Consider the following 122301-nt stretch of genomic DNA (forward strand, 5'->3'; position numbering starts at 1 on the left):
TACAAGAGACCAGGCAAAACAGCATAACCATCTTGGAGGATAGTTGTTTAAGAGTCAAGTCCTGGTTAGGGTACCACTCCGACAGAAACCGCAACATAATGTTGACGTCCCAAAACGCCGAAAACCGCGACCTAGGCGGACGGACGAAGCGAATACCCTTGAGAAGACGGCATACAAAAGGATGTTTGCCGACGGGTAAACCTTCCAAACCTCCATGGCCGGCAGATATGGCCGAGCGAAAAACATTGATAGTCCTGTACGCTTTGCCTGAGTCGAACAGGGCTGTGAGAAACCCCAGGATCAAATGGAGAGGGGCAGATACGGGATCCACTGCCCGTTCCATGCACCAATCAGACCAAGACTTCCATGCTGCTCGGTAAGCTGATCGTGTGCCCGGAGCCCAGGCGTTATCGAGGAGCAAGAGAGTTGACTGTGGAACGTCAGGGACAAGCCAGCGTCCCCTGAAAGGAACCATGCAACTAGGGGCAACTGGTGCTGGAGCACCAACTCGTGCGAGTTCCCATCCGGATCCAGAAGGAGGTTCTGGAAGTTCGGCAACAGACGAGGGAAGTCTATGGACAACTCCATCAAACGAGGGAACCACGGACGGGATCTCCACAGAGGGGTGATCAGAGCTAGACAACAGTCGTGACGAACCAGCTTCGAGATCGTACGAGCGATCATGTTGAATGGGGGAAAGGCATACAGGTGGCCCGGAGGCCATTCTTGAAGAAAGGCATCTGTCGCCACAGCCGCCGGGTCCGGTCTCCAACTGTAGAACTTCGGCAACTGAGTGTTCAGTCGAGAGTCGAACAGGTCCATCTCGAACCGTCCCCACAGCCTGGTGAGGCCTTGGAAGACCGAGGCGTGCAATCGCCAGTCTCCCGAGTCTCTCAAGTGCCTGGAGTTCCAATCTGCACCGGAATTGTCCAGACCCGGAATATGTTCCGCCGTCACCGAGACGTTGTTGAGAAGGCAGAATTGCCAAAAGTCTTTCGCCAGTAGAGCCAACATCTTGGACTTGGTGCCTCCCAGGTGATTTATGTACCGGACCGCCGAAACGTTGTCCAATTTGAGGAGAACACAACAGTTCGCCCTTCCAGGGGTAAGGCTGCGAATTGCAAAGGCTCCCGCCAGAAGTTCTAGGCAGTTGATGTGTAACGACTTTTCCGCGTCGGACCATCTGCCCCCCGTGGAAATGTCGCCACAACGAGCCCCCCAGCCGTGCAAGCTGGCATCTGATTCTATGATCACGTCCGGAACGGAACCGAAAATCGCCCGTCCGTTCCAGGCTTCCATGTGTGCCAACCACCATACCAGCTCGTCTCTGGATTCCTCGTCCAGATAAATTCGGGATTCGTACGATCGACCCGAACGTAGGTGTGACCCCTTGAGCCGTTGGAGAGCCCGGTAGTGCAAAGGGCCTGGGAATATCGCCTGAATGGAGGAGGCCAGCAGACCGATGATCCTCGCCAGCTGTCGGACCGACAAGTCCGAAGCACGGAGAGCCCGACGAAGCTCCTTCTGGATGGCCTTTATCTTGGATTCCGGCAAGTACAGGAACTGCCGTACGGAATCCACCTGGAACCCCAAAAACTCCATAGACTGGGCAGGGTTCAGGACCGACTTGTCCCAGTTGATCAGAAAACCTAGGTTCTGTAAGAGATTGACTGTCCAGTCCAAATGCAACCTCAGGCGTTTCAACGATTGGGACATGATTAGGATGTCGTCCAGGTAAATAATCAGTCGAACCCCTCGGGTACGGAGGAACGACACCACCGGCTTCATTACCTTGGTGAAACACCAAGGGGCCGAGGAGAGACCGAACGGCAGGCATGTAAAACGCCAACGCCGTCCGTGCCAGGTGAAGTGCAAGTAGTCTCTGGACTCTACTGCTATTGGAACCGTGAAGTATGCATCCTTTAGGTCCAACTTGGCCATCCAATCCGACTGTCTCAGAAGGTCTCTGAGACAATGAATGCCTTCCATCTGGAAATGCTGGTATCGCAGGAAGGCGTCGAGGGGGCGAAGATTTATCACTGGGCGGACACCGCCCCCTTTCTTGGGTACAAGGAAGAGATTGCTCGTAAAGCCTGGAGTGGTGAACGGCAATTCTTCGATGGCGCCCTTCGAGAACATCTCCGCGACTTCCGCGGAGATCATCGCGTCCTGCTCCTGTGGGAGAGACAATTCCCTGGGGGTATACGTTTGAACAGGCAGGGAGACAAAATCTAGCTGGTAACCCTTTACGCATTGCAGTACCCAAGCATCTGAGGTTATAACTGCCCACCTTGGGGAGAATAATGCCAGCCTCCCCGCCACCCGAACCTGATCGAGAAGGGAAGAAGGGGTACTCACCATAAGGGCGTCTGCCCGAGGACCCACCACGGGGGTATCTGGAGCCCCAGGGTCTCCCTCTAGCCGGGAAGAAGGGAGGCGTTTTCGGATCTTGGAACCCTCGAGAGGGGAAAAAGGAACCTCTGGTGGCACGGAATGAGCCTCGGAAACCACGGCCGGGTGGACGGTTCCTGCTACGCCCGGCCCCACCGAAAACCTTGGGCGCGAAGACGCGCTTCATATTCGCCTGCGCCTTGTCGATGGCTGTAAAGGTTTTAACATAGGACCCCATGTCCTTCACAAAGGATGTGCCGAACAACATCCCTTCATCGGCTGAGTCAGGCTCAGCTACGGTCATAGCAGCCAGCTTAGGGTCTATTTTCAAAAGAATAGCCTTGCGTCTCTCGGAGGACATAGCCGTGTTGGCATTCCCCACAAGGCAGATAGCTCGCTGGACCCACCCGATGGCCACATCTACATCTAGAACTGAGTCACCATTACGAGCGGCCTCAAGAAGCTTGTACAGCTTAGATAGGGGGCCCAGCGTATCTAGAATTTTATCTTGGCACCCTTTCAGGGAGTGATCAAGACCCTTTTTAGGCTTCCATCCAGACTTATTCAGAAATTGGGCAATTTGTGGGTCAACTTCTGGGGTCTTACAGGCAGCGCCAGGGAGGGAAGGTCGTGGGCATTCGGCACGCAATTTATTGCGGCCTTCCTTGGACAGAGGCGTGCGTATTCTCTTAGCCACATACTGGGCGATATGGTCCGGGGGGACCCATTCAGCAGACCGCGGGTGACGCAGGTCGTCCGGGTCAAACAGGGGGTTACCCTGTGGGTCTAAAAGCCCTTTATTATTATTATCCCCAGCGGGGTCTTGCACTTTTCCTCGGGGGGCGGCAGAGGACCCAGAAGGGGTTACACCCGTAAGGGGTTGATCCTCGCCTGACTCGTCCTCCACATAGGAGTCATAATCCATAATATCGGAATCATCCTCCACACTCCGGTCGGTATCCGACCCATCATCCAGGGCTCTAGCCCGTTTCCACAATCTAGCCTTTTTAGCCCGGCCAGGGGCTCTTGTGCGCGTGGGGTGCGCGCTATCTGCGACCGCCAAAGGCGTGTCAATCATGGCAGGCAAAGCCTGCATCGAGGAGTGGGAGCCGATATGACGTGACTTTGCCTTCGCCTTACGGGCACCCGGCACAGTTTGGGCAGGGGAAGGGGACCCCACACCCAGGGGGTTAGGGGCAGCCATGGAAGGCAAAAACACTGAGTGAAGTGACTGGGTAAATGAGGACGAGACAGCCCCCATAGCGGAGGCAATAGCCTTTTGAAGGGAGGAAGCCATAGTAGCTTCTAATAAGGCCTGGAGTTCCTGAGAGGCCATAGCACCCTCAGGATTATCGATCGGGAAATCCCCAGAGGGGTCAGCAGGCCCATCCTTACTATCCTGCATAATGAGGCACAATAGAAAAACGGGCACTAATAGAGCCAGGAATGAGAAAGCACTAGAAATGGGTTGATTAACCCAGTAGAACAGAAAAACTAAACCTGATCGTTGGTGTAGCAGGGGGGGGCCCGGAGAAAAAGGACCGACAGGGTGATGCGAATGACCGCCCAAAATGGCCACCGCACGTGTCAGAGTGCGCTCGCGGACCGGCTCCCAGCGGGGGAAGGGGCGCGTGCACCTACCCGCGTGGGCAGCCCGCGTGAGGAAACGAGCACACACAGCCGCGGCCACAGAAGGACCACGCGGCTGAGATAGCGCCGAGAAGTGGCAAACAGGGACGGGAGGAGGGGAAAAGCAGCCCGCGGCTGCGGGCAAGGTCCCAGGGGAACCCCCAAATACACCAACGATATAGGTACCAGAAAATAATAACAATGAACAAAACAACAATAGTAATAATCATAAATACAATCAGAAACATGAATCACAATTAAATATCACAAAACGAAATGCCATGAGAAGGAGAGCACAAGTAAAATACTTAGCTGTCTGAGGAAGCAGCAAAGAATTAGGGGGATTGTGGGAGACACAGGACTTATATAGCTACTTCCCCTGTTATGTGATTGGCTACCTGTTATGCCTATACAGTTTTTTCTTTCATTTTTTGATAATATTTATATTCCTCTATCTTTGCTGCTGAGGAAATAAAGAAAGAGATATGCATAATAGGAGCCTCCGTGTCTTTAATAAAATTGTGTATTTTTGTTTGGAAGTCGCATCAGAAACAAATTATAATTCCAATGTAAACACAGTATATCCAATAATTAACTTGTGTCAATATGTGTAACCAAAATATCTCAATTTCACAGTTTATGCTATTACACTGGTATAGTAGATCTACCTTTCTAGGCTTTATTTAGTATTGCCTCTTTAGGGAAATAAATCTCATAAAATTACTTAGTGTATTACATTTCAGTTTCTAGGAGTCCTGGTTTTTATACTATACACGTAGATTCAACAAACCTATCTTATAACTTCAAGCTAGATATTGTTCAACCAAGCGATCTATGTCTGTAGACACCTTGCTATCATGGCCAGCATTATGGTTTATTGAGCTAGTGTAATTGTTATTTACTGTACTGGTCAATGGTTTTAATGTTGAGGCTGATCAGTGTACAGTTAATTAGTACTTGCAAAATTAACAAGGAGAAACATTTATTACATGGTTACTTAGGAAAATTGAAAAAAAAAATCACAGGGTAGCACAAAGTGCAATTTTTTTTTTTTTAAATCTTTATTTATAGGTTCATGCATGTCAATTTGATATAACATACTTATAGGGTATATGTTTGTATGGTTATACAGACAAAAATTACTTGCCAGTGGTACAAATATACAGTGATAAATGAGATGTTCCATACCAGGTTACACAAGACTGGTCTAGCCAATGCAATTATGAACAGTAATGGGGGTTTATCTTTCAATATACATTATTATATCCTTGATTTGTGAGGTAAGGACAATCGGTCTCTCTCGAGGATATGTCTTCGGCCTCTGTTCTAGCTCTGATGCTAGCTGCTATCCACGTGTAGACCCTTTTTTTTTTTTTGTATCTCTGTGCATCATGATACGCTATACATTTGCGGCCTGTGGCCTTGTATCTGTGTCTTATACACCCTATCATGACATGAACAATTTTATGATATGACCCGAGAGTGGGTTGGGGTGAAAAGTAGAGAAGTTTGGGAGGAGAAGAGAAGGGAGGGGAGAGGGGGGGGGTAGTACAGGGTTGCGTTCGTGCGGAATGGGCATCCATGAGATCGGGGTGGCCGGCACCGGTGGCCATCTCCAAAACGTGTGTTCCTGACTTAACGTCACTGTGTCTATGTCATTCTCAACTATCAGTATAGTCCTCCCACGGCTCCCATGTCTTGATGAATTGAGGATATGTGTCCCTTATTTGTGCTGTCAATTTATCCATAAGGTGTGCCTCTTTGATGTTGTGGATGACTTTTTCTATTTGTGGCATGTCGGTTTGTAGCCAGGTATGCGCCACGGCTCGCCTTGCGGCCAGGGATATCTTATTGAACAGTCTTTGTTCTTTGTTGGTCAGGCCGTCAACTGGTCTGGCTATCAGGAAGGACCAAGGGTCCGGGGTCAGTGTTTTGTGTAGTACTTCTGTCATAAGGCGGGCTATTCCTTCCCAGTATGTCATTGCCTTGGGACACGTCCACCACATGTGTAGGTACGTACCCTTCTCCCCGCACCCCCTCCAGCATGTGTCGATGGGTGTTTTACCCATGCGGTACAGTTTAACCGGTGTAGTGTACCACCGCATAAGAGTTTTATAGCATTGTTCTTGATGGAGTACACAGATGGATGTTTTTGCTGCTGCTTCCCAGATATCTTGCCACTCTCCCCCCTCCAGTGTTTGTTGTAGATCGGTTTCCCATTGTGTGACATAGGCGGGAGTGTATGTCTTGTCTGTAGGTGCGCTTAATTGGGTGTAGAGGAGGGTGATTAGGCCGGTACGTGGTCCTTCGGATATGCACAATTTTTCAAAGAATGTTGGTCTGGTATGAGCGGCCTCCCTCACCTGTGTCTTACCCGCAAAGTCCCTGAGCTGAATATATCTGAAGTGGTCCTTTGTGGTTAATGGGGCCAGGTTGGCGAGGTTTTCGAAGGTTCTGAGAGTACCTGCCTGGTATAGCGGGTGATATCTTTGGATACAAAGTGCAATTTTATAGATCTAGACCTTATCCTCAAAGCTTCTGGAAAGACTTGTACCCATGTGTCTCGCTTCCTCAATTCCAACTCTCTCCTTGACCCTCTTCAGTCTGGCTTCTGCCCTCTCCACTCTACTGAGACAGCTCTTATCAAAGTTACTAATGACATAATCACAGCTAAATCCAAAGGCCACTACTCCATACTAATTCTTCTTGACCTCTCTGCTGCCTCCCCTGCTGACCTCTCCTTCTCCCAACGCTTATTCAGTGTCTCCTTTTCCAAGGATACCTCCTCCCGTTGTCCTGTCTTGGTTGGAGTCCCCAAGGCTCTGTCCTTGGTCCCCTTCTATTTTCTCTTTATACTGCTTCTCTTGGCAAGCTTATTGGCAAACTGTACGCTGATGACACCTAGATATATCTCTCTTCCCCGGACCTCTCCCCTGCCATCCTGCAACATGTCACTGCTTGCCTTTCTTCCATCTCTGACTGGATGTCCTCCAATTTTCTGAAACGCAATCTCTCTAAAACTGAACTCCTTGTCCTTCCTCCTCCTAATACTGATCCTCCTCTCTGACTCTCCCTTCAAATCAGTGGTATCCACATAAGTCCATCCTTGCAAGCACGCTGTTTTGGCGTCATACTTGACTCTGCCCTCACCTTTGAGCCTCACATCCAGTATGTTGCCAAATCCTGTAGATTCCAACTTAAAAACATAGCCCGCATCCGCCCCTTTCTTACAATAGATGCTACCAAGGAGCTTGTCCATGCTCTAGTAATTTCATGCATGGATTACTGTACCGTCTTCTGATTGGTCTTTCCAAAAGCCGTATTGCCCCGCTACGGTCTGTAATGAATGCCCACGCAGGACTGATTTTCCTCTCTAGTCAGTCCTCTCACACCCCACCCCTCTGTCAGTCCTTACATTGTCTTCCTGTATCCCAAAGAAGTCAATTCAAAGTGCTAACCCATACATATAAAGTGCTGAACAATTCTAGCCCCTCTTATATCTCTTCACAGATCCATAGGCATGCCCCTTCTTGGTCTCTGTCTGTGACCTTCTCCTTCTCGCACCCGTATGGCCAACTCGCGCTTGCAGGACTTCTTGCAGGTGGCTCCCTTCCTATGGAATAGCCCGCCTACCCCCATCAGACTCTCCCCTTGTCTTCAATCCTTTAAGAAGTGCCTTAAAACCAATCTCTTTAGGAAAGCTTATGGCCTCCCAGAGTAACCTCTACCTCACATACCTGTCTCTTGCTCTCTCCTAAAGAGCAGCACTGTACTCTCTCTCCTCCAGCTCTGCTCCACCCCCACCTTATTTGATTGTTATTTCCTGTCATATTGTGTTTTATACCCCACCTCCTATAGACTGCAAGCTCGTTTGAGCAGGGTCCTCTTCAACCTATCGTTCCTGTAAGTTTTCTTGTAATTGTCCTATTTATAGTTAAATCCCCTCTCTCATAATATTGTAAAGTGCTACAAAATCTGTTGGCACTATATAAATGGCGATAATAATAATAATCTATTTGCCTATCAATTACAATCAGCACATGCCATTGAAAAAAGTAGCCTATTGTGCTACCCCACTAATTAACACTAGATGGTGCCAGCATTCCAAAATCTCAAAATGTAAAATTGAAGGTTGTATATTATTATTATTATTATTAATAATAATAATAATAATAATAATAACAGTAGTAGCATTTATAAAGACATAACATTTAACATTCAATTAAAACGCTGAAATTAGAATACAATATATAAGGATTCTTTTAGAATCCATGTTCCTAACTCCACTGTATGTAATCAAGTTTACTTTTTCACGAGTAAGACAAAATGCAAATTAAAAAATAAATCTATGTAATATTAGGAAGAACACATCCGAATTGAAAAAAATCCTCTAAATATAATTTAAATATTTCCAAATTCCTATTATTTTTTTTAATTTTGCCAGTTTTGGTGCAAAATGTTCTATTTCCATGCTAATTCTCCATGATCCCGATTGGATGGCAGTGACATTGACCTGTAACACCTTTAATATAACAGTTGGATTGACCTTAACCCCTTAAGGACACATGACATGTCTGACATGTCATGATTTCATTTTATTCCAGAAGTTTGGTCCTTAAGGGGTTAAACAACCTAGATGCTATAGACCTCTTGTTTAAGTTTGTGTAGGTTTCGCATTATACCAGCAGTGTCAACAGCTAGTACTGCAGGGAATGAAACGTCCCTCAGTGCTGTGAGCTGGATTAGATGGGGTTTCCTTCCAAGCTGCACAATAGTAGCCTGCAGGTGTTTTTTGCTTTGTTCCTTTTTGATGTATGACGATGTGCTCTGGGGATAAGATTTTCACATAATCTCAGAACATTCGTTGATTCCTTTGCTAGAAGCCTGATTCTAACATGAAATAAGTGAACTAAAATAACATTGTGTTTTCTTTGTCTGTCACATACCATATGATAAAATCATTCTGTTTGTCAAGTCATAATAAAGAAAAGCAACCCGATTAAAGTATTCATTAGAGGAGAGCTTCTCAAAGCAGTTTAAACAATATCACCCTCTCCCATGTTAAAAAAGCAAAAAGCAACCAAAGCAATCTTTAGTTTACTGAAGTAGTTTTGGTGCATACCCCTGCAGTCTCACTGCTCAGTTCTATGCCATTTAAGAGTTAAATCACTTTGTTTGGGCACCCCTAGTCACACCCCCTGCATGTAACTTGTAAAGCATTCCTAAACACTAACTGTAAAGAGCCATCTAATGTTTACACTTCCTTTATTTCAAATTGTGTTTAATTTAGAATTTCTTATCTATTGCTAGCACCTGTAGGAACCTCCTGTATGAGATTAAATTTCAATTTACAAAGCAAGAGATAAAAACTTCTAAAGTAACTTACATCTGATTGAAAATGAAATAATTTTGTTTCAATGCAGTCTGTGTCATCAAACGGAGGTGTGGTTAGCGCTGCATAAACAGAAACAAAAGTGATTTAACTCCTAAATGGCAGAGAATTGAGTAGTGATCTATACACAAACACTGCTTCATTAAGCTAAAGTTGTTTTGATGACTATAGTGTCTCTTTAAGATTAGCGTGGGGCCAGCCGATATTGGGGTATTTTGCAAGTAGCATTTGTCCTGAGCACATTATGGCCAAATGTTCTTATTACAAATTCCCATATTTATTTGCATAAGGTAGTTGAGTTTTGTTTTTTTGTGTGTATTTTCTATCTGACTGTACATTGAGGACACATTACTTTAACACAATGAATTAAAATTTACAAAAGTAGAGGGTCACTCTAAACTGAAAACGTAGAAATTATCAATATTTTTAATCATACTTCTCTCTTTATCCAACATAGACGTCACTGTCAGTCTTTGATAGAGTGGCCTAGGTAACGAAAAACATAGAATAATTGTCCCAACTCCACATTTTTTTTTTTCCATGGTTGAATATTTAATGTATCAATAAATGCTACATTTTACAATGACTCTTTGAGTTATTTGCTTGCCTTTGGAAATAGGCACTTGCAGCTTGATAAAGTGGAGACATCCTCCAATTGCATTGGAATGCCCCAGCCAATTAGTATCAAAAAGTTGTGTTATCTCAGGAAATAGAAAGTATGGAATGTTATGAGGAATCTTTTTTTATTTATTTGAAATTCTTTATTTTCTTTGTGCATACATTTCAATATGGCATCGAGTGACAAAATACGCATATATCATTAATGAACATTGCAAAGCATACAAGTCAGGAATCATGCACCATTTAAAAAAAATCTTTAAAAACAAAACTTAAAGAGACATGGAACAACAAGGCATATGACTAACAAGTACAATGAATAACTATAGCATTAAATAGCCATGGGGTCCTGCTAGCTCTTGGAATGAATATGGCGGCAGTACCAGGATACCAGGTCTTCTGCGAGGGTTGTGCGCTTGACGTTGTGGCAGTTTCTGTTGGAGCCAAACTTGTCAGGAAAGCATAAACTTCCTCCTGGGGAAAGAATACCCGTCAATTCCTGCTATGGGTCATCTGTAGAGAGCTGGCTGCCCCCCGTATGTCAGTATGTCAGTCCCGCTGTTTGTAGTTGTGTAGTGGCTGAGGAGAGTAGTTTTGTCTTTCAGCACAGACATAATGGTGTACTTGTCTTGAACTGTAATATATCAGAGAATAACGTCTCGGGCTGCGGTGGATTTCAGGAGAGCGTAGCTTGGCAGTCGGTACACCCCATCTATGGTCAGTTTCTTTGCCACTGCGTGGGGTAAGATAGTGACCAGCAGACATCTAATGTAGTGTGAGCGCTCCTCTGCAGTGACAGCAGTGGAGATGCCTCGTATTTTGATGTGTGAGCGTCTTTGGCGATCTTTAATGGCCAACATTTTGTGTGCCATTACTGATTGGTGTTTCTGGAGTTGTTGCACTGTGTTAGACAGTGAGTTGAGGTGAGATTACACAGCCATGAGATTCACCTTCTGCCGCCCCTACTCTGTCCGTGACTGCTTTGACCTCCTTTTTAATAAAGTTAGTGTCTGCTGCCAGCAGCTTGTGTATGTCCGCCAGTAGGACCTTCAGGTCGTGTCTAGTAGTTGGGGCTGAGTCATCAGCAAGCGCACCTAAAAGAGATGGAGGCGTTCTGGACTCCACTGACATCAGCTGTCTATGTTTGACTCTGCTTGCACTGGCTGTCGTGGCACTGCAGGCTTGTTTGCTCCTAAGTGCACAACTGTCATGTCCTAACTGCCGGTATTACATTGTCTCTTCCGGGTTGACGGAGCTTAGCCACACCCCCTTCTCTGACGCGGTCTCCCCACGCTACATAATGAGCCCGCGCTAGATTCAAGACGCTGGATTATTGAAAAGCGTTCCGCGAAATCAAACCGGCTAGCAAGATTCCTCTAAACCTTCTGTGCACCGAACCCGGACTGGAAAACTATCGACCCACCTTCTCCTCACCTCGACCACGGCTAGTAACTGGATCTTCTTCCTCCTGCTTAACATCTTCCCTCCTCGGAGGAGAACTTAGGGAAACCTGGACTTCCACCATTACAAGCTAAGTCATATTTGAATCCGTAATAGGAGACTACCTGCTCTCAAGCCTGCTAATCATTCCTGCTGCAGCCTGCTCTCAAGCCTGCTTACCTCTAACTCCAAAACTAATCATTCCTGCTGCAACTTTCATTTCTTATTTTGCTCCATTTCCATGGACTTGCAAACTCCTATCTGCTATACTGCATGCATACCAGAGGCTGCTTACTCCATGTAACAAACATCTATTAATTAAAGATACAGTACCTGTGTTATTCTCTAGTATCCTAGTCATCAATCTAAATCCTAAGAGATCTGCAGTTGTTTTCCATTTAAATTCATGTAAGCATTACAGAATAATCCAGCCTTTGTAATGGATCCAGCAGATTTCAATTCTAAATTTACTGTGTTGAATCAAAGAGTCGATACACTTGCTCAAGGCATGCAAGACCTACAGGTTGCAAATGAACAGATTCTTACTTATGTAAGAGACTTACAAACACATACTCCTCATACTGTTATGCACTCGGCTAGCGACCCTGCTGTCTGTAATCCCGAAAAGTTTTCTGGAGATCGATCCAAATACAGGGAGTTTCTTAATTCCTGCAAATTATTGATTGCTTTAAAACCTAGATCTTATCCCACTGAAAGATCTAAGGTTTGTTCAGTTATCTCCTTTCTAAGAGGTGAACCTATGGCCTGGGCCCATTCCTTTTTGGAGAACGATGACCCCATCTTAGACTCATTGGATGAATTTTTTGAAGCCATGTCTCTTCTTTATGAAGATCCCAACAAACAATCTACAGCTGATTTAACCATTAGAACCTTACATCAAAAACATAGACCCGTCGAAGATTACATTGCTGAATTTAAAAGATGGGCAATAGAAACTCAATGGAATGACATAACCCTCTGCAACCAGTTCCGAATTGGGTTATCCGAAGCAGTAAAAGATGAACTTTCTAGAACTGAACTCCCTACTACATTGAATGCTCTGATTCAACTGTCAATCAGCATTGACAGAAGACTTAGAGAAAGAAAGGCCGAAAAAGCTCTCTAGAGTTCATTATGGAAAAAAAACATTCAGTCCTTCAAAAACGCCTGAAAAACCATCATTACAAACAGAACCTATGGAAATAGGGTTAATAAGAAGTCCTCTCACTCTAGAAGAGAAAACCAGAAGACGACTACTAAACCTCTGCATGTATTGTGCCTCACAAGATCATGTGATCCCAGAATGCCCCTTATTGAAATGTCCAAAAGGCGGTAAGCATGCTTATATCACTTCTATACTAAGTGCACTTCCCTCAAAGTCAACCACTCAATTCTCCTCTATTTCTCTCATATTACAGTGGGACAAAGAAAGAATTACGACTGAAGCCATTATTGATTCTGGTGCAAATGGGGTGTTCATCGATTCATCCTTTGTAACAAAAAATAAAATTCCTTGTGTTCGCAAAAGCACTTCTGTTTCTGTCAGAGTGATTGATGGCTCCTTCATATCCTCGGGCCCTATACTAAATGAAACCATTCCTTTAAGAGTAACCACTAACAATACTCATACCGAATTTCTTATATTTGATGTTATCTCATCACCTCTTTATCCGGTTATACTGGGAATCAACTGGTTAAGGAACCACAACCCACAAATTACATGGTCTCCCTTCTCTCTCACCTTTAGTTCTGCTTATTGTAAAGAAACATGCCTACAACATATTCCAATCTTTCAGGTTATTGAAGAACCAATTATACCTTCCTGTTATTCTGAGTTTTCAGATGTATTCAGTAAAAAGGAAGCTGAGACACTCCCACCTCATCGTCCCTATGATTGTCCAATAGACCTTATACCTGGTGCCCCTATCCCTTTTGGGCACATCTATCCTCTCTCTGAATCAGAACTAAAAATCCTCAAGGAATACTTGGATGAAAACCTCCGTAAAGGGTTCATTAGACCTTCCAGCTCACCTGCTGCTTCAAGTATGTTTTTTGTGAGAAATAAAGACCAGACTATACGTCCCATCATAGATTACAGAGCTTTAAACAAAATAACAGTTAAAAATCGTTACCCTCTTCCCCTGATAAATGAATTGATTGAACGGTTAAAAACAGCTACCATCTACACCAAGCTTGACCTCCGTGGGGCATATAACCTTATTAGAATCAAGGCTAGCGATGAATGGAAAACTGCCTTCCGGACCCGATATGGCCTTTATGAGTATCTTGTGATGCCTTTTGGCCTCTGTAACGCCCCCGCAACCTTTCAACACTTTATAAATGACATCTTCAGGGATCTTCTAGATGTTTGTGTTATCATTTATTTAGATTACATTCTTATATACTCTAACAATCCCGAAGAACACAAGAAACACGTGAGATGGGTGTTATCCAGACTCAGAACTCACAAATTATACGCTAAACCAGAAAAATGTCTGTTCAACGTTAATGAAATTACCTTTTTAGGATACGTTATTTCACCTCATTCGATAAGCATTGATAGTTCCAAAATCAACTGTATCCTCAACTGGCCCATTCCTTCTAACGTAAAAGAATTACAACGTTTTCTGGGGTTTGCCAACTTCTATAGAAAATTTATTAAAAATTACTCCGACGTAGCTCATTCACTTAATCTACTTAACAACAAAAAGCATCCTTTCACTTGGAATGAAAAGGCTCAAACAGCCTTCGATGAATTAAAAAGAAGATTTACAACTGCTCCTATTCTTCAACTTCCAAACCCCACATTTCTCTATGTCCTGGAAACCGATGCTTCAGAGACAGCCATCGGAGCTGTCCTCTCTCAACAAAAAACACCTCAAGATCCTCTTCATCCAGTTGCCTTCTTCTCACGATCCATGTCTCCTGCTGAGAAAAACTACCCTATTGGAGAAAAAGAATTACTGAGTATAAAAGCAGCCTTCGAAACCTGGAGACATCTTCTTGAAGGAACACAAACTCCTATAATGGTATATACTGACCACAAAAACCTTGAATATCTTCACTCCAACAAGACTCTCTCTGCTAGACAAGTAAGATGGAATATTTTATTCTCTCGGTTTAATTTTCAAATTGTTTTTAGACCCGGATCCAGAAACAAAAAAGCGGATGCCCTTTCCAGAATTCACCAAGATCTTGACTTGAGAGATACTCCTGTAGCTGGAACTCCTCCTCATACAGTCATTGGAATCATAACGTCCCTTTTAGATGACATAAAAGGTCTAAGCGAAGATGCTCTTGAACTTCCCAAGTCAACCAAACTATCAAAGAAAAATGGTCTCTATTACTTCAATAACAGGATTTACATTCCTCCCTTATTCAGAAATAAAGTACTCAAATTAATTCATGATTCTCCTTTGGCTGGTCATCCTGGAATAAAAAAGACCCTAGAATTATCCAAGAGATATTATTGGTGGCCTCGCCAGGACAACACCATCGAATCCTATGTCAAAACTTGTTCAACCTGCCAAAGATCCAAGCCTGAACATCATCAACCATTTGGTCAATTATTGAATCTACCGATTCCAGAAAGGCCTTGGCAATCCATTTCTATGGACTTCTTGGTAGAACTCCCTCCTTCTCAACATCATACCACCATTTTAGTAGTAGTGGACCGCTTCACGAAAATGTCCCATTTTATCCCCTTGAAGAAATTACCCTCATCATCTGAACTTTCTAAAGTATTCCTCGATAACATAGTGAAACTTCATGGACTTCCTGATGAAATCATATGAGATCGAGGAACCCAGTTCACCTCCAAATTCTGGAACGCATTGTGTTCTTCTCTTCATATTCAACGCAAACTATCTCCAGCTTATCATCCCCAAACCGATGGGCAAACTGAAAGAGTTAACCAATGCTTAGAGCAATATTTACGATGTTATTGTTCCCACCTACAAGATGATTGGATCACATGGTTGCCTATGGCCGAATTTGCATACAACAACTCAGTTCATACCAGTAGTAAAATGACTCCCTTCTCAAATTATGGGTTTCATCCCTCTTCGTTTCCCACTTATACCATTCCTTCTTCTAACCCCACCGTTTCAAATCAAAACTCTTACATGTCTTCCCTGTTTCGTAAATTGCATGAAAATCTTAAACTCGCATCGTCTAATCAAAAGAAGTTTTTTGATACTAAGAAGCAACCTCCTCCAGCTTATAAAATTGGTGATCTTGTCTGGCTCTCCTCAAAAAACATGTCAACCAACCGTCCTTCAAAGAAACTGAGTTCCCTCTTTCTTGGTCCTTTTCGAATATTGCCAATCATCAACCGTAACGTTGTGAAATTGAAGCTTCCACCTACTTTGAAACTTCACCCTGTCTTCCATGTTTCCTTGCTCAAACCTCATCTTTCTGACTCTTTCCATAGAGATGCACTTACTACTCCTGATCCTATCTTGGTGCAAGGTGAAGAGGAATACGAGATCCAAAAGATTCTGGATTCGCGGATCCATCGTGGCTCCCTGCAGTAGCTCATTAGGTGGAAAGGTTACGGAATCGATGAGGACACTTGGGAAAACTCCTCTGTGATCCATGCTAACAGGTTAATTACCGCATTCCACAAACGCTATCCGTCTAAACCATGTTGATAGCACCCTGTGGGTGCTCCTTACAGGGAGGGTACTGTCATGTCCTAACTGCCGGTATTACATTGTCTCTTCCGGGTTGACGGAGCGTAGCCACACCCCCTTCTCTGACGCGGTCTCCCCACGCTACATAATGAGATCGCGCCAGATTCAAGACGCTGGATTATTGAAAAGCGTTCCGCGAAATCAAACCGGCTAGCAAGATTCCTCTAAACCTTCTGTGCACCGAACCCGGACTGGAAAACTATCGACCCACCTTCTCCTCACCTCGACCACGGCTAGTAACTGGATCTTCTTCCTCCTGCTTAACATCTTCCCTCCTCGGAGGAGAACTTAGGGAAACCTGGACTTCCACCATTACAAGCTAAGTCATATTTGAATCCGTAATAGGAGACTACCTGCTCTCAAGCCTGCTAATCATTCCTGCTGCAGCCTGCTCTCAAGCCTGCTTACCTCTAACTCCAAAACTAATCATTCCTGCTGCAACTTTCATTTCTTATTTTGCTCCGTTTCCATGGACTTGCAAACTCCTATCTGCTATACTGCATGCATACCAGAGGCTGCTTACTCCGTTTAACAAACATCTATTAATTAAATATACAGTACCTGTGTTATACATCTACTTAATTAAAGATACAGTACCTGTGTTATTCTCTAGCATCCTAGTCATCAATCTAAATCCTAAGAGATCTGCAGTTGTTTTCCATTTAAATTCATGTAAGCATTACAACAACAAAAATAAAGAGTTTAAAAAACAAACAACAACAAAAAAAAAACAGATATAGGTTATAGCCAACTGTATGGCTGCAAGAAACCAAGTCAATAGAGAGTCGGACAAGAGTCAGGGCAACTTGGATTAAGACATCAGTACTGAGGGACAACTGTCACACTTCCCCCTGCCCCCTGCTATGCCCCCAAAGTAAAAGCCAAACAACATAGGCGACATATGGATTAGGAAAACAATGATATAGCTTTGAGCACTGACCCTTGAGTACTAAAAGTTTGCTAGAAGAGAGTAGGTGTTCCCTATTTAATCTGTTAGAGCTAATAGTGCCAATACCCTCTAGTGGATTCCCAGCAAACTACAAGTATAAAAGCAGAAAGCAAACAAACAGGAACCATTAACTCTGTTTTAATATTTCAGGATTCTTTTCTTTCAGGAATTGTACCAGAGGATTTAAAAAAGTTTCTATATTCAAAAATGGTTTAAAATCTTTACTATGGATTATATAACTCATTGCTTAACTTTTGTGGTTGGGGCAGAATTTGAAGAGTTATTAAGTGATCATTTTCATGAATTCATTGGGAAGAACATTGTTATTGAATGGTATTTGCAATAATCTCCATGGTTTATAAAATATAATATGAGGATATTACTTTGATGCAGAGAGAGTTAGATAAATTGAGGAACTGGGCACTCAAATGGCAGAATACATTTAATGTAGATAATTGCAAAGTTATGCACTTCAAGGTAAAAAATGCACAAACAATTTATACTAAGTAGTGAATTAGGGATAACAACGAAAAGAGAAGGATTTGGGAAATATTATAGACAACAAACTATGCAACAATGTACAATGTGTCAAACAACAGCTGCTAAATCCGGTAAAGTATTGTCTTGTATAAAAAAAAGGGCATTAATTACCAGTATTAAAATATATTTTTTCTTTATAAATTAATGGTAATGTCACACCTTAAATATTCTGTGCAATTCTGAGCACCTAAAGAAGGATATATGGCATTACAAAAACTTCAGAATCGGGCTACAACATAAAAAAAAGGAATGGAAGATTTAGTTGTGAAGAAATATTAACAGATTTAAATCTATTTAGTTTACAAAAATATCACCTGGATATAACAGCATTATAGAAATATATTCGGGCCAATACAAACCATTGTCTGGAAATCTATTCATAAACAGGACTATACATAGAACACAAGGTCACACATTTAGACTGGAAGAAAGGAGATTTAGTCTAAGGCAAATGCCAGGTTTTTTTGTTTTTTTTTACAGTAAGAATATTAACGATGTGGAATTCTCTGCCTGAAGAGGTGGTTTTATCAGAGTTTGTACAGATGTTTAAACAGCAATTGGATGAATACTTGCAAAAACATAACATTCAGGGATATACTTTTTAATAGATGGGGTAAAGGCTTCTTAATCCAAGGAGATATCTGTCATTCTGGGGTCAAGAATAATTTTTGTCCTAGTATGTTGCAAAATTGGAAGTGCTTCAAACTGGGGGGTTTGCCTTCTTTTGGATCATCAGCAAAAACAGATATAAGAAAGGCTGAACTTGATGGACACATGTCATATTTCACCCTATGTAACTATGTTTAAATGCATCTTCCTATGAAACAGGAAGATGCATTTAAACATAAGGAAAACTAGTAAATAAGCTGAACTAGGAATAGACATTAGTGACATTACAGAGCTGGATTTTAACTTTACACATTTGTAAAATATCACATTCCATTTTGCCTATAAAAACAAGTGAGCAGAAATGACCCTATTTATTTGAGGTTTGTAACCTAAACAACTATACCTGTAACATGGTTATAATTTTTAAAGCGACACTGTCACCTACCCCTCCAAACTTAGTATTTCATAAAGATAGAATCTCTTTCACTGAAATTCCAACCCGGTTAAAAGGGACTACTTTGTCTCAGTATTTTTCCTCCACCTGACAAAGCATGACACTAGGCAGAGTTACCGCCATCTAGCTTTGTAATTTCCCCCCGCTGACACCAGTGATGGTTGTAGGGACATTTGCTCTTTCTATGGAGGATCCCATGGTTTCCTGGTGATCTTCCGCAGATCTGAAAATCTGACCCTCCCAGGATTATTATTTAACATAATAATATTTAACATAATACTCTGTGCCTGACATTCTCTGACAGCTCTAGAGGCTGCCGTATGTGATGACACTGTGTATAGCACCTCTGATAGTTTGTTGCTCACTGGTAGTGCTGCATCTCGAGCTGTGTTTTCCTGATCAGACTGCACATCCTGCCTTCACAGTACTACATTTAGCAGATTGTGTATATAGGTATTCTGACTAGTATTCTATATACTTTATTTGGCTTTTTTAATTCTTTCACTATTTTGTCAAATGTATATATTGTGTCTTATATGGAGTGTCTCGTTTGTTCATTAGCTTTTATCTATAATCTATTGCTATAGATGTGCAGCACCTGTCTGGAATCAATATTTGTCTACATTACATCTCTGGGCCTTTCTCAGAATTCTATAGTCTTATACGGCAGCACTGAGATAGACTGGAGCACACCTAGACATCATTTTGGCACTTGACATATTCCCTAGTATTTAAGAAACCCCTGCAAAACAGAAGAAATACTTGGAAATTTACCATATATTTGATTTTTTTCTTGATTTTGTAGGAACAGCCGAGAAAACATCAAACTGTTCATCTGACACTTGTAAATCTATTGACTTCTTAGCCCTGCTTCTGATCCGGTGCCACGTGATCCTTTAAAGATGGGAGAACCGACAATTAATGTCTAAAATGGGTGTCTCTAGTTCAAAGTCAAATGTGTTGCAAAGATGTATCCATAGTGCTAAAGGGGTTTAAAAGACTAAAATGAGATTTGTAATCCATAAAGCCTGATTCAAGGTGTTGTTGTTTCTGTGAAAACAGAGTTTTTCAGAGACTACAATATATTATTGGACTAATTAGGTCTACCACATTCTCAAATGCTCACCTTACTGGTTGAGTTTGTCTTTATTTGATTGGCATAATTGTATTATTCTGCAAGATCACCTTATCCCTATTATTAAATCAAATGAAAAATGAAAAGGGAACTGATCAGAGGACAACGATAGCAATGAATAATTATTAAGGATTTATCAGCAGCACCCACATATAAGGCCAATGCTCAGAATGTAAAATAGATTGTAACTAAAACAGTGTTTAAAGGCAACTCTTACAATGTATCAAGGATAAATAACTCAAACATTAGGTCAGTGATTATGAATGGTTTTAGGCCGAATGCAAAATCTTTCGCAGTAATCAAGGCACAGAGCTAAAGTAAAAGATCCCTTCCCATTCATCCTTTGTCATATCTCATCCCTCTTCCCTTCTTACTTGCCATTATAGTTCTCTCTTCTTTCTCTCTTAATTTGCCCTTCTTTTCTTTATTTGTGCCCTCAATATAATCCTTTTCTTTTTTTATTGTCTAGTTCTCCTTTATCCCCTCAAACCCATCAATATCACAACACCCTTTGTCAAGCCGAGTTCAATCTACCTTACTTTTGTTTTTAGTTCCACTTCTCTAAATTTCTTTGTCTCCACTCCTTCCATCTATATACGATCTATTCCCTTTATTCACTCCTTCTCGAATTCTCCCAGTCCAAGTTTTTTTCAGTATACACTCAATTCTGTACAATATCCGTACAAGCTGACAGTAACACTATTTTATCTTCGCAGACTTCCTATTCATTTCACTATTTCATTTCGGGTTTTATTCTACCACTCGTACTGATGGTCATACTCAATGTATCTTCTCTTCCGTCCCAATAAACATCTCTTTCCAGTGTGGGATTCTATCCCCTGCCAGCTGTCTACTATTTAGTGTTTTATGTGTGCTGATATCAGAACTACCATCAGGTAACTTGAAGAGGATTCCATGGGGGGAACAGAATGCCTTAGTACACCCCTTTTAAATGGTTCTTTAAAAATGATGGCTGTTCTGGAGACAGACACTAAGTGGATTTATTAATGTGTAGCTGACACTTTAATAGCCACTTTCAAGTGAAGCATTGATGCAATTTATTAAATGTCATATTTTTCAATCGATTGCTTTTTTTGCAACCTAACCATAATTTTTGAATATGCAATATTTCTCTGTAGCGCAACAGATTCATGAATTGTCCCGCCTCTTCAAATTTAGTGGTCTTCTGTAATGGAAGTTTCTGCTGAATTTACTATAAAGAAAACCAACACTTTTTACAACACTTTAATTATTATGATAAAAAAAATACTGACTGAATTTAACCGTCACTTTTCAGAACACGTTGATAAATATCCCCCTAAGTGCGTCTGCAAAGGCGTATGAGTGCCAAAAGTGTCTCTCATGCCATAGGTTTACCAATTTACATAGAGGAAATTTTAGACGCCAGATTTAAATTGCAATACATCTCATTTTATAAACGATCAGAGAAGGAAATCAGGTTTGAATTGATATTTACAATTACTTGTGCATGAAACACTTACGTTAATAATAATACTATATAGCCGAGTCTAAGGTACACGTGAAGTGGTTTGTAACTTGTTACCGCCCCCCACCAAAAAAAAATAAAAAAATACCAGCAGCCACATACAAGAAGAATCTAATCGAAAAGTGAAAATTGCGGTTTCCAGAACATATATAGCAGAACTTCCATAAAGACAGTAGGTAAAGTGTAAAAGCATCGAAATTGCATTTTGTTTCAATCTGGAAATATTTTACATTTGTAAAGGAAAACTGTACATATTGAAGTTATTTAATTTCCATATGGGAGATCCTCTGTAGTCTTACATTCAATACAGAACAAGTTCTTACAATTACTTTGACCTCTGGTGGCCTCATAGAAACACTGGATGCATTTAACCTCATAAGCAGCTTTAATACAGTATATAATGAGTTTCTCATTTAACTTCTCCCCATTGGAAGAACACGCCGGTGCCCACTAGGGACAGCTTCAGTAAAGTAGAACTCACCTTTACCAGGCTGGACCACATCTTCGAGAGATTCTGGTCCAGTTTAGTGGCAAGGCAACGAAATATACAGCTACCCCTACAGACCACAGGGAAGGCTGAGAAGCAACTTACCAGTGGGAACACGAGCACCCGGTCTCCGCACTGTGTTCCAAGCATGACCGGATGGACGGAATGTCCCCTCAAAAGTAGATGATGGCTGATGCTGAGCATACCCTCACTCCTGTTCCTGAGATGTTCAGACTAAAGCATGTGGCGGTTTGAAGTCGGGCTTTTGCCCTGTATACGGGGATATCTTCCTGCAAGACTGCTCCAGATGGCAGCCATGGAGTACAAGAAACCCAGGGGACGTCCTATGCAGGCTCGCTGCTAACTGTCTCAGGATGCAGAATGCCACTGACCCGGAGCAGGTCCTGTGGAGACACAAACCAGGAGAGCACCATGATGTGGAGCCGGAGAGGTACCCCCTCGAGCTTGGAAGTCCAGGAAATCATGATGAGAGAGTCCAAGACAAGAAGAAAACCCTGTAATGGCTCCATCTGGACTATAACGTTAATAGACACAGCATATTCAGGCAGCTAGTGCCCACTTTGGGTATAGAGTGACTGTCCCTACACAATGTCTCTCAGCCTACTTCATGGGCCCTTTAGTTGAGCATCCTCTATTAAACAGCACCATGTTTCCATATTATGGCCCTAGCGGTTTACGTTTCATTGTTACCTGATGTTTAGCATGTATATTTTAACTTTTGCCTATCAATTTTAGGTAAAGGTTATTGTACAATGATAACCTATTGTATTTTTTAAGCAGCTCCTTTGCTCAACCTTATGCCTTTCGGCAAGTAAACTGGATAGTCTACTCACTAGGTGCTGATATACCCTTTCTGTCCATCTCATAATGGAAACGGGTGGTAATGCATTCCTATATTAGCTCTTGCATCTGAGACACCCTCTTAGCCTATTTTGATGCTTTATTCTTAAAAAAAATTGCAGCATTCTCAAGACATTTCCTAAAGCATATATATTCTGTTACTGTCATATATAATCTTGTGAAATGCCTATACCAGCGTTTATGTTATCTTATGCAATGGAAAAATTAACGAATAAAAAAAATCAAAATAAATCCTCCTCCTATGCTACATGCTGAGTTCTTACTCACTTCCTCCATGGAATCAGGAAAGATAAGACTTTCTAAGCCTTATTTGACCAGACTATCTGGGTGACTCTTCACAGATTGACTGACATTATTGTTTGTTTTATCTGAAGCAGAATTAGATGATAGGACAAGCCCCTAAACGTTGGATCCGGGGAAGGGGAGCACGGACTTCCTTTATTATCATTTCTTTCTAGGGATTGCTGGCGATAATAAATTGTATCTTGTAATGTATTTTATTAGTTTTGAAGATTGCTTTGTTTGCTATATGCCTATTTTCTACTATTTAGAAATGCTCAAATGTATTCAGGATTTGAGCATTACTGTTTCCATTTGTCCTAAATACTTAATTACATTTTCTTTAAGGCCCCTGGCACTAATTTCTGTGCCATGCCCTTTCTTCTCCTAAATACATGGACCAGAAAGCACCCTGTCCACTGTCCTAAATACCTATTAACGTCCCCTTCTGGCTGTCAGAAATATCATTGGTCCAAGTCATATGCTGTACCAAACTGTCTCACTCATCAAAATCTTCAGGTTAAAAAGGTGACTGAAAATTGGAAAGGTGGCAATTTTATTAAAACACCAAATGAATTGAAAATTGAATTTTATTTTTTCAAGTGCTTTATGAGGATCATGTCCCCCCCCCCCCTTTTTTTTGTGGTTGTTTCCATAAAGAAAAGAATGTGAGAGTAAATACCTCTGTTTAAAGTGAAGATGAATACTATGCACATATTAGAGAGTTGCAAAGGACGTAATATGCATATACTTGAGAAAGCTTCGGTGGGTAGAGCAAAACGCGTAGTGGGTGACATCACTATTACCAGAACAAGTAGGATTATATGGAGGGAAATATATATTCAGATGCAGATTCAACTTTAGAGTCACCGTACCACGTGCATGAAAGGTCAATGAAACACAGTTAGCCTCTGAACAGAAAATGCAGCAGTAATTTATTTAAAAAAATACTATTTACAAATGTGCATTCAGTGTTAGCTTTCCAATCTATACTTAATACCACAATTCCCTAATAGAGATGTCCTGAATAGTTCGCCGGCGAATAGTTCCTGGCGAACATAGCTTGTTCGCGTTCGCCACGGCGGGCGAACATAGCTATTCGTCATCATTGAGTAAACTTTGACCCTGTACCTCACAGTCAGCAGACACATTCCAGCCAATCAGCAGCAGACCCTACCTCCCACCTCCTGGACAGCATCCATTTTAGATTCATTCGGAAGCTGCATTCTTAGTGAGAGGAGGGACAGTGTAGCTGCTGCTGATTTAATAGGGAAATCGTCCACTACAGTCCTGAAGGACTCATCTGATCTTTGCTGTAAGGACAGCACCCCAAAAAGCCCTTTTTAGGGCTAGAACATGTCTGCTTTTTTTTTGTGTGTAATCTAATTGCAGTTGCCTGCCTGCCAGCGTGTGTGTCAGGCTCACAGCATATACCGTGCCCACTTGCCCAGTGCCACCACTCATATCTGGTGTCACAATAGCTTGCATTTAAAAAAACAAACAAAACTTTTTTGACTGTAATATAATAGCAGTCAGTTTCCTTCACACATGTGCGTTTCAGGGCCTGCCAGGGCACAGTGTCACACCAGTGCAACTCATATCTGGTGTAAAAGTAGTGTACATAAAAAAAAAAAAAAACTAGAAATTTGACTGTGAAATAATAGAAGTTACTTTCCTTCACATGTGTGCGTTTCAGGGCCTGCCAGGGCACAGTGTCACACCAGTGTCACTCAAATCTGGTGTAACAGTAGTGTACATTAGTGATGTCGCGAACATAAAATTTTCAGTTCGCGAATGGCGAATGCGAATTTCCGCAAATGTTCGCGAACCCAGCGAACCGCCATAGACTTCACTGTATCCCTGTATTACACACTGTATCCCTGTATTACACACAGTATCCCTGTATTACACTCAGTATCCCTGTATTACACTCAGTATCTCTGTATTACACACTGTATCCCTGTATTACACACTGTATCCCTGTATTACACTCAGTAACCCCTGAGCGGCGGGTGGGGGCACTAAATACTAAAAAGGGGGGAACTAAGGTCCTCCCCCCTGGCCCCCACCCCTGAGTGGTGGGTGGGGGCCCTAAATACTAATAAGGGGGGGACCTAATGTCCTCCCCCCTGAGCGGCAGGTGGGGGCCCTAAATACTAAAAAGTGGGGGGACCTACTGTCCTCCCCCCTGGCCCCCACCCCTGAGCGGCGGGTAGGGGCCCTAAATACTAAAAAAGGGGGGATGACCTAAAGTCCTCCCCCCTGAATCCCACCTCTGAGCGGTGGGTGGGGGCCCTAAATACTAATAAGGGGGGAACTAATGTCCTCCCCCCTGCCCCACATCCCTGAGCGGTGGGTGGGGGCCCTAATTACTAATTACTAAAAAGGGGGGGACCTAAGGTCCTCCCCCCTGGCCCCCAACCCTGAGCGGTGGGTGGGGGCCCTAAATACTAATAAGGGGGGGACCTAATGTCCTCCCCCTGGCCCCCACCCCTGAGTGGCGGGTGGGGGCCCTAAATACTAAAAAGGGGATGTCCCCCCCCAGGTTACTAGGGGTCCCCAAACCCCTAGTCACCCCCTCTGCCCCCCCCCCCAATTTTCTTCTAAAATCTTCTGTTTTCAGACCCAAAAAAGGGCAAATAAAAAACCATAATAACCGACGCAATTAAAAAAAAAAAAAAAACGAGCGCAAAAATAAATAATCCATCTTCACCCATGGAGGGCTCCGTGCAGACTGAGCTCTACAGGGCGGGGGAAGGCTTATAAAGCCTTCCCCCGCCCTTCAATTAGGCTCAGAGCACTCTGATTGGTGGGTTTAAGCCATCCAATCAGAATGCTCTGACAGGTAAATGAAGAGACTGACAGGTAAGTCTCTACATTTACCTGTCACAGCACTCTGATTGGTTGGTTTGAAATCCACCAAGGTTCTCTGGTAATTGCCTGTCTCTTGAGTTTAGCTCCACTGAGCTAACCAAACCAGGAAGTAACATTACCTGTTGTCTGCTTGAAAGCCAAGGGGGTTTAACCAGGTTAATTTCAAAAAGAGTTAATTTCTACTGAAATCTGCACTGTTTGCAAAATGAAAATAATAGGGCACACTCTTCATACAAAAAGCTTTCAAGCAAGCTAAAGTGTCTTTTTATAGTGCCACTTCGGTTTGTTCACTGATTGATCAGATATATTTGTTTTATTTGTGTACTGATTTTGTATGTGCATATGCATTTAAAATTTTGCTTAGTTTTAAGTTTATTATATAATTCTATGGCATTCCCACGGCAGCTTGGTTCTGGCATGAGTCAAACAGGCTAAAAAAAATTATTTCCATCTCTCCAGCCAGAACACCTAACTGTGAGTTTTGCAGGTTCCAAAAGCAGTTACATATATATGATACAATTGCAAGAAAATAAGAAGCACAAAACTAAATATTACACATTTTAACAACAAATCTTGATAAACATCATATGGCCCATTCTCTATGTAAAAAATTAGTCATCGTAGTCAGTTTCCATGAATAACTTCGCCAGATGCTGTCTGTCGAGTCACATACAAATGACTCAGAAAATCCTTTTTTTATGGTATCAGTGACTTCTGACTGCGATAACTGTCTCCTTTATAGAATATTTTACCATTAACTTGAAATTGTATAAAAACAGCAAAGTATATTCATAATTACCATGTCTCTGCAAAATTGGGGATTATGTAGATATTTTGATGCAGAGCACTTATACGTTACCCACACTTCTCTGGTTAATATATGATCTGAAACCCAGGAGTATTTATACAGTATATAGTAATATTAATAAAGGACGCAACTGATAAGTGCAAGTCAAAATCAACATAAGCAATACAATTATTTATGCTGGCATTTCTTTTAAGATGACAATGAATTGGCTTAACACAATGTGGCGAGATGATGGAACTGAATCCCCATGTTTGTTTGCTGAGATAGGTGATTTTAAGTAGCCGTGTACAATGTAAAACTGTTTCTTTTTGTGTGTGTGCGCTGCTCCTTAATCAATATTTCTTGTAAAGGATCAGTGAGATTTACTCGCCTGACTCATGGTATCAGAAAACAGCATAAATTTACTGCTCCAGTGTAATCATTTTTCTGGTGTAAAGACTTCAACATAGTGACGATATTAGATAAACCACCAGCCCAATGTTCATCAAAAGCATTGCGACTATCTTCCATTGTTACTTTACCAACAGCGAGATTACTCAAATCTTAGCAGTCAGTATAGAGGGCTATTGGCAGATATAAACAGTAGGGACAGGATTAGAACCAGACACTGTAGCAAGCAGCAACTCCCATAGCGAATAATGGGAGTCGAAAGCCGTTATTTAACTACTGGCGTTTTGTAGTGGCTGCTGCTCACCCCTTTTGCTAAAAGTGTTACTTTAGCAAGCAGCGGCTGCCTTTTAACAAGCAGCTACAGGTATAAAGACCTACTCCTGCGCCTGCCTAGGGTAAATGTAGGATTTCTGGGATAAATGCATTCAATTACCTTGCGTAATTAACTTTTTCAACTTCCTGTTGCTATATCTGTGTATTTTTTTTTACTTGCTTGGAGAATACATTCCATTTTCTCATTGACTTTACTTGATGCTAGTAACATGCAATTAGCAACAATTATGCAATAAAAACACACTAATGTATTACATGTATCCAGCTTCATGAAACACAATTTCAATGATCTCATTAATGTGTCAAAAATACATATAATGAACACGGAACACAAATATTGTATATATACACAGTGGTGAAAATAATAGGTAGATAAAAAAGAAGTATATTCACAACTATGTACATAAAAATGCTAAAGTTTGCCCTGAATTTATAAGTAAAGTTGGTGAAGGTAGAGCTATATAGCAGTTTTTAGTCAGATAATGTGTCCTCCTAAACATCAAGGTAACATGTGCCCCCCTGCTATTCACAATTTTTTATAAATGATCTGCTTAACGTCTGAAAATCCTCAACTGTACACATGAATGCAGACAACACTGTAATCTACGCTAGTAAACCCAAGCTACCGCAGCTTGAGGCTGTGCTCCAAAAACAACTCACAGAGGTAGAAAAGTGGATAGCTGATAACAAACTCTTCCTAAACACTGACAAAACAGTTACAATGATCTTTGGAACTGTACCTAACTTACATAAACTACAAAGTCAACAACTATGTATCAGAACAAATTCAATTAGCAAGGGCCGGACTGGGAAAAAAATTAGGCCCGGGCATTTTTTAAACAGAGCGGCCCACTAAGAAGGGAGCGGGGCCAGAGAGGGTGTGTTTTGTCATCACTAATGACAAGCACGCCCCCCTCTCAAAGTGAGCATGTTAGTTCGATGCGCAGAGCCCAGCTGAAGAGCTCTGGTCATCTTTCTCCCTGGTGGTCCAGTGGCTGATGGGCGGTCGGGGGGCGCTGGCGAGGGAGCACTTCCTCTGAGCACTCTGCTCAGCTCCCTCGCGCGCCGCAGTGAGGCTGGGAGCCGGAATATGACGTCATATTCTGGCTCCCAGCCTCACTCTGCGGCGCGCAAGGGAGCTGAGCAGACAGCTCAGAGGAAGTGCTCCCTCGCCAGCCGCCCGCCAGCGCCTCCTGACCACCCAGCAGCCCGCCGGCATGTCTGTTAGCCGCAGGGCTAACAAGACATTTGCCTTGGGCATTTGGGGGCGGCTTTTTTTGCCGCCCCCTGGAAAATGCCGCCTAAGGCAAATGCCTTATTTGCCTCGCGGCTAAAACGTCAACATATAGGGTAAGGAATCTAGCGTGTGTCTGGAGCGTAATGTGTGTAGTGGTGCAGTGTGAGGGGTGCTGTAGTGTGTATATATATATATATATATATATATATATTTATTTGGATGTATAGTATGTGTGAGGGGCGCAGTGTGTGTGTATGTAAGAGGGGTGCTGTGTGTGAGGGTGTTTTTATCTGCCGTCACATTCTAGGTTTCTAATTTTCTTTGTCTGTTAACTCACTGAGGGTTATTTTATACATTATATATATATATATATATATGTGTGTGTGCTGTGTGTGTGAGCGAGGGTGCTGTCTGTCTGAGGGTGCTGTCTGTCTGAGGGTGCTGTGTGTGAGTGAGGGTGTGCTGTGTGTGAGTGAGGGTGCTGTGTGTGAGTGAGGATGTGCTGTGTGTGTTTGGGTGCTGCGATGTGTGTTTGTGTGCTGCGCTGTGTGGCTGGGGGTGCGCTGTGTGTGTTTGGGTGCGCTGTGTGTGTTTGGGTGCGCTGTGTGTGTTTAGGGGCGCTGTGTGTCTGGGGATGCGCTGTGTGTCTGGGGATGCGCTGTGTGTTTGGGTGCTGTGTGTGTCTGGGGGTGCTGTGTGTGTGTCTGGGGGTGCTGTGTGTGTGTCTGAGGGTGCTGTGTGTGTCTGGGGGTGCTGTGTGTGTCTGAGGGTGCTGTGTGTGTCTGGGTGCTGTGTGTGTGTGAGGGTGCTGTGTGTGTGTCTGGGGTGCTGTGTGTGTGTCTGGGGGTGCTGTGTGTGTGTGAGTGTATTTTTTTATTTAAATGTAAAAATATTTTTTTATTAATACAATTTTTAAAAAAAAGTTATATGACCCCCCCCTCCCTTCTTACCTTTATCCTGCTGGGAGGGTGGGGGGGTCCGTTCTGCCATGAGGAGGGCCGTGCTGTAATGGAGGGTGCTGCCTTCCCTGGTGGTCCAGTGGTGAGAGTGAACTCTAGCCCCTGCAGGCTAGAGTTCACTCTCACGAGATCTGAGCCGCGGCAACGCTCAGAATCCCGCGAGAGGATCCGGCGGAGCTGCTGGCTAGAGCTCCGCCGGTCGGTCCTCTCTCCTACCTCCCTCCCTCCCACACTCCCCAGGCGGCCGCATCTCAGTGCCTTTGGGCCGGTGGGGAGATCTTTGATCTCCCCACCTGCCCATGGAGACAAACAGCAGGGCCGGCGCTCGGGTAGCGCTGGCCCTGCAGGAGCAGGCCGGGGAGATCCTGTGATCTCCCCTGCCGGCCTCGGCCCCACGGCCATCGCGGCCCACCGGGCATTTGCCCGGTATGCCCGATGGCCAGTCCGGGCCTGCAATTAGCACACTGACAGCAGTCTGCACTTTTAAATATCTAGGTATATTGCTAGACCCAAATCTATCCTTTGGCCTTCACATTGAAAACATCTCTTCAATACTTTACCCAAAACTAGGTGTCCTGTACAGAAACAAATCCTGCCTATGCCCTACAGTAAGAACACGAAAAAAGAAGTGTAGACCTAGGACCAAAGGACCTGGGAACACTAGGTGAGATATAGATCTCAATTGTCTGTTAAAAATATCATTTTAATCGGTATACATAGTCATGAACTTACAAAAAAAGATAATGAAAAAAAGTGCTAAAAATAAATCACCCACTCTGGAAGGGAGATCTAAGGAGCTCAGGGAGCTATAAGGGGAGTTCGTATAGGAGTATACAGCTGTAATCACCAGAACACTCTGTCAGCCGGGAATATTCCGTGCTGCCTCTAAATAGAGGGTTGGTAGTGGTGATGGTGCCTACACTTTATTAAAAGGGACACCTAACTCCTAGTAAAGACACAGAGCCTACCCATAGTAAACATTGGTTAGTAATTGCAGACAAATCTTTCATGCACGCTCCCTATTAAAGGGGTAGAGACAATCAGGTCTCCGTGGTGACTGTGAGAGTACTGCTTACAACAGTGTTATAAAGTAGCTCATGTGACGTACTAGGTATAATTCAATATACTGTCGATACCGTAGAGACACACTCGGTTCGTAACCGCAGAGCAAGCGTCAGTATAATATAATCAATCTTTAAGTGGAAACAAATGTGCCTCTCATACAGGTTATACTGAGGAGTGCTTGGATAGCACAGTGTTCCCAGGTTACCAAAAACAGCAAATGGGTATGATACCACAGGTCCCCAGTATTAGGTAGGCAAGGGGAGTAATCAATTTAAGAGTTTAGGGTTAGTCCAGTACTAAACAGTTCGTACCGATAATGTCTTTGAGTCACTCCGTTAGTTGGAAGCTAGCAAGAAATGAGGAGGCCTATGTGCCGCAAGGGGTTAATGCTAGAGGCTCCTGTAATAATCAATTGCGCTTCAGGATACAAACTCATAACTAGATAACAACTGCACATACCCTCTTTACCCTCGTACGGTACCCCCATCAAGCCCAGTGCTGGCTAGACTATGTACTCAAATAGTAACCAGGGTGTCGATTGTCTCACACTGTCTACCTGTCGATAGTCTCACACTGTCTACCTGTCAGATAGTCGGTGAAAATTCAACCAGGATAATCGACAAAACGTCCCCTATGAATCACTCCATACAGGCTCCAACTCTTACTTCCCTAACTAAACACCTCAAACATCGTGTAGAAAAAATTAAATTAAAGTACTGTGGTTATAAAAACATTATCTGCCTGCCTAACGCGTTTCGGCGCTACAGAAAGCGCCTTTCTCAAAGGCTGTAAACGGGCAACTGCTCGTACTTAGGTTTAAATATGTATCGCGGTTTCTATTTGGCCAATCAGAAATGGACGTAGGCGGCGCTTAGGTTGTGTGTGCCCCTAGTTCATTGGATAGTGCGTGAGCCGTCAATCATAATGGCCCTCGCCAATCGGAGCGGGTCGAGGGCGGTGCTAGATGCCGATTCAGAGACGCATGCGTGTTGTGTTCTCATGGCATCAGCTGAAGTCCTCAAAGAGCTCCGGTGATTAGTTCACATTATTAGTGACAACTTAAAAACATGTACGTCTGGTACGATGTTTAGACCCTTATATAGAGTAGTCATCCAATACCACTAGGACCGACTATTGGATGGTCGGTCCCACATATTAAAAGGTCACTATATATTTTGTAGGTTTGGGTACCCTCTAAAATACGAACAGTTTCTAGTTAAACCAATGGTTGTTGAGTACTCTATAATTAGAGAGGTGTAATGTCGCTAACATCATTTATATGGTTGGTGAGTGGCCAAGCTCTGGTATTCACCGCTTATTTTTGGTTCATGAGATGACATATTAGTGTTATAATGAATACAGATATACTGTATATTAACAGACAAGAAATGCAAGTCCATTGAGGGAATGAAATTCTAAAAAAGCATAGAAAGCATATTTTGATATACCTTCTTATAATTTGTTATTCTTTTTCAAGTTATGAAAGGGGTAAAGGTGAAGCCTTCATTGAGGCCATTAGGGGACAGGGTATTAAGTGTTTCAATCCAGAAACATTCTCTCCTCTTGAGGATTAAGTCAAGGTCCCCCCCTCTTTTGCCCACATTGACCTTTTCAACCCCTGCAAATTTAAAACATCTGGAGGTGTCACTATGGTGTGTTCTAGCGTGTCTGGCTACGGGAGTGTCTCTCTCTGATGAAACCGAGTGGACATGTTCCATCATACGTCTCTTGAAAGGGCGTATAGTTTTCCCTACATATTTTTTACCACATTTACATGTTAGGAGATACACTAGACCCGTGGAGTTGCAGTTGAAAAATTGTTTGATTGGTGTTTTTAGTAGGCCGGAGGAATCGGTAATGAATTTGGAGTCTCTATCTATGTAGCAGCAGGCTACACAGCGTCCGCATTGATATGTACCATTAACCTTCAGCCAGTTCTTCTTTTTCTCAATTTGTTTAGAAAAATGGCTGGGTACCAGCATATCCTTCAAGTTTTTGCCCCTTTTTGCAGTTATTGAAACCCGTGACGGGATCACCTCTTTAAGATGACGGTCTTGGGTGAGTAATGGCCAGAATCTAGCTAGGATATTTTTGGACGTCTCCCACCCTGCATCAAAGTTCGCTATACAGCGAATGGTTTTAGGGGGGGAAGGTTTTGGTGTGTTATCAAGCAGAACCTCACGATCACTTAGGAGTGCCCTTTGATATGCCTGTTTCAGACACCTATTTGGGTATCCTTTGGCTTTAAATCTAGCTCTTAGTAGTGCGGCTTTTGCTACGAAATCTTCCATAGAGGAACAGTTCCTTTTCAGTCGCAGGTACTGTCCCACTGGGATCCCTCTCTTTTGAGGGTTGGGATGATGACTGTTCCAGTTGAGCATATTATTTGTTGACGTCGGTTTCCGGTATAGAGAGGTTTGTATCCTGCAATCATCCCTGATAGTGAACGTACAGTCAAGGAAATTCAGAGAGGATATACCGATTTCCATCGTCAAACGTAGGTTGAGATCGTTTTTATTTAGCTCTCCCACAAATTCAATAAATAGCTCCTTTGTACCTGTCCATATGACCAAGATGTCGTCTATATAGCGTTTCCAAACGTGGACGAAGTCCATATAGTATTTCATATGCTCCGAGTGGACGATGTATTTTTCCCACCACCCCAGGTGCAGGTTCGCATAGGAGGGGGCACAGGACGTCCCCATCGCAGTCCCCTGCACCTGGTGGTAAAATTTGTTATTAAAAAGGAAAAAATTGTGGGTCAGAATGAACTTAAGGAGGTCAAGGACGAATGTGGTATGGCGTGAGTGACTGGGACCCCTTGTTTCGAGAAACGAACTTACGTGTTGTAAACCCCCCAAGTGGGGTATCGAAGAATACAAAGACTCCACATCGAGGCTACATAAAATAGCTCCCTGTGGTACTGCAATAGTCGTGATGCATCTAAGGGTGTCTTTAGTGTCTCTAAGGTAAGACGGTAAATTCTCTACGTATGGACGAAGAATTTGGTCAACATATGTACTGCCTTTGCATGTCATATTATTAGTGCCTGACACGATTGGTCTAGCTGACAAAGGCTCATAGCCCTTATGCACTTTAGGAAGGCAGTAAAATGTAGATATTACGGGGTTTTTGACAAAGATACTTGCATATTCATCTCTTGTGAGTACACCATGGTCAAATGCTTGGTCAAGAAGAGTTTTAAATTCAGAAAGAAATTTGATAGTAGGGTTGGACGGTAGGACCTTATATGTTTTATCATCACTAAGGATCCCTTCGGCCAGCTGGATGTAGTGAGGTTTATTCAAAATGACAATGTTTCCCCCCTTGTCTGCCGGTTTGATAATGACATGTTCGTTATCCCGTAACTCGGTCAATGCTTTCCATTCATTTCTAGTGAGGTTATTTCTAGGTTTGACCTTCAGAGTATCTATCTTAAGATCTCTGATCATACGGGTGGTAGATTCCACAAACATATCGATGTTTTTAAACTCTCGGATATTGGGGGTGAACTTACTTTTTGGATGTAAGTCTGTGTAAGGTGGGGGGGAAGCATTGTCATTTGTCTCTAGTAGTGACACCAGGTCTAGGAGGCATTGATATTCTTTATCATTAAAGCCTAGTTCTTTGGCTTTTTTCTCCTCCTTTACTTTAAAGAATTTATGAAGGGCTAGTTTTCTCCCAAATAGGTTTATATCTTTTATCCATTCAAATTTGTTGAATGGTGGAGTTGGGACGAAAGATAAGCCCTTCATAATTACTTGTTTCTGTAAGGTTGTGAGTGGAGTGTCAGAGATGTTGATTATTCTAGTGTCCCCTTCTAATGGCGTCTGCGGTATCTCCCCCTGTTGCGGGTCTGTCTGTACTGCATCTGTTGTTCCCCCTCTCGGGGGAATTGTCCTAAAAAAGTTACTCCTTTTTTAAGAATGCCTTTACCCCTCTGAGTATTTTGTCTAGTTTGGGGCACTGATGTCGCCTCACTGTCTGTATCTGAGGTCTCGTACTCGGATGTCGTGCAATAGTCAGAGTCAACCCTTGAGATTTTTTTGAAATGTCTATAGATTTTGCCTGATTTATAGTCATCATTATCTCTAATAAACTTATTATGTTTACGAGATTTAATGATTTTCTGATATTTATTTAGATTTTCTTGTAATTTTTGTTCTTGACTCTGAAATGAGGGGTCGCTAGAACATTTTTGAATCTCTTCCACCGCAGTATTGACTTTATCATCAATCGATTTTAATCTTTCTGTTTCAAATTTGACCAAGATTTCCATATATTTTTTTGAGCACACATTAGATGCATCCTCCCATTCTTTTAATAGGCCTGGATCATCCATTTGGGTATTGGGTGTAGTTTGTATCCTCAGCCCTCTTGGAATCATAGATTTGCCCAGATAGTTCTTCAGGGAAGTGATTTCCCACCCTATCCTAATTTGCTGTTTGCATAAATTGCTTAGCGTCCTGAATTTGTAATTGACATTATCATTCTCAGGTAGTACTGAGGGGTGGCTATCCGAAAAAACAGATTCTGCATCCATACACCATGAGTTAGATACTTTTAACTGGGATAGAAAATTGGTCATAGTTGATGGACTAATGATAACTCCTCTAATGGACTTACACTGACACACTTATAGGTATTGAAACCTCTAGAAATAGATACTTAATGAAATAAAGAACAACCCCTTACGGGGATAGGTTCAGTGTGTCGAGATCTTGTCTCAATAGGGGATAACCCTAATAATATATAAGAACACGAAAAAAGAAGTGTAGACCTAGGACCAAAGGACCTGGGAACACTAGGTGAGATATAGATCTCAATTGTCTGTTAAAAATATCATTTTAATCGGTATACATAGTCATGAACTTACAAAAAAAGATAATGAAAAAAAGTGCTAAAAATAAATCACCCACTCTGGAAGGGAGATCTAAGGAGCTCAGGGAGCTATAAGGGGAGTTCGTATAGGAGTATACAGCTGTAATCACCAGAACACTCTGTCAGCCGGGAATATTCCGTGCTGCCTCTAAATAGAGGGTTGGTAGTGGTGATGGTGCCTACACTTTATTAAAAGGGACACCTAACTCCTAGTAAAGACACAGAGCCTACCCATAGTAAACATTGGTTAGTAATTGCAGACAAATCTTTCATGCACGCTCCCTATTAAAGGGGTAGAGACAATCAGGTCTCCGTGGTGACTGTGAGAGTACTGCTTACAACAGTGTTATAAAGTAGCTCATGTGACGTACTAGGTATAATTCAATATACTGTCGATACCGTAGAGACACACTCGGTTCGTAACCGCAGAGCAAGCGTCAGTATAATATAATCAATCTTTAAGTGGAAACAAATGTGCCTCTCATACAGGTTATACTGAGGAGTGCTTGGATAGCACAGTGTTCCCAGGTTACCAAAAACAGCAAATGGGTATGATACCACAGGTCCCCAGTATTAGGTAGGCAAGGGGAGTAATCAATTTAAGAGTTTAGGGTTAGTCCAGTACTAAACAGTTCGTACCGATAATGTCTTTGAGTCACTCCGTTAGTTGGAAGCTAGCAAGAAATGAGGAGGCCTATGTGCCGCAAGGGGTTAATGCTAGAGGCTCCTGTAATAATCAATTGCGCTTCAGGATACAAACTCATAACTAGATAACAACTGCACATACCCTCTTTACCCTCGTACGGTACCCCCATCAAGCCCAGTGCTGGCTAGACTATGTACTCAAATAGTAACCAGGGTGTCGATTGTCTCACACTGTCTACCTGTCGATAGTCTCACACTGTCTACCTGTCAGATAGTCGGTGAAAATTCAACCAGGATAATCGACAAAACGTCCCCTATGAATCACTCCATACAGGCTCCAACTCTTACTTCCCTAACTAAACACCTCAAACATCGTGTAGAAAAAATTAAATTAAAGTACTGTGGTTCTAAAAACATTATCTGCCTGCCTAACGCGTTTCGGCGCTACAGAAAGCGCCTTTCTCAAAGGCTGTAAACGGGCAACTGCTCGTACTTAGGTTTAAATATGTATCGCGGTTTCTATTTGGCCAATCAGAAATGGACGTAGGCGGCGCTTAGGTTGTGTGTGCCCCTAGTTCATTGGATAGTGCGTGAGCCGTCAATCATAATGGCCCTCGCCAATCGGAGCGGGTCGAGGGCGGTGCTAGATGCCGATTCAGAGACGCATGCGTGTTGTGTTCTCATGGCATCAGCTGAAGTCCTCAAAGAGCTCCGGTGATTAGTTCACATTATTAGTGACAACTTAAAAACATGTACGTCTGGTACGATGTTTAGACCCTTATATAGAGTAGTCATCCAATACCACTAGGACCGACTATTGGATGGTCGGTCCCACATATTAAAAGGTCACTATATATTTTGTAGGTTTGGGTACCCTCTAAAATACGAACAGTTTCTAGTTAAACCAATGGTTGTTGAGTACTCTATAATTAGAGAGGTGTAATGTCGCTAACATCATTTATATGGTTGGTGAGTGGCCAAGTTCTGGTATTCACCGCTTATTTTTGGTTCATGAGATGACATATTAGTGTTATAATGAATACAGATATACTGTATATTAACAGACAAGAAATGCAAGTCCATTGAGGGAATGAAATTCTAAAAAAGCATAGAAAGCATATTTTGATATACCTTCTTATAATTTGTTATTCTTTTTCAAGTTATGAAAGGGGTAAAGGTGAAGCCTTCATTGAGGCCATTAGGGGACAGGGTATTAAGTGTTTCAATCCAGAAACATTCTCTCCTCTTGAGGATTAAGTCAAGGTCCCCCCCTCTTTTGCCCACATTGACCTTTTCAACCCCTGCAAATTTAAAACATCTGGAGGTGTCACTATGGTGTGTTCTAGCGTGTCTGGCTACGGGAGTGTCTCTCTCTGATGAAACCGAGTGGACATGTTCCATCATACGTCTCTTGAAAGGGCGTATAGTTTTCCCTACATATTTTTTACCACATTTACATGTTAGGAGATACACTAGACCCGTGGAGTTGCAGTTGAAAAATTGTTTGATTGGTGTTTTTAGTAGGCCGGAGGAATCGGTAATGAATTTGGAGTCTCTATCTATGTAGCAGCAGGCTACACAGCGTCCGCATTGATATGTACCATTAACCTTCAGCCAGTTCTTCTTTTTCTCAATTTGTTTAGAAAAATGGCTGGGTACCAGCATATCCTTCAAGTTTTTGCCCCTTTTTGCAGTTATTGAAACCCGTGACGGGATCACCTCTTTAAGATGACGGTCTTGGGTGAGTAATGGCCAGAATCTAGCTAGGATATTTTTGGACGTCTCCCACCCTGCATCAAAGTTCGCTATACAGCGAATGGTTTTAGGGGGGGAAGGTTTTGGTGTGTTATCAAGCAGAACCTCACGATCACTTAGGAGTGCCCTTTGATATGCCTGTTTCAGACACCTATTTGGGTATCCTTTGGCTTTAAATCTAGCTCTTAGTAGTGCGGCTTTTGCTACGAAATCTTCCATAGAGGAACAGTTCCTTTTCAGTCGCAGGTACTGTCCCACTGGGATCCCTCTCTTTTGAGGGTTGGGATGATGACTGTTCCAGTTGAGCATATTATTTGTTGACGTCGGTTTCCGGTATAGAGAGGTTTGTATCCTGCAATCATCCCTGATAGTGAACGTACAGTCAAGGAAATTCAGAGAGGATATACCGATTTCCATCGTCAAACGTAGGTTGAGATCGTTTTTATTTAGCTCTCCCACAAATTCAATAAATAGCTCCTTTGTACCTGTCCATATGACCAAGATGTCGTCTATATAGCGTTTCCAAACGTGGACGAAGTCCATATAGTATTTCATATGCTCCGAGTGGACGATGTATTTTTCCCACCACCCCAGGTGCAGGTTCGCATAGGAGGGGGCACAGGACGTCCCCATCGCAGTCCCCTGCACCTGGTGGTAAAATTTGTTATTAAAAAGGAAAAAATTGTGGGTCAGAATGAACTTAAGGAGGTCAAGGACGAATGTGGTATGGCGTGAGTGACTGGGACCCCTTGTTTCGAGAAACGAACTTACGTGTTGTAAACCCCCCAAGTGGGGTATCGAAGAATACAAAGACTCCACATCGAGGCTACATAAAATAGCTCCCTGTGGTACTGCAATAGTCGTGATGCATCTAAGGGTGTCTTTAGTGTCTCTAAGGTAAGACGGTAAATTCTCTACGTATGGACGAAGAATTTGGTCAACATATGTACTGCCTTTGCATGTCATATTATTAGTGCCTGACACGATTGGTCTAGCTGACAAAGGCTCATAGCCCTTATGCACTTTAGGAAGGCAGTAAAATGTAGATATTACGGGGTTTTTGACAAAGATACTTGCATATTCATCTCTTGTGAGTACACCATGGTCAAATGCTTGGTCAAGAAGAGTTTTAAATTCAGAAAGAAATTTGATAGTAGGGTTGGACGGTAGGACCTTATATGTTTTATCATCACTAAGGATCCCTTCGGCCAGCTGGATGTAGTGAGGTTTATTCAAAATGACAATGTTTCCCCCCTTGTCTGCCGGTTTGATAATGACATGTTCGTTATCCCGTAACTCGGTCAATGCTTTCCATTCATTTCTAGTGAGGTTATTTCTAGGTTTGACCTTCAGAGTATCTATCTTAAGATCTCTGATCATACGGGTGGTAGATTCCACAAACATATCGATGTTTTTAAACTCTCGGATATTGGGGGTGAACTTACTTTTTGGATGTAAGTCTGTGTAAGGTGGGGGGGAAGCATTGTCATTTGTCTCTAGTAGTGACACCAGGTCTAGGAGGCATTGATATTCTTTATCATTAAAGCCTAGTTCTTTGGCTTTTTTCTCCTCCCTACCAACCCTCTATTTAGAGGCAGCACGGAATATTCCCGGCTGACAGAGTGTTCTGGTGATTACAGCTGTATACTCCTATACGAACTCCCCTTATAGCTCCCTGAGCTCCTTAGATCTCCCTTCCAGAGTGGGTGATTTATTTTTAGCACTTTTTTTCATTATCTTTTTTTGTAAGTTCATGACTATGTATACCGATTAAAATGATATTTTTAACAGACAATTGAGATCTATATCTCACCTAGTGTTCCCAGGTCCTTTGGTCCTAGGTCTACACTTCTTTTTTCGTGTTCTTATATATTATTAGGGTTATCCCCTATTGAGACAAGATCTCGACACACTGAACCTATCCCCGTAAGGGGTTGTTCTTTATTTCATTAAGTATCTATTTCTAGAGGTTTCAATACCTATAAGTGTGTCAGTGTAAGTCCATTAGAGGAGTTATCATTAGTCCATCAACTATGACCAATTTTCTATCCCAGTTAAAAGTATCTAACTCATGGTGTATGGATGCAGAATCTGTTTTTTCGGATAGCCACCCCTCAGTACTACCTGAGAATGATAATGTCAATTACAAATTCAGGACGCTAAGCAATTTATGCAAACAGCAAATTAGGATAGGGTGGGAAATCACTTCCCTGAAGAACTATCTGGGCAAATCTATGATTCCAAGAGGGCTGAGGATACAAACTACACCCAATACCCAAATGGATGATCCAGGCCTATTAAAAGAATGGGAGGATGCATCTAATGTGTGCTCAAAAAAATATATGGAAATCTTGGTCAAATTTGAAACAGAAAGATTAAAATCGATTGATGATAAAGTCAATACTGCGGTGGAAGAGATTCAAAAATGTTCTAGCGACCCCTCATTTCAGAGTCAAGAACAAAAATTACAAGAAAATCTAAATAAATATCAGAAAATCATTAAATCTCGTAAACATAATAAGTTTATTAGAGATAATGATGACTATAAATCAGGCAAAATCTATAGACATTTCAAAAAAATCTCAAGGGTTGACTCTGACTATTGCACGACATCCGAGTACGAGACCTCAGATACAGACAGTGAGGCGACATCAGTGCCCCAAACTAGACAAAATACTCAGAGGGGTAAAGGCATTCTTAAAAAAGGAGTAACTTTTTTAGGACAATTCCCCCGAGAGGGGGAACAACAGATGCAGTACAGACAGACCCGCAACAGGGGGAGATACCGCAGACGCCATTAGAAGGGGACACTAGAATAATCAACATCTCTGACACTCCACTCACAACCTTACAGAAACAAGTAATTATGAAGGGCTTATCTTTCGTCCCAACTCCACCATTCAACAAATTTGAATGGATAAAAGATATAAACCTATTTGGGAGAAAACTAGCCCTTCATAAATTCTTTAAAGTAAAGGAGGAGAAAAAAGCCAAAGAACTAGGCTTTAATGATAAAGAATATCAATGCCTCCTAGACCTGGTGTCACTACTAGAGACAAATGACAATGCTTCCCCCCCACCTTACACAGACTTACATCCAAAAAGTAAGTTCACCCCCAATATCCGAGAGTTTAAAAACATCGATATGTTTGTGGAATCTACCACCCGTATGATCAGAGATCTTAAGATAGATACTCTGAAGGTCAAACCTAGAAATAACCTCACTAGAAATGAATGGAAAGCATTGACCGAGTTACGGGATAACGAACATGTCATTATCAAACCGGCAGACAAGGGGGGAAACATTGTCATTTTGAATAAACCTCACTACATCCAGCTGGCCGAAGGGATCCTTAGTGATGATAAAACATATAAGGTCCTACAGTCCAACCCTACTATCAAATTTCTTTCTGAATTTAAAACTCTTCTTGACCAAGCATTTGACCATGGTGTACTCACAAGAGATGAATATGCAAGTATCTTTGTCAAAAACCCCGTAATATCTACATTTTACTGCCTTCCTAAAGTGCATAAGGGCTATGAGCCTTTGTCAGCTAGACCAATCGTGTCAGGCACTAATAATATGACATGCAAAGGCAGTACATATGTTGACCAAATTCTTCGTCCATACGTAGAGAATTTACCGTCTTACCTTAGAGACACTAAAGACACCCTTAGATGCATCACGACTATTGCAGTACCACAGGGAGCTATTTTATGTAGCCTCGATGTGGAGTCTTTGTATTCTTCGATACCCCACTTGGGGGGTTTACAACACGTAAGTTCGTTTCTCGAAACAAGGGGTCCCAGTCACTCACGCCATACCACATTCGTCCTTGACCTCCTTAAGTTCATTCTGACCCACAATTTTTTCCTTTTTAATAACAAATTTTACCACCAGGTGCAGGGGACTGCGATGGGGACGTCCTGTGCCCCCTCCTATGCGAACCTGCACCTGGGGTGGTGGGAAAAATACATCGTCCACTCGGAGCATATGAAATACTATATGGACTTCGTCCACGTTTGGAAACGCTATATAGACGACATCTTGGTCATATGGACAGGTACAAAGGAGCTATTTATTGAATTTGTGGGAGAGCTAAATAAAAACGATCTCAACCTACGTTTGACGATGGAAATCGGTATATCCTCTCTGAATTTCCTTGACTGTACGTTCACTATCAGGGATGATTGCAGGATACAAACCTCTCTATACCGGAAACCGACGTCAACAAATAATATGCTCAACTGGAACAGTCATCATCCCAACCCTCAAAAGAGAGGGATCCCAGTGGGACAGTACCTGCGACTGAAAAGGAACTGTTCCTCTATGGAAGATTTCGTAGCAAAAGCCGCACTACTAAGAGCTAGATTTAAAGCCAAAGGATACCCAAATAGGTGTCTGAAACAGGCATATCAAAGGGCACTCCTAAGTGATCGTGAGGTTCTGCTTGATAACACACCAAAACCTTCCCCCCCTAAAACCATTCGCTGTATAGCGAACTTTGATGCAGGGTGGGAGACGTCCAAAAATATCCTAGCTAGATTCTGGCCATTACTCACCCAAGACCGTCATCTTAAAGAGGTGATCCCGTCACGGGTTTCAATAACTGCAAAAAGGGGCAAAAACTTGAAGGATATGCTGGTACCCAGCCATTTTTCTAAACAAATTGAGAAAAAGAAGAACTGGCTGAAGGTTAATGGTACATATCAATGCGGACGCTGTGTAGCCTGCTGCTACATAGATAGAGACTCCAAATTCATTACCGATTCCTCCGGCCTACTAAAAACACCAATCAAACAATTTTTCAACTGCAACTCCACGGGTCTAGTGTATCTCCTAACATGTAAATGTGGTAAAAAATATGTAGGGAAAACTATACGCCCTTTCAAGAGACGTATGATGGAACATGTCCACTCGGTTTCATCAGAGAGAGACACTCCCGTAGCCAGACACGCTAGAACACACCATAGTGACACCTCCAGATGTTTTAAATTTGCAGGGGTTGAAAAGGTCAATGTGGGCAAAAGAGGGGGGGACCTTGACTTAATCCTCAAGAGGAGAGAATGTTTCTGGATTGAAACACTTAATACCCTGTCCCCTAATGGCCTCAATGAAGGCTTCACCTTTACCCCTTTCATAACTTGAAAAAGAATAACAAATTATAAGAAGGTATATCAAAATATGCTTTCTATGCTTTTTTAGAATTTCATTCCCTCAATGGACTTGCATTTCTTGTCTGTTAATATACAGTATATCTGTATTCATTATAACACTAATATGTCATCTCATGAACCAAAAATAAGCGGTGAATACCAGAACTTGGCCACTCACCAACCATATAAATGATGTTAGCGACATTACACCTCTCTAATTATAGAGTACTCAACAACCATTGGTTTAACTAGAAACTGTTCGTATTTTAGAGGGTACCCAAACCTACAAAATATATAGTGACCTTTTAATATGTGGGACCGACCATCCAATAGTCGGTCCTAGTGGTATTGGATGACTACTCTATATAAGGGTCTAAACATCGTACCAGACGTACATGTTTTTAAGTTGTCACTAATAATGTGAACTAATCACCGGAGCTCTTTGAGGACTTCAGCTGATGCCATGAGAACACAACACGCATGCGTCTCTGAATCGGCATCTAGCACCGCCCTCGACCCGCTCCGATTGGCGAGGGCCATTATGATTGACGGCTCACGCACTATCCAATGAACTAGGGGCACACACAACCTAAGCGCCGCCTACGTCCATTTCTGATTGGCCAAATAGAAACCGCGATACATATTTAAACCTAAGTACGAGCAGTTGCCCGTTTACAGCCTTTGAGAAAGGCGCTTTCTGTAGCGCCGAAACGCGTTAGGCAGGCAGATAATGTTTTTATAACCACAGTACTTTAATTTAATTTTTTCTACACGATGTTTGAGGTGTTTAGTTAGGGAAGTAAGAGTTGGAGCCTGTATGGAGTGATTCATAGGGGACGTTTTGTCGATTATCCTGGTTGAATTTTCACCGACTATCTGACAGGTAGACAGTGTGAGACTATCGACAGGTAGACAGTGTGAGACAATCGACACCCTGGTTACTATTTGAGTACATAGTCTAGCCAGCACTGGGCTTGATGGGGGTACCGTACGAGGGTAAAGAGGGTATGTGCAGTTGTTATCTAGTTATGAGTTTGTATCCTGAAGCGCAATTGATTATTACAGGAGCCTCTAGCATTAACCCCTTGCGGCACATAGGCCTCCTCATTTCTTGCTAGCTTCCAACTAACGGAGTGACTCAAAGACATTATCGGTACGAACTGTTTAGTACTGGACTAACCCTAAACTCTTAAATTGATTACTCCCCTTGCCTACCTAATACTGGGGACCTGTGGTATCATACCCATTTGCTGTTTTTGGTAACCTGGGAACACTGTGCTATCCAAGCACTCCTCAGTATAACCTGTATGAGAGGCACATTTGTTTCCACTTAAAGATTGATTATATTATACTGACGCTTGCTCTGCGGTTACGAACCGAGTGTGTCTCTACGGTATCGACAGTATATTGAATTATACCTAGTACGTCACATGAGCTACTTTATAACACTGTTGTAAGCAGTACTCTCACAGTCACCACGGAGACCTGATTGTCTCTACCCCTTTAATAGGGAGCGTGCATGAAAGATTTGTCTGCAATTACTAACCAATGTTTACTATGGGTAGGCTCTGTGTCTTTACTAGGAGTTAGGTGTCCCTTTTAATAAAGTGTAGGCACCATCACCACTACCAACCCTCTATTTAGAGGCAGCACGGAATATTCCCGGCTGACAGAGTGTTCTGGTGATTACAGCTGTATACTCCTATACGAACTCCCCTTATAGCTCCCTGAGCTCCTTAGATCTCCCTTCCAGAGTGGGTGATTTATTTTTAGCACTTTTTTTCATTATCTTTTTTTGTAAGTTCATGACTATGTATACCGATTAAAATGATATTTTTAACAGACAATTGAGATCTATATCTCACCTAGTGTTCCCAGGTCCTTTGGTCCTAGGTCTACACTTCTTTTTTCGTGTTCTTATATATTATTAGGGTTATCCCCTATTGAGACAAGATCTCGACACACTGAACCTATCCCCGTAAGGGGTTGTTCTTTATTTCATGCCCTACAGTAAGGAAACAGTGCCGGTCATTGATTATGGGGACGTTGTGTATGCACCTGCCTCGCAAACCCACCTTAATAAACTTAATACGTTATGCACATGTGCAGTTTGTTTTGTTCCAAATGTGAATTTGGATGAAGTTCGACAATTCAGACATTCGGATGCTTCCGAATTGCAGAATTGCAGAATTTCCAAAGTGCACAAAGTGCAGAATTTCCAAAGTGCCTATCCGCACCGAATTGCTGAAGTGCAGAATTTCGGAAGTGCCGAAGTGCTTTGGATTTCTGAAAAGTGGCAAAACAAGAGAGGGAGGGAAAATTACGGGAATAATGACAGGAATCTAACCCTACCCCTAATCCTACCCCTAACCCTTCCCCTACCTCTAACCCCTATCCTACCCCTACCCCTATGCGTAACCTTAACCCTAGATGTGTAATTGGTTGTGATGGTTAGGGGTAGGGTTAGGGGTTGGTGTAGGGTTAGGGTAGTGTTGTGGTTGGGGTTGTGGGTAGTGTTAGGGATAGGGGTAGGGTTAGGGTAATGGGTAGGGTTGGGGTGGAGGTAGGGTTAGGGGTAGGGGTTAGGGAATTGCCAAAGTCCCAAATTGCAAAGTACCAAAGTGCAGAATTGCCAAAGTCCAGAATTTCAGAAGTGCCAAACCGAACCAAATTTTTTGCCCGTGCACATCCCCAATACATTATATAATTTGTTCTGCCTCTTTGTACTAGAATGTAATTACTTTACCCACCCTTGTGATATGTTAAACGAGCTAACCTGGCTATTGCTTGAATCCCGACGCACTCTTCATCTTTCCAGCCCTGTTGCACAAGAGTTTTTCTGGGAACTTCCACCCTACCTGAGTAGAATGCTCTCCCAAGCTGTTCCCACCTCCTATAACCTCCGATCCAGTAGTAACACAATATTTAGTATACCGCAATACAAAAATAAAGTGGCTCGATCATCATTTTACTACAGAGCACCACAATTATGGAATAACCTCAGGGACAAAGTCAGATCTATGGCAATATACCTCAGCACAGAATGCACCTGTCATGGTTGAATATATTTATCACCTGTTATGTGTTTAAATTTATATACAGTATGTCACAAAAGTGAGTACACCCCTCACATTTTTGTAAATATTTTATTATATTTTTTCATGTGACAACACTGAAGAAATGACACTCTGCTACAATGTAAAGTAGTAAGTGTACAGCCTGTCCCCTCAAAATAACTTAGCACACAACCATGAATGTCTAAACCGTTGGCAACAAAAGTGAGTACACCCCTAAGTGGAAATGTCCAAATTTGGTCCAAAGTGTCAATATTTTGTGTGGCCACCATTATTTGCCAGCACTGACTTAACCCTCATGGGCATGGAGTTCACCAGAGCTTCACAGGTTGCTACTGAAGTACTCTTCTACTCCTCCATGATGACATTACAGAGCTGGTGGATGTTAGAGACCTTGCGCTCCCCCACCTTCCGTTTGAGGATGCCCCACAGATGCTCAATAGAATTTAGGTCTGGAGACATGCTTGGCCAGTCCATCACCTTTACCTTCAGCTTCTTTAGCAAGGCATTCAGCAATCATTGGAGATCTCAAGATGTGTTTCTCTCTCAGTAGTTGACATTGCAGGTCTCAGCAGCATGTAAAACAAAGTGCATCCAAAATAAGGTGAAAGTGGATTGAAGTATAGTATAAAAATATTTATTACTTACACAGAAGTAATAATCAGTCAGCATCAAATACAGATAAAATCTATCCAACGTGTTTCATCCCACTCAGGGACTTCCTCAGGGACTGCTTCTCATTCAAAAGACACAAGTACAAAAATGCATAAAAGTATCCCCCCTCCCTGCCTCTTAAATACACCCCACTATCAGTCCATAATTGCTATCCATTTGGTGCTGCTGTATTAATTCGGCTGTCCGCGATCAAATCTTGATTACTTCCTGTTTCCGGGTGTCCAACATCATCACGTTCCTTACGGAGCGTCGTTTATGCGTTCCACATGCGTTCCAAAGATCTGTTGTATTCGCATGGGGGCTTGTGCGTTCCATCATGCGTTCCATTGCGGAACAGTCCATAATTAAATAGAAATGGATGGGTATGGAAAGGGGAAGAGATTTTACTGATCATATAAAATAAACATATCCAAAGTATGTATATATATATATATATATATATATATATATATATATATATACACACACTGCTCAAATAAATAAAGGGAACACAAAAATAACACATCCTAGATCTGAATGAATTAAATATTCTTCTGAAATACTTTGTTCTTTACATAGTTGAATGTGCTGACAACAAAATCACACAAAAATTAAAAAATGGAAATCACATTTTTCTACCCATGGAGTTCTGGATTTGGAGTCACACTCAAAATTAAAGTGGAAAAACACACTACAGGCTGATCCAACTTTGATGTAATGTCCTTAAAACAAGTCAAAATGAGGCTCACTAGTGTGTGTGGCCTCCACCTGCCTGTATGACCTCCCTACAACGCCTGTGCATGCTCCTGATGAGGTGGCGGATGGTCTCCTGAGGGATCTCCTCCCAGACCTGGACTAAACCATCTGCCAACTCCTGGACAGTCTGTGGTGCAACGTGACGTTGGTGGATGGAGCGAGACATTATGTCCCAGATGTGCTCAATTGGATTCAAGTCTGGGAAACGGGCGGGGCAATCTATAGCATCAATGCCTTCATCTTGTAGGAACTGCGGACACACTCCAGTCACATAAGGTCTAGCATTGTCTTGCATTAAGAGGAACCCAGGGCCAACTGCACCAGCATATGGTCTCACAAGGGGTCTGAGGATCTCATCTCGGTACCTAATGGCAGTAAGGCTACCTCTGACGAGCACATGGAGGGCTGTGCGGCCCCCCAAAGAAATGCCACCCCACACCATTACTGACCCACTGCCAAACCGGTCATGTTGAAGGATGTTGCAGGCAGCAGAACATTCTCCACGGCATCTCCAAACTCTGTCACGTCTGTCACATGTGGTCAGTGTGAACCTGCTTTCATCTGTAAATAGCACAGGGTGCCAGTGGCAAATTCGCCAAGCTTGGTGTTCTCTGGCAAATGCCAAACGTCCTGCACGCTGTTGGTCTGTAAGCACAACCCCCACCTGTGGACAATGGGCCCTCATACCACCCTCATGGAGTCTGTTTCTGACCGTTTGAGCAGACACATGCACATTTGTGGCCTGCTGGAGGTCATTTTTCAGTGCTCTGGCAGTGCTCCTCCTCTTACTCCTTGCACAAAGGCGGAGGTAGCGGTCCTGCTGCTGGGTTGTTGCCCTCCTACGGCCTCCTCCACATCTCCTGATGTACTGGCCTGTCTCCTGGTAACGCCTCCATGCTCTGGACACTATGCTGACAGACACAGCAAACCTTCATGCCACAGCTCGCATTGATGTGCCATCCTGGATGAGCTGCACTACCTGAACCACTTGTGTGGGTTGTAGACTCCGTCTCATGCTACCACTAGAGTGAAAGCACCGCCAGCATCCAAAAGTGACCAAAACATCAGCCAGGAAGCATAGGAACTGAGAAGTGGTCTGTGGTCACCACCTGCAGAACCACTCCTTTATTGGGGGTGTCTTGCTAATTGCCTATAATTTCCACCTGTTGTCTATCCCATTTGCACAACAGCATGTGAAATTGATTGTCACTCAGTGTTGCTTCCTAAGTGGACAGATTGATTTCACAGAAGTGTGATTGACTTGGGAGTTACATTGTGTTGTTTAAGTGTTCCCTTTATTTTTTTGAGCAGTGTATATATATATATATATATATATATATATATATATATACACTGCTCAAAAAAAAAAAAATATATATAGTGTAAGAACCATAGATGGAGCTATTATACACAATTACATATCTCTTGATGGTATAACCCATTATCCTAAATCTTTTAAAGGAACAATCCTGTTGGTTGTAAAAGGAGACAATCACCTCTTCATATACTTTTATGAATGAATTATTCTATGTATATAAAGAGTATTTTGAATATTTTTAGATGATTTCCTTATCTTCAATTGCTGATTACCTCACTTTTTTTTTAATTTTGTCCTGTATGTATTCAGGACTAATAACCAATGTTATAAAAGTTTTATAATGAGAGATTTTCCAAGATTACTTTCCAGAAATATATACAACTGATTAATAAGGTAGAAAGAACAATATTAATATTTTTTGTTAATATTAATCCATAGGAGTGATCCTTCCTCAAGGTTTTTGTCTCCCCATCAGGTTTGTTGCTTACATATAACTGTAGAGAAAGACCCCTCAAATTTTGTAATACAAAAAATTCATAAGTATAATGTGTAATGCTGTAATGCTGGGTTAGTTACTGCTTCTGACATAGCGGTAAGATGACCATCTAGCATGGAATCCTGATGTTACTTAAGTTTCTTGCCTCCAATTTTTTTCTATGAGTAATTGTAAAATTTACCGGTAACCACTAATTACCAACGGCTAATTTACCTACAGCCATTTTAAACATAATTGACATGCTGATAACTGAGTGTGATGACCACCAGGGCCGGACTGGTCCAGCGGGATACTGGGAAATTTCCCGGTGGGCCACAGCACCTGAGGCCTGGCAGACAGTCCAAAACATCATGCTACTGTAATTTAAATTAAAGAGGGAGGGGCTGGGTGCTGGTGCGGCAGCAGTGAGGCTGGCTGCCAGAGGGAGACCTGTCAGTTTCCCTTCAAAATGTACATTGATTCTGGCAACATGTCACGCCCCCGCCGGTAAGCAAGTCTCTTGAATGGAAGCCTCACCTCCTTGACAGAAGCTCCACCCCCACACGCTAGTTGCTTATCTCTCTGGAAGGAAGGGGTCACAAAATGGTAACCTACCTACCAGTGACAGGTAAGCTTTAGCCATGATTGTGTGTGTGTGTGGCTGCTAGTGAGTGAGCTTGTGTGTGTATGTGTGTACCTGCTCCTGAGTGATCTTGTGTGTGTGTGTGTGTGGCTGCTAGTGAGTGAGCGTGTGTGTGTGTATGTGTGTGCCTGCTCCTGAGTGAGCTTGTGTGTGTGTGTGTGTGGCTGCTAGTGAGTGAGCTTGTGTGTGTGTGCCTGCTCCTAAGTGAGCTTGTGTGTGTGGCTGCTAGTGAGTAACCTTGTATGTGTGTGTGTGCTTGCTCCTGAGTGAACTTGTGTGTGTGTGTGTGTGTGTGTGAGTGTGTGGCTGCTAGTCAGTGAGCTTGTCTGTAGTGAGCATGTGTGTGTTAGTGGGCTTGTCTGTAGTGAGCGTGTGTGTGTCAGTGAGCTTGTCTGTAGTGAGCATGTGTGCATCAGTGAGCTTGTCTGTAGTGAGTGTGTGTCTGTGAACTTGTCTGTGGTGACCATGTGTGTGAAAGTGTGTTTGTCTGTAGTGAGCATGTGTGTGAGCTTGTCTGTAGTGAGCACGTGTGTGTGAGCTTGTCTGTAGTGAGCATGTGTGTGTCAGTTAGCTTTTCTGTAGTGAGCATGTGTGTGTCAGTGCGCTTTTCTGTAGGGAGCATGTATGTGTCAGGGAACGTGTCTGAGGTGAGCATGTGTGTGACAGTGAGCTTGTCTTTAGTGAGTTTGTGTGTAACAGGGAACTTGTATGTAGTGAGCATGTGTGTGCACTTTTCTGTAATGTGCATGCGTGTGACCTCGTCTGTAGGGAGCATGTGTGTGTGTGTCATTGAGCTTGTCTGAAATGAGCATGTGTGTGTAAGCTTGTATGTAGTGAGCATGTGTGTGTCAGTTAGCTTTTCTGTAGGGACCATGGGTGTGTCAATGAGCTTGTCTGTAGTGAGCATGTGTGCGTCAGTGAACTTATCTGTATGGAGCATTTGTGTGTCAGTGAGCTTGTCTGTAGGAAGCATGTGTGTATCAGTGAGCTTTTCGTGGGTGAGCATGTGTGTGTTAATGTGCTTGTCTGTAGTTAGCATGTGGGTGTCAGTGAGCATGTGTGTGTGTGTGTGTGACAGAAAATGTACAGGATGAATGGCGTGATGGACGGTGTGATGGAAGGATGGAGGCATGAATAAGGCTCTAAGGAGCCAAAATGTTGCACTACTGACGTTACTTACCCTCTAATAAACTAAGACCACTTGTATCCTGGAGTGCTGCACGTTTTTCTATTCTTCTGGAGTGTGTTATGGATGGTTGGATGGTGTGATGGATGGATGATGTGATGGATGGATGGTATGTTGGATGGTGTATTGGATGAATGTATGGATGGATGGTGTGATGGGTGGGTGGATGGATGGTGTGATCATTGGATGGATGAATGGATGGTGTAATTAAAAAGAGAGAGTTTAGGCGCTCACTAAAAAAACAAAAAGTGTATAAGGCAGCAGTGAACCTGCTATATGGTGAACAGAAATGTGAAAATAGGAAAAGTGGTAAACAGCTAAAAAAAATACAAATGGTCATATCATACATACATACATATAGATCTCGGGTGGTACAGCATGTAAAAACCTCAAAAGGAGATAAGAAATTATTGATAAAGCCCAAACCCGGGCGAAACGCGTCAAGGGAAGGACTGGAAGCTTTTTTATATGTTTAATATATTTTTTAATATTTCTTTTTTGTGAAATAAAGTGAAGCTTTTCTTTATCCAATCATCTGGCTTTCTGGTGTTGCTGGTTTCCTGATACATCCATATATCCTTTGGTGGGGATTATACCACCACAAGCTATCATCACCAGAGCAAGTTATTGCTCTGGATACTGTAAGTAGGATACCTACATTTTCTTTTCCAATTTTTGTTTTTTGATACTGTACCATTGGTTTGTGTATTCTGTTTTTTTTTCTTCCATATATATGGTTGCTGAGTTGTGGACATCCTTACATCTACAGATCCTAAGACGGGGATTGTACCGTCCAGGCGCTATACAGCAAAGCTCTTAGCAGCTCTGCAAAGTGTGAGTTTGCCTTTTATCTACAACTAAGTCTGTTTAAGATTACACCATTCAAAATTTAAACATATTGCACTATTATTTTATTATTCTTATCTCCTTTTGAGGTTTTTACATGCTGTACCACACGAGATCTATGTGTATGTATGTATGATATGATCATTAAATTTTTTTGGCGCGGTTTACCACTTTTCCTATTTTCACATGGATGGTGTAATGGATGGGTGGGTGGTGTGATCCCATTGTACAGCGCTACGGAATTTGCTGGCGCTATAGAAATAATAAAATTAAAATTATATGGGTGGATGGATGGATGGACGGTGTGATAGGTGAATGGAAAGTGTGATGGATGGATGGTGTGATGGTTTCAGGATACTTTTGTGGCTATATTGGATCTGTCGGTAACACTGAATCTAAGTTGAATGCATGGATTGCAACCTCAACTCAGAAGTTTGTTTTTTTCACATATATGCAGCTCATAGCAGATCCATTAAATTATATATTTCTTCATGGGATATGCATACAATTTGGTTTCAATAAATGCCCAGAGTTGAACCAATTTCTGCTCTTGTTGCTGTGGCACAAACAGGACAGGTTCATTCAGATCTAGAATAGGCTGGCACAGTATTCATTTGTTCCCACAAGAGCAGCAGTCACTGAAAGCAAGGAGCTCTGCAACAAGTATCGAGGACCCTGGGTCACTTCAACGTCAAAGAGAACATATGGCAAAACAACTCAAATGTTCAAAACAGCTATGCTGTTGCTCTTTTAACGAAGTTTTTAAGAGTGAATGGGTAATATAAAATGGTATTCAAACTGAATATTCATAATTGTATATCTAATCTTAAAGGTATTAATTATTAGCAAAACTGGGGAAACAGAACAATATTCTAAAAAGAATATGTGATGCAGTCATGGCATCCCATGCAGTCATGCAGTCATCCCATAATTCTTTGTCAATCCTAGTTTGGCAGAGACTTATGAGAGTTGTAGTTCAATAACATCTGGGCAAAACCTACAATAATGTACATGGACTGAATGGAATCCTTCAGTTGAAGGGGGAACTCCTACAATGTATCACACTCGCTGTTTACCTTTCAGATGTTTCCCAAAATTATGTTCCACCAAAACGTACAAAATCTGAGTCATTCCTTGCCCCCTCTCCTCCCCCCACTCTTACACTGAGAACGCTGATAAGAAAATGATGTCCTGAACTGTAGAGACAGAGCTCTGGAACTGTGAGGGAGGTACAGTATGTAAAGGCAACACTGTAACAAGTATATATAAATATCATTATTATTATTAATGGAAAATTACAAGTATCACCCAAGACTAGCATCAAACTAGATACAGTTAGGTGATGAAGTGATGATTGAAACATCAGATGTTCTCAGGTGTGAATGGGTTAATGGGAACCTTTGAAAGAAAAGGGAAGGGGGAGGAGAAGGGGGCTAGGCAGGATCAGATTTTAGGGAGAAGTAGGTCCCCTCCTCCTCTGGTTTGCAGGAACAAATGGGATATTCATCAGGAGTCATTCTGTGCCAAAGAACCTCCCAGAGGGAAATGAGTAGAGGCACACACTATATAGGTCCGGTCCCCTTTATAAAGCCCCTGCAGTTACCAAACTCTGATGAATGATGATCAATGTTACAGACATGGACTTACTGAGCCTGTTTCTAATCTCCCTGCTCCTGGCTGGGCACAGTTCTGCTCAGCAACCTACTGAGAGGTAAGACATGACAGGGGGCATCCTACTGTGCCATGTTCCACAGGACCCTGGCATACTGGCATTGCTAAAGGGATGGGAGGCCACTGCCTCTTTACCTTCTATGGAATCTAACCTCGGGGGATAGCTTGGGGTGATGGGAGTTGCACTTTACAGCAACTCAAGTGCTATTAGAGTACCTAGGCATTCACATATCATGGTTTAAAATCATTCCAGTTCTAGGCACCAGTCGGAATATGTCTGTCTCTCTCTCTCTGTCCGCCTATTCATCTATCGATCTCTCTGTCTGTCTGTCTATCTACATATCTGTATGTCCATTAACCCTATCCTTGCTGTGTTACGTGAAACTAATTGCCTGTCTAGAGAAAGTCCAGTGTTGTTGACGTGTGTTTTTTGTCATAGCACAGTAAGGTTTATATCTATAGAATTTACTTGTACACATTGTGTGAGTTCAGTTATTAAGGTACTATGTGTTTTTGTGTAGTGTAGTTTCTGTGCAGTTAAGTGGAATGATTAAATGAGGTGAAATAGCCCATTGCCTGTGCCAAGTCACCACTTTATTGTGTCTATACATATATTACTTATTATAAAAATACACCAGATATCTGTGCCATTCCCCCTAACTCTAACATCTCAAAATCACTTCTTTACCTGTTAATTCTAACCTGATGGCTTGTCTATACTTCTAAAAGTAAAGCTAAATCACTGATCACATTGTCACTGTCAGGTATTGCTCATATTATTCCATTTCAGCTCTTCAGATCTATCCCTACTGTCCACTGACATAAACATCCTAAAATCATCCCCTTATATCTGCTCCACATCCTGCAATGATCTAGACCTGACACTCACCCATGATCGAAAGACAGGCAAGTTAAACTGCTACTGCAACTACTGGATACCTTTGGTCTTCTTTGGCTGAGGAGGACTTAACATAGATGCAACATAGTTTGTCCATATGTGCAAATTGCAAACCCATTTATTTTTTAATAAACCAAATTTGAACAATTTGGAACGCCTGACAAGCTCTGCCTAGTTTCTTACTCCCCTGCTTCACCACCTCACAAAGCTGCTTTTTATTTTAATCTTGTGTTTTTAGAACAATATTCTTGAACACAACTTTGCATCTCTAGAGAGTGAGCTTACATGCTGTGCTGGTGTCTGTGTTTGATGTGTGTTGATGTGTCTTCTGTGATTGATCCATATTCTACCCACTTCAGAGGACGAGTCTTCACAATGCCTTTTAAGATTCTAAATGTTCCCTTTCCCAATTCATTACAAATGTTTCACTGCTAGTGCAGAAAAGAAAGTCTCTGTGTTTAAGTAGGTGACTTTATGATAGACAGACAGAAAGAAAGATAGAAAAGAATCATCTAAATTGTGTGAAATATTTGAAAATGAAAACATATGTTACAATGTGAAGTGTATAATCAGAATTATCCAGTGTTTAAAAGCATTGAAAATAGTCTCTCAACCTTGGATTCATTAAACCAGTCATTAAATCTTTGTGTTAATAACATCCTTACTATAACAAGGTATTGGTTGACAATTTAAGCAGGGAGTCTCACAACACGTCTTCCCAGTCCCAATGTGGCAATAGCCCAAGTGTGAATATTGTATCATGGCATTGCTTCTTCTGTCTGGTTTAACCCATACAACATTGAGTTCAGGACTGAAGGCAGGCCAGGTCTCCAGATTGTGTTGTACTTCTTTATAAGATAGTTACTTTACTTTGAGGAATATTTCCAGTCTTGAAAAGGTAAGCAACTGGCCATAAGTGTTGCATGGTCTCTCTTGATTTTTGTTTATCTGCTTTTTATTCTGTTTCTTGGATATCATGCACTTAAAGCCTATCTACCTCTAATTTTGAACTGACCATAATAGTATCATCTGCATTGCGGTTGAACTTTCAAGAACCTGGAAAACAGTATGCAACATGTTGCTAGCAAATCTATTCTAGATATTGGAAAACAACCAACTCCTCAGTGCTTGAAAGTGGAAGTCACTCTTGTAACACTCATTCAGAACCAACCTTCACGCATGCCTAGCCCACCCTCTCTGTCTAGCACACATGCTCATCAGTTGGACACAACATAGACTCGTGTTCAAAAATAGCTTCTACTCTTCAAACTCACAGTTTTTCTGTTCTTTGAACCAAACATATTCTCCTCTTACTCAACATTGCCACTGTTTTCTTTGGAGGAATTCTCCAGTTCTGGCTTCTCAGCATCTTGGAACATTTGTTGTTGAAACATCTGCACAAGCAGTAGCAGTTGGCTGAACATGTAATTCAGGAAGAGTAAATTGTCAATTCTGCCGAAACCCTGACTTCATTAAACTTGCTCTCTTATTCAGAGGTCACTTGACCTGCCTAACTTCCAATGTCCTGAATGTCTGTTTCTTTGTTTTTCAATACTTTGATGGTCTCAGCCACACCATTTACAGACACAGTCAACGAGTTTGCAGTAAGCCTTAATGATTTAACTTAATTTCTTAAAATAATTACAGACTGTAAGCTCTGCAAATTACTTTGAGTAAATTAGAGTGTTCATTGCTAGCATTGCTTAGGACACTGTTCTAAAAAGAAGTTGTAAAGGTCACATAAGATATTGATTCAGAAACATAAGAGAGTGCTTTACGTGTCTACAGAGTTCACCTGGGAATTAAGCTCCACACCTAAATGCAGAATGATGTCTCATTAACACAGATCTTGACAAATGTTATGGCAAATCTGTCTACAGCTGCTGGTGAAGAGGTCCCATGATATAATTGATTATTCTGGTGTGAATGGAGTCACCATTGAAATGACAAGTATAATATCTGGTTGAATTCCATATGGTTTTGGACAGTTTAGCATGCATTATTCCAATATCACGTGGAGTTCCAGGTAAATTGTATAATGACAGCAGGAAATCAACAGTTGTCACTATACAAATATTTGTGACAGCAACTGAAGAGGACTAGGGCATTGGTTAGGGCAGGTAGCTGGATACCATAATGTTTTCAACCTAATTTTGACACCTATACAATATCTGCTTAGTACTGCTTACGATGAGTCTGATTCTCTTGTTTTTTTAGCTATCTTTTTCCTGTTTAATTACTAGGAATTCTAGAAAGGTTCTATCACTGCAATTTGTCCATACATACGGAAGGTTGCCAAGTCAGAGAGCAAGACATATGCCTTCATGAGAGTCATGACTCAGAAAGAGTAGGGTTGAAGTTAAATAGCATCAAGGTTCTTCACATGATACAAAGGAAAACATGTCAGAAAATGTGAAGGGTTAAAAGTGTCACACAGTCATTATTCATGGAAAGTGTGTTAAAATACAGAAAACAAAAGTAAAAGATATCTTATAGTAAGTGAACAGAGAACAATGTTTGTAAAACCTAATAAAGTAATAGATGTCTGAAAACCAAGATATAGCTTATAAACATAAACAAATTGTCAAAACGGATCCCCAATCAAATGTTCTTGTACTGCAGCTCCCATAATACCAATGAAAGCAACTGATGGCTGAGAATTTAAGGCATACATCTGTTTAATCTCAGTGTGACAGCCCTGATATAGAGTTTACTAATAGACATCTTGAATTACATTAGACATGTGCACGGCAAGATTTTTCAGTTCTTCCAAACAAAATTGTCCAAATTGAAAATTTTGTTTGGGACCTGCGATGTGCAGCAATTTGCTTTCTAAATATAGCCAAAATTCAGCTTTACCAGACACCTTCACGGCACAAGGGTTAAACATGTGGGGGGTGGTCAGCACTTTCTCTCCATCTGCCAAATTAAAGAGAAGTTTTCTATTTTGACCTTAAATTTTAAATTCACGTTAAATGCTCACTTTAGTAAATAACTCTGACAGAGTGCAAACAAAAACACACATAAACTCTCTTTCACAAGAACAAACTGATAACAGAATGTTCAACAAAGGAAGTTTAGACATAAGATCTCTTGTTACAGGACATGTGAAGTGGAACTGTGTAGGTCACATGCAAGGGAGGTGTGGCTAGGTCTGCATAAACAATGCTATTTAACTCTTAATGGCAGATAACTGAGCAGTTAGAGAGCAGGGATATGATCTATGCACCACAATTATGCTAAAGTTGTTATGGTGCTCATATTGTCCCTCTAAAGAGATTTTTCATAAACAGTTAGGATAAAGGTACAATGTTCATAAAAGAAACAAAAATAAACTAATGTAAAAATTAAAGTCTGCACTCCCACAAAAGGTGTAGATATTTTCCAATTTCCTATACAGTGGGACCTCGGTTTACGAATTTAATTCGTTCTCCGGGACGTTTCGTATTGCGAAAAATTCGTAAACCGAAACACGGTTTCCCATAGGAATGCATTGAAAACCAATTAATGCGTTCCGGAGGTGAGAAAAAAGTCAAATAAAGTATTTTATCTGTTCAAAACTCTTTATAAAGTGCACTTTAAAGGCATAAATAATGTACAGGGACATGGTTAATCAAGAAATAACATTTCAAACATCCAACTTTATGTTTTAAAACATCACACATCAACTTTTAAAACATGGCAAAGTTTTGATAACATGGTACAGTACACTTTAACTGTACATAAATCACACGTCAACAGGGAAAACATGGAAAATAGCAAAACAATTTCAACACTGTTTGGAAGATGAGGAGGACGAGGGCAATTGGGCAGCACTAACACAAGCCGGTTCTTCTTCATGTCTAGGCTGTTTTTGTAGGAACCTTTCCATTGTCTGCTGCCTCTGGCGCCTTTTAAGCATCCCTCGGAAAGGGGACATGATGTCTGTGTCAAAACTGCTCACAAGTCTGTGGGCTAGAGCCTTATCTGGGTGGTGCTGCTGTACAAAAGTCTGTAGGTTTACCCACATTTGGCATGCCTCCTTGAGTTCCGTGGAAGAGAGCTGTTCCTCACTCATTTCCTCCTCCTCCTCAAATGCGATCTGCTCCTCCATCGACTCCTTCTGCAATTCCACCAGCTCCTCGGTGGTTAGGTCACGGTTGTGTTCCTCCACCAGCTCGTAGACATCCTCCTCAGTCACCTCCAGGCCCATGGTCCTCCCCAAGGAAACAATTTCCTCCAAGACTGTTGACTCTGGTGCAGGTGCAGAAGCACTGGAGGCAGGTTTTACAACACAGTCTGGCCAAAGGTTGCGCCAAGCAGAATTTAGGTTTGTCTGGCTGACCCCGGCCCAGGCAATGGTGATAATCTGCAGACAGCTCACAATGTCAAAATGCTCTCTCCAAAATTCATGGAGGGTGAGGCTTGAGCGATCTGTCATCTCAAAGCATCGCCGGAAAAGCTCCCTTGTGTAGAGTTTTTTAAAATTGGAGATGACCTGCTGGTCCATTGGCTGGAGTAGTGGGGTGGTGTTAGGCGGAAGGAACATGACCTTGATGAAATTAAAGTCCTCCAGCAAGTCTTCCTCGAGGCCTGGAGGATGGGCAGGAGCATTGTCCATGAGCAGCATGGCCTTGAGTGGCAGGTTATTGTCCAGAAGGTACTTCTTCACAGCAGGACCAAAAACCGCATTGACCCACTTCACAAACAAGAGGCGTGTGACCCAAGCCTTTGCGTTAGACTGCCACAAAACGCTCAACTGCTCCTTGTTCACCTTGTGTTTCTTGAAGGCCCGTGGGTTCTCTGAATGGTAGACAAGCAGAGGCTTGATCTTAAGGTCCCCACTGGCGTTGGCGCAGAACAGGAGGGTAAGACGGTCCTTCATCGGCTTGTGGCCAGGCAATGAGGTCTCCTCTTCTGTGATGAAGGTACGCTTTGGCATCCTCTTCCAGAAGAGTCCAGTCTCATCGCAGTTGAAGACCTGCTGAGGAAGGTAGCCCTCTGAAACTATGACCTCCAGGAACTCCGTAGCAAATTCTTCAGCTGCAGCAACATCGGAACTTGCAGCCTCTCCATGCCTGACCACACTGTGGATGCCAGATCTGTTCTTGAACCTTTCGAACCACCCCCTGCTGGCCTTGAAGCCTTCTGCATCTGCTGACGTTCCTGGCTGTTGTTTGAGGAGGTCAGCGTGCAAGGCCTTGGCTTTTTCGCAGATGATCGCCTTGGTCACTGAGTCCCCTGCACGCTGCTTCTGTTCAATCCAGAGCAGGAGCAACTTCTCGACCTCGTCCAGAACAGGTGGGCATTGCTTGGAGACCCTGGTGACTCCCTTGGCTGCATCTCTCCCAGTAATCTTCTCTTTCATTTTTAGGATTGTACCGATTGTGGATGCACTCCTTCCATACTCTTTGGCAAGGTCGGTCAATCGCATTCCTCCTTCATGCTTCCTGATGATTTCCTTCTTGTCCTCAAGCAGAATCATCACCTTCTTCCTCTTCCCAGCTTCCACTGCTTTCTTGGGTGCCATGACACCACCGTCCCTATGTATGCAAAAAAAAAATGAAAGATGCTTTACACCCATATGAGCTGGCATGGAAAACAACCCCACAATGCAAAACACACAGTAAAAGGCATGCACAGCACATGAGCTGGCATGGAAACCACAGTAAAAGCCATGCACAGCACATGAGCTGTAACAGGCATGCACAGCACATGAGCTGTAACAGGCATGCACAGCACATGAGCTGTAACAGGCATGCACAGCACATGAGCTGTAACAGGCATGCACAGCACATGAGCTGTAACAGGCATGCACAGCACATGAGCTGTAACAGGCATGCACAGCACATGAGCTGGCATGGAAACCACAGTAAAAGCCATGCACAGCACATAAACTGTAACAGGCATGCACAGCACATAAACTGTAACAGGCATGCACAGCACATGAGATGGCATGGAAAACAACCCCACATTGCAAAACACACAGTACAGTACAGTTGTAACAGGCATGCACAGCACATGAGATGGCATGGAAAACAACCCCACATTGCAAAACACACAGTACAGTTGTAACAGGCATGCACAGCACATGAGCTGGCATGAAAAGCAACCCCACAATGCAAAACACACAGTAACAGGCATGCACAGCACATGAGCTGGCATGGAAATCACCCCCAGAATGCAGAACACACAGTAAAAGGCATGCAAACAACCAAGCTCAGCTCCCTACCTTTCCACTTCTTGAGATGCACCAAAAAGGCTCCAAACCCTGCTGCAAATGGCTCCAAAAGGCTCCACAACTTGCTGCAAATGGCTCCAAAAGGCTCCACAACTTGCTGCAAATGGCTCCAAAAGGCTCCACAACTTGCTGCAAATGGCTCCAAAAGGCTCCACAACTTGCTGCAAATGGCTCCAAAAGGCTCAACAACTTGCTGCAAATGGCTCCAAAAGGCTCAACAACTTGCTGCAAATGGCTCCAAAACCTCTCCAACACCTCCACACTACACACTCACGTGCTACCCACACTTCAGTATGCAGGGGGCGGAGCTATAAACCGGGACACTTGTTTCGTATTGCGAAAAAAATTCGTAAACCGTCAAGGTCAAGGTAGCCAAAAGTTTGATTCCCCTTTTCTAGAGACAAGATGTGGCTCCCCTTATGGTCCTTTGGTTCCAACACATGGAGGAGCTCCGCTCTTTGGAAGAGCTGAACTCACACGCAGAAGGTAGATCACAGACCTACCTGATGACCTGGACTCACTGAATCTTGACAACAGACTCAACTGACTTCAGGGCCCTACTCGGGGTATAGATAGCCCTAGGCACAATATATACAGCCCAGGATTCCACACCAGGCTTGCCACTTGGAATGAAGTGCATGATACAATAGATATTCCTGAGAGAGCTGAGAGAAATATTGAATAAGGAAACTAGCAGCAATTCCCCCATGCCAACCACCCCCACCCTTCTTCCTTCCTCTCCCCACCCTTTTTATTCTCTCTCTCTCTTTCCTCTTCTTGTTCTACATCCCTCCACTGAATGAACACACGTGGGCACCCTTCCCTCCTCGGGGTCGAGGGTGCGCCGTATCCGTCACACATTCCATCTACGAAAGATGTTCTAACTCTAATTTTTATGCGGGTTAACACATGGCTTTCGTGTGCCCCTTATGATTGATGGGTGCCTAATAACATGTAGGTTGGTGTACGCCAGATAGAGGCAACTCCTATAACAATAAAATTGTAAGAACTTGTATTAAAACTAATTGTACAGAGACTGCAGAGATGTTCTCCTCCCCATGTCGAGATCTGCGTGTCTACATGCCATGTTAATTTCTGCAATCAGGACCTGCGTGTCCTACACTGTAATGTTGTTTGTACTGTTCCCCTAGACATGACTGATGATTATCAATGCGATTCTCCTAATAAACAGATATTTACAACAAATAAAAGTATAAATATATTTTTTAGGAACAATACATTTTTGTGCTAAAAGAACACTCAAATGAAAAAAAAAATTGTATATATATATATATTTCTACACCAGAGAATGAATAAGGTGGCGCAAATATGATTTTAATGTGCAAGTGTAAATATACAACTAGAAAAGCTACAATTTCTGGGGAAATTGTGTGAAGTGTTCTTGCCTCCATAAGTAGTCTACAACTAGAGTGGGCGGAGTAACTGTTAGTATTTATTTATATAGCACATTTAATTGCAATGTTGTTGCCCAAAGTGCTTCACAGTTACATTAAAACATACAGTTATAAAAAATTAGCAGGTGTAAAAGGCTTTGTCTATGACATCACTTGCTGCTGCAGCCTTGCACAGGTCAGAGTATTTTTGCAGTTGCCATCTTCAAACGGTCGTATTTTAAAAACTATAAATCCTACAGTGAAGAGCTTTATATTGTGAGAATCACAAGACCCAGACCTACATTTTGATGCATAGTATGTCTCTGAGATATTAACAATGAAGGCACAGTCGCAGTTTAGAAATTGCCCTTCAAATGTGAGCTTTGCAGAGTGGAGTTTCAATGAATGTCAATGGAAGGCGTGAGTTGCAAACAAATGGTCATATTGTGAAAACTATCAGGACTATGGCTTAGCCGTGGACATTTCTAGTGGCAGCAGGGATAGCTGAACGTTTTGATATAAGATTTGTGTAGGTGGGCCTGAAAATGAGGGAGTGGTGGCAGTTTAGAAATCATGTCCTGATTTTTCAGCTTTTGACAGCTCCCACTCTAGCTTTGCCATTCATTCCTATGGGACAAATTTCGCCAGAAGAACGACGATATTCCGTGAACCATTCGGCGAAACGTTCCACAAAGTAATAGCAATCCGATCGGGAACAATCTGCACGTTTTGGTATATTTTTGTCTATGTAGTGTAAAAACTGTGGGAGGAGTTAGGGTGGCAAATTTGGCTATAATAAGAATAATAAGAACTAGAAAAGCTACAATTTCTAGGGAAATTGTGTGAAGTGTTCTTGCCTCCACCAGTAGTCTACAACTGGAGTGGGCAGAGTAACTGTTATTATTTATTTATATAGCACATTTAATTGCAACGTTATTGCCCAAAGTGCTTCAGTTACATTAAAACATACAGTTATAAAAACATTAGCAGGTGTACAAAAGGCCCTGTCTATGACATCACTTGCTGCTGCAGCCTGGCACAGGTCAGAGTATTTTTGCGGTTGCCATCTTCAAACGGTCGTATTTTAAAAACTATAAATCCTACAGCGAAGATCTTTATATTGTGAGAATCACAAGACCCAGAGCTACATTTTGATGTATAGTATGTCTCTGAGATATTAACAATGAAAGCACAGTCGCAGTTTAGAAATTGCCCTTCAAATGTGAGCTTTGCAGAGTGGAGTTTCAATGAATGTCAATGGACGGCGTGAGTTGCAAACAAATGGTCATATTGTGAAAACGATCAGGACTATGGCTTAGCTGTGGACATTTTTAGTGGCAGCAGGGATAGCTGAACGTTTTGATATAAGATTTGAGTAGGTGGGCCTGAAAATGAGGGAGTGGTGGCAGTTTAGAAATCATGTCCTGATTTTTCAACTTTTGCCAGCTCCCACTCTAGCTTTGCCATTCATTCCTATGGGACAAATTTCGCCACAAGAACGACGATATTCCGAGAACCATTTGGCAAAACATTCCACAAAATAATAGCAATCCGATCGGGAACAATCTGCACGTTTTGGTAAATTTTTGTCTATGTAGTGTAAAAACTGTGGGAGGAGTTCGGGTGGCAAATGTGGCTATAATAATAATAATAATATAATATGTGAGATAACAGTAAGTGGTCTTGCTATGCAAGAACACTTAATACTAGAAAAGCTACAATTTCTGGGGAAATTGTGTGAAGTGTTCTTGCCTCCATCAGTAGTCTACAACTAGAGTGGGCGGAGTAACTGTTAGTATTTATTTATATAGCACATTTAATTGCAATGTTGTTGCCCAAAGTGCTTCACAGTTACATTAAAACATACAGTTATAAAAAAATTAGCAGGTGTAAAAGGCTTTGTCTATGACATCACTTGCTGCTGCAGCCTTGCACAGGTCAGAGTATTTTGGCGGTTGCCATCTTCAAACGGTCGTATTTTAAAAACTATAATTCCTACAGTGAAGAGCTTTATATTGTGAGAATCACAAGACCCAGACCTACATTTTGATGTATAGCATGTCTCTGAGATATTAACAATGAAGGCACAGTCGCAGTTTAGAAATTGCCCTTCAAATGTGAGCTTTGCAGAGTGGAGTTTCAATGAATGTCAATGGAAGGCGTGAGTTGCAAACAAATGGTCATATTGTGAAAACTATAAGGACTATGGCTTAGCCGTGGACATTTCTAGTGGCAGCAGGGATAGCTGAACGTTTTGATATAAGATTTGTGTAGGTGGGCCTGAAAATGAGGGAGTGGTGGCAGTTTAGAAATCATGTCCTGATTTTTCAGCTTTTGCCAGCTCCCACTCTAGCTTTGCCATTCATTCCTATGGGACAAATTTCGCCACAAGAACGACGATATTCCGTGAACCATTCGGCGAAACGTTCCACAAAGTAATAGCAATCCGATCGGGAACAATCTGCACGTTTTGGTATATTTTTGTCTATGTAGTGTAAAAACTGTGGGAGGAGTTAGGGTGGCAAATTTGGCTATAATAAGAATAATAAGAACTAGAAAAGCTACAATTTCTAGGGAAATTGTGTGAAGTGTTCTTGCCTCCACCAGTAGTCTACAACTGGAGTGGGCAGAGTAACTGTTATTATTTATTTATATAGCACATTTAATTGCAACGTTATTGCCCAAAGTGCTTCAGTTACATTAAAACATACAGTTATAAAAACATTAGCAGGTGTACAAAAGGCCCTGTCTATGACATCACTTGCTGCTGCAGCCTGGCACAGGTCAGAGTATTTTTGCGGTTGCCATCTTCAAACGGTCGTATTTTAAAAACTATAAATCCTACAGCGAAGATCTTTATATTGTGAGAATCACAAGACCCAGAGCTACATTTTGATGTATAGTATGTCTCTGAGATATTAACAATGAAAGCACAGTCGCAGTTTAGAAATTGCCCTTCAAATGTGAGCTTTGCAGAGTGGAGTTTCAATGAATGTCAATGGACGGCGTGAGTTGCAAACAAATGGTCATATTGTGAAAACGATCAGGACTATGGCTTAGCTGTGGACATTTTTAGTGGCAGCAGGGATAGCTGAACGTTTTGATATAAGATTTGAGTAGGTGGGCCTGAAAATGAGGGAGTGGTGGCAGTTTAGAAATCATGTCCTGATTTTTCAACTTTTGCCAGCTCCCACTCTAGCTTTGCCATTCATTCCTATGGGACAAATTTCGCCACAAGAACGACGATATTCCGAGAACCATTTGGCAAAACATTCCACAAAATAATAGCAATCCGATCGGGAACAATCTGCACGTTTTGGTAAATTTTTGTCTATGTAGTGTAAAAACTGTGGGAGGAGTTCGGGTGGCAAATGTGGCTATAATAATAATAATAATATAATATGTGAGATAACAGTAAGTGGTCTTGCTATGCAAGAACACTTAATACTAGAAAAGCTACAATTTCTGGGGAAATTGTGTGAAGTGTTCTTGCCTCCATCAGTAGTCTACAACTAGAGTGGGCGGAGTAACTGTTAGTATTTATTTATATAGCACATTTAATTGCAATGTTGTTGCCCAAAGTGCTTCACAGTTACATTAAAACATACAGTTATAAAAAAATTAGCAGGTGTAAAAGGCTTTGTCTATGACATCACTTGCTGCTGCAGCCTTGCACAGGTCAGAGTATTTTGGCGGTTGCCATCTTCAAACGGTCGTATTTTAAAAACTATAATTCCTACAGTGAAGAGCTTTATATTGTGAGAATCACAAGACCCAGACCTACATTTTGATGTATAGCATGTCTCTGAGATATTAACAATGAAGGCACAGTCGCAGTTTAGAAATTGCCCTTCAAATGTGAGCTTTGCAGAGTGGAGTTTCAATGAATGTCAATGGAAGGCGTGAGTTGCAAACAAATGGTCATATTGTGAAAACTATAAGGACTATGGCTTAGCCGTGGACATTTCTAGTGGCAGCAGGGATAGCTGAACGTTTTGATATAAGATTTGTGTAGGTGGGCCTGAAAATGAGGGAGTGGTGGCAGTTTAGAAATCATGTCCTGATTTTTCAGCTTTTGCCAGCTCCCACTCTAGCTTTGCCATTCATTCCTATGGGACAAATTTCGCCACAAGAACGACGATATTCCGTGAACCATTCGGCGAAACGTTCCACAAAGTAATAGCAATCCGATCGGGAACAATCTGCACGTTTTGGTATATTTTTGTCTATGTAGTGTAAAAACTGTGGGAGGAGTTAGGGTGGAAAATTTGGCTATAATAAGAATAATAAGAATAATAATAATAATATATATGTGAGATAACATTAAGTGGTCTTGCTATGCAAGAACACTTAATAATAATAATAATATATATGTGAGATAACATTAAGTGGTCTTGCTATGCAAGAACACTTAATTACGTACTGTATCACTAAATAACACATGCAGCAAACAAACAACTAATAAATTGGTGGCAAAATCAAATAAAACAGTGCACAATCATCTTGCAAAATCTCTCTTCCCAATAAAAACAAATTAGTCAACCACTAAAAAAGTGTACAACATCAATTAAAGCAGTGCACGATTATCAATTATAATATATATCATGCAAATAGATACCAATTAAGGTGCATAAGTGGCCACTAATTATTCATACAATACTAGCACGTAGATTAATTTACTGAAGCTGAGACAATAGAGCAACATTTTTCATTTGGAAATGTTTATACTGGTTAGTTACCTAGAATAATTTGTCAGTATGGACCCACATTTAAACTTGGAGGTAAAGCATATTTCTGACTTTTCACAATTTAAAAGTTGCTTCATTCCTCATTAACATGTGTAGCTCTTTCATTTGCAAATCCGAATGAGATCATACAGCGATTTATACTAGTGTGATTTCCATTTTACTTAGACAGAAGAGAGCTTGCTTTTATGAGGGATGTTGTCAGGTCATGTTCATGCCTTTTAGTCCCCTTTCTTTATTTTTTTTATTTTTTTCAGAACCAATCTGTCCTTCATGTGGACCACAACTGTCTTTTCCACCATTTCTCTATGCGTTCCATGTGTGCAATGTTTTCTCAATTCGTTTGGGTCTTTCTCTGTGTCCGTTACTTGTCTTTGTTCTCCTTTCTTCCCTTTGTTTTCCTATTGGTTGAGACCTTCCATCTCGCCGTTTTTGTCCCACCCATGGCCATACTTGCGTCTCTCTGCTTGCAGAATTCCAAAGACTTACAAGTTTATGGAGCAACATTTGTTGGTTTTCCGCTATAACTTGTATTTCTCATTAATGGAACTATAGATGATACAATGGGTGCTGATACTCAGAGGGATGACTCCTGCATAAAACACTAAGCACACCTATCAGAGGAGGTAGGAACATGCATGGCAGGTTAAGGCAGGATAAGCACATAGCATTCCCCTATGACATGTGTGAGTCTAGTGTTGGGTTTATAGCTGCTACAACAATGGTTGCAAATAGTTGCAGTCATAGGAAACAAAGAGAAAGGAGATGGCCAGGAATTTACTTACACCATAATCTATGCAAGTGTATGTTGTTAAAAGGACACTATAGTCACCAGAACAACTACAGATTAACATAGTTGCTCTGGTGTCTATAGTCAGCGCCTGCGTGTGTTTTTTTTTTTTTATGTAAACGCTGCCTTTTCAGAGAAAAGGCAGTTTTTACATTGCTGCCTAGGAACTCCTCTAGCGGCAAAATGTACATGGATTCAGTGCATCTCTATGAGGAGATGCTGATTGGTGCAGTACAGCGTTTTGCCGTTCGTGCACAATAGCCTCCCAATGCTTTCCTCTGGTAAAGCATTGATTGGCTGAGGTCATCAAGTTTCATGATCTAAGCTCTTAATAATGTGGGCAGGGGGGGGGGGAGGGAGGGAGCGGTACCTAAACTGTTATCTTAGAACTATAGTGTGAGGAATACACATTTACATTCCTGAAACTATAGTGTTCCTTTAAGGTCTTGTACAATACCTCTCACATATTTTGGACAACATCTCCAAACATGCTCAATCAGCCATATTATTCATTGTACTGTAAAGACTTTTCTAATTTCCATTACATCTCAGATTAAGCTTTTGTATAACTGTGCTTTTACAGGTCCCTGCATCGCCCCAATCACAGCCCAGCATTGATCAAGTGAATCATTGGGAGGCTACAAGAACACACAAAGCAGTAAATTTAACTCTGACCTTTGAATGCACTCTTCTTTATGATTTATTACACCATATCCCTCAAACCACAACTATAAAATCAACACATTTATCATCCCGTCCATCTAGCTTTATTCCTCTTCTTAACGTATAAAAGTCAAACCCTGTTGGACTGTAATATTTATTTTCCAAACCTTCTCTTACGTGATCTTTTTCCATGTTCCTCAGTTTTGCTCAGACCGTTTCCTTCATTGCAGATGAACTCATGTCTCACCAAACTCAAATGTTCTATCTTTCCTCCCAGCTGTGTGAGTCACATTCTGACTCCATAGGTCTAGTTAGCTTTAGTTACCTAGGCTGTCTTGACCATTTATTATATTTGCTACGTTGTGCTTTATTTTTTTAGTGCATCTTTTTTCTAGTGCAACATCACCTATTCTGTTCTCATTTTCTTTCTCTATATTCTGGATGATGAGATTCTAATAATCATACAACGTGTTTATTTTTATTTTTTTTATATAAGTAATTTTTATCGTATTTCAATATAAAAAGACGTAACAGTCAGAAATATTATCATTGAGCAATAAGGTTTCGTAAGTTTCCCAAATGTTACTTTCTGACATAGACAACTTGTTTATTTTATCTGACATATGAAGAAGACAACCTTTTTAGCTTGTATCTAGATAGCAAAAACACCTTTCAGCCCAAAGTTACATTTTTTTTTTTTTATTCTTTATTTTTGTAATGCTTAAGGTTGCATACTCGCGTGTATCGCCACGACAGCTGATACAGGCCATTGGAATAACAAGGAATTAACATTTGCATGGCGGACATTAACAGCACATTTTTTGTTCTTAAAGAAAAACAGGCTGGTTAAAGATTCAATTATTCAATTCAATAGAGCTGGTAGCTGTAAACAGTAGATTAGACATTTTGAGGATCTGAAAAGCTTACAACGGGTAATTCAATAGAGCTGGTAGCTGTAAACAGTAGATTAGACATTTTGAGGATCTGAAAAGCTTACAAGGGGTAATATAAGTTGTGCAGGTTGCAAGAGAACACTAAGGATCTAGTGTATAATTTCCAAGCTATTAAACATAAGTGGGCTAGTCTGACCGACTACTAGTGTCTATTATGTGGAGTATCGTCCGAGTGTTAGGGTCGACAGTTGGGTCACCTATCAAGTCGCCTTGGGGTTGCGAGTCTGTCCAAGGTGTAGGTCAACGAGATAAGTGGGCATGGTGTGTCGTTTGTAGGTGGTTACTTTAGAATTTTAATATCAGTTGGCAGGTAGATCTGGTAGGCCAAGTTTCTTCAGGAGTGCTGGTGCCTCTCCGCCCGATGTTACCGTGTGGGTGAGGTCGTTGTGGGGGATTAGCAGGGATCTTCGTGGTCCCCATCTGTATGGCACTCCGAGGGTGCGTAGATGGCTCGTGAGGTGTGACAGTGTCCTGCGCCATTGTAACATGGCCCGGGTAAGATCTTGGTAGAACGACAACTGGGTCGTTCTAAAGGTTAGGGGTTTTTTTCCTCTGGTTGCCGCCAGGAGTTGGGTTTTATCGTGGGTGGAGGCACATCGCAGTATGACATCTCTGGTGGGCATGTTTGGTGTCTTGGAGGAAGCCGGGAGTCTGTATACGCCGTCCAGCCCGAATTTTCGATTAACTGCCGGCGGTAAGATGGTGGCTAAGAGTCTGCGGATGTAGTGCGGCAGTTCGACGGCCTGGATCTCTGCAGGTATTCCCCGTATTTTTACGTGATTTCGCCTGGCTCGGTCTTCCAGGGCGGACATTTGCAGCGTTAAGTTGTGCTGTGAGGCTTGCAATTGGTGCATGGCGTCTTGCATGTTCGCCATGCCAGCTTGGAGGTGCGTGATGTCTTGTTCAGTGGTTTGGACTCGCACCGTGACATTGTGCATGTCGGTTTTCAGGCGTCCCCCATCAACAGCCAACGTTTTTTGTATGTCTTTTACCCAGTTTTGAAGGTCCTGCTTAGTGGCAAAATTAGAGTCTCCCATTGCTGCATTCGTTACCGGCATTATGAGTGCTGTGTCAGTTTGGGTTGAGGAGTGGGCCGGTGAGTTGGATGGCGTTTGGACCATGGTGGTAGTTTTGGGCAACGCTTGCCGCTGGAGCAAAGTTCCAATATCCTGTGCTGTAGAGGAGCCCGTGTGGGCTTTCTGTGTGCGTTTCCCCATGGGTTCGGGAGTCTCCGGCCTGTATGGGTCAAAATCGTTTTCCGGATCGGAATCAACCTGTAGGTAGGTCCCGCCGAGTAGCTGCTCGAGGCCGTGTAAGCTTGGTGCATGGTAGGCCTTAGGCCTGCGTTTTGCACTCCCAGACTTTGGAGTGTACCGGAAAGGCATCTGCCGGTTCGGTGTATGGACCTGGACACAGTTCTGATGTGCTGCGGTTCAGATGTCGGGTATTTTCCGAGATTTTGGCGGATTTTGATTATCAAGGTGGGAGCCCGCTGTTATGGCGTCTGCTCAGCTTCAGGTCCCGGCCCCGCCCCCCCAAAGTTACATTTTTAATGGACCCTCCCATATATATTGACTTATGCCCCTTACAATATCTCAGCCTATCTCACATCCTATGTCAAAACCTAAACCCTAACATTGTCTATGAATCACATTATCATACCTCTCAGCACTTCAAATGGACAAGGAGGAAGACTTTAATTCTAGGGGTGGAAATGGAAGTGTGGCAAGGAATCGGGCTGTTATGAGAAATTTTAGGTGCCCTATAACAACTAAAATGTAATTCAGACCTAAAACAACATATCTTATTTACAAAAACTGATTCCTAAGCACATGTATTGTAGTATAAAGGAACATTAACTCAGACACAGCAACAGTATGGATATTTTAAATAATAGGGACATTAGAATAGCAAAAAGGGGCATAGGGAATGGGGCCCACAATACGGACTGTCACTCCTAAATAGGGACACTTGAAAGGTATGCATTATGACACCAAATCTTTGAAATAATTCAGAGCATTATATTCAAATATTTAGAAATGCTACACATTCCTTATTAACCATCATGTAGGATTCATCATTGGTGTTATAAATAAGGGGATTTTTAATATTACATTTTCTATTAAATTAGATGTGTATTTCTGAGGTGTGGTAAATAAAATTAAATGTAGAAATTCACACTTCTTTATCTTAGCTCCCTGTCAGTCTTTGTTATAAGCTGTATCATTTGTGCCTGTCAGTCAGCACAGAGAAAGCATACAGAGAACCCAAACAGTGTTTCTTTTTCATCTCCTAATTTGCATTGTATGCCATGGCTGTGCCTGGGCTGAACTAGACTGTAATGTCATGTGATACATCTTTAATACACACTTAATAGAAAATGGAGCACCAATTGGCAAAAATATCAAACAAGCTATAGGTGGTTTTCAATGTTTGATTCAGTGGTCTGATTTAAAAAAAAGGGACAAAAAAAAAAAAAAGAAAAAGAGGGGTTAATATCTGTTGTCAAAATTTTTCTTTTTTTCCCTTCTTTTCCCTTCTTCCCCTCTTCTTCTCCATATTACCATTTCAATCATAAATTTTATCATTTAATCTTTTTGATCAATCTAATATTTTTCTATTTTACCAATGATGTAATTTAAGGACAAAAATTTAAAAAATTGATTGTGTGAAAAAAAATGTGACTATCAGAATATTTAAATTGTTCTGTTAATTTACAGCCATGATTTTCCTCATCTTTCCTTTTCTCTTTCTCCCCTCCTTCCTTTACAGTGATAAATATCCTACAATATAACACAATAAATTAAATCTTGAAATAATACAAATAATCAGTGAGATGTGAATAATATATGAATTCTAAAAAATTCACTTTTTTCTCTCTTTCTCTTTTTCTGTTCGAAGTGATGTGTAAATATTTCAATTATTCTATTGACTTATAACAGTGATTTTTAATTAGTAATTAATATCCTAGAATATGGAACATTAATGTAAAGTTAATAGTGTAGTAAATAATTCATAGTGAATAAATAGTGTTACTTCTCTTTCTAATTTAGTATTTTGCTTAGTTTTTTGATCAGTCCTTTTTCAATTACATCAAAATAGAAAGTTTTCTTTCTTATGTTTGCTTTGTCTTAATCTTTTCTTTTTTCTCTTCCCTTTTCCCTCCCCTTTTCTTATTTACTTATTTTGGTAAATCGGTCCTTGTGTCTTTACTTCTATTTAAAAAAAAATAAAAAAAAATTTAAAATTATTAATTTCTCTCCTAATTCTTCCATCCTCTTTTGGTTTATTATGACCCGCATTTTTCTTTTTTTCTTTTTCTCTTTCCCTTCTCTCTCACACCTTTTTCTTCTCTATTCATTCTCTTCCTCTGTCTCCTCTCAGCCTTCCTCTCTCTTCTCCTTTTCTTTTCTTTTTTTTTTCTTTTTTTTTTTCCTTCCCTTTTAGTTAAGTTTTGATTGTATCAACCATTCATTGACTTTTTCATAAGTTGTAAATGTAAACCATTCATTACGATGAAAAATTTGAAGTGAGGCTGGATGGCGCCATCTGAACCTTAAATTATATTTTGTTAAGGTTTGAAATATGGGTGAAAAGTTTTTTCTTTTAACTCTAGTGAAATATGAGATATCTGGAATGGCAAATACTTCTCTGAATTTTTCTTCTGTCGGTCTATTATTCTTTAATGATGACATGATTTGATTTTTAGTTTCATATGAATGAAAAGCGACTATTACATCTCTTGGGAAATTATTTTTGATATTTGTTGGCTTAAAGATTCTATGGCATCGATCTAGTTTTAATGCATGAGAATCAAATGATAGATTGAGGGAAGTGAAAAATTATTTCATAAAGTCTTTCAATTTGTCATTTGTTATACTTTCGGGAATATTTCTACATTTCAAATTTGTTCTTCGGGCACAATCTTCCAAATCGGCGATATTAGTTTCCAACTGATCTACTTTACGTTCTATTTCTTTATGCGTATCTTTAAGAGATTGAATTTGGAATTCTAGATGTTCTTGTTTTTCTTCTATTGTTTGAATTCGGGTTAACACCTTAGAGATATCATTTTTGAAAATTTATACTAAAAAAAAAAAGGGACAGTTCCCCTTTAAAGGGACAAAATATGCAACAGTGACTCACTGAATATTGAGGAAGGGACTCATGGCAGAGGTTTAATGGATGTTGAGCTTGGACTCAGCCACAGTTTCAGTTGTCAGATGACGAATCTGTTGAAAGATCTGATAGCAGCCGCACCCCCGACAGGATAATTACTGTTTAATTTACAGTTTTGTGTATCATGCTGTGTGCAGAGATCTCCTGAGCTGCCAACCTATCATGCATGTGACAGTGCCACAAACTTTTTCCAAATATAGCGTGAGAAAGAAGAGATGTCTGCCCAAGCAGTTTCGTCCTGTGACATCATTGATCCAGAGGAGCAGTCTTATATCTGCAGAGATATTTGCAAGTTACTGTAGTTATATTACACTCTAAGCCTGGATACAGAGAGCATGGTTCTCTCTGCACCATAACAACCTCCGATGAAGCAATGTTTCCATGGTGCATTGAAATACCATTTAAATGCACATCTACATCCACATTATACATAGAGACAGCTATACATTACAGTTCATAAATAATACACAAAGCGAGGAATGTATAATATAGTTGAAGACACCCAGGAGGCCCAGATTGCTGTCAACCCGCTCCTGCATATTAAAATTGTGCTGTACTCTGATCCATCTGTTTTGTGCAGAGCTAATTCAGGCACTCCTTGCGAAAACATGTTGTTGTGTATCCTAACACATATGAGCTCATAGCCTGGCAAAAGACTCTTCATCACAACTCTGATTTACTATAACCCTGTTGTTTTCTTTGTTTTGTTATTTTTATTGCTACAATTTTATACATATCCCTAAAATTGTTTGCTCTTTCCATGGAATATGTTTTGCTTGCTGTATAACTGTATTAGTTTGTTTGTTTTGTATAAGTATCAAAATGGATCATGGTTAGTATGAGTTATCAATACTAGCCTTTGCCACTACAGACGCAGAAACCGAAGCATTAGATATGTTGAGTTTCGTGGGCAATGTAGGTCAGAAACTCTTGGAGTGCCAAATTTAACAATCGTTGCCCTAATAAAAGTCTGTGACTAAATTGTGCCATTAAACTCAGAGTGATTTGTGAACGAGTTTGGTAAATATCATGTTAAGATTTCTCAGAGATGAATGCTACTGGACAAATTGATTGTCTAAGCTAAGATGTTGTTCTGTAGATCTGTAAAATCATGGCAATGAAATGAAAAAATACAAATAAATTGCGAATACAGTATTTTTCCTAATATAACCTGAAAATGACAATTTTATAGAAAATAGTGACTTTTGCTCCCCACCACAGACATTACATACTTCTGGTAAAGTTGGCATCAAATAAAAACAAATTTGATGTCACGGAATGGTTGAGTAAATTTGAGCAAATAGTAATTTTGTGGGTATTTTCTACTATAATTAAAGTACGTTTCAGTTCTACAGTCCTCAAATGTATAATAACAATAAATGAGAAAATCTATAAATATGACCCATTTTAGTTTACTTGCGTTCATTCACCATGACTAGGATGTTAGTGTTTGAGCTATCCATTTTACTGGAAACTATTGCATAACCTAGAAAACGAGCATGTTTTTCAGAATGTCTCAGGGGATTTGCAAAGAACGCTGGCATTCATCGCAGTGGCTTGAAGTGACAAGACAGGCATGTTTGCCATGTCTCAGAGCTTTGATCAGATACACTCTGGGGGAGATTTATCAAAGTGTCGCTAACATTTTTTCCATGCAATTTTTGGCACAATATATTAAATATCTTGGATTTTTTTTTAATTTGATGCTTTTATTTCCTTCCTAACTGTTATCTTTGAATATGTACCATTTGTTTTCATAAACACAATACATTTATGAATTTTGCCTTCTTCTGAAATGGACATTTCTGCAAAAAAAAGGTCAAAATGTACTTTAAAGAATATGTCATTTTTTTCAGAACACTTTAATACATCCGAAAAAAATAAAGATGGCATTTTACTTCCACTTTTCAGAGTTCTTTGATAAATATCCCCATCTGTGTGCTTGTAGACTGGCAGTAATTCCTTGGTATGTCCTTGAACACATATGGCACATTGATAGCCTTGTATAGTCATCCCCTTGTGTTTCCAATCTGAAGAAGACATGTCCTGTATCTATACCTGATATATAAGTATTGCATTGGCTTAAACAGTATTAAGACCCTTCTAAATCATCCCTTTCATCCTGGGTGGTTTCTATCCTATATGTCATCTCCTTCATCCTGGCCTCCTGGCCTAGAAATCTGCTACACCCTTGGCCCCCTATCGTCTCTTGCCTGTTCCCGACCCCACAGAAGTAGTTCAGAAGTTAAAGGGCTACATAATGTCTAACCCAGCTGTAATGTAAATTACACACTAGGGTGTGATCATATGAAATGATATAGTTATCACTTTTTGATTCCACGTGCCATAGAAAGTAAAGCCAAACTATGTGTTTTGCAAACTTTGCAACCCCTTTTAACTTTCCATCCCAGAAGAATGTTTATTATATAACTGGAGTGTAAGTGCATTGTTAGTATTTGTGTACAAAGTATGGATGCATTGCAAAGCACAGTATTTCATGGAAGGGGTTGAGCACTATAACTATGTGATGAATATTTCTGGTGAAACCTGTTTTGTGCTGAGTTGCTGCATTTTTCTACCACCCTAGGCAAACCTTCACGTGTGGTGGGAATCTCACTGGAGACACAGGAGTACTGGGAAGTGAAGGGTTTCCTGGAGTTTATCCACCAAACAGCAAATGCACATGGAAGATTACAGTAGGTGGATTATTTATTTTTGTTTGTTTTGTTGTGACCATTTCCCCTCTGAGCTATATGCCGGATGCCCTTATGTTATTTCACTTTGAGTATTTACCTTTCCATCATTTTAATTGGGCTCATATGGTTCCTTGTGTAACACATAAGCCTACAGAGATTGCATATGGTCCAGTTCTTCTAGATACGGGTTGTCCAGCCAGCAATGAGCAACCCATGCTATGAAGATCCCAGTTCTGTAGTGCCTAATTTCTTTAAATGACTCCATTAACATAAATAAAGCAAACTAGAGCGTATAGAATCCTGGACGAGTCAGTGTAGCCTCTTTTAATAACTGTAATGGACTGGGGTGTTACAGCCTAATGTCCTTCAAATACAATTCTATTTCATGAGTTGTGACACCATTATTTTCCTTTATTTATCTTTTGTTTATTGTGTATCTTTAAATATATATAGTGCTGACATAGTCCTGTTGAAAAGTAATTTAGCCTAAATCGTTCTAAGACTAAAAAACAACCAAAAAACCCCCAAAAACATAATTATTGGAAGGCATATTGTTCATGCCCCCTGTTTCTGTTCACTGTTCCCTTATGTCAAATAATGCCATTGTCTTATCTTTGTGGATTATGGCTGTGAGTTGAATAAAATAATGTGCCCTTAGAGGCTGTTAATTGTTGTTTATCAGATGTTCATATGTACCAAGTAATGCAGAGAAAGACTATTTTACTGATAGGAATTGCAAATGTACAAAGAGTAAATTGACATTGAGCTGCTAGTTGCAGCTTACCATGATCTGACACATAGACGCATTTAAGGCACATTTATGATGATTATTTTTCATGCATGAGAAACTTGACACGTCTTCTGTTGGACCATTTTTATTATGGGATTTACTGCAGGCGTCAGAATCCTGGCTGCTTCATCCAGAAAGGACTTACCCGGGCATGTGTATTATAGTACATAGTTCCAGGTTCTATTTGGCTGCCTAAAATTATTTAAAAATTTAACTCGTTCAGATGGAGATTGAAAGTTATGCAAAAAGTCTGAGCCATATTAGACAATTACAGCTTCTCACTGTTGGCTGTTTACTGCCAGTCTGTTTTGCTTTGTGATAAAATTATACTAACGGGTCCATCCGGCAATGCAGATCTCCTTGTACCTCCTGTGCATTTCAACTTTATATCTGGAATCTATTCCAGACCTGTCTCTTACATAGAGACCTGTCTATTCCAGACCTGTCTCTTACAGCGCGTGCTGACCCTGGGTGGCGACCCGTTTGTTAGACAAACGTCATCCAGGGTGAGCATTCGCAGATTGCTTCCCACATTGTACATCTCTGGGGTTGCTGTATCTCTCATGCAGAGAGAGCTGGCCTGTATTTTGGATCTGTTCTGCCCTTTTGGGTGTAATGGAAGGCACCTTGACCCCAGGCTCAAGCTATTAAGATGAGTGGGTGGAATCAGTATGAGATGCATGGCCTGGTTCTCTTTGTAATGGCACAAGATGGGCAGGCTAATTGAGCTGTTGTCCATTCTCAGCACTCTTGCAACTTGTTTTTTGCTCTCCTTATATTCTTACCACTATAGTGTCCTATGGGCACACCTCCCTACGGCTCCCCCCTACATGTCCTTCAGTGCTGTTTCAGCACTCCACCTCCTCCGACATCATCCAACGGACCATCCAATGCGTGGCGAGCTCTGCGAACGCATTAGGCCTTTCCAATAGGAAAGCATTGAATAAATGCTTTCCTATGGGTATTTCACTGACGCTGGATGTCCTTATGCAGAGCAGGAAGACATCCAGCAGGACCTAGAGTCTGTTAGCATCCAAAAAGTTGATTGATGGCTGTCTGATTAGTTCTGAAATTTAATCATGTAAGTGCAATGTAAGTGGGACAGGTACACTGCACCCAGACCATTTTAATGAGATGAAGTGGTCTGGGTGACTATAGTGTCCCTTTAAGCACTCACAGCTGTAGAGTCGAATACCTCAATATAATCTAGAATATCCAATAAAGTAACAAATATTTCAAGACTCCATGGAATTTCCTATTATGTAATAGCAAACCTGGAAAACTGTTCAACTGAAAACCTTTCCTTGCAGTGTGTTGTATTTTGTTCTCTGAGTGTAGGCCACACTCTATAAGCACTGGGTAAATATAAATATTTGCTGAATGTAAACCTAGTTTTGATTGAGATAAGGATGGGAAGGTTAGATTAGACCCAAAATTAAGGTGACTAGGTAAGGCAAACGTTTGACAAACAATTATATGAATAATATGAAAACAAAAACTAATATATGGTGGTCTTACATTAACTGCAAATCCCCACCATTTGGAGCCTGAGCATTGAACTCTCACTAAGCCAAGAAATGCCTCAGTCAATAGTGATGTTTTAATTATCTGAGGGTACTGAGCCTATTGAACAAAAGCCAAATCCCAAGTTTGTAAATATGAATCATAGTTATACAAGAACGTCCTTTATTAAATATCTGTGTTTGTGTACAAATGAAATACTGTTATTGCTTCAACCTCCTTCCTGACTCTCTTGGTTTATCTCTGTGGTGACCTATTGTAATTTGATACATGTATATACCAATTGTAAGATTCTTCCTTTTTTTCTGAAACTTTGGCCTAGAGACTATTAAGCAATACCAAACTCTAACAAAAGCTGTTATGTTGGATAATGAATCAACAGTAGAGAGTTTTGAAGCCCTGTAACCCATTTATGCTGGGAACCATAACCCACATACTTACTATACCAAATATTTGTCAGAACTGCAATTTCTGACTGCTGTCTCTCTATGATTCCTTTGCTGTGGCAATAGTTTACATTATTAGACCTGCTCAGATACTGGAATGTGGTATCCCCTCCTGTATTGTATACATTAATTTTCACTGTAAACTGAACATCTGCTAACCACAAGATTTATGTTAGTTTTTAAAGAATAGCTTTTACTTGATATGTGGCTAGCAAATGCAAACACTATATTGTTACAGAACAGATTTGCTTAATCAGATTTTCATGGTTTTTAGTTTTTAACAGAATAAATTGCTTCATCGGAATATAGCAATTTGTTCATTTGTTTATTTCTAAAACATGTCCTGCTTTAAATTTAATTTATAACCACAATACATTAAAGCAGGTCTTGTCACTTTTCAGTATTTCACAAAGATATATTCGTTATGAAATACTGATTAAGACGGCCTTGGAATTTCATTGAAAGTCCAATACAATCCGAAGATGCCATAAGACAAAGTAGGGACTATTTTGTCTTATGGGGTTGATAAAAGTTGACAAAAGGCATAACTGCCCCTTCAAGTTTTGTCCAATTTCAGCAACTGACACAAATGATGAGGCTGTGAGTATGGCTGTGAGGCTCATACTATGGAGGATCTTCCTCTTGTGGAATCCTTCATTGAGGATCTTGAGAGCACAACATTGACATGACTTGTGGCAACTGAAGTGCATTGAGCCAAATAGGACCTGCATTATTAAGATAGAGCCTGCTTTATTAAGATGATGGTGGCCACAAGGGGCAATCTTAGATAAGTAAAGCTCACCTCCCATGCAACCCCCAGCCACCAGACCCATACCAAAACCAATCTGTCCATTTCGGGGATCTTTGCAAAACATGCAAAGGCCACCAAATTTGACAGATCTGTTTTAAACAATTAAAATTAACACATTAATAAATACCACAGGTATTCAGTTCTCAATGACACTCATTTGCTGCTAATCACCAGGCCTGTTGAAACATTAGGTTAATTTGGAACTCTGTGTATATCCCACAGACCAACGTGCAGCCTTTTATTACATCATAACCACTACAGTTGTTTACTGTAGAGGTTAGTATTCTCTGAGTAACTTGGGGCTATGGCAAGTATGCTATTGTCAAACACTTTGAAACGTACCTGGGTTTCTCAGGCATCTGCTGTCCTAACGGTCTTCTGGGTATCGCTATAACAGAAGATCACATTCCACTTTAGTAATATCAATTTTGCACAACATAGTACATCATTCATTGTCTGAGAGAAATAGCTGCTGCCAGCAGCGCAGAAAATGATGTCCAACACGGGGACAAAATTTATATTGCTAGAACGAAATGTGAACTTTCACTTTAATGGTATCCAGAAAACCAGAAGAACTATGGGTACACATGAGAACCCAGGTAAGTGTAAGTGCCAAACCACTCAATACATGCCTGGGGACTCATAGCATAATAACCACTAAATTTTTTGTAAACGTTCAGGTGTTTAATACAAAATGTTCTAAATGTGCAAATAAATGCATATAAAAAAACATATATGCAATATAGAAGATATTGATTTGGATAGTGAGTGTAACAGAGCTCCCATACTCAGCCAGAATATCTCCATTATTCTCCCTTGTATACCTGAGACGTCCAGAGTGATCATAGCATGTTTCCTCAAACATAAAACTCGATGAAGGGTGAAAGTCAAATAATCTTTATTACCACAAACACATAGTATTTATATATTTACAAATGGGTATTCCCTCTCCAATGGCATCAGCATAACAATAGATAGTTCCCTCTCAGGCACTATAAAGTTGGGGCTGACAACAGTCACTGTAAAACAAATCACTAAAACCCCCTTCCCCAACAGAAACTCTGCTCAACCAACACATCCCTGAACAGCTCCGGTAGTAACAGTGTGTAGTGGTACAATCCCTACTGATGGATATGGATGAAGATATGATCTCTCCCATGGGTGACAGTAAAATATGTAAAGACAAAAAAAGTCAAATAGTGCAGTGTAACATAAAGTGCTTAAAATAGGGATTAAAGTAGAGCTTTTAATAAACTTTAAATTTGCAGGTATAAGGCAGTACTATCCCAACCTATGGATATAACTGGTTCACAGATTCTTCTACAGTGAATGTTTGGAGCCGAAAAATTGCTCTCTTTTGACATCATTGGTTGTTCAATCCTCACTGATGATCAGATGGAAGAAGTTCCAATTTGTTGTGCTTCAGGGTATGCCAGGAACAGATGAAGGATGAAAATAAGTAAAGTAAAAAATAAAAATAAAAAACTGGTCCAATTTTAAAATGAACTACAGTAGTTTACTGAGAATGGATTAAAACCAAAGCAACAATAATCCCCAACGCGTTTCACCCATAATAAATAACTTTATCAAGTGGAAACATTTTGAATAAACATATAAATATGTATTCTATACTAAAAATAAAAAAGGACAAATTATATTAAAGAACATAGCATGGCTATGTTTTTTATTGTCTAAAACAGATCTTTATAGGTAATTTGCAAGGCTGTTGATGAGTGGTCTAGTTATGTCATCTGATTTGGTTGTTTTATTTCTTTTTCTTTGGGTGGGTAAAGATGTTTTTCTTAATAGTAAAAATCTTGTCCACGCGTAAATGTAATATAATGAATGGTTGTCATATAGGTACTGATTTAATTAGCTTTTACATTTAATGACAAAGGCAGAGAAAGAAATACAAGGTTTTATTAAAGACAGGAGGGAGGTATTATTGTTTAACATTCTACTTGTTCAGAAAGCAGAGGCATTGATAATCAAAAAAATATTCATTGAAATCTCCAGAATCATTCACTAAACCTTGAATTGTCAGGACCAGAATAGCTGAGTTTGAAATAAGCAGGGATACTTGCTAAACGCTGTATAGTAGCAAGTGAAAATCCAAATGGTAAATAGTAAAACTATAAACAAAGCTGAGATGGAGAATTTTCCCAAATCTGCTATGTATGCCCAAGTCTTACCATTTGCATTTGAGAAACAGCCTGAAGATTTTTTCCAGTTTTGGCTAATTTGGGCTACATTTGGTAAGCCCTTGATGAATTTCTGACAGATCATTTTTAGCCCATTTAGAGTCCTCCTAATGGGCTCACTGGACCAAGGCATCACTTGGTAGAGGGTGGCATTTTTTCATCCTTTCTGGGGTTTATTTCCCCACAAGTGCTGAATCTTAGATTGCACATCCATGAGGCATTCATACATTGGAGACCATCAGTAACAGCTCCTGCCAGTACTTCTCATTGTATCCACCATAACATTGGTGGTCCAGAGATCAGGATGATGGGAGACAGCAATGAGATACAGCGTTCCTAAGTACCTGTCCCTCAGGTACCTATTGCGCAGGATTGTCTTCTGCTTAGATATTGACATGGGTATCTATAGGTGAGTATTAACCAAGATGACACAACTCTCACCTGAGAGGTGCATCAATAGGTACAGACTTACAGTCATGGCTCCAAAGGCCATTTTTATGTCTAGGCAGAGTATGGCTGTAGGTACCTATGCACAAACATATGTTCCATAGCAATTCAAAAAAGCTCTTATGTCAAAAATAAATAAAATTACCCCATCCTCTCTCAGTGAGAGCCTCATATAGTTCCATTCCTTTCAATCTCAGCCATTCTCTACCCCAGATCTGAAGCGATAGATGATTTATAGAACCCACTGCTCCATCTTGCTCTATGAGATGAGATGAGTGGATGTGCTGAATCTCTCTTGTTGCATCTGTACTACACATCAACACAACCTGTACTTCAATTACTATGTAATTAATATAAATGTATTAATATATATGTTACACATTATATATTTCACACACTAGGCATGCAGTCACACACCGACACACTCAGTCACATACTTATGTATTCAGTTCTGTACTTATCACATACATAGAAATGTAGTCAGTCGCATATCCAGTTATATACATACACATATAGTCAGTTATATACATACATACATACATACATAGTCTGTGACATACCCAGTCACATAGATAAATTTTCTGTCACATTTACACACACACACACACACACACACACACACATATATGCGTGTAACACCCATGCACACACTTCCATGAAAGTATTTTGGGAAATAGTTCAGCAGATACACTGTGGGATGTTTGCAAATAGTGGTTGGTGCCAAGGTGGACATATACTTTTCCTATCCTAATGTGTTTTATACCCCACTTCCTCTAGACTGTTCGCTCGTTTGAGCAGGGCCCTCTTCAACCCTTCGTTTCTGTAAGTTTTCTTGTAATTTATAGTTAAATCCCCCCTCTAATTATATTGTAAAGCGCTACGGAATCTGCTGGCGCTATATAAATCGCAATGATAATAATAATTATAATACTTGACTGGTACCCATATGGTACTCAATGCCACTGGGAATGGGCTTATGGGGGATGGGTCTGGCATACGATTTTACAACCCCTCTTTCTCCAACTAGAAGGGCAGTCACTCGCAAAGTGCCACAGAACGCGGCAGCAGTAAATAGCGTGAAGTATAATTAAATTGGAGTGGAATATGGACATGAGCAGATGGGCAGGGGTATGTTGGGGTTGGGGGTAGGGGGCAGTGTAGGAATATAGTTATGGAGGTGCAATAGGGGGATATGGTTGGAGGGATTAATAAATGACATATGAATGGGGAGATTAATTGGAGGATACAGCTAGGGAGATGGATTGGAAGAAGCCTTATTTTTGTCAATACTGTTTATGTGCATCTTCTTCTGGGAGGCCTACACAGATCTAGTAGCACTACTTTGTAGGAATTTTGCTGCTGACCACAATATTTTAGAAACTAACCAAAAATTCCTAACATTAACATCAGCAGCTCTGGAATGGCTGGAATGGCGTGTGTGAGTGTTATACAGTTTTTTTAATTGTTTTTTTTTGTAGTCAAGTAGGAAAGACATTTTTATTGAGCAGGTCATTCAACAAAATAAAGGGCAAAGTAAGCAAATTAATGCAGATACCCATGGGGTCCACAACCTATGATGTTAAGGTACGGTTCACCGTGGTTAGCAATTTGACAAACAATTCATTGCGCTCTTGGTAGTAATAGTGGGGACTGTGCCTTTAGGCAAAACAGCTAAAATCTTCAGTTTTTTAAATTTGATGTAAGGAGGGAGATGTGTCATTAATAACCTACTCTCACTTGATCTTTACCCTCCCTTTGAATTTAGGCTCTTTTAAACAAAGTGATTTCAATAGATTGCCCCCTCTTAAAATCATTGGTGCTTTGGGGGTTACCATACCTCAAGACAAAATTATAGGTGCTACCACAAGACATCTAGTCAAGATGATTTTCAATATGAGTTGTAATTAAAATTATTTGTAAGGCTCTTGTCTCACACCTACCCATGTTCTGGGTGTGACGCCCAATGCCCTTTCTTCTGTGTATATCTGGAATCCAGACCAGATTCCTTTTGGTTTGAGCACCCTGCCCCTCCCCTATAAGAGCCCCTTTGGAGATGACTTCAGGAGAGCATACATTTGAGGAGAGACTCTAGAAGCAGTTTAAGCAGCAAGTACTGTAGTTAGTATGTTCATTTCAAATGTTTAAATTAGTGTCGAACCCACAAATATTGGGAATGTGGCGTTGTGGTGGGCTTAACACAATATAGTCATATGATGTAACCAATTCCTCATATTTGTGTGCGCTGTTCTTAAAAGGGAACATGCCCCTCCTTAATTTAAAATAGATTTTTCTCCCATCTGTCAATCTATTAATCGGCAAAGACTTTATGTTGAAGAATTGATTGACGAGAGAGCAGGAGAGACCTCTCACAGACGGTACTTCTGCTCTCCACTTATAGCAACCAGAGCACATCTGCTGTGGTTGCTATGGTAACTCCCTAGCTCCGGAGCGTCTGCAAGCACATGCTAGGGAGTATTGGAACGGAATGACTAATGCTGCTCTGTTTAAACACGGGCATGCTGGCAGTGCAACCAGCATCATGGATAAAGTGTCAGTGTCATGGATGAAGTTTGGCCTGTTTGGGGAAGGTTCTCCATGCTGGGCAAATCAGATAGGAGTAAAAAAAAAGGGGGCAAAGCAGACCAGAGGCGGTTGTTATAGAAGTGTATCACCCACCTCTGTAAGGAGATCGCAGCCAGGGGAGTTGAGGACCAGATAAGTCTGACAGGTTTCTGTTAAGGTTTTCTTTTTGTGTATACTGTATATGAAAAGCAGAATATGGATAGAAACGTTGTAACAAGCTTCTTTTTATTTGTTTCTTTCTTTTATGCAGGTGCCAGAGGGTAAGGTGGTTGTCCTGTCTTTCCGTTTCATTGACTTGGAAAGTGATAACTTATGCAGATATGACTTTGTGGATGTATATAATGGTCATGCAAATGGGCAGCGTATTGGACGGTTCTGTGGCACATTTAGGCCTGGAGCTCTTGTATCCAACAGCAACAAGATGTTGGTCCAAATGATTTCAGATGCCAACACAGCTGGGAATGGTTTCATTGCAATGTTTTCTGCAGCAGAGCCAAATGAGAGAGGTATGTTGTTCTTCTCAAATGTTTTCCAGTTTTGTAACAACATGTCTTCTTTTTGTGTATCCAAGAGACAAATGTCAGACCGATATTGTAATAATATACATTGAGTTACATTTAACAAATGGAAATACGAATACTATTTTACATTTTTGTTTTCAAGTGTTTCCCTAACAAATACATGTATTTGTAAATATGAATGCAATCCTAATGGCAGCAATTTTTCTGGTGGCATAAGAAGTCACCAGCTACATGTCATAAACCAGCAATTTACAATTATTTACACATTGATTGCTTAAAATAACTGCTAACTTGGTGTCTGAAAAATGAAAAACAATCTGCTTGGAACTTTCTGACTTAAAGCGTTGCTAGTTTCCAGAAACACCTGGTGCTAAAGCCCAAAGACCCCTAAACTAACAGAAGGGTGGCAACGTATTTTGACCTGTATTTTGACCCGTCCATGCTGCTGATGCTCTTAAAGGGACACTCCAGGCACCCAGACCACTTCTGCTCATTGGAGTGGTCTGGGTGCCAACTCCCACTACCCTTAACCCTGCAAGTGTAATTATTGCAGTTTTTCATAAACTGCAATAATTACATTGCAGTGTTAACTCCACCTCTAGTGGCTGTCTATTAGACAGCCACTAGAGGTCACTTCCTAGTTTCTAGCACAGGTTTCCTGTGCTAGAGCGTCGCTGGACGTCCTCACGCTGTGTGAGGACCTCCAGCGTCGCTCAAAACTCCATAGGAAAGCATTGAAATGATTTTTCAATGCTTTCCTATGGGGAGACGTAATGCGCATGCGCGGCATTTCCGCGCATGTGCATTAGGTCTCCTCGGCCGGTGGGCGAGATTAGTCTCGCCCACCGGCCGACGTAATCACAAGGAGGAGTGTCGCGGAGGTGGAGACAGCGACGAGGGACATCGCCGCTGTCTCAGGTAAGTCACTGAAGGGGTTTTCACCCCTTCAGTAACTGGGGATTGGGGGGTGGGAGGGAGAGGGACCCTCCAGTGCCAGAAAAACGGATTGTTTTTCTGGCACTGGAGTTTCCCTTTAATGCAAGCACAGCCAGAAGGGGACACATTGTGGCCAGCAAGGAATTTAATGTGATCCAACCATGCTACCTGACAAATATAGGGGTGTACAGCAATCTTATGTTTCCCAAGCACCCTTTTCAGACAGTCATTGGGGTGGGGGAGGGAGGGGGGAGGGAAGCCCTCTCCTCCTTAGTAGTCTTGCAGAGCACTATGATCTTCCTTTTTATCTCAGGAAACTGCTTTGAGAATAAAAAATACAAATGTAAAAATAAAACACTAAAATCCTCCAGTGCCCTCCATTACTTGTAGAGATCTGGGACTAAAAATTCACAAAACCAGAGCTAAAGCCCCCACCTAGCATCACGTATGACTTAAAGAGACACTCCACTACACAAATAATAATTAAAAAAATATAACAATTATAAAAAGCCCACCATGTGAGAGCAGTTGCCATCACTGAAAGCATAAGATGGACACTTCAAGTAGGTCCCCAGATGACTCCTATGTTTGTCACCCTGTGTCCATTATAGGTGCAGGGTGTGTATTACTTGTTACATTTCTTATGTGCTCTCCTGCCCTGCTGATGCCCTCTACCAACTAGGCGAATTTGGCTGTGGAACCTGTGCAGCACCATCTGTCGACACAGCAATTTGCACTACCTGAATAACAAGGCTTCCTAATTTGCATGTTTAGGTAGATTTGCATATTATGGTTTCTGAAGGCAGGGAGCAGATTTCTTGTTTGTCATTATCTTCCCCACCCCTTTTTAAATAGGCTAATGTGTTATTATGTTTCCCCATATGATAATGTTATATGTACAGTCAGGTCCATAAATATTGGGACATCGACACAATTCTAATCTTTTTGGCTCTGTACACCACCACAATAGATTTGAAATGAAATGAACAAGAGGTGCTTTAACTGCAGACTTTCAGTTTTAATTTGAGGGTGTTTACATCCAAATCAGGTGAACGGTGTAGGAATTACAACAGTTTGTATATGTGCCTCCCACTTTTTAAGGGACCAAAAGTAATGGGACAGATTACAGTCATAAATTAGACTTTCACTTTTTAATACATGGTTGCAAATCCTTTGCAGTCAATTACAGCCTGAAGTCTGGAATGCATAGACATCACCAGATGCTGGGTTTCATCCCTGGTGATTGTAACGGATCGACGTGCACCCCGACTGGGTACCTCCGTTGAAGGATGCTCCTAGCGCTTCCTGAGGACTCCAAGCACTGCAGCAGACACCACAACCACTGAACCGGAGAAAGATATAAATTCTCTCAAGCATATGAATGCTGTATACAGCCGAATAGGACAAACCATGTGAATAGGTTTGTACTCCTAGCAGTCAAACTGGAACAGCATACAATAAATGACACTTAAAATGACACTTCACTTTGAGGGTTAAGCGGGAACTCTCGATTTGTTCACACAACCTCCTTTTAAGACATTCTCCCATGCAAGGGAGGGATCCACAACAATTAGTACCACAGCCAATAATGTACCAGTTACCTCCCACACATCTCCTCCTCTTAGTGTGACACATAATCCCATTATTCCAGACACAAATTCTCTGGGTTTCTGGATGTACCCCTAAATATAGGGTTACCCATTTAAATGTTACATCCCCTGGTAGCCCTGATCTGGGTGAGACACATATCCAAAAATCACCCAGATCGGACCAGGGGTTTTGGGAATTATGGAGGGTTAAAGTTTTGACTGACCGTATGGCAAAAGTATCCGAAAATAGTTCCATGTACTTTGGCCCTGCAGTCGGTCACAGAAAAGGGAATGAAAACACACGAATTGCCTGGGTAATGGAGACTGGGGAGGATTCGAATGAATCCCCTTGTTCGTGGGGTTCTTTCTACCGAACGGCAGGCCGTTCGGTAGTTCCTACACGAATTGCTGGAAGTCTGGAGGTCTCAGCGGTGTTTGCCTAGTCGAGTGTCCGATTTTAGTTCCAGACACTCGACGGCAAAACACCGCTGTTCGGGAGTTTAAGATGGCTGCCGCCACGTGTTTGTTTCCCGAATGGTGGCCACCCAGAGGACGAAGAACACATTACATAAATGGCCAATTACCCGTTTGCAACATTGTTGCAAACGGTAATTGGAGGCACACTTATTCCTGGGTGGTCTGTTGTTCGGTAGTTTCACTCAATATAATGAATGGAGCGATTCTACCGAACAATCAGACGAATGCTGCATACACATATACAATTTAACGAACACATAATAACATACATAATATTTAAGACAGCCTGAATGCAATCTGCTACACAGTCTTAAAGGGGCATTGTTCCTAAAAGTCATTATATGTCCACGGATGGTCCTTAAAGGGCCAGTAGCAACAATATTAAACACCCCATGCCCAAATATTGCATTCAAAAGTACAAATTTACCAGGGGCCATAGTCAGCAGGTAGGAGGCGGGCAGCCAGGCCTCTCCAGTGGCGAGGCGGGTTCCACCACAGTGATGCTCTGCCAGGCCTCTACTGCAACTGTCTTCAGTTCCTGCTTGTTCTTGGTGCATTTTCCCTTCAATTTTGTCTTCATCAAGTGAAATGCATGCTCAATCGGATTCAGGTCAGGTGATTCCACATTCCACTTCTCTCCCTTAAAAAACTCTATGGTTGCTTTTGCAGTATGCTTCGGGTCATTGTCCATCTGCACTGTAAAGCGCTGTCCAATGAGTTCTGAAGCATTTGGCTGAATATGAGCAGATAATATTGCCTGAAACACTTCAGAATTCATCCTGCTGCTTTTGTCAGCAGTCACATCATCAATAAATAGAAGAGAACCAGTTCCACTGGCAGCCATACATGCCCACGCCATGACACTACCACCACCATGCTTCACTGATGAGGTGGTATGCTTTGGATCATGAGCAGTTCCTTTCCTTCTCCATACTCTTCTATTTTCATCACTCTGGTACAAGTTGATCTTGGTCTCATCTGTCAATAGCAAGTTGTTCCAGAACTGTGAAGGCTTTTTTAGATGTTGTTTGGCAAACTCTAATCTGGCCTTCCTGTTTTTGTGGCTCACCAATGGTTTACATGTTGTGGTGAACCCTCTGTATTCCCACTGGTGAAGTCTTCTCTTGATTGTTGACTTTGACACACATACACCTACCTCCTGGAGAGTGTTCTTGATCTTGCCAACTGTTGTGAAGGGTGTTTTCTTCACCAGGGAAAGAATTGTTCGGTCATTCACCACAGTTGTTTTCCGTGGTCTTCTGGGTCTTTTGGTGTTGCTGAGCTCACCGGTGCGTTCTTTCTTTTTAAAGATGTTCCAAACAGTTGATTTGGCCACACCTAATGTTTGCTATCTCTCTGATGGGTTTGTTTTGTTTTTTCAGCCTAATGATGGCTTGCTTCACTGATAGTGACAGCTCTTTGGATCTCATATTGAGAGTTGACAGCAACATATTCCAAATGCAAATAGCACACTTGAAATGAACTCTGGACCTTTTATCTGCTCCTTGTAAATGGGATAATGAGGGAATAACACACACCTGGTCATGGAACAGCTGAGCAGCCAATTGTCCCATTACTTTTGGTCCCTTGAAAAGTGGGAGGCACATATACAAACTGTTGTAATTCCTACACCGTCCACCTGATTTGGATGTAAATACCCTCAAATTAAAGCTGAAAGTCTGCAGTTAAAGCACATCTTGTTCATTTCATTTCAAATCCATTGTGGTGGTGTACAGAGCCAAAAAGATTAGAATTGTGTCAATGTCCCAATATTTATGGACCTGACTGTACATATAACATTATCATATGGGGAAACATAATAACACATTAGCCTATTTAAAAAGGGGTGGGGAAGATAATGACAAACAAGAAATCTGCTCCCTGCCTTCAGAAACCATAATATGCAATCCATTGTGGTGGTGTATAGAGCCACAAGGATTAGAATTGTGTTGATGTCCCAATATTTATGGACCTGACTGTATTTGATTGAGTGTGTCACCATAACTCTTAAATGTAATGTGGGTAGGGGTAGTCCTAAGTGACTATAGGGTATTGCGTTTTAGTTCCATTGGGTACTATGTGTCCTTTGTGGTTTATTAAGGGATCCCAGTAACAGAGTCTTTGGACCTGTTGGCTGCCTGCTTTGGTTCCTGGTGCCCAAGACAAGTTAAAAAAGAGCTAGGCCTGAGAGCAACAAGTGCCTTTGTAAAGCAGTACCTGAAGAGGCAACAGCAGAGGGGATGAAACCTGCCTCGAAGGAGAGAGCTGTAGACTGGTCCAGGGTGTAAGAAGTTCTCAGCGACCTCAGTCAAGCTTTGGTGACTGGGGCTGAAGCATTCCATAATCCCTGATAGCAGCTAGGAAGCTGACCTGGGGGAGGTACTCAGTCGTAGCATGGGAGCTCAGTCACACTCCCCTTCTTCCCCAGCCCAGACTTTCTCTGGCTGTCCAATCACAGACTTACCAATGCAGCTCAATAAGAAGTCTTTGCAAGGCATGTGCTTGGGGCAATTTCTGCCTCTTGAGTTTAGCTACATTGAGCTGGACCTGTTGTCTGATTGACAGCCAAGAGGGTGTAACAAAGTTAATTGATAAAATTGCCAATGAAATATGCATTTTTTTGTTTCAAATGTTTTTATTGGGTTTTCCAAATATATATTCATACAATATAATAATAATCATATTGATAATACATAAGATTAATAACAATGAGTCTATAAAATTATTAATAATATAATTAAAATAAAATGAAAATAAATAAATAAACAAACGAGATATAAACAAATAAAGTTAATAATAAAGATAACATAAAATGGGGGGAGGGGGGGAATAATAAAAAGAAAAATAAATTAAACAATAAAATTATTTAATTTATACAATCATCCATAAAAAGTTACATATTTTTAGTCATTTTATTATATGCATTTTTTTTATAAAATGTAAAAAGAGAAAAAGCACTTTACACATACACTATTTCAGCAAGCTAAAGTGCTACAGAGGTCTAGAGTGTCCCATAATAGGCAATAGGCTCCCATCTTCCTATAGGGGTTTACATATAGGATAATGCAGGTACACTGCCATACCCTAAAGTGTCAGGGGATGATTCTATATTTTGATTATTTATTTAAACATCTGTTACTGTTAGAACCAAATATATTCCCCATACCACCTCTTCCTTGTTTGCGGTCTAAATGCTTCCTCAAATATTATAAAATCTTCCAAAACTCATAATGCTAATCTTGTAATTAATAGGAGCCAGGCAAAGGATTTAACAAATACATCCTGTCATTAGAGAATTTAAAGTACTAATTATAGTGCAAAACTGATATATTGGCGCCACAAGTAGCAGAAACAACGGAAAACAATCAGGAGGGCTCTGATGCCATACCATGGAAAGATGTCAAAATGCCTTTTTATAGTTTGACAACATACCTGAGTCCCACTTGGCACGGGGACTCGTGGCTGCATTCCATGTATATAGTCTTCTCTAAAAGGAAAATTCTGATTGCTCTAAGAGCTATGCAGAACCGCATACATTGACTGGATGTGTCCACTGAGTGCTCAATGAGCACAGCACTTCCTTTTTTCACCTGCTGGAGAAGACTGGATGAAGATGATGCAGCTGTGGTGCCTGGCAGGACCCAGGTAAGTTGTCAAACTGCATTTAAATTCTGTGAAATCTTACCATGGGACAGCATCAGGGCACATGTGACACCATAAGCACTACATTTACCTGCAACAGTATGACACTTGGATTGTTTCTTTAAGCTCAAACCATGTTCAGCGTTTAATATTATTATAGCATCAATCTGTCAACAGAAATATAGCAAATATGACAAAATGTGTCATATTTTTATATGTGTGAGCGGAAAATTATGCAAAGGATTCAGACCTTTGGAGTATGTGTTTCAAGTATCCAATAAATGGTCATAAACTAAATACCTTAAAATGGGCACAGCCACTCATTCCTTATATCTTCATCTGTTTCAGATCAGGGCATAAAGTTGTATTGTTTTGTATCCTTGCAGGAGATCAGTACTGTGGCGGACGCCTGGATAAACCTACAGGGTCTTTTAAAACCCCTAACTGGCCAGATCGTGACTATCCTGCTGGGGTCACTTGTGTATGGCATATTATTGCTCCAAAACATCAGGTAAGTTAACACGGTTATTGCGTGCACTTTTTAAAAAACATTTTTTAAATAAACGGCCACATAATATGAAAATGTTGCATTAGATATTCTTTAAGTGTACCTTGTTTTTTTTATCACACGTAATCAAAAACATATTTTCCATTGGCCCTTTTTATAGGTGATAGAGGTAAAGTTTGAAAAGTTTGATGTGGAACGTGATAATTACTGCCGCTATGATTATGTGGCTGTGTTTAATGGAGGAGAAATCAATGATGCCAAGAGGATTGGAAAATTCTGCGGAGATAGTCCACCTGCGTGAGTATACCCAATCAATAGATAGCTCAAAAATGGAACTTCTTAATCCTTCTATAAACACAAAGCGATTGGTAAAACGCCTTACTGGAGTTACATATAATGGATGTAAGATATGTCAGATCTTTGCTTGATCTACTTTTCATATTTTAAGGAGGAGTTCTAAGAGACAGGTCAGCCTGGCATGAATGTAGACCAGGCTGTCTTTCTGTCATCTATGGCCAGCCCACTGAGGGCGGAGACTGCAGGGAGCACTATTTCAGTTCTCTCTACAGACTCCTAGTGCCCTGAACATAGTGCAAGCGTGTCTCATGATGCACTCACACTATGCTTGCTGGGGACATTTCCCTAGTGTCCACAAAATGAGGACAGCATGGCATTGGCATGGAAGCTTGGCTTGTGCTAGAGTCAGGCTATGGGTGTAGAGTTTTACACCATTCCCACAAACTTGGAAAAGACAGAGAAACTAGTACTGTTTGAAGCTTTAGGCAAAACCAAATCAACTGAATAGCCACTGATATACATTAAAACCACCTGTCTAATACCGGCTAGGCCCCTGTCCTGCTGTCAAAACAGCTCTGAAGTGTCAAGCCATGGACTCCACAAGACCTCTGAATGCGTCCAGTGTTATCTGGCGCCAACCCAAATATTACTATATTATTCGGGATAGTACTCTATTAAAAAAGTATATGTAAATAATGAACTCTTTGTTTTATTTTTATAATATATAAACTAAACATAGTCCACTGTCACCTTACATTCTGGAATTACATTATGTGGACACCCATGAGTCTGCTGGTATATTGTGCATTTGTTTCTATTTGGATTGCCAGATATACTCATATTTAAACAAACCCATCTGTTGGGAGCAGTAGGGGCCCATCATAAGGGTACAGACATACACTGAACATTAACCTTCATATATTCTCATTCTTCTAGATATGCTACCAGCATTGGGAAGATTGCATTAAAGAGAGTTGTTCCCAGCTTGTTGTGCTAGTGGGTAGTAGACATGTGCAAGAGTGAAATTTTCGTCTCGTACAAATTAATTCATACTAAATAAAAATGTCATTAGTCAATTCCTGTCATTTTATGTATTTTATATAGAAGTGATAGAGAGCTACAGTAAGATTATGTGTAACCAAAAGTTACAGCAAGAACTATAACAATGTTGCAATATGAAAAAGCTATTTAGATCTAAATAGCTACTTTTCCCACATACTCTTACCGTAGCTGCCCAGTCCCCTCCATTATTTATTTAATTAGGGTCCCCACAGGCCGCTCATGGGTGGGGACCAGGGGGGACATTAGGTCCCCCCTTTAATTAATTAGGGTCCCCACCCGCGGCTCATGGGTGGGGACCTGGGGGGGGACATTATGTCCCCCCTATTATTTATTTAATTAAGGTCCCCACCCGACTGTCATGGGTGGGGGCCTGGGGAGCGCAATATGTCCCCCAGATTTTAGTTATTTGTGTTCCCCACCATGGGGGAATAGGGTGACCTGTGCAAATAGCTGCCGAGTCACTAGTACTTTTAAATTTGTTTAGGTGACATGCCCCTACTCGTGGCATGCTGCTAGTAGGGGCATGCGGGAGGACTTGACTTCCCTTTTATTAAAATGGGGGTCATAGTGTCAGTGTGAGTAAGGGGTTTTAAAAGACCCTGCGTGTCGCTGAGTAACCTGTGTCTTTTTTGAAAATTCTTCCTAGAACACATTATCAGTTCTGATGGTTTTGTCTATTATGTATTCCTTTTGCGCACTCCATTTATTGTGTAATGCATTCTATTTATTAAACTTTACACATCTTTTTTTTTTTTTTGCACCAAAAGAATATTCTGTTTTCTGTCATTTTTTTGTGGCAGTTTTATTTTGTTGTAAAAAGTGAGAAAGAAAACACCCAGCATATTTTCACATAATTCTAAGTTAATGATGCAAAACCATGACGGGAACGTATGACTTTTCACTTTTCAGCCTAATTTTAATACACAGAATCTGGAATGTTTTTTCAACGCCCTCAAAGAAAATAACCCTATTCAGATACTTGTAATAAATGTACTCAAACAGTTCCACTTTAAGTCAGACTTATTTTGGGGTCTGCTCCAGGAATCCTGATTTTGTCCCTGCATCCAACCAGATAACTGTCCCATCATGATGAGAGTGGTCTAGCTGCACTCTCTGCATTGTCTGTCCTCAGTGGCTGACACATTCCTTCTTTGGATGGCCCCAAATGTTCTCTGGTCAGGAATGTTCAACTTTTTTTACACATGTTGCCTCACTGTCATGCCCCCTATGTGCCGTTTTATATCTCGCAAAGTTGGAAGTTATGCCCTTGTATCCTCGGTTATGCTGGTTGAAGAAGGCCTATATGAGTTGGGTGCTTTCCCATTGCATAGTTCATTATTTATAAGGAAATACGTGCAAGCACAGTCACTGCTTGCTTTTTGGGACTAAACAGAGAGCATTGTGTCGATATCACTTCTCGTGAAGTAAAAAGTTACACTCTATATGCTTGCTGTATGCCTACATTATAGACCTGCTTTATATTAAAGTATCCCCATTGCAACGCATTGTAAAAAGTGGCTGCTAGGGCCACACAGTGGATTCTCTGGCCAACAAACAGTCCAGAGCAAGTCTGCATAGCACAAGGCGCAGTGAGAATGATTTGTAAACCATGGAACACATTGCGAGCACAGCTGCATAAAATTGTGTACTCTTTTTGTGCAGCTCTTACCTGTAGCAGATTACATTCAACTTAACATAACTTTTACATGCTTTTTTGCTACCAGGATGGAATCTGCGCTTAATGTCAGCAGTCTGTGTCATTTGTGTGTAAAATGCACGCTCTGTGAGCAAATTTGCTCAGACAAAATCAAGATCAATTGTGAAGAAGCAAAGTTAAAACGCACAAAACAAATAAATACATGCTGCCCTTCTAAAACATGTAAACAAAAAATAAATCTGAAGCGAAAGGAAAAAAAAAATCTCATCGCATCATATGCCTAATGAAAATGACCAGATTACAAACAATATTGCACTCACAGTATACTGAGCCAGCAATATCAGCTCAATTTAACAGCTGTATATAATGTATTTAAAATACAAAGGTTTTGATTCACAGGTGATATTATGGCACTCGTGTGAGAGATATTTAGCTCACCTTCCCTCTATTTTTTATTTTGATTTGTTAAACTCGAGATCATTGCGTTTCGTAACCAGACATAAAAAGCTTTGATGGAAAATATATATATTTTTTCATTTCCATTTATTCAAACATTGGCTCTTTTTATGTAGTCCAGGTTTGCTTTATTTTTTTATTGTCCAGCCGTAATCTTTGTTTTACAAGCCCATCTTTTACAAGGTGACCACATGTTGCCGCTCAATTTTGTTTCATGAAATTAATATGTGTACTACATCACTTTTATTATGCAAACCCTCAAAACCATCATAAATATTTATGACCAACTTCAGAATTTTTTTCCCGAATGTTATGTTTTCTTCCGATTGGCAATGTAATATAATAGATATTGGCAAATAATATTCTGGTAGGATAATGAATAGAAGCAATATCTTTTTACTTTGCTAACTTATACAATGCAGAAAAGCAAAGAAGTCAGGAAAAAAGGGTAATTTATGAATTTACCTACCATAGCATAATATATAACAGCCAAGAGTAAAACTGTCATGTAAACCAATTTTAGAATGATATTATTCTTTACTGAGTATATTACATATAAACATGGGGCATTCCAATACCCTATGTCTGTCTACTTTGTCCACTTCCACATTAGCAGTGTAAATATTGTTCCTATTTGGACCGCACTGACTGGCTGAGAGTGTCAGCTGACTTGGTCATCCTATCAGTGCCATTAAATATGTATTACATCGGTAGTGATAATGCAGAAATCAAGTGGAGTGGAGTGTGAGTGGAGTCCAGGCCATGGGTGTCTCAGAGACCCCTGAATTTGGTCAAACTGTTCAAAAGCAGACCAAAAACCAGGGGACAGTGCCCACAGTCTGTTAGCGCCATAATGACTTGATTATGGAGCTTAGACTTCCCCTTTAAGAGGTTGTGAACTACGAGTAGTACTTGGATAGATGTAACATAGCTTTTATGTTGGGTTAAACAGCCAACAATCGTCATAAATATGAAATAGTAGACTTGTACATAAATACACACACCACGGCTATGTTCCGATGACATAGCAGGTATCAAATATGGCCAAACCAATCAATCTGTGCTGTTTACATTGAGTCAGGATTACTACTTAGCAATGTGTTTATTTTTGCATATATAAATATATATATTTTATAACCTATATATGTATGGTGTTTGAAAGACCTTTCTTCTGTCCTCTTTCCAGGCCCATTGTATCTGAACGAAATGAACTCCTCATTCAGTTCTTGTCTGATTTAAGTTTAACTGCAGATGGTTTCATAAGCCATTACAAATTCAGACCCAAAAAGTTACCCACAACCACAGCCTCTCCTGTTACCACAGCTGCCCCTACAACCGCAAGTAGGTTTTCATTTATTTTATTTTTTTTCATAATCTCAGAAATGTTTACCACATTAATATGAAGGTTTCACATAGCAACCTATGACCCATGTAAAACAAAGTCCTTTTTAAACAGTAGAGATACTAATCTTTCCCACCACCCCCTACGGAAAAAAAAATAATAATAAAAGAATGCTTGATGGATAAGAAAATGGCATGTTAATGGAAAATCACTGATTTGTATCCACGAGTTTTTTTTGAAGTCTGATACTCCTTATGATAAGAATAAGCAAGATTCCTAAATATTACTGTAAGATCAGTTACCATTCAGCAAAGCTTATTAGCAATAACTAAGTACTAGCCCTAATCTCACGTTGCATTTTCTGCAGCCTGTGATTATTACCTGAACGTAGGAACTTATATTGTATTCTGTGTTCAGTAAAACAGTACAATTTAGCAATAGGGTGATTATATTAGATATGGTAATTTGGGGTCAGTGACATTATATAATTAATTTTAAGTTGTGCCTGCCTCTGGATGATATAGTATTTTTTTTTATTTCTTTGTATGAATATAATATACGTAGTGCACTATTTTTTATATATTGTGAATTGCTTTCATGTGAACTAATACCTGTTAAATGTATACTACATATAAATTAAGCTATTATAGTATTTTGTTTTATATTTTGAATTTGTTTTTATTATCATTTATTATACACAAAAAAATGTGCTAAGAAAAAAATTGCAACACAAATATATTCACGCATGTGCATCAGAAAATTGTTTAAATAATTCTAGATTTGTAAAAAAAAATTTCATTATTTTCCATTTTTCTTTGACCGCTTCTCTAAATTGTTTATTTGTTTCTCTTGCTTTTTCTGAAAGTCAGAAAAAGCCATTTTTTTTGCACTGCTTCCTTTTTTATGTTAAATTGTTGATTTACAATACATTTCTGGCATGTTAAGGAAATATAAATGTATTATTTGCCTAAATGCCAAATCACCAACTGTATAAAATCTATAGCTATAGTAAGCAAAGACTATGGTCAAAGCATTTCCATTGTATTCTTCACTTATTTTAAGAATAATTGACCAAAAATTAAATAGCTGTTTAATTTACTCTTTTTTTTTTCTTTTTAAGTGTGCTTATGCTTTAAATGCTTTAAATAAACTTATTATTAAATTAAACATCATAAAATTGAAGCTCAGAAATTTTTAGATATGAGGTAAAAACAGTATAAACATTGTTATGATATTTATTGGTTAAACCAGTGTAAATATGAGTGGTATTTTTCAGATCATTCTTTGTCTGTGAGTGTCCGTTTTCATTTTGTACATTATATTGTGTTGCTATGTGCGTCAGAGCTGCATGATGCATGCAGATGTCCTCACAAACGTCTCCCACTACTACATATGTTGTTTATGTTGAAATAAGCAGATTTTCAAGAAAGACACTAAGGTTTACTTACTGAATAGTAGATTGTGGGATATTGAAAACCCACTTGTATTATTGAATAATAAAAATGGCTATCAACACAGTTGACCACAACACAGTGTATAGTTAATTAACACCAACGTCTTGAAAGGTAGATGTGAAATTTTAGCTCTGCATTCAGATTCAGTAACATTGTAAATATAGTCATTTGCACATGCATACACACGTAGCGATATTCCAGTGGCTACTGTGCAGGTGTAAAAGAATAGGCATAACAAATAATGGTAAAGCTGCAGTGTTATGTGTCGTTCATAACGAATACTTTTTAAAGTATTTTTAAGTTTGAAGTTAGTGTAAGCTACTCCTGGGCAGTAGCAACTATTTGTAGTTACTGCAGTTTACTCAAACAAACTAAGGGGAGCGCCTATTAACTGATACCTGTCTACCCAAAAGCTTTTTTTTTTAATAATAAATAATCATTTTAATAATATGAAGACGTAAGTTAAGAATGGAATAGGTTAGCACATAGCGATTTTGTACTGTATGATTTTAAACTTGTATGGTGTTGTCATATCATATTATTTGAAGAATCAAAATCTGTTTTTTCTAGCCTTGCCCAAAATCTTTTCCTTTAATGTTATCTCTAACTCAACACCGTAAAGGAGGAGACCATATTTAAAAGAAGAAAAACTACCACAACAAGAGGACATAGTCTTAAATTAGAGGGACAAAGGTTTAAAAATAATATCAGGAAGTATTACTTTACTGAGAGGGTAGTGAATGCATGGAATAGCCTTCCAGTTGAAGTGGTAGAGGTTAACACGGTGAGGGAGTTTAAGCATGCGTGGGATAGGCATAAGGCTATCCTAGCTATAAGATAAGGCCAGGGACTAATGAAGGTATTTAGAAAATTGGGCAGACTAGATGGGCCGAATGGTTCTTATCTGCTGTCACATTCTATGTTTCTATGTTTCTATGTTAATGTATAAGTGGCTTGTGGTTTCCTTATTCCAAAATACATGCCTTTGCATTTATCTGTATTGAATCTCATCTGACACTTGCCTGCCCAGTCCCCTGATATATCATGTTCAGACTTTATTTTCTTACCTAGTTTTGTGTCACCTGCAAACACACACAAAATACTTTTAATGCCTACTTCAAGATCATTTATAAACAGATTAAAGAGAAGTGGACCCAGGACAGAACCCTGAGGCATTCCACTTACCACTTTTGTCTAATTGGAAAATTTTCCATTTGCTACTACTCTCTCCACTCTACCTTTAATCCAGTGTTCTATCCAAGAACACATTTTTCATCAAAGCCAACGGATTTCAGTTTTACTAGTAACCTTTTGTGTGGAACTATGTAAAATCCCTTAGCAAAATCCAATTAGATCACATCTAATGGATGGCCCTTATCTATATTTCTACTAACTTCTTCTTAAAGTGCAATGAAGTTAGTTTGGCATGACCTGTCTTCCATAAAACCCTGTTGATTCCTGCTAATGATATTTTGTTCAAAATAAATTCTTGAATATTATCCCTTAACAGCCCTTTAAATAATTTCCCAACCACAGATGTTAAGATCATGGGTCTGTAGTTTCTGGTTTAAGCTTTTGAACCATTTTAAAATATAGACACCAGATTTGCTTTTTTCCAATTCTCTGGTTCAATTCCTGAAAGAAAAGATTTCTGAAAAATTAAAAACAGTGGCATGGAGATTTCTACACTAAGCTCCCTGATCATGCTTTGGTGAATACCATCTGGCCCTGGTTCTTTGTTTACTTTATTTAATTCTGAAACAATTTTCCTGTGTTAAACAATCAACTGTTGGCTGAGAAGCTTTTGTAACAGGGATTTGCAAATCTACAGCCATAGATCTTTCTTCCCTATATGCTGAAGAAAAAAAATTATTTAGAATACCTGCCTTGGCCTTGACTATGACCCTTGTACTAAACCACACTTAATTTACTTATTTTATGTTTGTTTCCTGATGGTATGTGTTGAGAAATGTACTTTTCTAGAAGTTGTTTAACTCCTTAAGGACCAAACTTCTGGAATAAAAGGGAATCATGACATGTCACACAAGTCATGTGTCCTTAAGGGGTTAAAAATGTGCCATTTATACTCTGTGCTTTTGCCAGTGAATATTACTGACAACCAATTAGTTGTAAAGAGGCTTTTGTCCTATTGAATTTAGCCTTTTTAAAATTAAGTGTTTTTGTTTAGCCCATATAAATTTCCATTTTGTTTTTTTACTTAATCTCAAATCATAGTCACTATTTCCCAAGTTGACATCATTAGTTATGAAAAGATCCAGACAAGCATCTCTTTTAGCAGGCACTTCTACTAATTGAGACATGAAATTATAATTTGTCAGGTTCCAAAAAATGTTTTCCCTCAAATGTAATACAAGTCCATTTGGCCCAATAAATATCTGGATTTTAAAATCTCCTATTATTAACAAATTAGCAATTTGTGCAGCCTTAATAATTTGAGATAGCAGTTACTCATAAGGCTTCCACATTCTCACCTGTGTTTTCACATTCAATTTCTATAACACCTGGCTTCAAAACAGGTTTAATATAAAGACATATCCAGTCTCCTTTTCTATATCAATAACGTATATCCATTTAAATGAATAACCCACTCAATTATTTAATCCTAAATCTCAATTATTTAATCCAAGACTCAGTAATCCCAAGTATGTCATACTGCTCCTTGTATGCCAATATCTCAAGCTCACCCATTCACTCTCGTTTCTATACTATCTACCACATTTACCCTTCTTTTACTCCCACTTCTAGTGTTAAGCCTCATTTAACCTTCTACCCATTCTCTCCCCCAGCTCAAAAGACCATTTAGGTGCAAACCACCATGTCTATAAAGATTGTACTGAAGTGCAAAATCGTACACATACAGTGCATTAAAAACTCAAAACCTCTTTCCTACTCCAAGACCATACACTGTGTGCAGAATTATTAGGCAAATTAGTATTTTGACCACATCATCCTCTTTATGCATGTTGTCTTACTCCAAGCTGTATAGGCTCGAAAGCCTACTACCAATTAAGCATATTAGGTGATGTGCATCTCTGTAATGAGAAGGGGTGTGGTCTAATGACATCAACACCCTATATCAGGTGTGCATAATTATTAGGCAACTTCCTTTCCTTTGGCAAAATGGGTCAAAAGAAGGACTTGACAGGCTCAGAAAAGTCAAAAATAGTGAGATATCTTGCAGAGGGATGCAGCACTCTTAAAATTGCAAAGCTTCTGAAGCGTGATCATCGAACAATCAAGCATTTCATTCAAAATAGTCAACAGAGTCGCAAGAAGCGTGTGGAGAAACCAAGGCGCAAAATAACTGCCCATGAACTGAGAAAAGTCAAGCGTGCAGCTGCCAAGATGCCACTTGCCACCAGTTTGGCCATATTTCAGAGCTGCAACATCACTGGAGTGCCCAAAAGCACAAGGTGTGCAATACTCAGAGACATGGCCAAGGTAAGAAAGGCTGAAAGACGACCACCACTGAACAAGACACACAAGCTGAAACGTCAAGACTGGGCCAAGAAATATCTCAAGACTGATTTTTCTAAGGTTTTATGGACTGATGAAATGAGAGTGAGTCTTGATGGGCCAGATGGATGGATTGGTAAAGGGCAGAGAGCTCCAGTCCGACTCAGACGCCAGCAAGGTGGAGGTGGAGTACTGGTTTGGGCTGGTATCATCAAAGATGAGCTTGTGGGGCCTTTTCTGGTTGAGGATGGAGTCAAGATCAACTCCCAGTTTCTGGAAGACACCTTCTTCAAGCAGTGGTACAGGAAGAAGTCTGCATCCTTCAAGAAAAACATGATTTTCATGCAGGACAATGCTCCATCACACGCGTCCAAGTACTCCACAGCTTGGCTGGCAAGAAAGGGTATAAAATAAGAAAATCTAATGACATGGCCTCCTTGTTCACCTGATCTGAACCCCATTGAGAACCTGTGGTCCATCATCAAATGTGAGATTTACAAGGAAGGAAAACAGTACACCTCTCTGAACAGTGTCTGGGAGGCTGTGGTTGCTGCTGCACGCAATGTTGATGGTGAACAGATCAAAACACTGACAGAATCCATGGATGGCAGGCTTTTGAGTGTCCTTGCAAAGAAAGGTGGCTATATTGGTCACTGATTTGTTTTTGTTATGTTTTTGAATGTCAGAAATGTATATTTGTGAATGTTGAGATGTTATATTGGTTTCACTGGTAAAAATAAATAATTGAAATGGGTATATATTTGTTTTTTGTTAAGTTGCCTAATAATTATGCACAGTAATAGTCACCTGCACACACAGATATCCCCCTAAAATAGCTATAACTAAAAACAAACTAAAAACTACTTCCAAAAATATTCAGCTTTGATATTAATGAGTTTTTTGGGTTCATTGAGAACATGGTTGTTGTTCAATAATAAAATTAATCCTCAAAAATACAACTTGCCTAATAATTCTGCACTCCCTGTACATTGACCTCTCAAATCTCCCACTGCCTGTCCAAGTAGAGCACGGCATAGATAATATCTCAGAAAATACCACCTTGGAGGTCCTCTTCTTTAAGTTTGTTACCTAATTCCCTGAACTCATTCTTTAAGGTCCTGCATTTTCCTCTAATTTTGTCATTGGTATCAATATGGACCATGACAACTGGGACATTCCCAGCCCCCCCGCTCCGCCCCATATTCAATTCACTCTGTCAGCAACATGCCAGACCAAAGCACGCAGGAGACAGCAAAATGTCTGGTTGATGCAGTCAGAGCAGCAGATAACCCTGTCTACTCTGTTAATAATAGAATCTCCAACCATCACAACCTGCCTAGCCTTTCCACCATTCTGGATCTCATCTATATCAGCCGTTCCCCTGGCTTTTAAAATGAGCAGCTTCAACCAGCACAGCCACTCCTGTCCTCCAGCACAGTTACTGAAATTTCGTTAGTGAGTTGCCAGGAAGTCTGTTTTCCTTCTATGCTGTCCTTAAAGCAAAATGATTCTTTATTGAATTCTGATTAAAGTAGTATCAATATTCTCTGTGTCATTAGGTATCTAATTCAGTGACTATTGGAATGCACACCTCCCAACAATGAAAAAATGGAAGGTGCAGGCAGGTGACTAGGCCAGAAAGGGTATTGACAATGGGAAAGGACTGATACCGGGGCTTGTCAGTTATGCACTATGGACAACTTACCTCAGGGAAGACCATTTACAGAGTATTTGTGAAGGTTATTTAGCGCACAGCGAGAGCATCTAAAGATCATCCATCACGCTGCACAGTTTGAGGACATTTTCCTTGTGACCCCAGATGCAAGGAGCAAACCTTGGAAGGTGGGGCAGAATTCAGAATTTGGCCTGGTCTGCCAAGCCTGGGACATTTAGGCGGTATGGGAGTGATTGATACAGTCCAGACTACCACTTGGTATAGAAGAGAACCATGCAAACACCATTGCCCACACATACATGTGGCTATCACAGATGGTAGATAAGAAGACAGCATTCTAGGCTGTCTTTTTAAAACCAGTAGAATCCATTAGAAGATGGGGTCAGAGCACAGGGAGATGTGCTTCTCATAAAGTTTAAACTGAAGCTTTTGAATTTATTAGTGTTTTGTTTTCTTTGGATACACTCCATTGTATCCACCAATAATGGACACCAGTTGCTTTAAACCTAGAGAAATGTCAAGAAGGGACCAGGTTTGTGAATATTGTATTCTCTTCCCTATCATCCTTTTTGATTTAGTGGGGGCCAAGACCTATTTCTAAGTCATGGATTAGGAGAATTCATCCCATTTGGAATCCAACATTCTCTGTGTCAATGTGTCCTGTCTAAAGAGAACAGACAATATCTACCAATCTATCTAATATCATTCTGTTATTCTCAATGTCAAAGTGCACTATTGTTTACTTAAACGAAAAAGTCTTTAATTATCTGTTTAGTATCAAAAAATGGTTTTAAATCCCCATAAAACTTATTTTTATGTAATACTTTAGCCTATGGAACCCATGCCATTTCTGCCCAGAAAGATGTTGTGTAATGTTTTCTCACAGATTGAAGACTAAGCTTTACAGGATTACATAACTGGAGTCAGTTTTACAGAATGTGTTAAACTCCAATTTCCTGGATCCGTTGAGTCACATTAATGTGACACATAAAGGAATATATAAACCAGAGTCATGTGTTAGAATTAAAAAGATATTTATGTAAAAAAAGAAACAGAATATAACTTTGTGACCACATGATCTTCTCTAGAATATGTAATTTCGTCAAATAAAGTTTCTTGTAAATACACCTATAAACATACATTTTGTAAAGTTTTGTAATTGTATATCAATGTTGATGATCCAAGTAAAACAGGAATGGCATCTCCACAAAACCTAATGGTAGGATGTATTAAGACACTTTTTTTGCGGTCCAGTTTTTGCCAAGTTCCTCTTAAAAGGAGCATATTGTGTACAAAGACTGCAATACTCTGTGGATACATCGTGGGTGGTTCTATGACTAGTAGTCCTTTTAAAGATGCAGCTTGCTCATTTCCATGATGGTTGTAAATATTTACTTATGTGATAGTTAAAAGTTTACTCCAACCCTTTTTAATAACCTATGTTTTTTTTCAATGAATAATGCCCTCTTGGTGTTATTCTTTAGATCTCACCCGTATAACAGTAACAACAATGTTTTACTTAGCCGATATCAAGTGAAGCTCCTGGCTTGACTTTCCACACCTCCTACTGACATCACAGCAGCCACGCGCACGGGAAGGCAGAAGGAGACATCCACGCTTCCTTCTGTAAGGGAAATGATCAATACATCTAATGGCAGGGTATTGATCATTTCCCTATTCTGGGCATATTGTATGCACGTAATTGACATTTGGCAGTCTCAGGCTGCCAATATGTCAGTATGTGCAGTGTTTTAAGCAGAAGCATTGCACATGCTGATTTCTACCACCATGGCCCCTTTTAAAAGCACAGAGAATGCCCTGTAAGAAAATGTTGCAATTCTCAACTCATAATTAGCCACCCTCGGGGCCTGGAGCCCTGGGGATACCCAAGAGAGGACCCCCACGGCACCCTCATCGAAGACCTGCACCGAGACTCAAGCCTCAATGGGGCAAGACCGACCCGACACAGCGAATGAAACGGAGGGGCACAAAACTCAGAGAGGAGAACGCGCTGAGAACGCACACAGGGAGCTGTCACAGCCCAAGACAGGTGAACCCAGCCCGGCACACTGATTGGAAGGCACTATACTCACCAGCCAATGCACCCCCACATGGCTCAGGGGCTCTAAGCTGCCTCGCACCGGGGAGACTGCACAAGCTGCAACTATCAACACTGGGGGCATGCATCCAGCCCCGACTAGGCATCGGCTGACCCCAACGGGACTTGGACTCCAAGTCAGGCAAAATGCCCATTGTCACTCAGTTTCCTATGCCCCAACTGAACTTCCACGTATTTCGGCTGGCATCTATATTCTATGTTGGACTGTTTTTTTGGACTGCTCGCACAGGGGATCACAGGGGGTTTTATCCGTAGTCCATCGATTAAACACTAAGTATACCTATGCTTAGACTAGCCCATGTTCAAGCAAGTATTATACTCTTATGTTATTTTTTTATTATTTTAGTGCAATCTTATCAATATGCTGTTTAGCAGTTAGGTTTCAAGTGTTATATTTAATCTTTTCCCCACAAGCACTGCTAGAGCACTATTACAGTCTTGATCATAGAATGAGTGCATTTGTCATGTTTCACCACTGTCACTATGTCACTCCTCTGAATAATCTTCTCTAACATGACCATACGTTTTAGCAGCATGAATACTCTAATGTTAAATGCAAATCTTGCAAAAAAAAAAAAAAAGTGCTGTGAAGCTGACATATTATGTACGCTATTAGATAATCTTTTGTGATGCCCAGCGCAATGTCTCTGTTAAGGTGTATATCCTGCAAAGCACTACAAAAAAAAAAGAATACAAAAAAAAAAAGAATACAAAAAAAAAAAGAATTAGCCACCCTGCTTGTGTCATCTCTAACAACTTCATGTGAGCCTGTTTTTAACTCAGTTAACAAAATAATAGCACTGGTTATTAGTTGATTACTGTAAATCTATTTATAAAAACTACTGGTGGGAACACTAACTAGATAGAATTAAAACTCAGAGAAATCCTGAAATGAGTCACTTGTTTTTTAGTACGGACTTCAGACATGACATACTGTCTACCAAAAAAAAAGTTACTTGCTAAACTCTATGCGCATTTAAATAACTGGAAGTTTTTTTCGTATCACTCCGATGGCTATTAAAGTGTAAATTCACCTGCCACAGAAAGGCAAAACCTCTTTGGTGAGAGTTACACAATCAATTCATCTTGTTGCTCTCAGCTAAAAGGCAAAATATCTTATGAGACAGAGAAGGGCAGTCTTCCATACCCTTCCATACTTATTAACCCTTAATATGGAACACATTGGGTGGGCGGCAGAACTGTAACATGGTTGTGTAATACAAAAGAAATTACAAACATACAAAATTAAGCCCTACACTCAAACTACCACTAGTGTTGGGTGGCAGAAATGACTATACATACAATTTAAAAAAAAAAAAGTTAATTTAAAATGTATACACACAGCTCAGCCACTGACAGTACCGAGTGATCTGAACAACAAAACAATCTGCATTAAAAGGAGAGGACACCCAGGGAGATATACAGTAAAGCTATTACTACCTGTTGCGCTCACTGTCTGCAGCCAGGTTATGAATCTGTGATGTTATGTGCTGTGCCAAGTGCACACAAATGATAAGGTAGTCTTTCTTGCGTGAGGGGGCATGATGAAGGAGGCAGGCTTTTGGGGCAGCATTCTGCAAAATATGTTTATGTGCAATAACTATAAAGACCCGAGCATGCAAAATCCAGAATATTAATTTAGTCAAAAACAATTAAATGCATTAAAATTGCATTGGTACCCGGAGTAACCATTTAATTCCAACTGCCTTTCTCTAGAATAGGACTTTTAAAAAATATAAAAATAAAAAAATAACTGTTTCAGTTGGGCATGGCTTTAAATTACTAACTGGGCATATTGTACAGCATTGCAGAATATATTGACACTCTATATTTAATAAAAAACAATAATAATGAGTTATTACCTATTTACTAAATTATAGTGTCAATAGATTTATCTTAGCGCACGTCTTCAACTTTTACTAAAAAACTGTGATTTGCTTGCCATCCAGCAGTTAAATTTATATCCCAATTATTTTTTACAGGATATTTGTTCTTTCATGTTAGTAGAGTTCTTTGCAATCAAAGCATGGCTTTGGAAATTCTATGTTGAATACTAAAAATAATGCTGGCTGGATTGGTTGGATTACAGGGCAGTAATCTCCCAGTAGTGCCCTGTTATTCACACATTCCTCTGTGGTTGACCACAAAAAAAGCTCGGAAATGAGACGTGTATAGTAAAAGAAAACTGTTGCACTCTGCTTGCATTCATTCTACAAATATATACTAGTCCATTCATTTCTACATTAGAGATGTGCCTTCTCCTTGTATTGCCCTTTACAAACGGTGTAATGCTCTGTGTGTGTATTATGTGTATACTTGACATGTAGTGGCCAGTACAGGTGCTCGTGAGGGAGACCATGTGCGTTACTTAGTGTCCACATTCTAACTATTTTCTAACTGGCTACAGAAATATAGCACACCAAATCCCAAAGCATGCTTCTTCTTAGTATCTGTCGATGAACATGACTGGTATACCAGACCAATGGCCTTTAGAGTCTTTGGTTCTTCGTCTGGGATGAGGTAGAACAGATCAGCAATCAATCAAAATGTATGGTTGAAATGTAATCAGGAATTGTGTGAATCTGCTAAACTAGCATGGACCTAAATCTGTATGAAATGTTGTCATCCCTATTTTAAGCTCACAGAAACCCATCTGTCCTGAAAACAAAATAGTCCTATGTACCTTTTCAAGTGTCCATCGAGTGTATGGATCTGTAAAGTCCCAGATTCCATTAAAGACATTTATTAATTTCAGTAGCATTTTTCATATTAATAGTTTTGAGTCTTGACACAGATGTATGCTCTATATACCCTACTTGTACTTATTAAGGAGGTCTAATCTATACAAGGCAGTACATTTCCCATGAGGCCACCATATTATGTAGTAGAGAGAAACAGACTGTGAGTATGTGTACCGGGAAAGGGGGGGGGGGGGATGTTGGCAATGAGGCAATGTGGAAAGTATGGGTGACTGTATTAGTAAGTGCAAGTGCATTCCGCCTAATTGGATGACAGTCCGCAGCATTCCCGGCTGCTACTGTTTACATAATATTAACCATGTACTGTTAGATGACACTACAAGCCATTACTGAACTACTGGGGCCTCCTGAGAAAGGAACAGGTGCAAGGGCCAACCGTACATGTTTGTGAAACTGAAGACTCTGGGGAATTTATTTTCCTTAAGCAAAAATGTCCTGGTGACATTCAGATCCATCTCTTTACTTCCGAACTACAGGCCGAGCAGAGGTGAATGGGAAACACTCACATGTAATATCTGAAAACATTGAGTTACATATTGTAGTATGTTGTGCAGCATGGCTATTTAGGCGTAAAAAGTGCAAATTGGCTTTTAATTCACCCCAGTTTACTATTTAGTAAATAATCCCCTATATCAGTCTCTCCTTGGTCTGATATTTAGTGATTATGGTACAGCGCTAATGGCGTCATATTTGCAGAATGCTGTAAAAAAGGTAATTCTAGCATTGTGGTTACTCTTAAGGTGGATATCTCTGATCTTATTATTTTGAGTCCCGAACTTTCAGTTGAAGGAACACTATAGCGTTAGGAATACAAATATGTATTCCTAACGCTATAGAGCCCTAGTCATCGTTTAGATGACTAGGGCACCGTTCCGATGTGAATAAATGGTCAATTACCCATTTATTTGCTTACCTTAATCCAGCGCCGGGCTCCATCGGCACTGGTGACCTCTCCTCCTCCATCGACATCAGTTCCCGAGTGGAGCCGAATGCGCATGCGTGAACAGAGGCGTGCGCATTCAAACACGCCTATAGGAAAGCATTACTCAATGCTTTCCTATGCGGATCTTTTTGACGCTGGACTCTGTGAGAACGCCCAGCGTCAAATAAATGCAATTTACTCAGTGTAAATCGTGGAAGCGGCCTCTATTGGCTGTCAGTGAGACAGCCACTAGAGGCTGGATTAACCCTCAGTGTAAACATTGCTTTTTCTCTGAAACTGCTATGTTTTTAGCTGCAGGGTTAAAACTAGGGGGACCTGGCACCCAGACCACTCCATTGAGCTGAAGTGGTGGTCCTTTCATTTGTGCCATTTCAGAGGAAACTTTACCTTGAATTTCTGAGGGTGACCAAATTTTTTGGGATAATCTAAATCCGATATTACACTTAACACTCTTGTTCCAAAAACTGCAGAATTTCAGATCTAGTCTGCCTTATATCTCATTGGGAGTATTCTTGTTTAATGACAAGAGTGGGCTTTAAATAATCTGTTCTGTCTTTTTTTCCATTTCCACTGAGTGCTTAGTACCATATGAAAACAATTTAAAGACAAGATAAAAGAAGATTCTTATAGAAACATAGAAACATAGAATGTGATGGCAGATAAGAACCATTCAGCCCATCTAGTCTGCCCAATTTTCTAAATACTTTCATTAGTCCCTGGCCTTATCTTATAGTTAGGATAGCCTTATGCCTATCCCACGCATGCTTAAACTCCTTTACTGTTTTAACCTCTACCACTTCAGCTTGAAGGCTATTCCATGCATCCACTACCCTCTCAGTAAAGTAATACTTCCAGTTATTATTTTTAAACCTTTGTCCCTCTAATTTAAGACTATGTCCTCTGGTTGTGGTAGTTCTTCTTTTAAATATAGTCTCCTCCCTTTACTGTGTTGATTCCCTTTATGTATTTAAATGTTTCTATCACATCCCAACTGCCTCGTCTTTCCTCCAAGCTATACATGTTAAGATCCTTTAACCTTTCCTGGTAAGTTTTATCCTGCAATCCATGAACCAGTTTAGTAGCCCTTCTCTGAGCTCTCTCTAAGGTATCAATATCACCGGTGGGGGTTATCCCGGTCCCCACCAGGCAAACTCGCACCTTCACATCTCTTCCGTGCGGCTAAACATCGAAGGCAGACGGCTCCCACTCGGTCACAAGAAAATGGCTGACGGCGACGCAGCAGTTCCACAGACAGAGAGAGGAAACATTTTGTGGTGCACTGAATTGGTGCCCAAGACTCACCCAGCCCGAGCAAACACTGTGGGGGATTCCTCGATGGCACTCAACCTCCTCAAAAATCACCCCAGGAAAAGGCTCCAAGACTGGCAAGCATCACAGCAGCCTGCATATATATGCCTCCCCACACTGCAGTGGTGCTCCCTTGACATGGACATAAGGCCTACTCCGGCTGAGCACAACTCAACAAAGATCCTGAAGCCTGCGCCAATAATCTGCACCGGGAAAGCGCCTAAGGAAACCATCCCCTTGCACCAACTCCACTATGCGGCAGTCTGCACCACGGTACTAAGGCTTGACAGGAACCGTGTCCATACTCACCCAACAACCGAGAGACACGAGGAAGGCAGACTACAATTGCTGCATCCAGCAGCGGGACATTGGGACTCTGTGAACCTCTTGGGTATTATACAGGGACTCTCCCCACGCACGGAAATGGGCTAACTTTTTAGTATCTCTCTTGTGATCGGAGCAGGCGGAGACCCCAGTCCATACCTCAGCTAGCCCCATGTGATGTTGTGGTGGTTGTAGATATTGATAAGCATGCTCCCTCTCCGTTAGTGTTACTTTTAATGTTAAAGCTATATTAATTTTACTTTCCTGCCTATTGACACTTATAACACAATATGCCAAATCCTGCTTGGTGGTAATATACTCGAAGAACAACCATAGTAAAGCTTGCAACCCTAAAATCTCACAACAGTGAGTTAGGAAATCTGAATCTGTAACTCTTAAGCACTCACTCGCAACTGACACGTTGATTTATCTCTTGAGGAAACTACATTACATAAATCCAATGTTTAGTTTTGCCATGCAATTGTTTTTATATGTTGACAGATACACCGCCAATCGCTTTTGTGGCATTGCCTGCTTCATTGTAATTTTTTCTCATGCACAATAAAAGAAAGAATTAAAAAAAAAAAAAAACAGCAGCTGACAGTATTTGGTTGTGCTGGTTTAAAAAAGCTGTGACTGTGTTACCCACTTAACATGGTGTTGCGTTACTTATTGGGAATAGAAGGGTAATGGGATTTGGTGATCGAAGGAGTGTGTGATTTGCCATAGCAGCAAACACATGACCATAAATGTTAGGGATCGTTTGTAGACCGACAATGTTTCAGTGCTACATAATGTGCCTCTAATTAATTTATTCCACAATTTTTTACATTTTTGGCTGAACTGTAAATACATTTTAATGGAACTTGGTTGGGAAGCAGTGATCTACATAAAGTCTTATATACGTTTTGTCTATTGGATTTATTTTTAAATTTCTTAGATATTAGCATGTCCCTTAAGTGTTTGCATATTTTTCTTTATTTACTGACTTTCTATGAAACTGTGTTTTAAGCAAATAAACCCAAAGGAAACAAAGTCACAAAATGTTTTATATAGCTCTAAATTTTTTTCTGTGCAGTGAGTAGAGTATTTGTGTGTATATATATATATATATGCTTTATAAATTAAAATGAGTATATGTTTTTTCTTTTGTATTTTTTAGATCTAAAACCAACCGTTGCACTTTGCCAACAAAAATGCAAAAGGACTGGGACTTTGGAGAGCAATTACTGTTCAAGTAACTTTGGTACGGAAATAAAATTACGTTTTGACTTGAGGCTGTGTCTGTAAATGGAGCAAAATGGCAGAGAATTTAGTTGTAAGTTGCCATTAACATACAGAGCAATGTTTGATAGTGGTCTGTGTCCTCTGTAAGCATCTGAGGCTCAAAAGGTTCCTTGAGATGTTTAGAAAAGGACACAGTAAACATGTGTCCACTGTGAGTCGTCTAAACACAAATGGCCAAAGAGAAGGTGATGTGTTGCTATATAAAGATCTTTATTCAAGCTGCCGGACCTGGCATGTTATATTACTGGAACATTTTTTATATTAGTATCCTACAAGGACCAGTCTGTGTATCTCTTTTGGCTGTTAAATGTGGGAAAAAATACACAGTCGGAGAAAAACATGTTTGTTTCAGTAAGGTGATTTAAAATGCCCTATTGAAAAAATGATTGCACATATGTAGGTGTACCATTTTGAATATACGGGTCCAATTTATAATTTGGTGGAACTGTCTATAATTCACACTCTACAAGGAGTTATATCCCATGATAAATGGTTGTCTGGCAGTCATAAATTCTGGTTTGATAGACATTGTTAATTTCTAATAATTGGGAAAGAAATGAACTGATTTTATATTCTACTAATGTAGACTAGACTGTTTACATTGTTAGATATTCCTTAGAATGAAAGTGGCCAGACCTGGTCTCCTTATATAGATTAAACACTATGCATTACCAAGCAATACCTTATTGGGACAGCAATGAGACCATGCTTTCTCCGAATATTAATTCAACACTAAACTGCATGCCTTAGGTACTGATCATTTTTAATAGACAAAGCTCAACCTATGCCCATAAAGACTTTGTATTACGCACTTAGTACTGAAATCGTAAAGGGAAAGTGACCAAACTGCAAGATCAGTCATGGTCAAATCTATATATATATATATATAAAATACACAAGACCCAGCGCACTCACCTATCCACTAAACAGCAACTTCAATGTTGAAAGATTTTATTTGTTTTTTTGTTTTTTAAAACACCTAACCTAGGCAAAAAAATAATGGGGATTTAGTTACATTATATGATCATACATTGCATAAGCCTGCCACTACGTCAATGTACCCCCATTTTGTCAGGTCCTACTCTAACAGCCTAATGTCTGCTCTTATGAGATTAACCCACTTACTTGGGGGGAAAATTCCATCTGGGGCTCTCTGCAGTGCAAGGCTAAATAGGGCCCTGGGATGAGGCACCTGTGACAGGGAGGGGTGCAAAACCAAGGAGTTGGATAGACTCTCAAATATATATATGAAACAAGGGGGTGTGATTTTGCAACATTGAAGTTGCTGTTTACTGGACAGGTGAGTGTGCTGGATCTTGTGTATTGTATAATTTGGCCCCCAGCAGCACCCCCATTTATGAATGTTCAGGTGAGTGCAGCCACACCCCCTTTATATATATATATATATATATATATATATATATATATATATATATATATATATTAAGCATTATAATCTAATACATTTAAGACTGGCTAATGTCAATTCTGTTAAAATTGCATTGCACAGAATGTCATACATTGGCTGAGAGCAGTCAGTTGTCACTCTCAGCCACTGAATGACAATGGCATCAGCACCCAGCTCTGCAGAAGCGAGCTATACATCTCCAAACCAGCAGTGAGCCTCGGAGCCTGGTGTGGGCCCAAGTAAGAATCGTTTTAAAATGGTTTGCCCCATTACAAATTGGAATTATTGCAACTACAGCGGGCCGCTGTGGTTATGATGTTTGGGGTAACCCTTTTGAGACATCAACAGAGCATAAATTATTATTAATATTATTATTATTTATATAGCGCCAACAAACTCTGCAGCTCTTTGCAATAGCTGGACGAACAAACATGTAGTTGTAACCAGACGAGTTGGACACACAGGAACAGAGGGGTTGAGGGCCCTGCTCAATGAGCTTACATGCTAGAGGGAGTGGGATATAGTGACAAAAAAAGTAAGAATAGTATTAGAGAAGTAGATCGGTAGAATAGTATTCACTGAAGGCTTTTAGTGTGTGTGTTTTTTTGAATGGCTGTTGCAAGACATGAATCAGTTGGGAGCTATTAACAGTTTAATTCATATGCTTTGGTGATGAATTACGTTTTTAATGATTTTTTGAAAGAGTGGAGACTGGGTGAGTGTCTAACAGAGAAGGGAAGGGAGTTCCACAGGAACGGTGCAACCCTCGATAAGTCTTGAAGGCGAGTATCAGAGGTGGGAGTACGAACAGAGGATAGACATAGGTCTTCGGCAGAGCTTAGGGGCCTAGACGGGACATACTTGTTTATTAGGGAGGATAGATAGGTGGGAGCAGCATTATGTAGAGATTTGAAAGCAAGAACCAGAATTTTAAATTAAGCCCTATATCTTTCGGGAAGCCAATGCAGGGACTGATAGAGGGGTGAGGTGTGGAAGGTGTGGGCGGACAGGTATTTTCTAAATATCCATGTTTTGTTTTGTTTCTCTAGTGATAACATGTACTATTATCACAACACTTAGCAGAGGAGGCAGTGTGTATGCAACTGTGTCTATTATCAATGTTTACAAGGAAGGAACCTTGGCAATCCAGCAAGCTGGCAAGACTATGAGCGCCAAGATCATGGTGGTTTGCAAGCAGTGCCCACTTATACGAAGAGGTCAGTAACGACAAAACACTTGAATATTTTATATTGTAAACTTTGCATCTGTCAAAATCGATTATGTTATCGTACTCATAGTGCAGTTTATAAAGCTCAAGTTAACTGGTAGTATATACATACAAAATAATAATACTTAATATAGAGCACTCCGTCATGGCGGTAGTTCTATTAATAGGTATTTTTTTAAGTATATCACAGAATAAAGAAATCTTAATGGCAACTGACATTAATGTGGATAGGTGCAAGATAATGCAACTTGGACGTAAAAACCCAAGGGCAGAGTATAGGATATTTGATAGAGTCCTAACCTCAACATCTGAGGAAAGGGATTTATTTCTGATCACTTAAAGGTAGGCAGACAATGTAATAGAGCAGCAGGAAATGCTAGCAGAATGCTTGGTTGTATAGGGAGAGGTATGAGCAGTAGAAAGAGGGAAGTGCTCATGCCATTGTACAGAACACTGGTGAGACCTCACTTGGAGTGCTGTACCCAGTACTGGAGACCATATCTTCAGAAGGATATTGATACTTTAGAGAGAGTTCAGAGAAGGGCTACTAAACTGGTTCATGGATTGCAGGATAAAACTTACCAGGAAAGGTTAAAGGATCTTAACATGTATAGCATGGATGAAAGACGAGACAGGGGGGATATGATAGAAACATTTAAATACATAAAGGGAATCAACACAGTAAAGGAGGAGACTATATTTAAACGAAGAAAAACTACCACAACCAGAGGACATAGTCTTAAATTAGAGGGACAAAGGTTTAAAAATAATATCAGGAAGTATTACTTTACTGAGAGCATAGTGGATGCATGGAATAGCCTTCCAGCTGAAGTGGTAGAGGTTAACACAGTAAAGGAGTTTAAGCATGCGTGGGATAGGCATAAGGCTATCCTAACTATAAGATAAGGCCAGGGACTAATGAAAGTATTTAGAAAACTGGGCAGACTAGATGGGCCGAATGGTTCTTATCTGCCGTCACATTCTATGTTTCTATGTTTCTAATGTGACACTTCAAGATATGGGGATCCATAAAAACGTGACCAACCAATATACTGATCTTGAAAGATGTTGCTATGGTTTTTTGTTCATTTGCTTTTTTTGCTTAGTTCTCTTTTGTACTTGTTTCTTTAATTGTATTGTGTAAGTTATTCTAAGTAAATATATGCTCTCAGGGTTTTCTAATTTGCCTGTTTTGGCCATAAATTTGAAATTCCATGATAAACTCCCAATTACTTAGTGAAAATATTTAACAGTTATGCATAGAAACAGACATTACTAACAAACATTCCAATTATGGTTATTTATCACAATATAACAAGCATACTTGTAGTTTTTACTTTAAACTGGCAATTTTGAGCTCAAACCACCAATATTTCACCAAAACAGCCAAAGATTATAGCCGAGTTGTACAATTTTCAATACAACTATTAAAATCAGTCCTAAATTTTGCTAATTTTATTGTAAGTTTTCAACAATTTATTTTTTTTGGTAACAAAATGTTCTGTGCGTTTTGTTGTGCCACATGTATGTACTAATTACTTGAATTCTGATTATCCTGATCACATACAATTACCAACACTATGTTACTAATTAGTTGTTCATGTGTCTTTCTACAGGGTTAAATTACATCATCATGGGGCAGGTTGATGAGGATGGCCGGGCCAAAGTTTTCCCAAACAGTTTTGTCATGAGTTTCAAAACAAAGAATCAGAAGATGCTGAACTCTTTGAAATCGAAGAGATGTTAGAGGCTTAGCAGTATTGCATTACTATCAGCTACTGAGACTGTACTTGCCCTGTTTCAGGAGCCAGATGATATGGATCTCGTTTAAATCCAGCAGAATTGAAGATGCATATTTTACAAAAACAAATTCTATGCTCCTCCAACAAGGAATGTGCTCCCATATAAGCTTCTCCCATTGAGATTGTAAACTGAACTGTTCTAGGTTCTGACTACTTTATAGCTGTTTATTTATATATTTTAACCCGCTAAGGATCAGTGACATTCAATGCTGTCATTCCAATCTGGTCCTTAGATATCTTTGGGAATGAACATGATTGTGGTTCTTCCAAGTTATTAGGGTTTTGTTTTTTTCACAGGTCCCCACTGGTTATATGGGGGCCATATGGACCATACGCCTATATATTGTTTGTTTGTGAAAAGGCTGGGATGGCCCTTGAGAGGTGCCTCATGAGTATTTTAAGATCACTTAGTTCTTCCTTTGATGTTGGCTCTGACTGAACCATTGCCAACAAAAAAGAAAAGTAGTAAGTTTGTAGTATACCCCATGGGAATAAAAATATAAAATGTTAGAAAAAAAAAAAAACTTAAAGGTATACTATAGAGCTAGAATTACAAATTTGTATTCCTAGCACTATATTAACCTCTGGCTTCCCCTCCCTCGCGCCTCCCATCCCCTACGCTCATTAAGCATTGACTCAATGCTTTCCTATATGATTTGACTGACATGCAGAGCGTGAGGACATCCAATGTCAATAAGTCAACCAAAAGTCGCCTAACAAGCAGGAAGTGCCTCTAGTGGCTGTCTGATTGACAACCACTAGATGCAGTCTTTGTCCTTCATTGCAGTTTATCTAATACTACAATTGTTTCCTTTTCAGGACTAAGTGTGACAGGGACATTGCACCCATATCACTTCCTTTTAAAAAGGGCGATTGGAAGAAATAAATAGATTTGCCACAAACAGGGTTATTTACAAAAGTGAGAATTGTCAAATTGAATTCAAAGTGAATTTAAAATTTTAAACCAAGCTGAAGAATATTTCCAATTCAGCTTCTATAGCCTTAAATTTAAAATTCCCTTTGAATTCACATTGAATTCCCAACAATTCTCACTTTAGTAAATAAAGCTGAACATGTCAGATGCCTAAGATTGCTATGACATTATAGATTGTTAGAGGTCCTTAAGGGTTAAAATCATGAGAATGTGTTTTTTTTTTGTAATGACTAATGTGGTGATGTAACAAAATTTAAAGTGCAATATTTATAAATTTATGTCTTTTTTTTTTTATTGCTGAGCATTTTTCAGTGTAATAAAGATTTTGACACTGGTTTGTGCATATAGCTTATGCTTAAATTATATATGAGATTGCATTAGACCACATGGTGAATCTATCTAATAGTGTAGTGGAGTTGGGTTTTTCCTCTCCCCTCATTGTTCCTTCTAAACTTACCTTTGCCTTCTCTCTATTTTTCATCTTTTGAAGTCCACTCTGTTTCTTCAATTCTCTCTCAGCACGTGTTGCCATTACCTACCATCAATCTGGCTCTCATCTACTCTTCCTTGATCATTTTCCTTTCTACTTGACTTCCTTACTTTCTCTGCTCTGACATTCCTTCCCTCATCTTTGGTTACTTCAATATACCTATTAACCAACCTAACAGTTCAACAGCATCTAGACTTCTATCTATCACCCCTCATTTGGTCTTACTCGGTGGTTGAACTCCCCATCACACATAGCCGACAATAGTCTTGACTTTGTTTTTTCCAACTTTTGCTCTGTCTCTAACTTCTCTAACACACCTTTCCCTCTGCCTAACCAACATCTTCTCACCTGCACTGTCAATGTGCTTTCAGAAATCTAAGCTCCTTGATCTATGTCACTTCTCTAACCCTTTTCAATCTCCACTTGCTCCTCTCACAACTCTCTCCTGTCCCTCTTAAGCTATCTTATACCATTCTGTCCTGTCTACCGCTCTAGATAAGGTTGCACCAATTAAAGTTTACTCTAATCACCAACCACGCCTTTAACTGTGCTACAAGAAGCTCACCCCTTATCTCCAACTATGCTCCTGTACCACAGAACATTGTTGGAGAAAGTCTTGCACCACACCTGATTTCCAACATTACAAATTCATGCTATGATCCTATACTTCCACCCTCTCCATTGCCAAGCAAGAGTATTTGATCTCTATCATCTAAACCTACTCTTCAACTTCTTCATACCTTTAACTCACACATATTAACTCTCAATGTGCTAAATATCTGGAAATCAAGATACTAACTAACTAATTGGTATGACACACCACAGAAAATTCACAAATATCTCCCGGAGGTATCAGAGGTTGGACAGGGGAGGCAAGAGCAGGGGCTCTCCTTCACATTTTTTGGGAGTGTCCCCTCATAGTTCCCTATTTTAAGCAGGTCCATGATGTGCTACTGGCAGACAAGGGAGTGGCTTTCAACCCAGCTGATATTCTGTTTAACAAGTACACTCTGCCAGTATTGAAATACAAGAAAACAATGTCTAGGCATCTACTTACGGCAGCCAAATCATTGATCCTTGCAACATGACGAAGGAAAGAACTATCAACATTTCAGACTTGGCTTCAGAGAGTCGAGGAGATCAGGCAGGTTGAGGAGGGGATAGCAGCATGTGGAAGGTGGTTGGAGAAGCACAAAGAAATCTGGAGAACATGGACATTTTACAAGAGAGTAGCCAGATTACCGACTAGTCGGTAGTGATGGAGTAGAGTTGGCTGACAGGAGGATCACGGCTCTACGGATCTGCGGACCGTGGAAGACAGGGGTGGGCTGAAGAGGTGGGACCCCCTCCCCCTCCCCCACTCCCCTCCTGCTTCCTACCCTTCCTCTTCCCTTTTCACCACCTTCCCTACCCCCTCCATTTTTTTCCTTCTTCTTTTCCTCGCCATCTCTTCTTGGACTTGCCCCCTACCTTCTTCTCTTCTAACTTTTGAGAAAGCTGTATGCGAAACATGTCACGTGGAGATTAAGGATTGCCTACAAGGACTGGTTTTATTTATAGTTCTTTTTACTATATAGTTCACTTTTAAATAGTTTTATTTATTCTGTTTATTAATAAAGATTCTGTTTTAATACCCAGTCACTCTTGAGCTCCTTATACTCTCACCATCACTCTGCTGTTTTTGATCTACATATATCCCTCGGTGGGGATTGTTCCACCTAAAGCTCCATACACTAGAGCAGGTCATTGCTCTAGCAAATGTAAGTAGGTCAAATATTATTTACTTATCCTACTTTTACATACGTACTGTACCATTGGTATACATCCTTATTTTTTTCATATGATGAATCGCACTACCTTGGGAATCTGATACCAGCAAAAAGAAATCCTTAGACGGGGATTGTTCCGTCCAGGCTCCTAAAATAGAGTGTTTTAAGCTCTGGAAAACGTGAGTGCCCCTTTGGAATTTATCTTTATAACCATATTATTCATAACATACTGCACTATCATTGTACTTTTATTTCCCTTTTTTTTAAGAGTAAGACACATAATTGCGAAATCTGCTGCTACCTGTGTATGTATGATTTTATTATAATAATTCTTAGCGCTGTCCAGCTAATTTACTTGCTTGTTTTGTTCTATCGTTCACAAGGTAAAAGGAACTCCTTGTTGGTGAATAGCTGCTTTATTGGATAGAGAGCACTTATCACTTTTTTCACTATCTGTTCTCTTCTAATGTACCTGATGTGATTGTCTAGAATGACTACTTGCTTACTATTGTTCACACTCTACACTTTGTACATAGATGATATGGGTAGACATGGGTTAAGTGTAGCAGCCTACCAGGGAGAGCAAACTATGCCTTGGTCCACTTCCCGTGAACCGGAACTTAACCAGGTTGAACAGGGTCTGGGGCTTGTTAGTTAATACTTAAGTGCAGAAGGTGCACTCCTACTTAATTAGACATCCAACCGTACCCCGGACGGAGTAACCACATTTCTCAAGGAATATGTTCGTGTTTACTTTACTTTGACAAATGTCACCCATAGTGCTATCACATTTTTATTTTATATTTTGTGTTACATTTTAGATAGCGGGCCGAGACAACGCAGATCCCACTTTGGTTCGGTTGCATTGTTCCTTATAAACTGGGTTAGACCATCTTGCACTTTTTTATGTCTGCACATTTACTAGCCATGTGAAATAACATCTTAGCTATGTGAAATGTATACTTTTTTTAACCTATGTCTGACTGTTCTTTCCAGTCACTGATTTACTTCTGTATATCCTTTTACTTGTATTTTATATAACGTGAATACAATTAAAAGAGATTGTCAAAAATATTGCCTGCTTTCACCCTATTCATAGCTCAAGTCACAACTAAAGCACTTATTCATTTCCCAACTTGACTGTTGCATCTCCTACTGCACTACTTATTCACCTTTGTCCACCTTCCAAATAGCCGCATTAACCCTCTTCTGTTTGTAATGCATGCTGCCACCAGGCACATCTTCCTGACTGACTGCTACAGGCACCCGTCACCCCTTTACCAATCATGACATGGAATTCCTGTACTCTTTGTGATCCAATTCAAAGTGCTAATACAAACCTACAAAGCTATCACTAACTCCACTCTTCACTACATCTCCTCATTACTCAACAAACTGCCCGCATTCACCCTTTTCTAACTCAAGTTACAACTAAGGCACTTACTCATGCACTCATCATTTTCCAACTTGATTATTGCAACTCCTGCTGTAGTACTCATTCACGTTTATCTACCTTCCAAATACCCACGTTGACACTCTTCAGTCTGTAATAAAGGTTGATGCCAGGCATCATTCCTGACTGACTACTACTCACAAATTTCACCCCTTTGATAATCATTACATAGGATACCTGTATTCAAACGTCACTCATCACTACATCTCCTCATGTAAATAACCTCTCCTGGCATCAACTCTCATCTCATAACTTTTCAAGGGCTGCCCCATTCCTTTGATATTCCCTAAGCCGTGTCATTGGGCTGTCCCCTA

At 40.6% G+C, this 122301-nt stretch overlaps 1 protein-coding gene across 1 annotated transcript; it reads left to right on the forward strand.

Moving 5' to 3' along the window:
- The first annotated feature begins 53617 nt into the window (after nucleotides 1–53617).
- PCOLCE2 (procollagen C-endopeptidase enhancer 2) lies at nucleotides 53618–118854 on the forward strand. Its single transcript, XM_063442500.1, has 9 exons — nucleotides 53618–53773; nucleotides 76163–76271; nucleotides 85321–85576; nucleotides 92622–92746; nucleotides 92904–93040; nucleotides 97402–97556; nucleotides 112779–112862; nucleotides 115361–115528; nucleotides 117156–118854. The coding sequence occupies exons 1-9, from the start codon at nucleotides 53679–53681 to the stop codon at nucleotides 117284–117286; spliced, it is 1260 nt and encodes a 419-aa protein (XP_063298570.1). The 5' UTR covers nucleotides 53618–53678; the 3' UTR covers nucleotides 117287–118854.
- The last annotated feature ends 3447 nt before the right edge of the window (nucleotides 118855–122301 follow it).

The sequence above is a fragment of the Pelobates fuscus genome, chromosome 2, assembly GCF_036172605.1.
Source record: "Pelobates fuscus isolate aPelFus1 chromosome 2, aPelFus1.pri, whole genome shotgun sequence".
NCBI classification, from domain to species: Eukaryota; Metazoa; Chordata; class Amphibia; order Anura; family Pelobatidae; genus Pelobates; species Pelobates fuscus.

Coding starts and splice junctions, on each gene's coding strand:
- PCOLCE2 (XM_063442500.1), top strand. CDS start 53,679: ATGATGATCAATGTTACAGACATGGACTTACTGAGCCTGTTTCTAATC. Junction 93,041..97,401: donor TGCGGAGATAGTCCACCTGC/GTGAGTATACCC, acceptor TCCTCTTTCCAG/GCCCATTGTATCTGAACGAA. Junction 115,529..117,155: donor GTGCCCACTTATACGAAGAG/GTCAGTAACGAC, acceptor GTCTTTCTACAG/GGTTAAATTACATCATCATG.